Source organism: Eleutherodactylus coqui, chromosome 1 (assembly GCF_035609145.1).
Source record: "Eleutherodactylus coqui strain aEleCoq1 chromosome 1, aEleCoq1.hap1, whole genome shotgun sequence".
NCBI classification, from domain to species: domain Eukaryota; kingdom Metazoa; phylum Chordata; class Amphibia; order Anura; family Eleutherodactylidae; genus Eleutherodactylus; species Eleutherodactylus coqui.
The window spans coordinates 115,349,554-115,493,732 of record NC_089837.1 but is presented as its reverse complement, the minus strand read 5'-3'; the positions used below and the strand labels follow the sequence as shown (position 1 = coordinate 115,493,732).

Below are 144,179 nucleotides of genomic sequence, written 5' to 3'. Positions count from 1 at the left end.
TTGCCCCAACGTTTTATCAGTGTGTAGGATTTTCTGCTCTTTCCTGAAACAAAGTCTTCTGGAAATGCTGCAGAGAACACAAGAGAAAATTTCCTGCTAAACATCTGTTTATACCAAGGACTGTGTTGGCAACAAGAGGGAATCTGCTACGTCTAGAAGAAAGCCGGTTTCATCACCTACATAGAAAGGGGGTTCTTTACTGTAAGAGCAGTGACACTGTGGAACTCTCTGCCTGAGGACGTTGTGATGGCAAAATCCATAGAGGGGACTAGACGTCTTTCTCGAGCAGAAATATATTACAGGATATAGACATTAGGTGAGCAGCGGGTTTGTAGTTCCAGTTCTTATATTTAGGTAGGAACTATCAAAGGTTGATCCAGGGATTATTCTGATTGCCATTACGGAGTTGAGAAGGAATTTTCCCTCAAATGGGCTAATTGACTTCAGCCTCATGGGGTTTTTGACTTCCTCTGGATCAACTTGGAGTTCAAACAGACTGAACTAGATGGACATTGTCTTCATTCAACCTAACATATTATGTTACTATGTATTTCTTGGCTGGATCAGCTGAGTGGTGGGGTTTAGCCAAGGGGTTAGGCCTAATTACGGTATCTGTCCTACTGCAGTCAGTGCAGAAAGCTCATGGTTGATCTCCTAAGACCCTTACAGAAGATGTCTTTATGTCTCATTAACAATATGGGATCAAAGAAAGGGAAGAGATTGAGGGAGGAAGTGATGGGATTTCTAGGTTTAGTGTTCCTATAAGACTTGAAGTTCCCTATCCCACAGCTTCCTGGAAGAATCACAGTCTGTAGTTTCCACATCGAGTGTGGAGTCCATGGAGAGCCAGCTAGATTTACTTACATGTTTGAAAATAAAAACTCTGTGGGGCTATTTGATCGAACAAAACCAATTCTTTACTATTCTACACAAGCCAAGGATTGCAGAAAATACTCTTCATTTGAATTTGACGAAAAAATACTTACAATAAGGAAGCAGGCACCAAGAACGCAAGCTTTCATCTTGACATCAAGTTCCACGGGAAACTGAACTTCAAATTTGTTAGCATCAGTTAAAGGCTCCTTTGTTGATCCAGTCGATAGTTTACGAATCCTTCCAACTACATCATCCCCAAGTGACTTCAGCTAAAGAAAAAGAAGGAAATTGTGGAAACCGGACATAGATTATTGATAAGCATGTATGTGGGTACAGGATAGGATTCATGTACTATCTAAATTAACTTGTGGTAGAACACTTCTTCTGGGGTTTACAATTTGGGTTGCATCATTTTTCTGGTGTCTTATAATATTCTACATCCAAACCCAAATGTTTCATTAAAGGAGATGTCCCGCGCCGAAACGGGTTTTTTTTTTTTTTAAACCCCCCCCCCCGTTCGGCGCGAGACAACCCCGATGCAGGGGTTAAAAAAACCACCCGCACAGCGCTTACCTGAATCCCGGCGGTCCGGTGACTTCAATACTTACCGCTGAAGATGGCCGCCGGGATCTTCTACCTTCGTGGACCGCAGCTCTTCTGTGCGGTCCACTGCCGATTCCAGCCTCCTGATTGGCTGGAATCGGCACGTGACGGGGCGGAGCTACACGGAGCCGCTCTCTGGCACGAGCGGCTCCATAGAAGAAAGCTGAAGACCCGGACTGCGCAAGCGCGGCTAATTTGGCCATCGGAGGCCAAAAATTAGTCGGCTCCATGGAGACGAGGACGCCAGCAACGGAGCAGGTAAGTATAAAACTTTTTATAACTTCTGTATGGCTCATAATTAATGCACAATGTACATTACAAAGTGCATTATTATGGCCATACAGAAGTGTATAGACCCACTTGCTGCCTCGGGACATCTCCTTTAAGCTGTGAACCACTATTCAGTATGAAAGGGGTAAAAACAGGTCAAAAGCTGCCACCAATGTGTCAGTAGAAAGGGTTAAAGACAACTACTTTAGAGACTGGGGTCTCCAGGCATGAACTCCATATCATGAAATTAAATCAGGCTGTACTGCTTCGAGAAAGGTTAAAGGGGTTGTCTCGCGAAATCAAGTGGGGTTATACACTTCTGTATGGCCATATTAATGCACTTTGTAATATACATCGTGCATTAAATATGAGCCATACAGAAGTTATTCACTTACCTGCTCCGTTGCTAGTGTCCTCGTCTCCATGGTTCCGTCTAATTTCGCTGGCGGCTTGCTTTTTTAGACGCGCTTGCGCAGTCCGGTCTTCTGCTCTGAGCACGAGCCGCTTCAGTGTGCTCGCCGCTACAGCTCTTCTGCACATGCGCAGACGAGCTGTATCTTCTCGGGAGCGCGCTGGAGCGGCCATTCTGCTACCATCCTCTCTTAGAGAAAGGTGCAGAAACTTGAGCCGCCCAGCAGTGCCGCCCAGCCGTGCCGCCCAGCCGTGCCGCCCAGCCGCCCAGGTAAGTGATGGGTGACGGACTGACGGGGGTGACGAGTGACGGACTGCCGCTGTGGCCCCGGAGCCTACCACTGGGCCCCGGGGCCTAGCGCTGGGCTCCGGGGCCTAGCGCGGGGGAGCCGGGGCCTACCGCTGTGGCCCCGGAGCCTACCGCTGGGCCCCGGGGCCTACCGCTGGGCCCCAGGGCCTACCGCTGTGGCCCCGGAGCCTACCGCTGGGCCCCGGGGCCTACCGCTGGGCCCCAGGGCTTAGCGCGGGGGAGCCGGGGCCTAGCGCTGGGGAGCCGGGGCCTAGCGCCGGTTACCTGCTGCCTGGCGGTGGGTGACTGTGGCCCAAGAGTGTGTGCCGTGGTCGGCGGCCATGGTGGGTCCGGTCGGTGGCTGCGGTGGGTCAGGTCGGCGGCTGCGGGGCGTCTGGTTGTCAGGGAGACACAGCTGGTAGCGTCTCGGGAGTGCACACGTCGGGCTACAGCAAGCGACGGGAAAAGAGTCGGCGGCCATCTTGGGGAAGCTTTTTATAAGTTGCTGAAACGCTGGAACTGTAAGTAGAAACCGGCTAGAAAAGTCATTTACACGGGTGCTTAGTAATGTATGCTTAATAAGGGGGACTGGGCAAAAAAAAAATTTCACTGCTTCCTCGAGACAACCCCTTTAAGTGAATGACGGAAAAGTTTGATACAGACCTATCAGCCTTAGTAACAATTACTTATGATATCTGACTGTTTATATGATTTAATAAAGAGCTATAGAAGCTATGGATTATTTGCATTCATTGCTTGAGAGCTGTGGATTTTTCTTTAACCTTTGAACTACCAGCCATTTTTGGGCTTTTCATTTTCGTTTTTTTCATCTCTGCATTCCAAGAGCTAAAACTGTTTCATTTTTCCGTCACCATATTACTGCTTGTATTTTGTGGGACAAGATGCATTTTTAGTGGTACTATACAGAATGAAGTCACATTATTATAACCAGGAGCTAATATCCAGAGTAACCACTCATGGACAGCAACTAGACAGGCTGGGAGTGACTCAGTAAGGTGCTGGCACATTGTCTCCGGTATCTGGAGCCATGCAGACTGCAGTATATCCCACAGTTATTGCAGGGTGTGTGGGGGAGGATCCATAGAGAAAACACCATGATCGATGTGGTCCCACAGATGCTCAATTGGGTTTAAGTCTAAGGAGTTAGTCAGACCTGTACGTTCTTGACATATGATATGTTGATGCTGTTTGTATTGTTAATTATTAAAAAATGGAATAAAATTGGATTTAAAAAAAAAAAAAAAAAAAGTCTAAGGAGTTAGGGGGCCAGGGTAATACTTGGAAGTCTTGGTTGTGCTCTTCCAACCACTGTTGGACATTTCTAGTCATGCGACATGTCGAATTGTCTTGCTGGAAGATCCCATCTACCCCAAGGAGCAAAAACAGCATGTATGTGTGTAAGTGATCTATAAAGATGAGTACGTAACCAAATTGGTTCAGAGTGCAACCAGAGAACGCCCTGAAAAAATTCCCCAGACCATAACCGCTTCAGTCATCAGCTTGTGTTCTTTCATCAATGGCTGCATAGTGTTTGTTCTCTAATGTTTCTCGCCTGACACGTCAACGTCCATCCGTTCCGTGAAGGTGAAACTATGACTCATCAGAAAAGGCAACCCTTTGCCGATCAGGAGTGGTCCAATTCCTATACTGCTGTGCAAATTGTAGCCTTGTCTTCTAATTCACCTTTGTTAGCATAGGTACAGGGACCATCTGTCTGCTTTGGAGCCCCATGTGCAGTAGAGTTCACTGACTTATTTTAGACACAAGTCTGGGAGTTCCCTGGTTCATTTTCATGGTGAGCTGCTCCGTTGTAGTGTATGGTCAACCCACGTTCACCTTCATAGCCAAAGTTCAGCTTTCGCATCAATAACGTGGTGTTCCGCAGTTTCCATATCAGTTATTCTCAATGGTGCCATTTTTACACCTACGATACACTTTCACCACACCTGAACGCAAATAATTCACAAACTGCGCTTTTTGAGAAATACTACCGTCCTTGGTCCGAAAGCCAATAATCATCCCTTTTTCGCAACTCTGGTAAAATCGACCATTTATATCTTGAGTGCAATGAGTAATATGTGAGCAGATAGCCTATTGTACACCTTTTATATCCACAACATTAGCCCACGACACTAGCCTCACTACCTTCATGGGTTACGCACGAATAATGACGAAAGTAGGAGGGGGTCGGAATATGACACTTTGCATACTTCACTCTATAAGTATTTGTAAAATGTTTAAAGTGAGTGTAATGGGAAACAAGCAATTGTGCCTTTTTCTGGGGAGGAGGGTGTTTTTTTAAGTGTTGTGTTTTACAGCGTTCTTGGCTTTCCATGGAAATACTATCGATGACCTATCCTCAACATAGGTCATCAATAATTCCTCGGCTGGGGCCCACCGCTCAGTACCCCGTTGAATCAGCTGATCAGGTGCCCACTGACAGCGCTGATATACACTAAGGTCGGAGAAAAGAACCCGCACTCCAATCTGTGTAGTGGCCGACACTTGTAATTGCAGGCCCAGATCAAATTGTTTTCAATATTCATAGCCCCATAATTATTATTTTTTCTTCTGTTGATGGGGTTTATTTTCTATGGGATGAGCTGTAGTTTCTGTTGCTACCATTTTGGCATACACGCAGTGCAGGTGAGTGGCTAACAAAAAATGCAATCCTGGCAGTATGTATTTTTGTTTTTTGACAGCATTAATTAAATAGCATATGCATGGATAACAATTGTTTAATTTTTATTGTTTTGATTGTTTTTTGGGAAAAATGGGAAAATGCGGGTTTTGAATTTGAAATATTTTTCACTTTTTTTAATTGTTTGGTCCCTTTAGGAGACTTGAACTTGCAATCGTTTCTGCAATATACTACAATACTCCAGAATTGCAGTATATTGTATTATTCATGTTCACATATTAAGCCCTGCCATAGGCTTAATACGATTGAATGCATGGAATCCCTGCAGACCCTCCGTAGACCCAGGGCTGCTAAGGCAACCATCAGCACCCTTCAATTGCATCACGAGGGTGTTGATGAGTCGGAGTGGAGGCAGTTTACATGCTGCAGTCAGAATAATGACTTATACAAGTTGCTCTTTGTGGTGGGTGTCAGCTCACAGAAACACCCAACATTTGCCAGGCAACCAACGGGCTTAGCTCCTGGGTCCTCTTTATACCCACCCCGCAACTGTGACATATATGCATGTCACAGAGGGATAAGGGGTTAAATCTATTGTGACTGTAAATGGGTCCTCTACAGGCAGCACAGTATATAGACAACAGGATACATATTATACATAAGTAACCACTACTCCCCAATAAAAAAATGAAAAGATTAAATACCTCAAAGTCCACATCTGAGCAGCAACCATACATGCAGAAAGGTCCATGCACTTTAAGAACCTCCTTCTCTCTTCCATTCAGTATAGTAAACCTGGGGAGATACAGGTGGCAGTTCTCTTTCACGTAGCCAACTATGATTCCAGGAGGAGCCTGAACTTCAAGCTGACAGGAGAAAAGTGCAACATTGGGGTTCAGTCAGACGGGCGTTTTTATGTACGCATGTTACTTGCGTTTGCGATCCACATGTATTAAGAACCAATGCTTTTCAATGGCAGCCAATCCTGTTCGTTGACCATTTAAATGCTGCAGTCAATACTGACAGAGACCTTTAAATGGCCTAACAGAGGGAGGGGGCTCCCTCTATCTCACATACAAATCTTACAGTTTGGCTGCTGAGTCTCAAAGTGCTGACACTCCTTTTCTGCAGAGATCACTTTTCATCTCAGTATCATCACAGACTTGATTACAATTAGGTGTTACACTGCTCATGCACATTAGATGCAAGTTAGTCAAAACTGCCAATTTAGTCAGGACCTGCAAACTATCTAATATGTATGGAGATGTTCAGACCTGCTCAATAGAAGATGTCAAGGAATGTATGTTATAGGCTTGTTAAATTTCAACATGCCGGTTCTTGTGTTTCTGGGGAAGATAAGTTTGTGATTGTTCTCAGTGAGGGAAACCAAGTAATCTTTTAGATATGATACCTTTTAATGGCTAACAAAAATACATGATGTTATAGCGAGCCTACGGGGATAGCTCGCCCCCTTCGTCAGGCTAAGATAAGAAAATAAGCTGCTGCTGGAGGTGTCTGGCAGTGGCTTCTTCCACACTTTTAATTAAACACAAGCTAAGAATTCATGGCTGGGGAAGTCAGGGGGAACAGCGGTTGTCCAAACAAGCAATTGACCTTTAGCTATCTAAGGTCTTGTTCACATCAGAGTCGGAGGTTCCGTTCGGAAACTCCGTAGTTGATTTCCGCTAGAAAAGAAGAGGAAATAGTGCAGCAAGCTGTAAACTCCAGCAAAGTGCTGGACTGATGTATGGAAATTGAACAGACTCCATATCAGTCAATGGGGGTGCATTCAGCTAGAGGGTTCTCCCTGAAGGGAGCAGGAAAATAGAATCCCTGAACGCTGATGGGAACGAGCCCTAAGATGTCTCTGCAATATCTGGTTTAAAATTAAGGAAAAAAAATTATATGTAGGCCCTTCAGGACACTTCTACAATATTTTCCCCCTGCATCTGATAGTCCAGAAAATCTGATATCGGTTTCTAACATTCCACAGGGCAGCTTTGCTTGGAGATCAGTGATTACTAGAACAGATATAAAGATATAACCATTTACACTTACTTTCTGCTGACAGCCGGGAAAACAGCATAAGGAGCATCTAAAAGGCCGGGTGAGCCGGATTACTTCACGACCACAGTTATCAATAATTGCTATAGTAAATGGCCGTTCAGATCCACACCAGTACCGAGTACAGCAATCATTTTGTTCAGCTGCAAAGTAGACTCTCTGACCCATGCTGTTCTTGATTTCATATTTGTTACTGATCTCAAAGCAAGAACAATCTTAATTTGGAAATAAAAGAAGCAAATAGTTATCAAAAAGAACAATTCCATATACAAAATATTAGTTCTTCTACAGAAGAATACAGCAGTACATGTAGTGTCTATGGAATGGTAACAGTCAGTGACTTCATGTGCTGCTATATAGGGTCTGTGCTCACAGCAATGCCATGTGCATAACCCCATAAACTATACTCCTGAGCACCAGTTTTACGCCTGTGTGGAAAAATACTGCAAAGTCAGAATGTTTTCAAATATTGAAGTGTTAAAGAGAGAGGAGCATAGAGAGTATCGATCAGGAGGGAGACCCTGTCTTTCCCATAACTCTCGGGCTAAAGCTATTCTACCCAGCAACAGCTTGCTCCGGAATGGCTGCTTGTTTTAGTTCTCTGATTGGTAGAGGGGGAAGGAGTTGAGGCAAGCCTGGGTAAGCGAGTAGGGTGAGGCTGGAAGTAAGAGAGAAAAGTGAAGGAGGAGTAAGGAGGAGTCAGGAGGAGTTGTCATCGGGAGGTGGACGAGAGAGGAGGTGTAGAGCAGTGCTGTAGCAATTACCACGCTACTGCAGTGGAAAGTGGGAGTACTAGCTACCCAAACAAGCACAGTGTGGATGAAAAGACTAGTACAGTCTACGCAATGGGGAGATGAAAGAGTCCCTGTTTATACAAAGTCAGAGAAAGTGCAGGCGGCCCTGTTTTAGTCACCTCATACTTTCACTAAAAAACCCATTGTGGAAAACACCCCAGGTAACTAAGACTGGCGGAATTCATCCTCAGTAACCTTAAGAGAGAGTGAGAATGTTGAAGAGAGTTGTTTGTAAAATTCTACTCTTAGAGTACCGATAAAGTCAATACTAACTAGGTCTACAAACTACAAACTGTAAAATTCAAGTTTTGTTGAGAAGTGTTGAGTAAACTGTGTACCTTCGGTTTACCACCCAAACTATGTGGACTCGTCTCACTTATTTCCATACCAACAACCAGAGTTCGCAAAGGTACTGGCGTCACGTGACACACTGTTTGTGAACAATTACTGCTGTTATCTTGACATTTCCAATCCAAAGCCTATTTTAGCCCCAACTGGGAGAGATCGCAGAGCCACCTATGGCATCCATCTTGTTGTTCCCAGTAGTCTCCCCTGCAACAGCTTGCCTCCGCTCAGATGCAGCACAAGTACATATAAAATTTCTTCTTGTTTTGCAAGATAATCTTTTAGAGTTTTGGTTGAAAATATCATAACAATAAAAAAGACCTCCTTTGTGTATGCTCTATGTCCAGTGAAGTCTCTTTAAGACGAACACACAAAATAGCATTGAAAATAGACATATGTAAAATAAGACAAAATTTGTCACAGAAAATCTGATCTAGACAAAGGAATGGAACAAAGAGGTTAAGATGCCTGCACATCTGCATCATTGCAGTACTGTAGGCCGCTATACCAACAGCAAATCCAATAAAGACAGCAACGAAGCCTGAGGGCTCGAATCACACATGCAGTTTTTTATGGTGATTAAAGAGGTTTTGGCTTCAGGAACTGCAAACGTGATAGCATCCTAAAGCTGCCCATACGTTAGCTATGTAAAAATGCCATTTGCTGAAGGACTTCATTTATGGTTGCATTTTAAATGACAATGTCATAATTTAAAACAAATTGTTAATTAATTTCCGCCTTCATCTGTGGCCTGGGCTTTCAGTGATGGTATAATGGTCATTCCTTAGGCTAAAACTAACCCCAAAAAATCCAACCTCGCAGATCAATTTTTTCAGATATCTGCCTTCACTCACTATGCCAAAACATAAAGATCAGCAGGAGTCTGACTTTTGCAACCCCTTCCCCGCCCTTGGAGAATGAAAGGAAAATTGGTCCTGCATGTTCAGAGACACCAGGTAATGGAGAACAACCTTCCGGGAACATTCATATAAAAAATATATTTTGTCCGACTGTTTGACAGTAATTTTAAATGCAGTTGACTTCTTCCTAGATGATGACTGTGGGTCACCGGTCAGTGAAAACAATTATTCCTTGTTAAAATTTTACCAGATGAACAATCGCTTTGCTTGAAATCATCCATTTGAATCAATTTTAGTCTAATGTGTATGGGCACCTTAAGAAAGGCAGATGTCTGCAGGTTACATAGAGTGAGCAACATGGCAAGAAGAACAGCTCATTAACCATATAGAGAAAGTCCTTCAGAATGCTAACATGTTCTCTAGTGAAATATAACCTACCTTTCAGCAGCTCTTCTTTTTGATAGATAAGAAGTTCGTCTATCTGCCAAAACCAAAACAAAGTTATCAGTAACTTATCAAATGGATAAGGAAGCGTTTAGAAGATGCAGATTGAAATAAATATTGATTTATTAAAGGTATATTTTGTGTGGGCAAATAACAGTCCTTTCCCTTCTTTAAGGGGTTTTCTGGGACCTTTACCAGATGATCAATTGTTAGAATGGGTCAACAACAGTTGATCAGCGGGGTCCACCACTCGGAATCCACGCTGATCAGCTGATCACCACGCCCATTGTCAGTGCAGATAGCGTAGTCTGTATTGCAGTGACCCAGTTTGGTACTGCAGGCACAGCTCCCATTGAATTTAATGGGAGCTGCGCCTGTAGTGCTAAACAAGACCACTGCAAGGTTGACAGAGCTATCTGCTTCCAGTACTGTCCACTCTGGCAGTCGGCCAGGGGATCAGCTGATCAGTTTGATCCTGAGCGATGGACTCCTTCACCTATCAACTATTGGTAACCTACTATGAAGATTGGTCCTCAATAGTAAAAGTCCCAGAAAACTTCTTAAAGAGAGGAAGAGACTGTTATTGGGCCACACAAAATATACCTTTAAAGAATATTGAGTAATGAAGACATGCTAATTCCAGCAGTGTATCACTTATGGGGTAATCGTCAGCAGTTTTCTTGCATTTAAAAAGAGAATTGGCAGCTCACTGCATATACAGAAACTGCAGGCTGGGGGTGATGTCACCTAGTCTCACTACTAAAGCTGAAAAAGCCCAAAGAACTCCAATGTGTATCAAGACCTAAACAATTCAGGGAAGAGACCAGTGTTTGGGTCTTGATACACATTGGAGTTCTTTGGGCTTTATCAGCTTCAGTAGTGAGGCTAGATGACATCACCCCCAGCCCGCAGTTTCTGTTTATGCAACCGCTACCGGACGGAGTGGCTGTGTCTCACACTTGTGCTCTGTGCTTTTTTCTTAAACTCCTGGCCACTGCTTTCTGCTCCCTATCTCCACCCACAATTGCTCTCTACATTGGCATATCATTGTTCTTGTTTGGCATACTTCTCAAGTTTAGGGCACCATTTGCACATTATTGCTTTAGTTTCTCAGGTTCCCTTTAAGATTAAAACAGTCCACAGAAAAGCACAAAATCCTTCTGGCGTCTATTAAAAAGTGAAGACATAAATAATTCTGGAAATCTGTTTAATTATCCATTTCCTATGTAATACCACAAGACAAACTGCGTGTACAGTATATGTAGACCACAGTGCTTACTGTATGTTAGCCTGTATATGGCACCGTCATTGTCAGTAGATACACAAGCAGACCTAAAGTTGGCGACGCACATAAGACAGCTGTCAGCCATCTTTGTAATTCCTGATAAAAGAAAGCTTAGTAGGAAAAGAGAAATAAATGCTGTCAGAGATGTTGTGCAGTGGCTTATCTCCTGGACGAATAAAACATTCTAAATTCACATAATCGGATTCAGCCAACATTTATCTAATGTGTATGATCAGCTTAAAGGGAATCTGTTACCATGTTTTAGAGTGAGAGCACCATAAGATAGAGACAGACTCGCTGATTACAATTATATGTCTGCTGTGTGTATCTGTGCAGTAGTTTTGGAAAAACTTGGATTTTATTAATAGCACTCAGACAAAGAACTAGTCCTCCATATGCATGAGCTGCAAGTTACCCCCTTTTTATTTTACCTGTCTTGTAAGTGCTGTGGAATATGTCAGTGCTATATAAATAAAGATTATTATTATTTTTATTACTCACACCAACCCCACCCACCAGCCAATGATTGGCAGCTCTCTATGAGCAGTAATAGGCAGACAGCAGTCAATCATTGGCTGGAGGGTGGGGTGGGTGTAGCTAGCTTGCAGGACTATTTCCTGTAGTGGATGTGCTGCTACTGTTAAAATGCAAGTTTCTCCAAACTATTGCACAGATCCACACAGCAGACACATCACTGTAATCAGTGTGGCAGCCACTACCTAATGCTGCCCTCAGAGACGGGTACAAAAGATGGTGGCAGAGTTGTCTTTAAGTAGGAAATTATATATACTAATTTTAGAGCTATGTACTAATCTAAAGCTAGAATTTATAGCTGGAATTTGTCATTCTATCATCTAAGAGAACTATGTTCTTTACTACTGTAGATCTCTATCTTTTAACCTTTTCCAATCTATCGTCTGATGTCTTCAGACATTCTGATTGAAGGCTGTACAGCACCAATGTGGGAAGACGTTCGGCAGGGTATTCTTACTGTATATTACTGGCCGCCCTGTTGTCGGGGGCCTCTCTAGCATGTCCCATACCGAAGTACTGTCTCTAGCCAGCAGATGGCACCATTGTATAATTGCAGAAAAAGAAAACCCCCTTGGAAAACCTGAATCCAAAATTGGATTGCAAAGGGTTAATGGTTAAAGTGATCTTTCAAAAAAATCTCTATTTACCCGGCATAAATATTCCAACCCTGGTAGACAGTTGGGATCTGGTTGAGGTGCTGGTATCCCCATTGGCTGGTTTTGAAGAAGAGGCCCTTCTGCATATGGGTCATAATTCGGATGATCTTGTGGATCTGACATGAATAAGCAAAATTCAAGTTAAAAGTTAAAGCAGCTTCCATTTAGATAAAACAGTAATTTTTTAGTTCCCAGGCTTTTATCTCCGTCCATGTATTTGTGGTTTCATTTTATAGGACAATATCATGTTTAGATGATGGTGAAATAAAAAAAATGCCATCTGAGTTTCTTCAGGAAAGGAAATGTGGTCAACTCGTGGTAAGTAACAAATCTTTACAGTTTCCTGAGTGTTGGCTTTAAGTTGACCTATAAGACAATATCTGCACTCCAGAAGAAATTGTTCTGATGATGTGCGATTTAAATAGAATGCAGCTCGCTATTTGTCAAATTTAAGAGAAAAGGTTATCCCACAAATATTCTCAGATAGGTCTATAAAAGGGCGAAATTGGAGGACCGTGACAAATTCCTGTCTACTGACACAGATTCCCTCCCTGAAAGAAAATCAGGTGTATTGGAACATATGATGGATATTCCAGTCAACTATGTAACATCTTGTGAAAATACCGTGCCATTCTCTTCGCAGATCCACATTTATAACATGTCATTTCAGTATATCAAAGTGTCATCTACAGAAGAGGTCCCAACTTACGAGATATGCCAGTACAAAGTTACTTCTCAGCACATGTAACAGAATCTGATCACTGTATGAATCCACATGCAAGCGCTTATCCCTGGGTAACTACATTTTGCTCTCATATTATGGAATCTTGCCAAAATGCCCTTGTTCAAAGATTTATGTGGGGAAAACTGTACAAAAATCAAGACAACACATATCTAAATATCTTAGCTCGGTGAGAATGAGAGCTGACGCTTCAGTAGCTAGGCACATGAATAACATGCATACTGAGTCCTTAAAATTTTGGAGACTCTGTCTTGTGAAACTTAGGTCATGAGGGGGGAAATTAGATTCCAAGTTGATGAGAGAAGAAGCTAAATGGACATTAAGACTCAACATCCAGAACTCTATTGGACTGAATGAGGGCTTTTCTTTCCTGCTTTTATTTAATGGGTTTATTATTTAATGAAAATAATGAAATAAAAAACAAAGAGGGAAATTTGATAAATGTCTGGTCTTTAAAGGGTTAGTAAGTAAACCCTATTATGACCAAACAGTGAAGACAGTAAATAAAAACATTAACATTACGTAGTCATAACTTAGATTAATATAATTGAGCTTAATTTACAAATAAATAATTAAAACTCTAGATTACCTTTTATGTCCATGGCTGCAGCAAGAAGAGACGTCTAACGCTCCTGAAACAATGAAATACAAGTGTGTAAGAGCAGAAACTGATGTAATTTAAAGTAATATAAATTTAATGAAACTGACAGTAACTGGTTGTCTCAGTGCCAAAGGAAGAGGGTGTGGCGGTGGAGTAAGAGATGCAGAATAGAACATACAGCAGAACCTCAACTAACGTCATTAATCCGTCTGGAAGCAATGGACTTTAGTAGAAATCAATGTTAGTTGAAGACATTATTTCCATAGGAATTAATGTAAATCCAATTAATTGGTTCTAGATGTTTCAAAAAACACACCAAACCCCATTTAATAGAGAATAACTCTGGTCTTTAATACCGAAAACAATAACAATATTGAATGAATATAAAACACAACTGTAAAGAATAAATTAACATTGCAGGGACATCATTATAGCAGTACATATCACTGTGTTATGTGTGGTTTGACATTGGACTGCAGGGACATCATTATACCAGTATGTATCACTGTGTTATCTGTGGTTTGACATTGGACTGCAGGGACATCATTATAGCAAAACGTATCACTGTGCTATCTTTGGTTTGACATAGGACTGCAGGGACATCATTAGCAGTATGTATCACTGTGTTGTCTGTGCTTTGAGATAGGCCTGCAGTATTTATTTGCAAACGTTTCTTTACTCTACTGTACTCATCTGTAAAGTACTTACATTTTGCAGTACAGTGGGGATTCAGGAGACAGGCAGCATTCAGCTGGCACTTTGGGGATTCAGCTGCTGTACTGTTTCAGCAGGCAGGCAGACACAGCAACGTTTAGCCGGCACTGTGCACTGTGGAGAGCGGAAGGAGAGGAGTAGGCGCGCGGTGATGCAGGAGAAGCAGGAAGTGACCAGCATCATCTGCGCACCGCCTCACTGAGTGGCGCCTGGGGTCATGGAGCAGTTGGCGCCCTTATCTGAGGAATGCATCTTTATTTGAGGGACCGCCGCTGGCCTGACACATCAACTTAAGTTAAAAACAGCTTTACTTAAGAGCAAAGCTATTTAAGGGTTTACTGTACTTGGAAAAAAACAGGAGTCCATTTCCAAATGTGCCTCACACAAAAACCCCAATGCCTGTATTGCCAATAGATGTTGAGTGAGCAAATATTGTCTACTACAACCGAAAGGTGAATAAAATAAGACAAGACTTCTTAGATGCTCCTTATTCTCTTCTGTAGCTCTTGAGGGTTCAAACACAAGCGATATGCACGGTTACATATGGAGACAAAAAGAAGAGGTGGTGATGTTGGTTTTTATTTAATAAGATGGGGCCAGAATAGGGAACTAAATAGTTAATTTAGCTTAGTCCTTTTTACTTTACTACAATTGTTGAAGGATCTGTGAAGAACTTTCTGTATGCAGCAAGGACCTTCCACTGCCATTGGTCCAACTGACCAGTAGAAGAGAGGAGCTCTTTGATTGGTCGAGAGAAGAAGTTAACTGGAGCTGAGCTGAAACAAGACCCGTGAGTGACTTGGGGGAGTGAGTAGAGAGAACCAGAAGGAGGGGAGAAAGGAGGTCTGAGCTTTCTTTTTGGCTTTCTCCACTGTCCTGTCACTGGAGAAGCTACCGAACCTTCCTGCAAACCCCTTTCAAGCTGTGCCTACCCTCCATTCTTTCATCAAACAGCCAGAGAAGACCCAGCACCACAAGCTGCAGACAGCAGAGAGCCTCTATAGGACCAGCTGAGTGAGTACTAGAGAACTTTAGCTCATGTTTCAGGTTGACAATTACTGTTAGTTGAGTGATAGGGGTTTTCAGTCTCAGTCAGTTTCTTTATATCCTTCCCATTGCCCAGGGCTTATCTATCCATGGATCAAAGTTAAACTGTGTGTTGTGCAAATTCTACTGTTAAAAAACTCTTTCAGACTGCCACGTTTAATAGTAAATGGTTTGCCTGCAGTTTACTCAAACACATGTGATAGTCTTATTTCTCTACAAAGTTCCTTTAAATCAGATAATGGTGTAACGACTTTCTAACTTCAACACCCCGCCAGATCCTATTGTATACCTTCTCCTGTTTACAAGATTGTATAGAGCAAACTGTACTTATCGCATGACACAGCTACTTAGCCATCCCTCAGAAACCGCTCAGGGAATGCAGATCTCTTCCCGCTTGTCGCAGGTTGCACGGTTTTAGTGTCACAAACAGGATCTCACTTCTGTGACCTTTTTGCGCAATTTAAAAATGTAAAGGGTCAGCGTCCCCATTTTCAAAAATCACGGCTTAGGAGATTTCCGCAGCAAAATGGTAGCAATGTTTAGACTGCTTCCCATAGCCACAGAACAGCGGGTGGAAATATTAATAGGACAGTTAGAGGGAAGCTAAGACCTGGCCTAAGTTACAGGCAAGAGCTGTAGAACAGATATTTGAGAGACTTCAAAATATTTTTGAGATCTGTAAGGCTTCAGAAGTGAAAAAGAGATTTTTTTTAAATAAGAAGCAGCAGCCAGGTGAATACCTACAGGACTATGCCTTCTCCTTCCGGGAAGAGATGAAAGCCGTAATTCATGCCCATTCATGAGAAGCTGACACCCCTAACCAAATGCAACAAGAGCAGTTCATTGAAGGAGTGACCTCCAAAGACCTCCAGAGACAACCAAGAATGTTTGCAGTTCAACACCCAGATGACAGTTTCCTAGATTTCAAGGAATTAGCAATTTGGAAGATGGGCACTCCCAACACCTTTGAAGATCTGCTGGGAGAAATCTGACCCCTACGGCACACCAAATCACAGATTTCTTTCCAGTCTGCCCAAACAAACGAATCTGAGTAGGATGGAGTTCCTCAAAGCCAGAACTGAGAACAATCCAGAAATAACTTGCATAAATGGTGCGAGGTGTGGCAACTATATGTGATTGGTTGGGGAACAGGAAATGCAAGTCTCCAGTTCGGTCACCCAGGAGCATTTGGAAGCCTCATGCCCATACTCTTGTGGGCCTTCACAGCCCCCTGCTGAAACGCCCCAAAGAGATAGGTCCAACTCTTCCTGGAGAAATCAGAATCATATTTGTACGCATTGTAGATGTCCAGGACATGCTTCTATGACCTGCCCAAGTTTAAAAAGGCATCCCCCAGGCCCATGGACTGGCGCAGAGGAGGAGAGAAAGTAGGTCCTGCTCAGCACAACAGTGGAGGTCCACATACTTTGGCCACTGCCATGATATTATGATAACAGCAGAAGATGTACCCATTTCAGCACTCTTAGAATTGGTCCTCAAGGGTTCTACAATACAGAAGACACTCTTCAAGTGATACTGGGATCCTGCAGTTCTCGTGCACCTCCAAAACACTTCCTGGATCTCATTGCCACCGCAGACAAGCCTGTACCAGTAGTAGGCTATTGGGAAATATTCTCACTGGACAAACTAAGCTAGTACAGCAGGGTGTACTGGTGATCGATGTGTCCAAGAGAAATGCCCCATCCATGATCCTGGGGATGAACATGCACCGAAATTGCTTTGCAGAAATTCTAGAAACTCATGGCGTGGCCTAACCTGCAGAAAGAGCAGATGTGCTGATCCAGGGCTCCTCAGCCAGAAAAGAAAACCCACTGGTACTGGCATTTACAGACCCTCAGATGAACTGCTCATCTCCCTAAACACTTCCCTACAGGACGAGGTACAGAAAGAGGGGTTCCATGACCTGTTTGGACGCTTTTGAAAATTGAGGCCTAGTGCTACGAGGGAAGCCAGGGACTAAATTTCCAGGCAGGCCGGAAGATCACTCCATGGCGGAGCTCCGAATGTCGCAAAATTACCAAAAAAAACAGGCCGCAGTGGCAACAGAGCTTTCCCACACAGGTGAAGACCGGGAGCTGAAGCAAGGAGCGGCACAGGGAGGCTCAAAGCCCCGTTTTAACCCCCAGACTAACAGGCACGCCTAAGCAGGGTGAGAGGAGACAATCTGGCCAGAGGTGTGGGCCATCTGATAAGGAGGTCAGTGAATGGTCTGGAAGAGGCATTACCTTCAAAGGGAGAAAGAGGTTCTGTCAGCTTGGCTTGCTGGCAGGCCAGAGAAGAAGACAGTACTGATACTCCATACCTCACCCCCTCCTTCTTCCCCGCTCTTCTCACTCCCCCCCTTCTCCCCCTCTCTCCTCCTTCACTGAAGACTATGTGAGGTTCGGGGGAAACATCACAGACCTGTTGAAAAGCCCATGTCTCATCACCTTCCTTTGCTGCCATACCAGAGAACAGATAAAATGAACTCTCAGTTCTAATTTTTACGGAAACTTTTCATTGGAGTTCTGTATAACTAGAAAGGATCAACCTTTATAAGGACTCTCTCTTAGAAGGTCTGAACTTGATACAAATTTTATTGTTAGAAAACCATCTTACTCTATGACAGAATAAAGAGAAAATAAGTGGAGAATAGGACCCAATAACTTGGGATATGGGTATTTAGCTCACGCATTAAAATCAAGCAGAAATTACCTTCAAATTATCAACTTGTCACATGATCAAGGAATAATGAAAGGAAACAGGGAGCGAAGTAATGACCCCCATCACACACCCCTATACTCTGAGGAGATTAAAGAACCAGGTAGACATGCAGAAGTTTCTAAAGAAAAAGAATGCTCAATCACCAAACTCTATGTCAAGTTCACAGGTGGCACAGTCTAGAAAATGGTTTTCTTTTTTTCTTTCTCAATTAAACGGTAGAACTCCTCCTGACTTAACTAACTCTCATCCCTTTATTGTCTCTACATGGGGATCTCGCCCATTACGTTATGCAGAGCGTGATGTATCAGTAGAAAGTCCAAATTATTATCTCCTAGGACTTTGAAAGTATGATATTCTTAGGGTGCTGTGGGGTTGGAGATATGATAATGTGCTGATATGGTTGTGATATGGCTGGCGGTGTGCATATGGTTGTGACTGTTCACCTGGGGCCCACGCTGCCATTTTCCGTGGGCCATTAGGATCCTGTGGTAGCGTCATGTCAGGCTTTGTAGGGCTTCTGGTGGTCGCATGAGTGGTTGGCCCCCTGAGGCCCTCTGTCAGACGTGCCATCCATCTGGATTCAATTTACTTAGCTCAAAACAAGCTTAAAATGTAAATATAGTAAATTATGTGGGAATTGAGTACTGTTACAATTGTGTGCCAAACAGCCCTAGTTGTTTTTTGTTTTTTTTTCCAGTTAAGCAACATAAAGTGCTTGTAACTGTGTCAACTGTAATGTCCTCCACAAGGCCAAAGACACAAATTTTAGGATGCAGGGGGCCCCTAGGTGTGCTTCCGTAAACTCAAGAACGTCTCTCCAATAGGTCTGCAGAACATATTTTTAAAAGGCCATCCCGGTCATCCGAGTCTCGGCCCGGTATGTCCAAGCCCCACTATTCAAGAGCCCCGTCCTTCAGCAAGGCAAGACCTTTTGTCAGTTGTCTATAAAAACAGGAGAGCAGCTTCAGAATGTTGGCCATCTGTGCCAGCTCCTCTAGTTGGGTCAGTACGTTCAGGCCTTCAAACTGGGCTCCGAGTGCATGACGGGGTTGGAAATAGCTAACAAGGGAATTATTAGGAACACCCAGTCACATCTGTAATTGTAAGAAGGTACTGAGAACACTATTCTCTATGGAGCACCGCTGTGCAGAGAGCCTGGAGCAGGGGCTCATATGTCACAGGCTGGGTGTCTGTAGCACCACTGCCAGCAGCAGTTTGGGGAGCAGGCAGCAGCTGTGTCTTCAGGTGGGCGTCCGGACTCAGCTGGGCTCTCCCGAGCACCAGCACCCGGTAGTGGAGCCAGGGGACTCTCAGGTCTCACAGGCCACAACTCAGCTCTGTCAACGGTGAGACCATAAAAAGTCTCTAAATGATCCCCAGAGGCAGGAGAAACTGATAAGGGGTCAGGAATGGCAGCCCCAGGTCCAGCAGAGGCAGGATGGCAGAGGATTTCTTGGGCTTGATGGTGCAGCTGTCCCTGGTACGTCCATCCACTTCGCTCACTAGGCTACGCCTCCCCTCCTCTTGATTATTTAACTAGTTTCTGCTTATCCAGTTGACTCAAACCAAACAGTTCTTCCTGCTTTTAGGGTCAAAACCTATACCTTTGTGGCCTTCACTCACAACAACCCCCTAGTTCACCTGAACACTGCCAAATTGGGTGCCTTAGAGCAATGGTGGGTCTCTCGTCTTGCCAACTACAGCTTCACTATCACGTTCCAGGCTTGAAAATTAACGCCAACGCTGATGCATTATCCTGTTTGTCTTATGCTAGAGACGCTGCAGAAAATGAGGATGATCAATGAGAGGAAATAGAACTACCAGATTTCAGTGCCAAAACCGCTTGTCTGAACGCTCAAAGGCCTCGTATCTACAACACAGAAAGAAGATCAACTGTCGTTCACCTTGTAAACTGAAAGTCAAATCTTTGGTGAACTTCTAGACTACCTCTCTTCCGGTACCATACCCAGAAGTATTAGACACGGCCATCCAGAAAGTAAGCTGCAACAAAGAAAGAAACTGTCCTTTAGAAGAAATCTGTTATGTAGAAATTCTAATCGATGCTGTTACCGGCCATAGGGTGCAACAAATATTGATACCAAGGCGAGATGCAAATATGATCCTGACTATTTACCATGACCAATCAGGACACTTTGGTGTGCAAAAGACTGAAGCAACTATCCGTAGATGATGTTATTGGATTGGCATCAGAAATGAAATCAAAACATGGTGTACACTGTGCGAAACCAGAAGACGAGTCAAAGTCGACAAAAGAGCTCTTCTGCATCCTATCATACCTACGTGACCCTTCTTGCCATTGACCATCTAAAGATTGAGCCCAGCAGAATCGGCTACAGCTATTTTCTAACAATCAATCATTACACAAAATTCACAGTCGATGTCCCAGTGAATATTTGACTGCGAAAACCACTGCTCAGCTGGTTTGGAAGAATTTCTTAATCCCCTATGGATGTCCAGAAAATAACCTTTCTGATAGAGGTGCTGCTTTCGAATCCCAACTGTTCCAAGAACTATGTCATTTGTACTATTGTAAGAAACTAAGAACCACGGCTTACCATCCTCAAGCAAATGGACTTTGTAAGAAAATGAATCAAACTATTCTTAGATTGCTGAGAACAATTCCCTCTGATGAAAGAACTGACTGGCCAGCACGCCTGCCATAACTGATCTTTACTTACAACAGCAAACCCCACTGTTCTACTCCATACTACCTAATATATGGTACACCAGGCTAGTTGCCCGCAGATCTAGCCCTTGAATTACAACCCACAGATAAAGTTACCCCTCTACCAAAAACTGACTGGGTAGAAGATCATCAACGACGACTCCAAGACTCTCAGGATATTGTAAATGCCCACATAAAGGAAGTTCATCAGAAGCAGCAAAGCGACTTTGACTAAAGCTACCCCATTCAACATTTATGATCAAGTTTGTCAGAAGAAGTGTCCACATACTGGAAAATTGCACTCTATATGGGAGTTACAGCCTTACCAACCCTACGCGGATGAAGAAGTATATTATATCGGACAGAAAAAACTGCTGAAACTCGTAAATCGGGACAGACTTAAACATTGTCCTTTACCACCTCCATCTTCAGAGGATTCTGATAGTGAATCGAAGTCTGCCCATACTGAGCTTGACCCCGCTTCGGATACAGACAATGTAGCCACTTCAGGCTTTGACCCTAATGATCCGATGACCTGGTATCTGATGCCCGGCTTTGTGGAGCCATCTCACCAGTCTGTCACATCTGCTCCAAGCACACAGCCATCTCTCCACAGGGTTCCAAAAGATCGTCCTAGTTTCAGCGACTTTGAAGAAGAATTCAGCCTCAGACATTCACAAAGATCTACTCAGAGGCAAATAGCTGCCCGCTACAGAGACTAGAGCCCCACTACAATGTTTAAATTATTGTGCTACCTGTTCTGGTTTGAGTAACGTTCTTAAGGTTTGCATCCCAAGAGACTGCTTGGGAAGCTCTCAGTTAAACTGTTGATTCGTTTTGCTTGCTTGTTGCCTTAACTCATTATTAGAGATGAGCGAGCATACTCGTCCGAGCTTGATACTCGTTCGAGTATTAGGGTGTTCGAGATGCTCGTTACTCGTAACGAGTACCACGCGGTGTTCGGGTTACTTTCATTTTCTTCCCTGACAAATTTGCGCGCTTTTCTGGCCAATAGAAAGACAGGGAAGGCATTACAACTTCCCCCTGCAACGTTCAAGCCCTATACCACCCCCCCGGCAGTGAGTGGCTGGCGAGATTAGGTGTCACCCGAGTATTAAAATCTGCCCCTCCCGTGGCTCGCCACAGATGCATTCTGACATAGTTTAGGGAAAGTGTTGTTGATGCCGGAGCTGTAGAGATGAGCGAACGTACTCGTCCGAGCTTGATATTCGTGCGAATATTAGGGTGTTCGGGATGCTCGTTACTCGTAACGAGCACCACGCGGTGTTCTGCTTACTTTCAGTTTCCTCTCTGAGACGTTAGCGCGCTTTTCTGGCCAATTGAAAGACAGGGAAGGCATTACAACTTCCCCCTGTGACGTTCAAGCCCTATACCACCCCCCTGCAGTGAGTGGCTGGGAAGATCAGATGTCACCCGAGTATAAAAGTCGGCCCCTCCCGCGGCTCGCCACACATGCCTTGTGACTTAGCTGAGGGAAAGTACTATCGTGCTGGTGCTGCTGTAGGGAGAGCGTTAGGAGTCAGTGTAGGCTTCAAGAACCCCAAAGCTCCTTCTTAGGGCCACATCTACCTGTGTGCAGGCTGCTGCAAGCAGTGTTTTTTTTTTGTTTTTTTTCCTCAAAATCGGCAGTGCAGAACATTGCACCCGGCATTAGGGACAGAAGTGGTGCATAGGCAGGGAGAGTGTTAGGAGTGAGTGTAGCCTTCAAGAACCTCAACGGTCCTTTCTAGGGCCAAATTTAAGCGTGTGCAGTACTGTGCTGGCTGCTGTTAGCAGTGTTGCATTTTTTTTTCTTTCTAAAAATCGTCTGTGCAGAGCATTGCACCCTCCATTGATACTACAGGGACATAAGTTGTGTGTCACTTTTTCAGGGCCACACTACAGTTCTAAAAGTTATTGTTCATTGAATATATGCAGTGGGTCCTTCCCTTTGCAAAAAAGGAAAATAAATTATATTTGGCCTGCCTGTGTCAGTCCTAAGGTCTCCGTGTACGTGTGTGCTGCGTGGAGAACGTACAAAAATCAGACGCAACCAGCTACGGTTTACTGCAGGCTTGCGCCATTGTCTTTCCTGACTGGCAAATACCTGCTCTGCTAGAGTTAATAACTCTGCTACACTAAAGTTGTGTGTCACTTTTTGAGGGCCACACTACAGTTCTAAAAGTTATTGTTCATTGAATATACACAGTGGGTCCTTCCCTTTGCAAAAAAGGAAAAGAAATTATATTTGGCCTGCCTGTGTCAGTCCTAAGGTCTCCGTGTACGTGTGTGCTGAGTGGACAACGTACAAAAATCAGACGCAACCAGCTACGGTTTACTGCAGGCTTGCGCCATTGTCTTTCCTGACTGGCAAATACCTGCTCTGCTAGAGTTAATAACTCTGCTACACTAAAGTTGTGTGTCACTTTTTCAGGGCCACACTACAGTTCTAAAAGTTATTGTTCATTGAATATACGCAGTGGGTCCTTCCCTTTGCAAAAAAGCGAAAACATTATATTTGGCCTGCAGGCTTGCGCCAATTTATTTCCTGCCTGGGAAATCAAATCACTGGTAATACAGCATGCTGAGGGGTAGGGGTAAGCCTAGAGGACGTGGACGTGGCCGTGGCCGAGGACGCGTAGGCCCAAGTGAGGGTGTGGGCACAGGCCGAGCTCCTGATCCAGGTGTGTCGCAGCCGACTGCTGCGCGATTAGGAGAGAGGCACGTTTCTGGCGTCCCCACATTCATTGCCCAATTAATGGGTCCACGCAGGAGACGTTTATTAGAAAATGAGCAGTGTGAGCAGGTCCTGTCCTGGATGGCAGAAAGTGCTTCGAGCAACCTATCGTCCAGCCACAGTTCTGCGCCGTCCACTGCTGCAAATCCGAATCCTCTGTCTGCTGCTCCTCCTTCCTCCCAGCCTCCTCACTCCACTACAATGACACATGCTCAGGAGCGGGAACACTCCCAGGAACTGTTCTCGGGCCCCTGCTCAGATTGGGCAGCAGTGGTTCCTCTCCCACCAGAGCAGTTTATCGTCACTGATGCCCAACCATTCGAAAGTTCCCTGGGTCCGGGGGATGAGGCTGGGGACTTCCGCCAACTGTCTCAAGAAGTTTCTGTGGGTGAGGAGGACGATGACGATGAGACACAGTTGTCTTGCAGTGAGGTAGTAGTAAGGGCAGTAAGTCCAAGGGAGCAGCGCACAGAGGATTCGGAGGAAGAGCAGCAGGACGATGAGGTGACTGACCCCACCTGGTGTGCAACGCCTATTCAGGACAGGTCTTCAGAGGGGGAGGCAAGGGCATCAGCAGGGCAGGTTGCAAGAGGCAGTGCGGTGGCCAGGGGTAGAGGCAGGGCCAGACCGAATAATCCACCAAGTGTTTCCCAAAGCACACCCTCGCGCCATGCCACCCTGCAGAGGCCGAGGTGCTCTAAGGTCTGGCAGTTTTTCACAGAGACGCCTGACGACCGACGAACAGTGGTGTGCAACCTTTGTCGCGCCAAGATCAGCCGGGGAGCCACCACCAACAGCCTTACCACCACCAGCATGCGCAGACATATGATGGCCAAGCACCCCACAAGGTGGAATGAAGGCCGTTCACCGCCTCCGGTTTGCACCGCTGCCTCTCCCCCTGTGCCCCAACCTGCCACTGAGATCCAACCTCCCTCTCAGGACACAGGCACAACCGTCTCATGGCCTGCAACCACACCCTCACCTCCGCTGTCCTCGGCCCCATCCAGCAATGTCTCGCACCGCACCGTCCAGCCGTCGCTAGCGCAAGTGTTGGAGCGCAAGCGCAAGTACGCCACCACGCACCCGCACGCTCAATCGTTAACCGTCCACATAGCCAAATTTATCAGCCTTGAGATGCTGCCGTATAGGGTTGTGGAAACGGAGTCCTTCAAAGCTATGATGGCGGCGGCGGCCCTGCGCTACTCAGTTCCCAGTCGCCACTACTTTTCCCGATGTGCCGTCCCAGCCCTGCACGACCACGTCTCCCGCAACATTGTACGCGCCCTCACCAACGCGGTTACTGCCAAGGTCCACTTAACAACGGACACGTGGACAAGCACAGGCGGGCAGGGCCACTATATCTCCCTGACGGCACATTGGGTGAATTTAGTGGAGGCTGGGACAGAGTCAGAGCCTGGGACCGCTCACGTCCTACCCACCCCCAGAATTGCGGGCCCCAGCTCGGTGGTGGTATGTTCGGCGGTGTATGCTTCCTCCACTAAAGCACCCTCCTCCTCCTCCTCAACCTCTGTCTCGCAATCTAGATGTGTCAGCAGCAGCAGGACATCGCCAGCAGTCGGTGTCGCGCAGCGTGGCAGCACAGCGGTGGGCAAGCGTCAGCAGGCCGTGCTGAAACTACTCAGCTTAGGAGATAGGAGGCACACGGCCCACGAACTGCTGCAGGGTCTGACAGAGCAGACGGACCGTTGGCTTGCGCCGCTGAGCCTCCAACCGGGCATGGTCGTGTGTGACAACGGCCGTAACCTGGTGGCGGCTCTGCAGCTCGGCAGCCTCACACACGTGCCATGCCTGGCCCACGTCTTTAATTTGGTGGTTCAGCGCTTTCTGAAAAGCTACCCACGCTTGTCAGACCTGCTCGTAAAGGTGCGCCGGCTCTGCGGACATTTCCGCAAGTCCAACACGGACGCTGCCACCCTGCGCACCCTGCAACATCGCTTTAATCTGCCAGTGCACCGACTGCTGTGCGACGTGCCCACACGGTGGAACTCTACGCTCCACATGTTGGCTAGGCTCTATGAGCAGCGTAGAGCTATAGTGGAATACCAACTCCAACATGGGCGGCGCAGTGGGAGTCAGCCTCCTCAGTTCTTTTCAGAAGAGTGGGCCTGGTTGGCAGACATCTGCCAGGTCCTTCGAAACTTTGATCAGTCTACCCAGGTGGTGAGCGGCGATGCTGCAATCATTAGCGTCACCATTCCTCTGCTATGCATCTTGAGAAGTTCCCTGCAAAGCATAAAGGCAGCCGCTTTGCGCTCGGAAACAGAGCTGGGGGAAGACAGTATGTCGCTGGATAGTCAGAGCACCCTCCTGTCTATATCTCAGCGCGTTCAGGAGGAGGAGGATGAGGAGGATGAGGAGGAGGGGGAAGAGACAGCTTGGCCCACTGCTGACGGTACCCATGCTGCTTGCCTGTCATCATTACAGCGTGTATGGCCTGAGGAGGAGGAGGAGGATCCTGAAAGTGATCTTCCTAGTGAGGACAGCCATGTGTTGCGTACAGGTACCCTGGCACACATGGCTGACTTCATGTTAGGATGCCTTTCTCGGGACCCTCGCATTCAACGCATTCTGGCCATTCGGATTACTGGGTGTACACACTGCTCGACCCACGCTATAAGGAGAACCTTCCCAGTCTCATTCCCGAAGAGGAAAGGGGTTCGAGAGTGTTGCTCTACCACAGGACCCTGGCGGACAAGCTGATGGTAAAATTCCCATCCGACAGCGCTAGTGGCAGAAGGCGCAGTTCCGAGGGCCAGGTAGCAGGGGAGGTGCGTAGATCGAGCAGCATGTACAGCCCAGACAGTGCAACAGTCTTTAAGGGCCTGGCCAGCTTTATGGCTCCCCAGCAAGACTGTGTCACCGCTCCCCAGTCACGGCTGAGTCGGCGGGAGCACTGTAAAAGGATGGTGAGGGAGTACGTAGCCGATCGCACGACCATCCTCGGTGACGCCTCTGCCCCCTACAACTACTGGGTGTCGAAGCTGGACACGTGGCCTGAACTAGCGCTGTATGCCCTGGAGGTGCTTGCTTGTCCTGCGGCTAGCGTCTTGTCAGAGAGGGTGTTTAGTGCGGCTGGGGGAATCATCACAGATAAGCGTACCCGCCTGTCAACCGACAGTGCCGACAGGCTAACACTCATCAAGATGAACAAAGCCTGGATTTCCCCAGACTTTTCTTCTCCACCAGCGGACAGCAGCGATACGTAAGCAATACGTATTATGCACCCGCGGATGGAAGCTACGTTCTCTCTCACCATCCAAAACGGGGACATTTCTGCTTCATCAATCTGTGTCTAATATTCCTCCTCCTCCTCCTGCTCCTCCTCCTGAAACCTCACGTAATCACGCTGAACGGGCAATTTTTCTTAGGGCCACAAGGCACACTCATCTAATTTTTCTAAACAATTTTTATATGTTTCAATGCTCTTAAAAGCATTGAAACTTTAACTTGAACCAATTTTTCGTTAAACTGGGCTGCCTCCAGGCCTAGTTACCACTTAAGCCACATTAACCAAAGCGATTAATGGGTTTCACCTGCCATCTTGGTTGGGCATGGCCAATTTTTACTGAGGTACATTAGTACTGTTGGTACACCAATTTTTTGGGGCCCTCACCTACAGTGTAATCATAGCAATTTGTATGTTCTTCGCCTGCACTCATGGTACAGAAGTGTGTGTGGGGTTGGCCTACACTTTAGCTACATAAATGTAACTTGGGCCTTGGCTATACTGCAGCTACTGAAATGGAACTAAGACTGCGCTCCCACTATACTGCTGCTTCGGAATTGTTACTGGGGCCTGTCTTGAGTGCTACTATTGCTGACATGGAACGAAGACTGCGCTCCCACTATACTGCTGCTTCGGAATTGTTACTGGGGCCTGTCTTGAGTGCTACTATTGCTGACATGGAACGAAGACTGCGCTCCCTCTATACTGATGCTTCGGAATTGTTACTGGGGCCTGTCTTGAGTGCTACTATTGCTGACATGGAACGAAGACTGCGCTCCCGCTATAATGCTGCTAGTGATATGTTAGTGGGGCCTGTCCTAATGCTACGGCTGAAATGTTACGAATTCTGGGCTCTGCCTATACCGCTGCTAATGGTATGTCTCTGGGGTGTGGAAACAGAGGCTTCCCAAAGACATGATGGCGGCGAGGCCATTTCCCACCAACGCGGTTAATGTTAAGGTGCATATAACCACGGACACGTGTAGAGGACACGTAGTGCCTCAAGAACATCCCCCTCCTCCTCCAACAGGGAAAACATTCTTGGCAAATGCCTTTGCATTGGTTCGTCTGGTGGCAGTCCAAGAATTTCACCTTTACCGACACTACAAGAGAGCCCCCCCACCATCCCCCGCCACCATCCCCCCGCCACGGCCCACTTAATCCTGGCCACATTCCGAAAACCAACAAAATAAAACCGCGCTACTAGGTCCGCAGTCACCACCACATTACCACCAACGCGCTTACTGTTAAGGTACATATTACCAGTCTGACTGGGGCATGCAGAGACACCTTGACAGAATGAATAGTGTGTGGCACATAGGTTCCCCATTGCTATGCCCACGTGTGCAGCTCCTGATGGCGGTGGCACAGGATTCTATTTCTCATTGCTTCTGTACAGCATTGTGGGCTATCGCCCCACCACTTTTAAAGAGGGTCGCTGCCTAGCCGTGCCAACCCCTCTGCAGTGTGTGCCTGCGGTTCCTCCTCATGGCAGACGCACTCCTAAATAGACATGAGGGTGGTGTGGCATGAGGGCAGCTGAAGACTGCGCAGGGACACTTTGGTGTGCGCTGTGGGGGGGGAGGGGGGGCGGTTGGTCAGCATGTAACCCAGGAGAAGTGGCAGTGGAGTGTCATGCAGGCAGTGATTGTGCTTTGTTGGAGGTAGTGTGGTGCTTAGCTAAGGTATGCATTGCAAATGAGGGCTTTTCAGAAGTAAAAGTTGTTGGGAGGGGGGGGGGCCCACTCTTGCCGCTATTGTGGCTTAATAGTGGGACCTGTGAACTTGAGATGCAGCCCAACACGTAGCCCCTCGCCTGCCCTATCCGTTGCTGTGTCGTTCCCATCACTTTCTTGAATTGCCCAGATTTTCACACATGAAAACCTTAGCGAGCATCGGCAAAATACAAAAATGCTCGGGTCGCCCATTGACTTCAATGGGGTTCGTTATTCGAAACGAACCCTCGAGCATCGCGAAAAGTTCGTTCCGAGTAACGAGCACCCGAGCATTTTGGTGCTCGCTCATCTCTACTAGTGAATGAACAAGAACATGCTAATTAATCTCGGGACTCGATGACAGATATTCTTCATTGATGCAGCCATGTAAAATCGCAATGTTCTTGTGAATTAGGCCTTAGGAGCTCAATATTTCCTCAATCTGCATCTCACTCTGCTGCTGTGGATTTCCGCTCCAAAACCCCCAAGCGGATTTTGGCGTAGAATTTTCTGCATCTGTAGATGTGGATTGCAGATATATTGTTATAGCGATATATAATCTAATATATATATATATATATATATATATATATATATATAATTGCTCATGTGAAGGCGCCTTGAGGAACCTTTCTCACAGGATGGACTTACTCGGCAGAACCCAGCCAAATCCATTGCTGCAGAATTATGCACCAAAATCCACTGGTCTGACTACAGTTTTTGATGTGGAATTGCAGACAGGTTTTAAGCCACAGGTATGGTTTCATAGGCAATCTGCAGTGGTAGCCCCAGAATCTTTCACAAAGCCCCTGGCTGCCAAGGCAATTGAACAGCACCCCGTAATTTCAATGTTGGTGATTGCTTGGGTTCCCCGAACTCCAATCTGGGCATTTAAATGCTGCTATCAGAATTGATTGTTGCATGTAAAGGGTTAACAGCCACAATCAGTGGGAGTTCTGATTGCAGCTGTTGTTGGACGGTGTCAGCCTGTAAAAAAAAAAAGCCGGCACCTGAATTGTATGGAGCCGGATCAGCCCCCAAATACCCTCCATACAAACCTTAGACACACAGGACATAACTGTACGACATGTGTTGTTAAGGGGTTAAAGATGTTATAAAACCCGTAAAAATTTGTCTCAGCTGTAAATTATTTCAATTATCAAAATCCGCACCAAAAATGTGGCAACAATTGTTGAAATGTCAATGGTGTACATTACTGAAGTTTGCCAGCAGGTGGCACTCATGAGCACCCTACATTTTCATAGTCATTCTGTAGTTTCTCCAGCTTCTGCTTTGTCATTTCCTCCCTTATCAGTTTATTGCGTATCTCATAGATTGCAGGAACCTGGCGGTATCCGTGCATGGGTCATAATGTGCAGAAAGGATATAGTGTGTGCAGATGTCTCAGTTCCACAAGTTGTGAACAGTTGGGTATGTTCTGTTTGTTTGGAGGGATGTCTTAAAGGGATTTTCTCACAATTGACTTTAATCACCTTTCCACAAGATAAGTGATAAATGTTGGCCAGCTGGGACCCCCATGATCACTAGAGTGAGGGTTCAGAACCCTTCATACCTGATCGCTGCACAGCTGTAGTGAGGAACAGTTTGAATGCAGCAGTAGTGAAGCGTGTGCTCTGCGCTCCGTTCAATGTCTGTGGGGCTGACGGAAACAGCTGAACGTTGTACTGATTCATCCATTTATATCCGTTTAATTGCAATTTACATGAGATTTGTTGCATCTGTAACACGGACATATACAGGAATGGGGTTTCAAGGCAACTTCAGTTTAGAACAGTCGTGTGACTGTGAATGGACTACAAAGCAGCCGCGCAGCGACTTGTATTATACTTCACTAGAAGTGAATGGGGGGAACTACACAACTCAAATCGTGCAACTTGCATCTACCTGGGATTGCACAACTTAAGTATTTGTCTAGATCTGGCCTTAAGGCTACTTCCACATGGGCGACGTGGTATCACCGCGAGGATATCGCATCGGTGATCAGTGAGATATCGCTGCATTTTCTCGTGGTGACGTCGTGATTTGTGTCACTACAAAGTTGTAGCGCTCTTTTGTCAGGATTTTCGGTGAACTGTAAGCCCTAACTGCATGGAAACAAAAATCCAAAAAACCAATACATTATCTAAGAGGCGCTGTCAGCTCCGATGCGCGTCTGCTCTTCAGCTCCGGCACTCGTCTTCAGTCTTCTGCCAGCCCTTCCTGTGTTGGAGGTTGAAAATCCCCACCTCCAGATCCAGCGCTCAACGAACCAATCACAGCCATTCAATGCAGTGGGTGTGATTGGTTCATTGAGCACTGGCTCTGATTGGCTGAGCTGCGATGCTTGATAACCAATCACAGCCAGCTCTTTCTGAAGGTGGGGATTTTAAACCTCCAATCCAGGAAGGGCTGGCAGAAGACTAAAGACAAGTGGCGGAGCTCAAGAAAAGACGCATGCCGGACAGTGCCTCTTAGGTGATGTATTATTTTGTTTTTGTTTTTTTGATGCAGTTAGGGTTTCCTTTAGGGCTTTTACAATAGGATTTCCTATTGTAAAAGTTGCATCGCACCACACGAAAACCATGTTTTCGTGAAATGCAATAGAAAGGAAGGGTCCATTGGCAAACATGGGCTACAAAAAAAAATCACAAATCGCGGCTGTATAGAGCACGCCACGATTTTGTATTCTAGTAATGTCGCAGGCTACAAACCATAATTCAAGTGAAAGAACCCATTTAAAACCATGGGCATCTTATACATGCGTTTTGCAGCACTGTCGCATTGCTGCAAAATAGCACAATTTTGTAGTCCGTGAGGAAGCGGCCTATAAGGGATGTCCCATCTAGACAAACACTGTCAGCATGTCCAATTAGAACATGGATGTCATAGAAGGGATCTCCGTATTAGTCAGAACAGAGAATAACTCTTGACTCATTGCAACAATATATTCCATGGCTCTCAGTGACAGCTCCCCAATGTTGGAGGCTGTTCTACATATGTTTGCCGCAGTCAGGAAGAGATTGGATGTAGCGCTGGTTGCACATGCAGGCTGTTGCTCCATTCATTTTCAATGGGACTACTGGACATAGGAGCACTGGCCACTACACAGGGGTCGGAGCAGCACCTTCCCCTCTGACCCAGCGTATCTTGTCGTCGCTGCCTGGAAAACTCTTATTTTTTTGTGCAGTCTGTCAGCATTTCTGCTAAGGGGACGGGTCGCAAATGCAACCCTTGTGACCTCTATAGCTACGCCACTGCTGCAGATTGCTTGTGTAGAGCTAGTATCGATCCCCGTATTGTCACTGTATGGTGGTAATATCAGTCACTGCATAAGCACTCTGATTAGGATGCATCTCTATAATCCTGTGAGTTCAGGTTAGTAGACCCGAGGTCAGGCTGGAACATTCGTCTGTATCACAGGCCCGGGTGCAAGGGTCCAGCGCGGACTCCCCCATCCCGTATCCATACCTAAACTGTGCTGCATACAGCCACAAAACGAATTTCCATACACGACCTGGCCCCTTGGCGTAATCTTAGCAAACATGTCTCATTTACTGCATTACATGAAAAGTTGTTTGTAGCCCCGTAGGCCACACTCACACACACCGCTTTTTATGGCTATTAGCACAGCGTCTTGAGCGCCATTCAAAACGCAGTACAACACTCATTGATTTCAATAGGGTTACTCATACCTGCGCTCAAACGCGGTGTTCCTAATGCCATGATTTTTAAGAGCTGTCTGCTCTATTTTTGCTTTTTCGCAGTTCTTAACGCACCTCCTCAATGATGACTATGGTGGGATGCATTAAAAAGCGCTGTCAAACTCTGTACCATGTGTTCAAAACCGCCGTTCAAATTGTGGTAAAAATACCACGTTTTTAAGATGCATTTTCTAAACACATGTGAGTGGCCTAAGTGCTTCTACCCACTAGCGTTTTTTTTATGCTGCAATATCGTTGCATTTTTTTCAATGGGACTTTCTAGTGTTAAAATTGCATCGCTTAAAAATAGCAAAAGCACAAACTTGCGATTTTTGTGTGATGCAATTTTAACATTAGAAGGTCCCATTGAAAAAAATGCAGCAATATTGCAGCATTAAAAAAACGCTAGTGGGTAGAAGCCTTTAGGGTGTGTTAATGTTTTTTGGTGAACTTTTTAACCACCGTTAAGAAAAACTACATTACACAGGGATGCCAATACTTTTGCACTTAGCATTGAATTTTCAAGTTGTGACTTTTTCTATTTAAGACCTAAAGAATGGTTGTGCCAAATTTCATGTTTGTACGACAGCGGGAAGTTAGAGAATTAGATTAGGTACATTACACAGGGGTGTCAATACTTTTGCAATTAGCATTGAATAATCAATGTTAGGTGTGCTGCTGGGATCTGTGGTTCTAAGCTTCCTAGCAGCACAGCTCCACAGGTGGTTGAGGGTTAATTGCGCTGGCTGGGTGTGGTATTCTCTAGCAGCCAATCCCCTTTAGCCTTCAGCACATATAAACCCAGCTCTTGTCAGTCTGAAGCTGGTCTTGTACTGTTTGGATATATCTATTATTTTCCCACTCAGATCTGTGTTTGCAAGTAGGTCTGTTCTGTCTCTCTTCCTCCCTAAAGACGGTTTGAACACCTGTAGTCCTGGTCTGCAGTACATGCAGCTCCCTTTTCCTTTCCCCTTTACATGTGTGGCCTGCAAACGTCTTTTGTCTCGCTCTGTGTCAGTTGGTGGATCCCTGACACAGCTCCCTATGTCAGCTCGGTGGCTGACTGTCTATCCCCCTGCATAAGGACACATAGTCTTGCTGTGAGTTTCATCTGTGTGAAGTTTTCTGTCAGTTTTGTGTCAGCTTGCTGTGTGACCTGTGATCTGTGCCCTGTCCTGTGCAGCTTGCTGTGTGAACTGTCATGTTCTGCTGGACTCCTGGTTAGTGTAGGGACTAGCAGTGTAACCAGGAGCCATGAAGAAGCCTGCTAGCTTCTATGTTTTTTACAAAATGTCAACTAATACTTGGTATTTATATATAGCTTATCTTCTATTAGTGTTTCCATTTTGGCTGCTGTATGCTGTGTTCTCTGCTCTGTGTGTCCTGTTGTTCTGTGGCATGTGTATGTCTCCTGTTCTGTGGTGTGGTTCCTAGGATCAGCTTGGGCTCAGTTCCGAAGATGACTGGGCTGCCATTTATTGAGGCGATGTCCCCGCTTATGTAGGGCCATGTCATCCTCTCCGGTAGCACGTGGCAAGTTTGTCTGAAACAGTTGTGCATCCATTCTTTCTCATTTGGTCACGATCGTGTGGGCCCTGTTCTTAGCTTCCCCACACGATCATAACAATCGAGTTGCGACCCCTTTACGTTTCATATTTAGGACCTAAAGAATGCTCCTGCCAAATTTCATGTCTGTAAGAAACTGGGAAGATAGAGAATTAGATTTGGTACATTACAAAGGGGTGCCAATACTTTTGCACTTAGCATTGAATAATCAAGCTGTGACCCCTTTACTTTCCCTATTTAGGACCTAAAGAATGCTCCTGCCAAATTTCATGTTTGTGCGAATTTGTGAAGTCAGAGAATTAGTGGTGAGTCAGTCAGTCAATGAGTCAGTTAGTGAGGGCTTTCACAATTATGTGTATATATATATATATATATATATATATATATATATATATATATATACATATACACACAAGGAGATGTATAACTTATACCAGAGATAGGTAGGTACATAGATATGAGATAGCTAAATGGAGAGATACATAGATAGATAGAGTGATAGATGAGGTAGATAGATGAGAGAGATAGACAGACAGAAGAGAGAGAGAGAGACAGACAGTTATATGAGAGATACAGTAGATGAGAGAGAGATCGAGATTGATGAGAGATAAGCAGACAGACAGATAGATGAGAGAGACGGACAGATAGATAGATAGATCGATATGATAGACAGAAGAGATAGATATGACATAAATAGATAGGAATAGATAGATAGACAGATACATACATACCCTGGACCACTTCTCTGTGTGGGGAGAGCAGGGCAGGGGCCGTCATATACTGTGTCTCTATTAGCAGCAAGGTGATGACATCATCCTGCTCAGCTCCCTGCCATGCCTCCCCCTCCTCCTGTGCTTCGGCTGGTTGCTCTATTTACTGCACCAAAGTAATCATGCAGTCGGCCGGGAATGCACTGCACTTGTATATGGCGGAGGGCGGCCTCTGGCCCCTTCAGCACAGGGGCTGTGTCGCCATTGCGAACCCTGATGGTACACCTATGGTCTGTATTATAAGTGCAAAAATACAGTTGTAATATCCTTGTCTGAAACTGGCCATGTAGAGAAGTAAAATAGTTCTTGGTTTGGGTGCTACACTTATGGCATTAGCTTGAACTTATGGCATTAGCTTAATTCTTATACCATATGTATGTTACAAGCTTGGTTCTGATACCATATGTGTGTTATGACGTTGGTTCTGGTGCCATATGTAGGTACTGAACTTAGCTCTGCTGTTGTATTTATGTGAAATAGCATAAGGGAAGTAACACACATTGTGTTGGCTGTACACTGCCAAATTACACCCTGCCACGGTGGACAATACTTACACAGTATTGGCAATAATTTGTGTGGATATGGTTTGGTTTTCTGTGCCCATCCACCCACATGTTTCTACTTTTTAGGAAAGTCCTCTAATGATGGACCAGTGCTGTGTGCTTGCCCCAGGGCTAAAATCTGCCAGTCAGCCCTTAAAAAAAGGTTTCACTCTCGTATACAACCAATGGATCATTAGATAGCTTGCTATTCAAGAAAAGATGCTCTTCCAGTAGCCTAGCAAGATATGTTCATCAATATATCAAATGGTCTTGTGTAAAGATGTCCTATTGTATCATACTAGGAGAATTATAATCAAAAGGTGCTCTTACACAGGACAACCTGTTGCATGACCTCTGTGTTTATAATGATTACAAAATTTATGATACAATGAAAGGAAGGCCCAAGAAACCTCAGGTTGGTTTCACATCTGCATTGGAATTTCCGGTCGTAGGTTCCCCTGCAGATCCGGCATGCAGCACTTTTTCTTCCATCTAAAAGCTTAGCAGAAACTGAACGCACCCTTTGTAGTCAATGGGGTCCATTCAACGCTGTTTGATTTTGTTCTGAGATAGAGCCATTCAGCCATGGGGATTCCCCTTTTCCTGCTCCTCAAATGGAGCAGCAAAGTGGAACTGTGAAACCACCCACAGTCTAAGGCCGCCTGCAGATGGCCGGGTCGGATCCGGCTGCGAGAATTCTCGCAGCGGGACCAGACCCGACCCGAGCGCTTGCAGAGAGCCGCGAGGGCACTCACCTCTCCCGCGGCCCTGGCTCTTTCATGTGCCGGCTGCCGGGCAGCCGGCGCATGCGCAGAGCGGGGCCGGTGGCTGGTGAGTGATGTTTCTGTGCGGGGCTCTGTGAGATTTTGCGCGGCCGTCTGCATAGGATTGCGTTTGTTAACGCAATCCTATGGCAGCTTCCAGGGGCTGAAATTCCGCGGGAAATCCCGCCACGAAATTTCTGCTCGTGTGCAGGCGCCCTAACACAAGAAGACTTTGTTGTATATTCTTCATCATGTAAAGGGGCATTACTGTACTTAAACAAGTAGCTATCATTGTTTCTAACTTCAATCCTGCAGCAATTTAGCCATGTAAATTATTTACCTTACCAGTGTGATTCGCCAACTTGGAGAGGCAGCCACGTGGTACTGCCCTACTCTAAATTGTCTCTTTCAGTCTTGTCCATGTCGTGTTGAGGCTGCAAACTGGGTCCTAAAGTTTTTAAATTAAAGAATACCTATACAATCAACTTTGATTTTAAAGTCATCATCTATTGACAGGTCATATGAAAGTCCTAGCTCTTATCGACCTCTTCCATGCCAGCTTGCAGCATTAACATAACTTTTGGTTTACCAGCATGCTAGGCAGGCAACATGTACTCTCTGATGATTATCTTGGCACGTTATACTCCTAACCTATCTCTGCCTAAATGTTGTTCTGCTCGATTCTTCTTCATCACTTCATGTAGTGGTGACATCCTATTGAATGACACCTGGAAATTAATTATATTGTGACAATGGAAATTTCAAGGGCAGAGGGATGGGGCTGGATGCTGCAGAGTAACATAAGCACCAGGATGGCTTTTGGGAGATGGAGTGTGACAGGCAATTCAAGTAGGATGGAGCGGAGCTGGGCATTTCTTGGGCTAGCACAGAAGTGCAAGGTAACTTGGGTGATTGAGAAAGTAAGCAGACAGAAGAGATCTTCTGGGCTGGGAAAGTACTATTGAGGACCTATGCTTAGTATAGGTCATTAACAGTTACATAGTATGTTAGACTGAATGGAGACAATGTCCATCTAATTCAGCTTGTTTCCTTACCGCCGTGTTGATCCAGGGGAAGGCAAAAAAAAACACAACATCTTTTCTGAGCACCGGTGTCCAGAACTACACAATATTCCATGTGAGGCCTGACAAGTGCCTTATATAGTGAAAGAATAATGTTCTCATCTCTTACCCCTATATCTCTTTTAATGCACCCCAAGACTTAATTTGCTTTTGCAGCAGCTGACTGGCATTGATTGCTCAAGTTTAGTCTACAGTCAACTACTACCCTCTGCTCTTTTTCCATCTCACTTTTCCCTAGCAGTACCCCATTTAGTGTATATTGGTGACATCCATTTCTCCTGCCTATCTACATAACCTTACATTTATCAATATTGAACTTCATTTGCCATTTTTCTACCCAAGCCCCCAGCTTCTCTAGGTCCGTTTGCAGAAGTATATTGTCCTCTGTTGTATTATAACTTGTATAATTTCGTATCGTCTGCAAATATCAATATTTTACTGTGCAGCCCCTCTATCAGGTCATTGATAAATATATTGAGCAGAATGGGACCTAATACTGAACCTTGTACACCCCACTAGCGAAGGATGCCCAATCAGAGTACGAACCATTTATTACCACCCTCTGCTTTCTATTTCTGAGCCAATTCTTTACCCAGATACACACGTTTTTGCCTAGACCGAGCTGCCTCATCTTATATATCAGCCTATTATTCACAGTGTCAAATGCTTTAGAAAAATCCAGATATACGAGATCAATAGCCTCTCCCAGGTCCAACCTAGAACTTACTTCATTGTAGAAGCTGATCAAATTAGTCTGACATGATCAACCCCTAGTGAACCCATGCTGATGAGGGGTTATACCGTTGTTTTCCTTGAGGTATTCCAAGATGGCATCTCTCAGAAACCCCTAGAATATTTTTCCAATTATTGAAATGAGACTTACCGGCCTGTAGTTACCAGGCTCCCTTCTTTACCCTTTTTTGTATATTGGAACCACATTGGCAATATGCCAATCAAGTGGTACAATAACAGTCTCGATAGAGTCCCTAAATATAAGAAATGGCGGTCTGTCTATCATGTCACTTAGTTCCCTTAGAACCCTTGGGTGTATTCCATCTGGGCCCGGCGATTTGTTGATTTTTTATCTTTTTAAATTGGCTCTGCACTTCCTCCTGGGTTAGGCAGGTGATATTTTGCAGGGAGGTGGGTTGTTTTATCCCTCTGCATCTCATGTGACATTTCTTTTTCCTTAATGAATACACTTGAGAAAAAACTATTTAATAGATTATCCTTCCCCCATCATCTTCTATTTCTCCTGCATTATTTGTTAAAGGGCCAGTGCAAATCCTTTTACCATTTATATAATTGAAAAATAGTTTAGGGTTATTTTTGTCCTCTTTGGCAATCAGTCTCTCTGCCTCCTCCGTGGCAGTTTTTCTCTTTTCCTTACGTAATTTGTTTTTTTGCCTACATGATTTTAGCGCTTCTTCACTGCCCTCTTGTTTTAATAATTTAAACACTTTCTTCTTTTCACTTATAGTCCCCCATAGGGCTCAGTCAGACGGGCGTTTTAATGTGCATATTTATGTGTGCAAAAACGCATGCCTAAAAAAATTTGCGGGACAGAAACGGGTGTCACGCGGAACAAAACGCACTTGTCTGTGTTTTTGTGCACATAAAGTGCGCTGCCCGCTAGTCCCTGCTGCGGCTGTGACAGCTGAAGCAAGGGTTTCCTTGGATGTGAAACCCCTGCGGTGACAGCTGTGGCAGAGGATTTCTTCATCTCCACGGGGAGTCACCTTGTCACTGAACACTGTGGCAGCATTGTCAGTGTCCAGTGACAAGGGGACTTCCCGTGAAGATGAAGAAATCCTCTGCCACAGCTGTGGCAGAGGAGCACAATGTTCTCCCATTGAAGTCAATGGAGCCGGCACTACAGCCGGCTGCATTGAAAGCAATGGGCTGCCGGCAAGCCCTGCAGTGATTTTCGGGGAAGGGCTTCAAATATAAGCCCTTCCCTGAAAACCATCCCTAAAATGTGTAAAAAAATAAAAATAATATATATACTCACCTCTCCGCAGCTGCCAGGGCTCAGGCACATCCAGCCGGGTCATCTCTATGCACTGCCGTGAAGTGCTTTCAGCAGTGGGGATTCATAATCTCCACCTGCTGTAAGGGCTGCCTCTGATTGGCTGAGCACTGTGATCAATCAGAGGTAGCTCTCAGCTATTGAATGACAGCTGAGAGCTGCCTGAGATTGATCCCTGCGCTCAGCCAATCAGAGGCAGCACTCACCCATTCATTGAATTCAGCCATAGGGCAGGCGCAATCGCCATATACCCGTTTTCACCCTAAGCTTAGATCCTAGGTCGCTAAAATAGTTTTTGAGGGTCCTCCATTGACCACTAACTTTGTCATTAGTGCCTATGTGTACCATGTACCTTGAATCCTCACCAGTAATCCTCCTAGTAATCTATCAACCCGAATCCACGATATGTCGATCTCAGGTGCCAGGAAGACAACAGGTCGATCGGCCCGGGTCAGCTGACAGTGTCGCAAGTACACAGGGCTCAGAGTGGAAGCACGTGCTTGGACACCTATGTAGTGGCTGGAGCTTGTAATTACAAGTGCAGCTCTCACTGAGATCAATTAGAGCTGTGCTTGCAGTTACAAGTGCCAGCCACCTTCAAGGGTGAGAATATCTGCTTATGCTCCGACCACTGTGTATTTGTGGTGCTGTCAGTAGGTGCACAATCAGCTGATTGGTTGGGGTCCTGAGCGGCGGGCCCTGGCCGATTAACTATTGTTGACTTATCTTGGGGATAGGTCATCAATAGTATTTTCCCTGGAAAACCCCGTTATTCACTGATGGCCTTTACTTTCAATAAGCCATCTATGTTTAATCAATGGGGGTCGGACCTCCAGGACCCGTAAATCAGTACAATAAAGAAGCTGTGGTCCCATTAGCACCGCATGCCTTTATTATTTACACAGGTACAGTGCCTTAACATGACATTTTGCTTTCTTCAGTTGTCTTACCCCCATGGGAAACTGAAGTCCAAATTCTTGAACACGTCAGAGAATTCAAATGCCGGCAAGTCGTCCAAAGTGTCCGCTTCATTTTCTGAATGAATTTTATGCATTTTGGGAATTTATCTATTTTTGTATATAGTGGCATAAAAAGTGTTTACCCTCTGTTTAGATGCAAAAACAAGAAGCATTTTAGATTTTTTTTCTATAGACTACTTATCAAAATGGTATAAACTTGAGAATGATCCTCATTCTACATTGTTACAAAATGTCATATGTTGTGCAGTTTGTTTTTTTAGATGTGTACAGCAAGTGACGCTCAGATGTGGCCACCAAGAGGAATATTGTGGCGCAGTAACTGTGGCAGCCAGACTTTGGCTTATTGAGTGTGGATGTTCAAACGTTGCAGCTGAGACCCAGATATCTGACTTGGACTATGCCAGTGCACTCCTCACAAATTGGTTACAGACTCCAGCCCCCCACCCTGTAGCGCAGCAGCAGAAGATAGACGATTTGGAAAATTGCCTGTGTAGGTGTAATCTCAGGTGCACAGGACTGTCGAAGGGGGTGGAGGACAAAAACCCCTGCGACTTCTTGGAATCACTTCTCAAGTAGACCACGTATTTGTGCACAAAAAAAAAACATGCACAAAATCACAGGTTTCCTGCATATGTCGTGCGCATTTATCTACACCCATTGATTTCTGTGGGCTCTAGCTTTTGCACCAAGATAAGTCGTGACGTGCATTTTTTTACACGATTGCATATCAAGTGAAAAAATACGCTGATGTGAACAAATCCATAGAAATGCATGGGTTCTACTCACTGCGTATTATATGCACAAAATCTGTGCACATAATATGCTGCGCAAATATGCCGGTGTGAACAAGCCCTGAAGATTTAAGTCCGAAACACATTAACTGTTCATCTTTCAGAACTAGTTTTGTTAATTTTATGTGGATCCAATAAAACGCTATTACTGTATATCTACAGTTTCAGTTCATGTGGTTTTTCCAAAGTAAATTCCATTTTTGCTATAGAGGTAGCAATGTTTAAGTCCCAGAGAACTCCTTTAAGGCCACGAGTGAAAGCATTGTAATGAAACAGCCGTAGGTCAGCACAGTCCATTGGTAATACGTGATAATATACTGTAGGTGACCATCTACTGAACCAACAGTACATTGTCCTGCGGTGATGGCATCGCTGCACACTACAGATGCCGTAGGTATATTTGGGTCTAAGAAGACAGTCACCATTCAGTTAGAGAGAATGAGCTATACGGGGTCTGATACATTTCTTGTTACAGATACAACAGACAGTGCTTGGTTTACACATTTATTACACATTTATTCCATTATTATACCATAATATTTATACAAAGTGTAACAGGTTTGTCTTATGGTTCTACAAATACACTACAGAATATATACAGTGTTAAGAATCATTTGCACTTGCTGAAGGAACAGATGGACATCAATGTTCTTCAGGCTGCTTTCACATCTACATCGGGGGTACCGTTTTCCTGTCTCACTATGGGAGCATGAAAGGAAATTCCCTGTCTGAACGAATCAGTCCTATGATGGAACCAAACAGTGCTGAACTGACCCCATTGATCATAATTGTGTTTGTTCGGTTTCCGTCCGGCATTTTACCAGAATCAAAAGCCCTGCATGCTGCACTATTTCTTCTGTGATTTTGTGCCGGATCAGCGACAGAACCTCCGAACAGAGATTACAGATCAGATGTGAAGGCAGCCTTAGGCACTATATAATGCTGGTTGGTTGCACTTAATAGGGTTGTCTTACTTTAAAAATAACTTTTTTTAATAGCTGGCCACCCGTTCTCCTGGCATCAGTTCTCACATCCTAGGCACTATGATGCCAGGAATTCAAAACGGTGACGCTGCGGCCTGTGATTGGCTGCAGCGCCACCTGACTTCTGCTGTCAATACAGACCGGGAGGCCTGCGGTAACTACTCTACTGTTTATTGGGGAAAAAAAGAAAGGTGAGTATTGCCTATTTTGTTATTTTATTGCATGACCAGCTCTTTACAAACATTTTTTTAAAGTCACACAACCCCTGCAGTAACCAGGAAGGCTAAACTGCCATTACAAAGTTAGCAAAGCTAAACTCGTCATGGAACGATTTCTCTTTTGCACTATAATAACTGGGTTAAATAGATTTAGCTATGGGATACCACAGATAACACATTGATGTGGCCCCGTGAAATGAGTTATATTAATTGTCATACTCAGCTTTTCCATGTATTTTCCATGGAAGTTTTGCCGGTATAAGTTATAGGCAGCAAAACAATTGGAGTAAAACCCCGGAATGTACGAGGGTTTTGTACTGTAAGATACTGGAATCATCACAATACTGGAATGATCAGAAGTGCAGCAATAACTGTGTGGAATGATGCAGAACGGATCTCTTAAATCCAACAGGTTAAGAAAGGAAGACATGTGAAGACTTCTATGCATTCGGAATATCTGAAACCGACCTAATGAACGCTGGTGAACATTTTCTTTTTTGGGTAGGTCATATAAAGTAGTAAGGGCTCCTGTACACAACAGTATTATGGCTGATTTGTACAAAGACTAAGAACTGACAACAAGGTGTATGAACCCTCTACTCTACCTTTATATACTTGTTTCCCTTGGGGCTAGGGTCATCGGAATCCCCTAAACTTTCTTCTAGTAGAGAATATCTCCAGACACCAAGTCTGATGGAGAATGTATGTCCTAAGGAGCTGTATGGTTTCCATTCTCAGGACTCTGCTGTGTACATGAGCCCTAAGGTTTCTGCATTTGTTGCATTTGTTCTTTATTTATTCACCTAACCTAATGAAATATAGGGTCATGTATTGCCATCCTAAAACGGTCTGAGGATTTCTAGTCGACTCTGCATGAATATATTACAATAAAGATTCACTGCCAAGATTACAAAAGTTTGATAGTAACATAGTTTTTAAAATATTTTTTTTTATCACATATTCTATGTTATTATAGAATAAAGGGTCTACTGTTCTTCCAGAACCAGCACCATGTCTGTCCATGGCTGTGTCTGGTATTGTATTTTCTTCCCACTTAAGTATATTGAGCAAACGTTCAATACAAGATGCAGCCCATGGGCAGACGTGGGGCTGTCAAAAATCCCAATGGCATGCAGTGGACATGAGTGGCATGCTGACTGATGTCCACCGCATCCCATTGGGATCTTTGACATCTCCTGTTTATCATTCCCAGTATGGCTGGCACCCTGCAGCAAACATAAGGACATTAGTAGCTTCTGTCAGACAGGCTTACACTGATGTTATGCTCAATACAACACAACCACAAAAGATGAACTTATATTTACTCTAACCAGCATATTAACCCTTAGCTCCTTGTGCCTTCTTTTACTCTCTGCCTTCACTGCTGCATGGGCAGACATGATGTCGTTTCTGCAAACACAGCAGACACTTTATTCTAATCCTCCACGAAACCCTTTAAAAAAGTTTAGACTTATTTACAGAAACTTATTAAAAAAATTAAACTCACTTTTGTAAGTCACTTGTACAAGTGTAACAATAACTACCATGCGGTTAAATCAATGTAAAAAAAACAGCTTTCAGTGTGGAGCGGCACAGGATTCAGGTTGAAGACCAATCGCTCATATGGTTGGAACAAAATGATGCTTTATTGGACAAGTGGAATCTGACTACATGTTTTGATTTAGGAATGAGCTCTTCACAGGGCACAAAGTGCATGCTGGAGCTGTTGGGATGTGCCATCTCCAGCATGTAGTTATAACCTACACGAAGATTTCAATTCAACATCGAAACACGTAGTTTGATTCCACTTGTCCATAAAGTATCTGTTTGTTCAGACCCTATGAGTGATTGTGATGTTCAGTCTTATTCCTGAGCCAAGGCAGAATAAAAGCTATGTTTTTCCAATGATTTCTCCAATGCCATAGATTGAGGGATCCAGAGAGAATTCCACCTGTTATCTAGCAAGGCTTTTAGTACAAGGAATCTTCCTGATATCATTACTAAACATTGAATGGAGTTGTGCCCAGCATAGAGTAACAAGGATACACATTCACACCGCACTCTTTTCCACACCTCCACTCAGAAGTAGATGGCTCAGCCAACTTTGGCAGTCCCACTGAAGTGAATGGAGTGGAGGCATGCATGCTGAACCACAGATAAAATCTGTGGTAAGACACACCCATTAAATTGGTTAAACCAAAATTGACTTTTATCACCTATCACCCTTTGCCTCCTCACTGACGGCTCAGTGCAGTCCCTGCAGTGAGATTGAATGAAGTGGCGGTCAAGTATACAAGGTGCCTCTCCTTTCACTTTCAATGCGGCTGATGGAAATAGCTGAGTGCTTGTACTTGGTTATTTCCATCAGCCCCATTGAAACTGAAGGGGACGCACATGCTTGGACACCACTCCATTCAATCACTTCCACACCGCAGGGGGTGCAGTGAGCCCACAGTGAGAAGGAAAGGTGGACACACAACCACCTCTCTCGGGACTGGTGGAAATATCCCACCAATCAGACTTTGCACCTATTATATAGATAGGTAATAGAAAATCGATATTGGTATAACTCCCTTAGCAAGTGAATATGCTCAGAATTCATTTGTCATAAGGCAAGCCCCAAAATAGGTGTTGTAAGCTATATGTGGCTCCCTAGTCACTTGTTGGGGACCAATGCTATAAGGAAAGGATCTAGCAGACAATAAATGACAGTAACGGATTATACAAGATTTCACAGCGTATTAAAATTAACTTTGTTAGTATTAGTAAATTAGCATATAAACTGTATTTAAAGCACCCAAACCAGCACGAGGCCTGAAGGTGGATTAGGGCATAGGGTACATTGTTCACACTGGTCAATCTTGATGCAGTTTGAGGAATTTATGGTAAGTCAATGACATGATTGGTTTCAGCAGTATGAGATCCACTCCTGGTTTTAGTTTAAGGAAGAAAAAAGCCCACAAACTGCATCAAATGATGTTATTCGAATATACTTTTGACTACATGAGTGCACCTATTAGAAGCTGCTACTGTGCAGTATTTTCTAGAGCATTGTATTGAAAGTAGACTCTCTTACAAATAATTAAAAATCTGAAAAGTGAAATGCCAATCACCACTAAATGTAATCTGTTATAATAAAAGATGTAAGAAATCATGAGGAATTATACGCAGCGGAGTGTCTAGTTATCAGAAGGAAGTCCCTTAAGGAGGACGGAGATGGCCATTAGAGACATAATGGTGTAATTTACACCATTATGTCATGGAAATATATCAAAGAAATGTTATTTGGCTTTCTAGTTCATAATGATATCTGCCAGCCTGACGCCACAATGGTTGCAGCAGCAGTGGCTGAACTAAAAGACAACGGTAAATCCTATGTATAAGCCTAGCATCCTGCACATTTATACTTCTGGATTACAGGAAGTCATAGCACTATGGCTATTAAATATCGAAAATCTGAATGTAACCTAATGTGTAAAATGCACATTAAGAACCAGGACAGGGCTTGTTCTTCCAATGCTTTTTTTCCATTTACGTCCATTCATATTAGTCTGCAGACTTTTCAAAAAACATGAAATCCTGTAAGAAAGAAAAAGAAAAGCTTCAAAATTAAATTTCCTAGATTATTAGCGCTCATTAGATGTTATATTACCAGATACAAAGGGCGAATGAAAATGTAATGCCTCCGTGTCTGTAAACTTTTATCTATTTGAGTGACTGTGAATGGCTATGAATAATGTTATATATAGCAACTCTCACACACCCCGCTTTTTACCGTGATCAGCACAGCGTCCCGAATGTCATGCTAATCGTGGTACGCCGCTTTTACTGATTTCAATGAGGCCTAAAAGACCTGCGCTCAAACGCGTTGTTTCTAACACTGATTTTTGAGCGCTGTCTGTTCTATTTTCATGTGTTTTAGCACTTTTTAATGCACCTCATCACCGATCAGAATGATGGGGTGCATTAAAAAGCACTGTCAAATGCCGTGATGTGTTCAAAAACACTGCTCAAAATCTCAGTAAAATTGCTGCGATTGCAAACAGCATTTTCTGAATGCATGTGTGGCTTAAGTGTTCTTACTCAACTAATGGATGCTGTTCTTTTTCAGGCTGAGTGATTAGAATCATGCATCTAAGGAGGCTAAGACACAGAGCTGCCATTAAATTTCTGGTGAAAGGGGGGTGTGCACCTAAGGAATTCCATAATAGGTAAAGAATGTTCATGGGGACGCTGTAATCGACATTAGCAATGTGCAGCATTGGGTGAAAAAGTTTAAAGAAGGAGAAACTGAAATTGTAGAAAAGTTGATGAGTGCCCATCCGTCAACATGAGTCACTGATGATGAACTGACAACGTGTTGAGTTGATTCGGAAGTCGACATACACAGCACAGTTCAGGATACTGGCGGTGCATTGCACATGTCATTTGGTTCTGCACAAGTGATTATTACTGACTTGGGGGATCACAAAGTTTGTGCAAAGTGGATTCCCAAGCAGCTGACAATCGGAGGATATGGATGGAGGTATACCGATAGTTCCTGGATGCTTTTGGAGCTGAGGAACAGGACTTCAAAAATGTGGTCACTAGAGACAAGACATGGGCATATCTGTATGGACCAAAAAATTAATTCTGCCGGATCAACACATCAGGTGATGACAGCAGTGTTTTGGGGTACACAGGGCACTATTCTCATTGACTTTACCGATAGGCATCACATAATCAACAGCCAAAACTATGTTAAAATGTAAGAAGTTGAAGGAGATCATTAAGAAATTAAAGAACTCAAAGACGCTCCAGCAACACAGTTGCATCACAATAATGCAAGACCTAACATGTCATTCTTGACAACCCAGTAATTGCCAAAATTGGGTGGTCCATGGTGCCTCATCTACCTTACGGCTCTGATTGGCCCCTTCAGATTTCTACCTGTTTGGGCCTATGAAGACAGCCTACATGGTATGAAAATTAAAAACTGAAGTTAAAATGAGCTGTAAAGTCATGAGTCAGGAAGCAAATGCCTCCATTTGATTTGATACTCGGGTTTAATAGTGGCATGTGTGTAATGGTGACTATCTTGAACAGTAGTTTTGTGTACAGGAGACCTCAGGCTATAATCTATGTCACTTTCACTTTGGTCTGTTCATTAATTAAAGGGGTTGTCCCGCGAAAGCAAGTGAGGTTATACACTTCTGTATGGCCATATTAGTGCACTTTGTAATGTACATTGTGCATTCATTATGAGCCATACAGAAGTTATTCACTTACCTGTTCCATTGCTAGCATCCTCGTCTCCATGGTGCCGTCTAATTTCAGCGTCTAATCGCCCGATTAGACGCGCTTGCGCAGTCCGGTCTTCTCCCTTCCGAATGGGGCCGCTCGTGCCGGAGAGCTGCTCCTTGTAGCTCCGCCCCGTCACGTGTGCCGATTCCAGCCAATCAGGAGGCTGGAATCGGCAATGGAGCACACAGAGCCCACGGTGCAGCATGGGAGACGACCCGCGGTGCATCGTGGGTGAAGATCCCCGCGGCCATCTTACTAAGGTAAGTAAGAAGTCGCGGGAGCGCGGGGATTCGGGTAAGTACTGGACTTTTTTTTTTTTACCCCTGCATCGGGTTTGTCTCGCGCCGAACGGGGGGGCTATTGAAAAAAAAACAAAAACGTTTCGGCGCGGGACAACCCCTTTAAGCTGTGGTGACAGGAGTGTAGTTAAAGGCTCATGGGCCTGGGTGCAAAAGTTTATTTTGGGGCCCCCAACTAATCTTAACCCCTTTATACAGAGGTATAATTTTAAGCTCCTGCGCCCCAATGCAAAACCTATAACAGGGCCCCTAACTATAATCCTTTATTCATAGTACTAGGCTCCCTATATGGAGAAGAGAAGCCTTATGGGCCCCCTAAGGCTGGGTTCACACAGGGCAGATTTGCCGCGGTTTTGCCGCAGCAGATCCGCCCGCGGCCGCTTATCTCGGGATTAGCCAGCCATGTGGACGAGGTTTCTCAGAAACCTCGTCCACACGGGACGGCTAATCCGCAGCGGTAAATCCGGTTGAAACCGCATGTCTGTTTACTTTCCTTTTTTTGTTTATTTATGTCACGGCCGCGCTCTCCTCTATGTGAGCGCCGGCCGCAACGGAAAAGCAAGCGGCCGAGCCGCTTCAAAGCCGCCGCGGCTTAGACCGCGGCGGTTCTCCCGGCGGAAATCTCGCAGTTTTTGCTGCAGCCAAACCGCGAGATTTCCGACGGGAATACACCCCGTGTGAACCCTGCCTAAAGCTCCTGGGCCCAGGTGCAACCGCATCCCCTATAGTTAAGCCAGTAGTGACAGTGGAGGCATTACTTTTTGATTTACCCTCGTATATACTTGTAACTTATCGCTGCCAAGGGAAAACCAGTGTGGATACTTTGCTTGATTAATTGTCTTCTAAAAACAGACAGTAAACTTCCCATTCAGATAGAGTAACTGAAAGGAGTTGCGAGAACAGGACGACCAGTCAGTGGAGGTGTATTGTCACTGAACTGTAGACTGTAAATAGAGCATCATTAGGGATAAAACAGTCTAGATTATGTCTTCAGAGCAACTTAAACTCATGTTAACAAGGTTCTTCAGTCACAACAGCAAATGTGACAGAAGAAGGGTCATAAAAGTCTCTTAACATTACTTGTTGCAATAAATTTGCTTAGGCTATATTCATAACACTCTTCAGCCTCATACTCTGTTTGATGCATACATTAATATACTCTCCCCCACCATAACCAGAAAGTGTACAAAATATTGTTTGTTTTTGGTACACTGTGTCTACTGTTTTGGACTGTGAAACACCTGCCCTCAATAGACACTGTTCCCTGAAAATAATACCTATCCTGAAAATAACCCCTACCCTGATTTTTTTTGAATTTTCGGGTAAACTTGAAATATAAGCCCTACAGCAAAAATAAGCCCTAGCTGCATTACATTAAAAAAAAGAAATACATTACCTAGAAGGCTGCTATCCAAAGCTCCGCCATGCATCCAGTACACCTTGCTCACCCACAAAAGCGATGGCTCTGATTCGTTCTCGAGTGCTGCTCAGCCAATTATTGCAGTGCTTGATGAACCAATGCAATGGCTGTTTTTGGTTCATCGAATACGGCATTGATTGGCAGAGCAGCTGTCGAATAACCAATCACAGCCATCGCGTTGTGGAGGTGGTATTTATGAATTGGCCAATCAAAACAGTGGATTAGTGCGTCAAAGCTCCGGAGAGTAGTGGAAAGCACATGGACTGAGCCTGCTAGGTAAGTATAATAAAACATCCCCTGAAAAGAAGACCTAGCGCCTCTTTTGGGGAAAAAATGAATATAAGACAGAGTCTTATTTTCAGGGAAACATGGTAGAAAGTGACTTACAAATAAAGCAAGTCATTACATATAAAAGTCAGGAAGACTGGCTGAAAGATTTATTACAATTCTGCTTATTTTTCTTTGAAGGGGTATTCCGGAGATGCAGCTATTAAAATGAATTGAGCGGCACTGCACATGTGTGGCCAACACTCAATTCAATGTGCTGTCACTCTGGTTGGATCTGTGATCCAGTAGTGACCAGAAGTGGGGCAAATGGGACCCCCTGTTCTCAGAATTGGTGGGGTTTCCAGCGGTTAGACCCCAACCAGTTTATCAATTGTGGATGGATAAAAACTGGAACAAACACCCAATCTTTAGAATACCGCTTTAACTATTATTTGTCTTTATTTTCGGTTGACATTTTGGGGGCTTTACAACCAATTACCAATTTTTCAACCATTCACACACAGCGATTTGGTGTGGATTTTCCACAGCAAAAATCCATACCAGAAATCTTTAACAAAATACGCATTTGTGCAGATTTTGACATTGGTCTGCAGCAGAATACACCCCTATAATTGAAAGGATGAAATCTGCTATGCATCTGTGTCACAATCTGCACCAAAATCCACCATGTGTGAACGCATCCTTAGGAGCTTCAACCACAACTTCATTGAAATTTAGCAGAATAAAACTGCATTCTTCTTTTCTGGTAAAATGCAGGACACCATGGTGAAAATCTGTTGTAGGGCTCCAGACGGTCACTAATAGGCCCATGACTATTTGTGACTATATCTGCCAGGCCTAACAGCTGTAATGAAGAAAAACCTCTTCTGTATCCGGAAGGTGTGCCTTAGGCTGCTTTCATAGGGGCTACAAATCGCATTTATGTGAAACCCATGCTTTTCAATAGGTTCCTTCACATTAGCGATGTTTTGTAGGCTGGTACATTGTGATGTTTTGTAGCCCATGTTTCCCTATTGAGCCTTCCTTTGTGTTGCATCGCATTGCACGAAAGCGCAGTTTTCGTGTGTTGCGAGGCAACTTTTACAGTAGGAAATCCTTCTCTTTTCCCTAAAAATAACCCTAAGCTGCATTTTAAAAACACCAAAAAACTACATTACATAACAAGCGCTGTCAGCTCCGCCGTACATCTCCTTGCAGGCCCATTGCACACTTTTTTGTAGTCTTCAGCCTGTGCTTCCTGGTCAGGGGTTCAAAAACCCAACCTCCAGGAAGTGCTGGTTCTGCAGCGCTTGATAAACCAATCACAGCCATTCAATGTGATGGCTGTGATTGGTTTATCGAGTGCTTCGTTGATTGGCTGAGCTGCGGTGCTCAAGAGTCAATCAGAGCCAGCACTTCTTGAAGGCAGGGTTTTTGAACCCCTGACCAGGAAGCGTTGGCTGAAAACTACAAGCAAGTGTGCCGGGGACCTTTGAAGGAGAAGTGCGCCAGAGCGGACAGCGCCTGATAGGTGTTGTGTTTCTTTTGTTTTTGTTTTTAAGGGCAGATAGGGCTTATTTTCAAAGTAGGGCTTATAGTTCAAGCCCCCCTGAAAATCCCATCAAAAGAGCGCTATAAAGTCGCACAACTTTGTAGCGCTAGGTGTGACTTTGAACGACACAAAATTGCAATATCGCCACGACAAAACACAGCAATAACACATCGATATCACTGCAATTTTTTCTAGAACAAATCACCCAAATGCTCATGCTGCTTGCACCGAGCTTCAGGGACTTCATCTGGCTTCCCTTCTACTGTCTCTACCTCAGCTAATTGCCTGGCTAACTAACTAATATGTGATTAAATAACAATAATTATATATATATACTTAAATTTGGCAACTAAACATTTAATTTGCTTCCTATATTTTTCAGTTTAGGAACCAATGGCTCCTAGATATTTTTTTAGCCTGGACCCTTGTACACAATTGCACTAGTTCTTTTCCATGAGCTGCCCCATTCTAATGAAAGAACAAAAGAGAACCCTGCTGAAAATCTGAGGGACCCACTATGACTCAGTGGGATCCATTAGGATCTGTTACAAACAGATCCATCATGGCTTCTATGAAAATGAAAGCCTTAAGGTCCATTTACACGGGATGAATGTCGGGCAAGCGATGCCCGACACTCGTCCCTGTGTTTCCTCGCTCCCGCGCTCTTGCACAGTAGGTAGCAGAGCTGTCTCGCTCACAGAGCGCCCAGCAGGGGGGTGAGGCAGTGCCGGAGATTTCTCTCCTCACTCCCCCGCCCCTCTCCATTGAGATAACGCAGTGGCCATTCACTACTAAACGGCTGCTGTTTAAATTGAACGATAAGCAATGAAGCTCATCGTTCAGCTTAAACAGCGGCCGTTCAGTAGTGAATGGCCACTGCGTTATCTCAATGGAGAGGCGCGGGGAGCAAGAGGAGAGAAATCTCCTGCACTGCCTCTCTCCCCTGATGGCCGCTCCATGAGCGAGCCAACACCAGTAGCTCCCGTGTGACAGCACGGGAGTGCGGAGACACAGGGACAAGTGTCGGGCATCGTTTGCCCGACAGTCGTCCCATGTAAAGGGACCTTTACCTAGCAGCTGCTTCAGATACACAATAAAAACCACATACTGGACAACACCTTGCTGCAGTATGTTCAATGTCAGTTCCAATTTACTAAGGTTATAACTGTGGTTTCCCATTTTATGGCTGTGAATCTGATTGTCCTTGTGCTGAGCATACTAGCAGATGGTAATTCCAGCAATGCCCTGTAGTGATTTCTAGGTTTAGTGTTCCTATAAGACTTGAAGTTCCCCATCACATAGCTTCCTGGAAGAATCACATCGGTCTGGAGGCCATGGAGAGCCAGCTAGATTTACTTACATGTTTTTAAAAAATCTGTGGGGAGATTTGATCGAACAAAACCAATTCTTTACTATTCTACACAAGCCAAGGATTGTTGAAAATACTCTTTAACTGACTAATTTGACCACAAAAAATCTGGTAAAATTGGAAGGTAAAAGTACTTACAATAAGGAAGCAGGCACCAAGAGCGACAGCTTTCATCTTGACATCAAGGTTCATGGGGAACTGAACTCCAAAGTTGTCAGCAGTAGTAAAAAGCTCCTTTGCTAATCCAGACCATTGTTTACAGATCTTTCCAACTACAGCGTCCCCAAGTGACTTCAGCTAAAGAAAAGGAAGGAAATTGTGGAAACCGGACATAGATTATTGATAAGCATGTATGTGGGTACAGGATAGGATTCATGTACTATGTAAATGAACTTGTGGTAGAACACTCCTTCTGGGGTTTACAATTTGGTTTGCATCATTTCTTTGGTGTCTTATAATATTCTACATCCAAACCCAAATGTTACATCACTATTCAGTATGAAATCAGTAAAAACAGGTCAAAAGCTGCCACCAATGTGTCAGCAGAAAGGGTTAAAGACAACTACTTTAGAGACTCGAGTCTCCAGGCATGGACTCCATATCATGAAGTTCATTCAGCTGGACAGATTCAAGAAAGGTCTTAAGTGAATGATGGAAACGTTTGGTACAAACCTATCAGCCTTACTAACATTTACTTATGAAGTCTGGCTGTTTACTTGAGAGCTGTGGATTTTTCTACTTTTGGGTTTTTCATTTTCTGTTTTTTTTTTATCTCTGCATTCCAAGAGCTAAAACTGTTTCATTTTTCATCAACATAGCCATATTACTGCTTGTATATTGAGACAAGTTGTATTTTTAACAGTACTATACAGAGTCAAGTCACATTATTATGACCAGGAGCTAATATCCAGAGTAACGGCCATGTGCCTCATGGACAGCAGCTAGATGGGCTGGAAGTGACTCTATAAGGTGCTGGTAGGTTGTCTCCGGTATCTGGAGCCATGCTGACTGCAGTATATCCCACAGTTGCTGGAGGGTGTGTGGGGGTGGATCCATAGAGCAAACACCATGATCGATGTGGTCCCAAAGATGCTCAATTAGGTTCAAGTTTAGGGAATTAGGGGCCAGGGAAGTACTTGGAAGTCTTGGTCGTGCTCTTCCAACCACTGTTGGACATTTCTAGTCATGCAACATGTCGAATTGTCTGGCTGGAAGTTCCCATCTGCCCCAGGGAGCACAAACAGCATGTATGGGTGTATGTGATCTGTAAGCATGGGTACATAACCAAATCAGTTCAGAGTGCCTTCTACATGGAGGAGTGCAACCAGAGAATGGCATAAAAAATTTCCCAGACCATAAACACTTCCGCCACTGGCTTGTGTTCTTTCATCAATGGCTGCAGGGTGTTTGTTCTCTGATGTTTCTCGCCTGACACGTCAACACTATCCGTTCGGTGAAGCTGAAACTGTGACTCATCGGAGCAGGCAACCCTTTGCCGATCAGTAGTGGTCCAATTCCAATACTGCTGTGCAAATTGAAGCCTTGTCTTCTGATTTAACTTTGTTAGCATAGGTACAGGGACCATCTGTCTGCTTTGGAGCCCCATGTGCAGTAGAGTTCGCTGACCTCTTTTAGACACAAGTCTGGTAGTTCCCTGGTTCATTTTCATGGTGAGCTGCTCCGTTGTAGTGTATGGTTAACCCACGTTCACCTTCATAGCCGAAGTTCACCTTTCACATCAATTCCCAATGGTGCCATTTGTCCACTTACTATATACTTTCATCACACCTGAGCGCAAACAATTCACAAACTGCGTGTTTGAGACCGAAAGCCAATCAACCCTTTTACTCTTCACTGCAATGAGTAATATATGAGCAGATAGCCTATCATACACCTTATACACCCACAATGTTAGCCCATGACATGTCACTACCTTTATGGATTACGCACTGCTGATGTTGAAAGTAGGAGGTGTTCAGAATATGACTCAACTCTGTATAATGCACCTTATAAAGTATTTTTAAAATGCTTAATTCGGGTGTAATGGGGAAAAAAAGTTGTTTTTTTAGGGGGTGGGGAGGTGGTTGCTTTTACAGCGTTCATAGTGCAATAAAAATGACACTTCAAAGGGGTTTTCCACAAAAATACTATTAACGACCTATCCTGAAGATAGATCATTCATAGTTCATCGGCAGAGGCCTGCCAGCAGGCGCTGAGCCAGCGCCAGCTGACAGTCCCAGTATACACTGGGGCGGAGCAGAAGCCGTTGTTCCGACCCATGTACTAGATGGCACTTGTAATTGCAGCCACAGATCCAATTGATTTCAATATTCAGAGCCTCATAATAACTATTTTTTCTTCTGTTGATGGGGTTTATTGTCTACAGGGTGAGCTGTAGTTTCAGTTGATATCTTTGTTGCATACACAGACGTTTTAATCACTTTTTTTCAGTTATTAGGAGACTGGCTAACAAGAAAAAAATGCAATCCTGGCAGTATGTATTTTTGTTTTTTTACAGCATTAATTATGTGAGATAAATAAAGTGATACTTTGATAGTTCAGACTTTTTCATATGCATGGATATTAGAGATGAGCGTCCGAGCTTGATGCTCGTTCGAGCATTAGGGTGTTCAAGATGCTCGTTACTCAAGGCGAGCACCATGCGGCACTCAACCTAATTACATTTCCTTCCCTGAGAAATTTGCGCCCTTTTCTGGCCAATAGAAACACAGGGAAGGCATTACAACTTCCTCCTGTGACGTTCCAGCCCTATCCCACCCCCCTGCAGTGAGTGGCTGGCGAGATCAAGTGACCCCCGAGTATTTAAATCAGCTCCGCCCACGGCTCGCCACAGACACAAGCTAAGAGAGATCAGGGAAAGTGCTGCTGCTGCTGCTATAGGGAGAGTGTTAGCGTCTACAAGAACCACAACGGTCCTTCTTAGGGCCACAGGTCACCTAGTGCACTACTGCTGTGGGTGCTGGGAGCAGTTTTGCACTTTTTTTTAATTTTATGTATATCGGGCGTGCAGGCTATAGCGTTCTCAGGCTGCAGTCTGTACTTGAGTATAGGGGCAGTATTGGTCAGGCAGGGACAGTGGTAGTGTAGAATCCTGTCTACAAGAACCACAACGGTCCTTCTTAGGGCCACAGCTCACCTAGTGCACTACTGTTGTGGCTGCTGGGAGCATTTTTGGACTTTTTTTTTTTTTTATGTATATCGGGCGTGCAGGCTATAGCGTTCTCAGGCTGTAGGCTGTACTTGAGTATAGGGGCAGTATTGGTCAGACAGGGACAGTGGTAGTGTAGAATCCTGTCTACAAGAACCCCAACGGTCCTTCTTAGGGCAACCTGTGACCTTGTGCATTTAACTCCGTGGTTGCTGGGAGTTGTAGTACCTCAGTATTGCACAGCAGAGCCTGCGTGCAGCCTTCATTTAACTATTTTTCTGTCCGCACTTAGCGTTACGTCAGCGCTGTCTGCCTCTAAGTGTACGCCAAGAAACCACAAATTTTTTACACCGCTCTCTTACATGCGTGCTCTCACAAGTGCACGGTGTGTCTGACACCCATAGATTGAAAGTGCAATACACACTGCATAGCCTCAGCCTGCATTGCATAGAAAAAAAAGGAAATTTAAAAAAGAAATCCTTTTTACGGCTGACGGTGACCCAGTGCATTTGTCTGCGTGGCCTGTGGGACTTCACGTCCATCCAAACTGCATAGTGCACAGCAAGGCCTTCGTGCAGCCTTCATTTAAATATTTTGTGTCCGCAGTTCGTGTAACGTCTGCGCTGTCTGCCTCCAAGTGTACGCCAAGAAACCACAAATTTTTTACACCGCTCTGTGTTATACGCCAGCTGCCTCAGAAGTGTACGGTGTGTCAGACGCCCATAGATTGAAAAAAGAAATCCTTTTTAAGGCTGATGGTGACCCAGTGCATTTGCCTGCTTGGCCTGTGGGACTTCACGTCCATCCAAACTGCATAGTGCACAGCAAGGCCTGCGTGCAGCCTTCCTTATAATTTATCTCTGGCTTCATTTTGCGTTACATTACCGCTGGCAGCCACCAACTGCGCGGCAATAATTCACAAACATTTTTACACCGCTCTGTCTCTGCTCGATTCTTAATCCACCATGCTGAGGGGTAGGGGTAGGGGTAGAGGACGTGGACGCGGTCGCGGTCGAGGACGCAGAGTTCCACGTGAGGGTGTGCGCATAGGCCGATTTCCTGGTCCAGGTGAATCGCAGCCGGCTGCTGCGGGAGTAGGAGAGAGGACAGTTTCTGGGGTCCCCAGCTTCATATCACAATTTTTGGGTCCACACGGTAGACCTTTATTAAAAACCGAGCAGTGTGAGCAGGTCCTGTCGTGGATGGCAGAAAATCTATCGACCACCCAGTCCTCTACGCCGTCCACTGCTGCAACTCTGAATCCTCTGGCTGCTGCTCCTCCTTCCTCCCAGCCTCCTCACTCCATGAAAATGACACATTCTGAGAAGCAGGCAGACTCCCAGGAACTGTTCTCGGGCTCCTGCCCAGATTGGGCAACAATGGTTCCTCTCCCACTGGAGAAGTTTGTTGTGACCGATGCCCAACCTTTGGAAAGTTCCCGGGGTCCGGGTGATGAGGCTGGGGACTTCCGGCAACTGTCTCAAGAGCTTTCAGTGGGTGAGGAGGACGATGACGATGAGACACAGTTGTCTATCAGTGAGGCAGTAGTAAGGGCAGTAAGTCCGAGGGAGAAGCGCACAGAGGATTCGGAGGAAGAGCCGCTGGACGATGAGGTGACTGACCCCACCTGGTGTGATAAGCCAACTGAGGACTGGTCTTCAGAGGGGGAGGCAATTGCAGCCGCAGGACAGGTTGGAAGAGGCAGTGGGGTGGCCAGGGGTAGAGGCAGGGCCAGAGCGAATAATCCACCAGCTGTTTCCCAAAGCACCCCCTCACGCCAAGCCACCGTGCAGAGGCCAAGGTGCTCTAAGGTGTGGCAGTTTTTCACTGAGACGGTGGACGACCGACGAACAGTGGTGTGCAACCTTTGTCGCGCCAAGATCAGCCGGGGAGCCACCACCACCAGCTTCACCACCACCAGCATGCGCAGGCATATGATGGCCAAGCACCCCACAAGGTGGGACGAAGGCCGTTCACCGCCTCCGGCTTGCGCCACTGCCTCTTCCCCTGGGCCCCAACCTGCCACTGAGATCCAACCCACCTCTCACGACACAGGCACGACCGTGTCCTGGCCTGGACCCACACCCTCACCTCCGCTGTCCTCGGCCCCATCCAGCAATGACTCTCAGCGCAGTGTCCAGCTGTCGCTAAGAGAATTGTTGGAGCGAAAGCGCAAATACGCCGCCACGCACCCGCACGCTCAAGCTTTAAATGTCCACATAGCCAAATTGATCAGCCTGGAGATGCTCCCCTACAGGCTTGTGGAAACTGAGGCTTTCAAAAACATGATGGCGGCGGCAGCCCCGCGCTACTCTGTCCCCAGTCGCCACTATTTTTCACAGTGTGCCGTCCCAGCCCTGCACAACCACGTCTCACGCAACATTGTACGCGCCCTCACCAACTCGGTTACTGGCAAGGTCCACTTAACAACAGACACGTGGACAAGTACAAGCGGGCAGGGCCACTATATCTCCCTGATGGCACATTGAGTGAATTTAGTGGAGGCTGGGACCGAGTCAGAACCTGGGACCGCTCACGTCCTACCCACCCCCAGAATTGCGGGCCCCAGATCGGTGCTTGTTTCTGCAGCGGTGTATGCCACCTCCACTAAACCTTCCTCCTCCTCCTCCTCCAATGCAACCTCTACCTCGCAATCAAGACTTGTCAGCAGCAGCACGTTGCCAGCAGTCAGTGTCGCGTGGCGCGGCAGCACAGCGGTGGGCAAGCGTCAGCAGGCCATGCTGAAACTACTCAGCTTAGGAGAGAAGAGGCACACGGCCCACGAACTGTTGCACGGTCTGATAGAGCAGACCGACCGCTGGCTTTTGCCACGGAGCCTCCAACCGAGCATGGTCGTGTGTGACAATGGCCGTAACCTGGTGGCGGCTCTGCCTGCCCGTGCTCTGCCTGCACGTGCTATGCCTGGCCCACGTCTTTAACTTGGTGGTTCAGCGGTTTCTGAAAGGCTACCCACACTTGTCAGTCCTCCTTGGCAAGGTGCGCTGGGTCAGCGCACATTTCCGCAAGTCTAACACGGACGCTGCCACCCTGCGGACCCTGCAACATCGGTTCAATCTGCCAGTGCACCGACTGCTTTGCAACGTGCCCACACGGTGGAACTCTACACTCCACATGTTGTCCCGGCTGTATGAGCAGCGTAGAGCTATAGTGGAATACCAACTCCAACATGGGCGGCATAGTGGGAGTCAGCCTCCTCAATTCTTTACAGAGGAGTGGGCCTGGATGGCAGATATCTGCCAGGTCCTTGGAAACTTTGAGGAGTCTACCCTGATGGTGAGGGGCGATGCTGCAATCATTAGCGTCACCATTCCCCTGCTATGCCTGTTGAGAAGTTCCCTGCAAAGCATAAAGGCTGACGCTTTGCGGTCGGAAACGGAGGCGGGGGAAGATAGTATGTTGCTGGATAGTCAGAGCGCCCTCATGTCTATATCTAAGCGCGTTGAGCAGGAGGAGAAGGAGGGGGGAGGAGCCTGAGGAGGAAGAGACAACTGGGCCCACTGCAGAGGGTACGCATGCTGCTTGCCTCTCATCCATTCAGCATGTATGGCCTGAGGAGGAGTAGGAGGATCCTGAAAGTGATCTTCCTAGTGAGGACAGCCATGTGTTGCGTACAGGTACCCTGGCACACATGGCTGACTTTATGTTAGCATGCCTTTCTCGTGACCCTCGCGTTAGACGCATTCTGGCCACTACGGATTACTGGGTGTACACACTGCTCGACCCACGGTATAAGGAGAACCTTTCCACTCTCATTCCCGAAGAGGAAAGGGGTTTGAGAGTGATGCAATACCACAGGGCCCTGGTGGACAAACTGATGGTAAACTTCCCATCTGACAGCGCTAGTTGCAGAAGGCGCAGTTCCAAGGGCCAAGTAGAAGGGGAGGTGTGGAGATCAGGCAGCATGTTCAGCGCAGGCAGGGGAACACTCTCCAAGGCCTTTGACAGCTTTATGGCTCCCCAGCAAGACTGTGTCACACCTCTCCAGTCCAGGCTGAGTCGGAGGGAGCACTGTAAGAAGATGGTGAGTGAGTACGTAGCCGATCGTACCACCATCCTCCGTGACGCCTCTGCTCCGTACAACTACTGGGTGTCAAAGCTGGACACGTGCCCCGAACTTGCGCTGTATGCCCTGGAGGTGTTGGCTTGCCCTGCGGCTAGCGTCTTGTCAGAGAGGGTGTTTAGTGCAGCTGGGGGAATCATCACGGACAAGCGTACCTGCCAGTCAACTGACAGTGCCGACAGGCTTACACTCATAAAGATGAACAAAGCCTGGATTTCCCCAGACTTCTCTTCTCCACCAGCGGACAGCAGCGCTACCTAAAGACCTTTGTCAATCTGTGTATATTCGTCCTCCTCCTCCGGCTCCCCCTCCTGAAACCTCACGTAATCACCGCGAACGGGCAATTTTTCTGTGGGCCAAAAGGCTCATATAACTTTTCTAAATAATATTTATCTGTTTCAATTCTCTTTAAAGCATTGAAACTTCCACCTGAACCAATTGTTATTTTGACTGGGCTGCCTCCAGGCCTAGTTAAAAATTAAGCCACAGTACGCTAAGCGATTAATGGGTTTCACCTGCCCTCTGGGTTGGGCATGGGCAATTTTTTGTGGGGTACATTTGTATTGTCAGTACACCAATTTTTCGGGCCCTCTCCTACAATGTAATCAATTGGGGTCTGTCAATACTGCTGTAAATGAAATGTTACTGGGGTCTGTCTATACTGTTGCTACAGAAATGTTACTGGGGCCTGTCCTAATGATACTACTGAAATGTTACTGGGGTCTGTCTGCACTGCTGGAACTGAAATGTTACTGGGGTCTGTCGATACTGCTGTAAATGAAATGGACAACGGAAACCATAGGAATGTAGCCTTTCCATTTTCCCGCTTGAGATGAGAAGGAGTGCAGACTTTCAGTACCTTGACTATCCTTTTCATTGCAATCAAATGCCCCTCTCTTGTCTTAGAAAATACTAGCTTTTCCACATAGGTGTTGTCAATCTGTCTATACTGTTACTACTGAAATCCTACTAATACTGGGCTATGCCTATCCTGCTGTTACGGAAATGTTACAGGGGTCTGTCGATACCGTTACTACTGAAATGTAACTGATACTGTGCTCTCCCTATACTGCAGCTACTGAAATGTAACTGGGGTCTGCTTATACTGTAACTACAGAAGTGTTAATAGGGTCTCCCTAGACTTCTGGAACATAACTGTTAGTGGGGTTTGCGTATACCTTAGCTACAGGAGTATTACAGGGGTCGGTGCATACTATGGGTGCACTTAGTCTTCCCATCGCGGTGTTCCACGTACATGGCCAAAAAGACATTTACCCAGTCTGACTAGGGCATGCAGTGTGGGCCGAAGCCCACCTGTATGTAACCTGACATTAGCTCTGCTGTCCAAGGCACTGCAATGGGATATATTTATGTACCGCCGGTGGGTTCCAGGGAGCCACGCATGCTGTGGGTCCACACGGACTTCACATTAGGGAGTTGTACCTGCCTGTGTATACTTACAAATAACCCCAGTCTGACTGGGGCATGCAGTGTGGGCCAAAGCCCACCTGCATTTAATCTGACGTTAGCTCTGCTGTCCAGGGCACTGCAATGGGATACATTTATGTACCGCCGGTGGGTTCCAGGGAGCCACGCATGCTGTGGGTCCACACGGACTTCACATTAGGGATTTGTACCTGCCTGTGTATACTTATAAATAACCCCAGTCTGACTGGGGCATGCAGTGTGGGCCGAAGCCCACCTGCATTTAATCTGTCGTTACCTCAGCTGTGCTGGGCAATGCAATGGGATTTATTTATGCACCGCCAGTGGCTTCCAGGGAGCCACACATGCTGTGTGTTCACCCGCAATTTACATAGGGGAGTTGTACCGGCTTGTGTCTTTTTATAAAAAAACTCAGTCTAACTGGGGCATGCAGCGTGGGCCAAAGCCCACCTGTATTTAATGTAACGTTAGCTCAGCTGTGCAGGGCACTGCAATGGAATTTATATATGTACCACCGGTGGGTTCCAGGGAGCCACCCATGCTGTGGGTCCACCTCACACAGACTTCCCATAGGGGAGTTCTACCTGCCTGTGACTAGGAATTAAAAAGCCCCGGTCTGACTGGGGCATGCAGCGTGGGCCGAAGCCCACCTGTATTTAATCTTACGTTAGCTCTGCTGTCCAGGGCACTGCAATGGGATATATTTATGTACCGCCGGTGGGTTCCAGGGAGCCACCCATGCTGTCGGTCCACAGGGACTTCACATGAGGGATTTGTACCTGCCTGTGTCTATGTATTAAAACCCCCGGTCAGACTGGGGCATGCAGTGTGGGCCGAAGCCCACCTGCATTTAATCTGACGTTACCTCAGCTGTGCTGGGCAATGCAATGGGATTTATTTATGTACCGCCGGTGGGTTCCTGGGACCCACCCATGCTGTCGGTCCACACGGACTTCACATTAGGGAGTTGTACCTGCCTGTGTATACTTATAAAAAACCCCCGGTCAGACTGGGGCATGCAGTGTGGGCCAAAGCCCACCTGCATTTTATCTGACGTTAGCTCTGCTGTCCAGGGCACTGCAATGGGATTTATTTATGTACCGCCGGTGGCTTCCTGGGACCCACCCATGCTGTCGGTCCATACGGAGTTGTACCTGCCTGTGTCTACTTATAAAGAACCCCAGTCTGACTGGGGCATGCAGTGTGGGCCGAAGCCCACCTGCATTTAATCTGACGTTAGCTCTGCTGTCCAGGGCACTGCAATTGGATATATTTATGTACCGCCGGTGGGTTCCAGGGAGCTACCCATGCTGTCGCTCCACAGGGACTTCACATTAGGGATTTGTACCTGCCTGTGTCTATGTATTAAAAACCCCGGTCAGACTGGGGCATGCAGTGTGGGCCGAAGCCCACCTGCATTTAATCTGACGTTACCTCAGCTGTGCTGGGCAATGCAATGGGATTTATTTATGTACTGCCGGTAGCTTCCTGGGACCCACCCATGCTGTCGGTCCACACGAACTTCACATTAGGGAGTTGTACCTGCCTATGTATACTTATAAAAAACCCCAGTCTGACTGGGGCATGCAGTGTTGGCCGAAGCCCACCTGCATTTTATCTGACGTTACCTCAGCTGTTCAGGGCAATGCAATGGGATTTATTTATGTACCACCGGTGGCTTCCTGGGACCCACCCATGCTGTCGGTCCACACGGAGTTGTACCTGCCTGTGTCTACTTATAAAGAACCCCAGTCTGACTGGGGCATGCAGTGTGGGCCGAAGCCCACCTGCATTTAATCTGATGCTAGCTCTGCTGTCCAGGGCACTGCAATGGGATATATTTATGTACCGCTGGTGGGTTCCAGGGAGCCACCCATGCTGTGGGTGCACACGGAATTCCGATTGCGAAGTTGTACCTGCCTGTCTATACTTATAAAAAACCCCGGTCTGACTGGGGCATGCAGTGTGGGCCGAAGCCAACCTGTATTTAATCTGACCTTAGCTCTACTATCCGGGGCACTGCATTGGGACAAACTACAGGAGCAATACAGCGCTAATGAGACGTGCACAGCTACGCTAGCACTGGAGTCCACTGTAGGCCCGCGATTGCTGAGGGTTTGTGCAGAGGCCTATGTTCTGGGTGCAGTGAAAGTCCGCTTCCTGCCTACGATTTCTGAAGCTGTGGGCCGAGGCCTATGTCGTGGGCGCGGTGCAAGTCTGCCATGTTTGGCCGCTCAGATCAATTTTTTGTTCATGTCTTGGGTTTCCTAGGACCCACCTATGCTGTTGGTGCAAACTTAGTTCCCATCGCTGTGTTTGACCTGTCTGGCACAAAGACACTGACTGACTTGGGTAGGGGGCAGAGCACAGATGGCTTTCCCCTTGCAATGTCGATTGAGCTATGTGACACCTTGACAGAATGAATACTGTGTGGCACATGGATTCCCCATTACTATGCCCACGTTTGCAGCTCCTGACGGAGGTGGCACAGGATTGGATTTCTCATTGCTTCTGTACAGCATTGTGGGCTATCGCCCCACCCCTTTTAAAGAGGGTCGCTGCCTGGACCTGCCAACCCTCTGCAGTGTGTGCCTTCTGTTCCTCCTCATGGCAGACGCACTCATAAATAGACATGAGGGTGGTGTGGCTATGAGGCCAGCGTGTGGCATGAGGGCAGCTGAAGGCTGCGCAGGGACACTTTGGTGTGCGCTGTGGACACTGGGTCGTGCGGGGCGGTTGGGCAGCATGTAACCCAGGGGAAGAGGCAGCGGTGTTTCCCGCAGGCAGTGCTTGTGCTTAGTTGGAGGTAGTGTGGTGCTTAGCTAAGGTGTGCCTTACTAATGAGGAGTTGTCCGAAATAAAAATTGTTAGGGGGGAGGGGGGCACTCTTGCCGCTATTGTGGCTTAATAGTGGGACCTGGGAACCTGAAATGCAGCCCAGCATGTTGCCCCTCGCCTGCCCTATCCGTTTCTGTGTCGTTTCCATCACTTTCTTGGGTTTTCCAGATTTTCACCAATGAAAACCTTAGCGGAGCATGATATACAAAAATGCTCGAGTCGCCCATTGACTTCAATGGGGTTCGTTACTCGAAACGAACCATCGAGCATCGAGCATCGCGGAAAGTTCGACTCGAGCAACGAGATCCCGAGCATTTTGGTGCTCACTCATCTCTAATGGATAACAATTGTTTATTTTTTATTGTTTTTTGGGGGGAAAAATGGGAAAACAGGGGTTTTGAATTTCTAATACATTTTTCAATTTTTTTGAAATGTGATTTCACTTCAGTTATTTTTTGGTCCCTTTAGAGGACTTGAACTTGAAATTGCTTCTGCAATATACTACAATACTTCAGTATTGCAGTATATTTTATTTTTTACATTCACATATTAAGCCCTGCTATAGGCTTATAAGAATTGAATGCATGGCAGCCCTGCAAATCTTCCCCAGACCCAGGGCTGCTAAGGCAACCATCCGTACCCTGAGATCAGTAATGGTGAGTTGGAGGGGAAAAGCCTCCTCCGGTTGACAGTTTACATGCTGCGATCAGAATAGCTATGTATGTAAACGCTCAAACAGCCACAATCAGACCTATCTCTAATTGTAGCTGTTTGTGGTGGGTGTCAGCTCTTGGAAACGCCTAAGACCTGTCAGACATCCAACGGGCTTGGCTCCCGAGCCCACTTCATAACCGACCCGTACCTGTGACATGCATGCATGTCACAGAGGGGTAGGGGGTTAAGTCTACTGTAACTGTACATGAGTCCTCCACAAGCACCACAGTATATAGACTGCAGGATACATATTATACTTAATATAACTGTAACAACTACTCCCTTATAGGATATTTGAAGAATTTAAATACCTCAAAGTCCACATCAGAGCAACAACTACAGGTGTAGCAGGGTCCGTGCACTTTAAAAATCTCCTCCTCTCTCTCATTCAGTAAAGTAAACCTTGGTAGACACGGGTGCCAGTTCTGTTTCACGTAGCCAACTACGTTCCCAGGAGGAGCCTGAACTTCAAGCTGATAGGAGAAAAGTGCAACATTATAGGTAAGAGCTGCTTTCTAACTGAGAGCCATTTTAATCCCTTGGTGATATCTGACATATATGCACAGTGTTTGTATAGAGCAGACTCAGAACCAAGCTTGCTCTATACACGATGGGCGTTGGCTATTTTTCTTTTCAATAATTTTTTTGGGTTTTATAATAAACAGAGAATAACAGAAAGTTGACATATTTGTTGCATTAGAATACAATTTCTGTACCGTGACATAAATATTTTAAACATGCAATGCGTTGTTGAATAGTAATGAAACTAATGTTCCTTCTTACAAAAGAAAAGAAAATAGTTGCCAGGTACCTGGCCAGAGCGGCCGTGATCAGAGATCTCTGATTCTGGTCATTTGCCTGTATTGATTGCAGCATTTAAATGGATATATTTAGAGATATTTAAATGGCCTAACAGAGATCCCTCTGTCTCATATACACACATTGAAATCTTGCAGTTTTCACACTGGCCAATGAGCCACAAAGGGCTGACACTTAGTCAAAGCTGCCAATTTAGTCAGGACCTGCAAACTATCTAATATGTATGGAGTAGAGATGAGCGAACGTACTCGGATAAGCACTACTCGTCTGAGTAATGTGCTTTATCCGAGTATCGCTGTGCTCGTCTTGAAAGATTCGGGGAGCGCCGCGGAGCGGGGAGCTGCAGGGGAGAGCCGGGAGGAACGGAGGGGAGATCTTTCTCTCCTTCTCTCCCGCCCGCTCTCCCCTGCTCCCCGCCGCGACTCACCTGTCAGCAGCGGCGCTCCCCGAATCTTTTAAGACGAGCACAGCGATACTCGGATAAAGCACATTACTCGGATGAGTAGTGCTTATCCGAGTACATTCGCTCATCTCTAGTATGGAGGTATTCAGATTTGCTTAATAGAAAATGTCAAGGAATACATATTTTAGGCTTGTTGAATTTCAACATGCCAGATCTTGTGTTTTTGGGCAAGAAAAGCTGCTGCTGGAGGTGTCTGGCAGTGGCTTCTTCCACACTCACTATTAAACACAAGTAAATAATTCATGGCTGGGGGAGTCAGGGGGAACAGCGGTTGTCCAAACAAGCAATTGACCTTTAGCTATCTAAGGTCTTGTTCACATCAGAATCGGAGGTTCCTGTAAATTTCAGCAAAGTGCCGAACCGCTGGCTGGAAATCGAACAGACTCCATCAAGTCAATAGGAGTCAGTCCGCCGAGGGTGTGCTCCCCTAGCAGAGCAGGAAAGTGGAATCCCTAAACGCTGATGTGAATGAGCCCTAAGATGTCTCTGCAATATCTGGTTTACAATGAAGAAAAAGCAATATATACATATATATAGGCCCTTTGCGACGCTTCTACAATATTTTCCCCTTGCACCTGATAGTCCAGAAAATGTGATAGCAGTTTCTAAGATTGTACAGGGCAGATTTACTTAGAAATTGGTGATTACTACAACAGATATAAAGATACTTACTTTCTGCAGACAGCAAGGAAAACAGCATAAGGAACATCTGAGAGGCCGGGTGAGCCGGATTACTTCCTGACCACAGTTATCAATAATTGCTATAGTAAATGGCCGGTCAGATCCACAGCAGTTCCGAGTACAGCAATCATTTTGTTCAGCAGCAAAGTAGACTTTCTGACCCATGCTGTTCTTGATCACATACTTGTTATTGCTCTCAAAGCCAGTAAAAACTAAATTTGGAGATAAAAGAAGCAAATAGTTATCAAAAAAAAAAATTCCATATACAAAATATTATTTCTTTGTCACTTAAAAAGTTCTTCTACAGAAGAGTACAGCAGCACGTGCAATGCCTATGGATGGAATGGTAACAATCAGTGACTCCATGTGCTGCTGTACAAGGTCTGTGCCCACAGCATTGCCATGTGCATAACCCCATAAACTATACTACTGTGCACCAGTTTTAGGCAGGTGGGGGAAAATACTGCAAAGTGAGAATGCTTTCAAAAATAGAATTGTTAAAGAGTAGCTACACTTTCAGGTAACTTATGTCAGAGCACCATGTCAAAAGTTTTGATCAGTGGGGGTCCTGCTGCTGAGACCCCTGCTGATGATTATAATGAGGGCTTACCCAAGCTTTGTGCCCTCTCGGCTATCTTTGCAGCTTTTCGTCTGCTTCTGGCATCTGAAGACGACCTCATAGAGGTGTATAGTACTTTCTATAGATCTCTATGAGGACTGTCTTCAGCTGCCAGAAGCAGCCAAAGCAAAAGTGTAGAGCGCGGCAGCCCCTTCAGTCTAGTCATCAGTGGGGATCTCAGCAGCACTGATCAACAATTTTGAAATGTCTGTTTGACATGTCAAAAGTTAGCTGAGAGTGTAGTTACTTTTTAACAGCTTATTTTTGTAAATTAACAAACTGCAAAGTGATTGAACAAAAGAAAAATCTAAATCTAAATCAATATATGGTGTGATCAGGCTTTGCCTTCAGAACAGCATCAATTCTTCTAAGTACATCTGCACAAGGCCAGGGATTTTGTAGGATTATAGTCAGATGTATGATTAACCAATTATACCAACAGGTGATAATAATCATATTTTTCATATGTAGGTTGAAATAGTACTTAACAAAAACAGCTGTGTAAGAGGCTTAAAACTTGGTAAGAAACAGCCAAACTTTACTACAAAGGTGACATTGTGGAAGACAGTTTCATGCCACAGGTCATACACCATGGCAAGACTGAGCACAGCAACAAGACACAAGATTGTTATTTTACTTCAGCAAGGCCTCTTCTATCCAAAAATTTTATAGCAGACTGGTGTATACAGATGTACTGTTCAAGCTGTTTTAACGTTCAACCTGGCTTTGACAAAGCACATGGCAACAGAGACCAAATCGTGAACCTGCGCTGGGTCATGGAGAAGACCCAGGAGTATCAAAAGGATGTGTACATGTGTTTCATCGACTACAGCAAGGCATTTGATTCTGTCAAACATGACAAGCTTTGGAATTGTCTGAAGCAAATGGGCGTTCCAGAACATATTGAACAGCTTATAAGGCTGCTTCACAACAACCAAGAAGCAACAGTGAGGACAGTTTATGGAAACACGGATTGGTTTGAAATCGAGAAAGGTGTATGGTAAGGCTACATTCTATCCCCAGTCCTTTCCAATCTGTACGCAGAAACGATCATGATGCAATCTGGATGAATCAGAAATCTGAGTCAAAATCGGTGGCAGAAATGTCAACAACCTTCGATATGCAGATGACACCACCCTGCTGGCGGAAAGTGAAAGGGACCTGGAATACCCTATCCAACGAGTGCAAAAGGAATGCGAATGCATGGGACTGTACCTCAACAGGAAGAAAACTAAAGTCATGAACACAATGGTAACCAACAATACAGTGAACCTAAAAATTAACAACAATGAAGTCGACTCGAGACGTTTCAAGATTTCATCTTTCTTGGATGCAAAATCGATTTCAACGGGCAATCTGGACTGGAGATCAAGAGACGGATTACACTTGGTAGAAATGCAATGGAAGGGATGCAAAAGATCTGGAAAAGTAAGAATATTAGCAGTTGCGAAACTTGGACACTCAGAAAAACAGACAGAAGGAAAATTGATGCGTTTGAACTAAGGTGCTGGAGGAGAATGCTACAAATGGCTAGAAGTGCTGCAGCGTCTGAGGAGTGGGCCCACAGCCGAGGAGATAGCGGGGTAGATTGAGGCCTTGTCACGGGGCTCTACCATCTCCTCCGCTGGGAGTAGCATGGGACCCGTCCAAGTTACTACTGGGGGAGTTTCAAGGAGTAATCCAAGCAATGGTTTATCTTAAAGGGGTTGTCTCGCGAAAGCAAGTGGGTCTATACACTTCTGTATGGCCATATTAATGCACTTTGTAATATACATCGTGCATTAAATATGAGCCATACAGAAGTTATTCACTTACCTGCTCCGTTGCTGGCGTCCCCGTTGCCATGGTTCCGTCTAACTTCGGTGTCTTCTTGGTTTTTTAGACGCGCTTGCGCAGATGGATCTTCTCCCTTCGGCTGGTCTTGGAAGCATCGGCGTTTTGGCTCCGCCCCCTTTTCGCGTCATCGCGTAGCTCCGCCCCCATCATGTGCCGATTCCAGCCAATCAGGAGGCTGGAACCGGCACACGTCATGGGGCGGAGCTACGCGATGATGCGTACAAGGGGGCGGAGCCAAAACGCCGATGCTTCCAAGACCAGCCGAAGGGAGAAGATCCATCTGCGCAAGCGCGTCTAAAAAACCAAGAAGACACCGAAGTTAGACGGAACCATGGCAACGGGGACGCCAGCAACGGAGCAGGTAAGTGAATAACTTCTGTATGGCTCATATTTAATGCACGATGTATATTACAAAGTGCATTAATATGGCCATACAGAAGTGTATAACCCCACTTGCTGCCGCGAGACAACCCCTTTAATCTTTATCTTTTGTCACTCATGATGCCACCGTTCCGTCCTCTTCGGTGAATCCAGATGATTAAATAAAGAGTCTACTCACAGAGTTAACTTTTCAGAGCAAAACCGGGAACGGTCAGTTAATCTTGTTTACTTGCAGAACTAGTTACAGTCCAACTTTACACATGCCAGCAGGAAAAATATTGCAGAACACAAAAGGGATGCGACAGAGAGGATCCACAGGATAACAGACACTCTCCTTCTCTCTCCAGCTCTCTGCCGGTCAACACTCACATTGGGAAGATGGGCACTCAGCGCTGCATGGCGGTTCCTTTCAGTCTCTCAGTCCTCCAGGTGAGTTGGGCTCAGGGCACACACAAGGCAATCGCTCAGCCTCTTCCATCTCCACGCACAGACTGATCAGTGTCTGTGGGGTTCAACCAGCAGAACTTCTTTCTTTCTTGCACTCAGAAGTACTTGCTAGACTAACTTGCATTCTACCTTGCAATCACATATATAAAACATGGTCACGTGACATACAACACAATACATTTTCCAGACATAAACCAGACAGTAACGCATTCAGTGCCGCAGAGGTGCAATGCAGATCAAATTCATGCAACACAGAAAACACTGACAACATACAGGCACCATTAACTCTGGGCCACTACACTGCCATAAAAACAAAGTAGTGTTCGATCGCATCAAACCGAAAATATCACTAGATGGCAAAATCATCAAACAGCGGCTCTCTTTTTTTGGACACGTGATGAGTGCTAACTCACTGGAAACAGTACTGATGCATGGCAAAATTAGTGCAAAGAGACAATCAGGGTGACAAAAAACAAGATGGCTAGATACAATCAAGGTCACCACGAACATGTCAATCGCCGAACTGAAAGAAGCGGTGAAAGACAGGAATGCGTGGAAAACATTGATCCATAGAGTGACCGAAGGTCGCATGTGACTGAACGGATAATCATCCTCAATTGACAAAAATAAACTATTACCACTTCTATTTTTGAAAGCATTCTAACTTTGCAGCATTTTTTTCCACACTTGCCTAAAACTTTTGCACAGTATTGTATTGACTTTGCAGTCTATCAGTCAGCCCACATTAGTATCATTAGCTTCTGTTCTTAACCTACATTAATTTACAGTTGACAACCCACTACATTGATATAGGTGAAAAATAACTCAGATCCCAGGTGCTTAACCCCTTAGGTACTGTGGTCAATAGCGACTGTGGCATATAAGGGGCAACAAAGGCGGACCCACAACACAGGGTGCCAATGCATTGAAGTGAATGCGACAACACGGCAGTATTCAGAGAAGTACAGTATTCTGAGTACAAACAGGATTGTAATCGATGTAACATTGGACAGGCTGCAGCGCTTGCACCAGTGCCGCAATCTCTTCAAATATATGACCAGTGAGAGTGCCAATCAGATATTCATGATCTAACATGAGAATAGGCCAGTTTTTTTTATACCCAGACAATCCCCTTTAAGGGTGACTACCCACTACAGTTTTTTTTTTACGATTTCGGGATTTTAACATTACAAGCCCCATAGACCCCTGCAGAATAAAAAACGCAGCGAATTTCGCAGTGAAAAAAAACTGTAGTGGGTATTCACCTAAAATAGGCTTTTTTCCAGTGATAGTTTGGTCACCATTTCTTCAGTAGCTTCTCAGAAAATTGAAACAAATGCCCCCTTTGAAGACTATTAGTATATACCATAGATTCAGGGGTAGATTGGCCATTGAATTCACTGGCAAAATCCTGCTCGGCTGGTCAGGTCCTGAAACTGCTGCATGGGCCAACTATTTTTTTTTAAGTGGGGCCTCTCCTGAAATTAAACAAAAAACAGATATACTCACCTCATCTGTGTCGTTCCTCTGCAGTCGTTACTACTCACTTGAGGACTTTCTCATAGAGCGATCACATGACAAGCACATGTAATTACTCCAATCAATCCTCGGCGTCAGTGAAGGCAGGGACTAGCAACAATAGGACGTTCTCCGGTAAGCACTATGCGTCATCAGATTGCAGAGGCCAGAGCAAGAGGAGCAAAACGGATGAGTTGAGTATATCCATTTTTTGCTTTTCAGTATAAGGGGCAGTGGCATAGCAAGGTACCCAGTGCGGAAATTTTTTTTGTCCCCCCACCTTCCCCTATCCTTAGTGACCCATGGCAGCCCGCACCTGCCACAGCACCCTTCCTACGCGACTGGTGTGGATCATCTTGTGAAGCGTAGTACATTGTTTCGTTACTTTCTAGTAGCCTGGCCTATGAACAAAGACGTCTACAGTGCAAGAGGAAAATGGACCTTAGAGACTCAGACTTCCAGTTCTCCGGTTTAGGTTGCTGGTTACTAACTCACTTGTCGTTCTGAGTTTGCTCGGCGTCGTCCCATGCATGCCGCATCCCCATATAATAAATATATGTTTAATTCTATCAACAAGCTGAATCTTTGCAGTACTGTATGTCGGTATATTAACAAAAAATCCAATTGAAACAGCAGTGAAGCTTGAAGGCTGGAACCACACATGCAATTTTTTATGGTGATTAAAGAGTCTTTGGCTTCAAAAACTACATGCATGATACTATCATAAAGCTGCCCATACATTAGCTATTTAAGAAAGCCATTTGCTGAATGACTTCATTTATGATTAAATTTTGGATGACAATATCATAACTTGAAACAAATTGTTAGTCGATTTCTGCCTTGATCAGTGGCCTGGGCTTTCAGTGATGGCATACTGGTCATTGATTAGGCATGAGCCCAAAAATAACCCCAAAAAATCCAACATGGCACATCAATTTTTTCAGATATCTGTCTTCACTCACTATGCCAAACCATAAAGACCAGCAGGAGTCTGACTTTTGCAACCCCTTCCCCGCCCTTGGAGAATGAAAGGAAAATTGGTCCTGCATGTTCAAAGACACCAGGTAATGGCGAACAACCTTTCGGGAACATTCTTATAAAATATATCTTTTGTCCGACCGTTTGACAGAAATTTTAAATGCAGTTGACTTCTTCCTAGATGATGACTGTAGGTCACCGGTCAGTGAAAACAATTATTCCTTGTTACTATTTTACCAGACGAACAAATGTTTTGCTTGAAATCATCCATTTGAATCAATTTTAGTCTAATGTGTATGGGCACCTTAAGAAAGGCAGATGTCTGCAGGTTATGTAGAGTGAGCAACATGGCGAGAAGAACAGCTCATTAACCATATAAAGATAGTCCTTCAGAATGCTAACATGTTCTGTAGTGAGATATAACCTACCTTCCAGCAGCTCTACTTGTTGATGGATAAGAAGTTGGCCTATCTGCCAAAACCAAAACAAAGTTATCAGTAACTTATCAAATGGATAAGGAAGTGTATAGAAGATCCAGATTGAAATAAATATTGATTTATTAAAGGTATATTTTGTGTGGGCAAATAACAGTCCTTTCCCTTCTTTAAGGGGTTTTCTGGGACTTTTACCAGATGATCAATCCTCAGAATGGGCCCACCACTCGGAATTCCCATTCATCAGCTGATCACCATGCCCACTGTCAATGCAGATAGTGCTGTCCATATTGCAGCGAACCGGTTTGGGGCTGCAGGGAGCTGTGCCTGCAGTACTAAACAAGGCCGCTGCAAAGTTGACAGAGTTATCTGCTTCCAGCGCCATCCCTACTGACAGCCGGCCCAGGAATCAGCTGATCAGTGTGGATCTTAAACGATGAACCCCCTCACCGGTCAACTATTAGTGACCTACCTTGAGGATTGGTCAATAGTAAAAGTCCCTGAACACCTCTTAAAGAGGGGAGAGGACTGTTATTGGGCCACACAAAATATACCTTTAAAGAGAACCTCACAGCATTGAGTAGTGAAGACGTGCTAATTCCAGCGGTCAGTCACTTATGGAGTAATCATTCACAGTTTTCTTGCATTTACAAAGTGAATTGGCAGCTCACTGCATGACAGAGATCCAGCTTCCTCGGCACCAGGCTTGAGATAGGTCTGGCATATTCATGACATGCCGAAATTACCATTTTCCCAGCTATTACACTGCACACTGAAAAAACAGTCAATCATGGTAGGTGCACAATGCCAGTAGAACCTAATGAATACGTCTGGCCCATCTCAAACTAGGTGCCGTGGAAGCAAGACCATTGTGCAAAAAAAATTTAGAACATTGGCCCACGAGTGACAGTCTGCTGGAATCAGCATATCTATCACTACTTTATGCAGTCCTCGGACAGTATAAAGCAGTGTTCCCCAACTCCAGTTCTCAGGGACTGCCAACAGGTCATGTTTTCAGGATTTCCTCAGTATTGCACAGGTGATGTAATTATTGTTGGTGTCTCAGACATTGCCACAGATATTCTTACCATAGGATATCCTGAAAACATGACCTGTTGGTGGTCCCTGGGGACTGGAGTTGGGACCCCTGGTATAAAGTACTTAGCAGGTTCCTTTTAAGATTAGAACAGTCCATAGAAAAGCACAAAACTCTTCTGTCGTCCATTAAAAAGTGAAGACATAAATAAAATAATTCTGGAGACCTGTTTAATTCTCTATTTCATATGTAATACCACAAGACAAACTGCATGTACCCTACAGTATATGTAAGCTAAAGTGCTTACAGTATGTTAGCCTGTATATGGCACCGCCATTGTCAATAGATACACAAGCAGACAAGATAGCTTTCAGCCATCTCACTTTAATCTATATATCTATATCTATAAGTATATAGAGGTGAAAGCCCTCACTCACTGACTGACTGACTGACTCGCCACTAATTCACTAACTTTCTGGTGTCGTACAAACATGAAATTTGGCAGGAGCATTCTTTTGGTCCTAAATAGAAAGAGTAAAGGGGTCACAACTCGATTATTCAATGTTAAATATTGGCACCCCTATGTAATGTACATAATCTAATTCTCTAACTTCCCGGTGTCATACAAACATGAAATTTAGCACGATCATTCTTTAGGTCCTAAATGGGAAAAGTAAAGGGGTCACAACTAGAGTTGAGTGAACGTACTCTGGCGAGCTTGATACTCATTCGAGTATTCGCGTACTCGATGGTGCTCATTACTCGAACGAGCATCAAATCGTGTTCGACCCCGCCCCAGCTTTTGGCTCCTCCCCGCTGTGACGCAGCACGCGTCATTTGAAAATTTTTGGTCTAGCAGGAAGGGGAAGGAGAAGGGAGAGAGAGAGGGAGAGAGTGACGAACCAAGAAAAAAAAAAAAAAAGTTCGGGACCCTGCGTTCCACATACAAAAATGCTCGAGTCTCCCATTCTAGTCAATGGGGTTCGTTCCTCGAGTAGAGCTCTCGAATTTTACGAAAAGCTCGACTCGAATAACGAGCATTTGGGTGCTCGCTCATCTCTAGTCACAACTCGAATATTCAATGCTAATTGCAAAAGTAAGTGCACCTCTATGTGATATAACTTCCCAGTGTCAAACAAGCGTGAAATTTGGCGCGAGCATTGTTTAGGTCCTAAATGAGGAGAGTGGTAGGGGGGTCACATTCTGCAGAGGGACATCGGTACATGCAGCTTGAGGAGAACCTAACGCTCCTCTATGTGTATACATATTTTATTCCTCGGTAACTCTAAAGTAACCATGACTTCATAAAATTTTCTGTGCGAACAACACGTAAACACCTGTATCAAATTAACTTGGGTGAAGCCGGGTATATCAGCTAGTTTCTGATAAAAGAATGCTTAGTAGGAAAAGAGAGATAAATACTGCCAGAAGTGTATTGAAGTGGTTTATCTAATGTATGATCAGCTCAAAGGGAATCTGTTACCATGTTTTAGAGTGAGAGCACCATAAGATAAAGGCAGGCTCGCTGATTACAATTATATGTCTGCTGTGTGTATCTGTGCAGTAGTTTTCGGGAAACTTGCATTTTATTAATAGCACTGAGACAAAGAACTAGTCCACTGTCAGGTTGTGCTGCTGGGATCTGTTGTACTACTAGGTTCCAGGAGCACACCTTCACAGGTTGGGGTTAATTGAGATGGCTGAGTGTGGTATTCTCCATCAGCCAATCTCCTTTAGTCTGCAGTACATATAAACCCAGCTTCTGTCAGTGTTTGTCTGGTGTTCAGGGTGAGCAGTCATGTTACTTCAGCTTCCAGTTTGCTGTGTGACTTGTGTACTGTTGTCTGTGCTGTTGCAGCTTGAGGTGTGAACTGTGTCCGGGGTCGCTGGACTCCTGGTTAGTGTGGGGACTTGTGGTATAGCCAGGAGCCGTGATGTGGCCCACTAGTTTCTATATTTTGATCAAAATATCAACGAAGGATATATATATTTATAGCTTACACCTGCTACTAGTGTTTGCATTTTGGCTGCTGTATGGTGTGATTCTGGCTCTGTGTGGCAGCTTACCCTGTCCAGTTGTCCCAGTCGTGGTGGCATGTTTATGTGTCCTATCCTGGGTGCATGGTTCCTAAGAGCAGCAAAAGCCCAGATCCGAAGACCGCTGGGCCACCCTTTATAGGGGCGATGTCCCCGTTCAGGTAGGTCTGGGTCACTAAATCTAGTAGTAGATAGGGAGAGGTGTAAATCCGTGGAAATTCCTTGTGTTCCCTATCCTTTCCAGACACGTTCGTGTGGGCCTGGTGCTTATTAGCCCACACGAACGTAACATCCACCATATGCAAGAGCTGCAAGCTACCCACATTCATCCTGCCCTCCGGCCAATGATTGGCAGCTCTCTCTCTATAATAGGCAGACAGCATTCAATCATTGGCTGGAGAGTGGGGTGGGTGTAGCTAGCCTGCAGCCCATGAATATCCAGGACTACTTCCTGTAGTACCTATGCATGTGCTGCTACTGATAAAATGCAAGTTTCTCCAAAACTACTGCACAGATCCACACAGCAGACACATCACTGTAATCAGTGTGGCAGGCACTACCTAATGCTGCCCTCAGAAAGGGATGCAAAAAAAAAAGAGTGACAGAGTCTCTTTAAGTAGGAAAAAGGGTATACTAATTTTAGAGCTACTTATCTAATTCTGCAATTTACAAAACAATGTCTCATACTGTAGATCTCTATCCATTAATGGTTAAATTGGTCTTCCAAAAAAAGAAAATCACTATTTACCTGGCACAGATATTCCAACCCTGGTGGACAGTTGGGATTTGGTGGAGGCGCCGGCATCCATATAGCTGTAGAGACACCTGGACCCATTGACTGGCTTTGAAGAGGAGGCCCTCCTGCATATGGGCCATAATTCGGATGACCTTGTGGACCTGACATGGATAAGCAAAATTCAAGGTAGTAATTTCTAGTTCTCAAGTCTTTGTCCTCGTCTCAGCAGAGAGTCTGCACACACTGATCCGGGTTTACTTATGTGGGTCACCAATAAATCATACCGGTAATGGAGGATGCAAATAGTTCATTTTTACATTTTTCAAAAAGAGCTTTATAAAAGTAGAAGCTCTGGACGGGCTTTTATAGATTCCAATGTTTGCAAAAATAATGAGAATGTACGTGGAAGAAAGTGAACACAAGCTGTTAGTCATCAGAAGTGAAGTAAGGTCAGTAATCCTGCAAACAAACACTTATTGTTTTGCCAAAAAAAAAAACAAGCTTGAATGTTTGCACTCCTGAAGTCATACGTATTCCATTACTGCTATAGTACGGAAGAGTTTGCAGGTTTATACAGTGTTAGGCCAGAGTTCCCCACTAAAGCACAGTCTGAAATGGGTAATGAGAAAACTGATGAAAAACTTTAGAAACTTCAGTGATTCTTCCATGTGTATTTGGTTGTCCCCGAGGCTTCATGTACAACTACAGAACTAATTAGGCTGAGTTACACATTGTAGAATTGTTGCAGAACTTCAACTGCATAATAGAATCCAAAACTTGTAGCAATGTACAGTACAATGTAAGAGTTATGGTAATGTTTTACCCAACCCCATTCACTCACTCACAGCAGGAGAAATCCACAGCGGATTCTAGTCATGCTGCAGATTTTGAAATCTACTGTACGCTCTGTCACAAAAAAGCGACACATTGGATGTCATGAGAAATCTGTGTGAAAATCCGCAATAAAGTCATGCATGGATTTTCATGGGTATTTAGTTTACTCTATGATGCGCTGACTTCAAGTCAGGATACCCACGGGTGTGCCGGGACGCTGGGCTCACACGGACGTATGTTTAAGCGTTTTACCCTGCCCTATCACCACTTATGACAGCGATATTGTACTGCACATGGCAGCATATCTCACGCACACTGTCATGCGCAGTCTTCCTGGTTTTTTTTGTTTACCTTTTTAAATTGTGTATGGGGAGTATGGATTACACGCCCATAGAGAACAATAGGCTCTCTCGTGCATAATACGCGGAAAAATAGAACACTGCGGAAAAATGATATGCTGCATTATTTTTTTGCGCTCAACGTATTTAATTGCCTGAAAATGACCGCATATCACACGTGTAATAAGCGGTACTCTTACTCTAGTATGAGCCTGGCCGAAGGGCTCTTTCACATGAGCATATAAACAGCGTGTTTTTTTACGAGCGACCGAGATACGCCACCATCTCTGTCATTGGTTTCCAATGCATCCGTTCACACGGGCGAATATACAGCACGTAAAAACGGCGAACCATAAAAATTGGAACGTACACGACTGTAATACGTGCTGATGCATATATGTTGGGCAAAAAGATAGTTCTGGAACTATGTATTGGCCAATATATGCCGGCGGGTCCCATAGACTCCTATGGGAGCAGGGAAGAAAAGGGACAGGGAGGCTGCGAAAAGCTTACAGGTGCCTCTATGTAGGCATTAGAAGTCATTCAGAGAAATAAAGCCAAGCGAGGGTTTTCCGGGGTGTGACGTATTTTTTCGCTAAAAACGACGCTCAACGGTCGTGTGAATAGGCAAGAAAACTTTATTAAATTAATTAAAAAATGGCGACACTAAGGGGCAACAAACATAAAAGGGTTCCAAAATCCAACTGGATAGGAACGATGTGAGGAGTGTATGAACACAGGAAACCACTTGATGCTAATGAAGCTAATGGTCGTAAGAGAGCATGAGAAACATAGTGCTAAGAGCAAAAGAGCAGAGCCTCCGGCCTACCATCCAGGCCGGAGGCTCTGCTCTTTTGCTCTTAGCACTACGTTTCTCATGCTCTCTTACCTGCTATAACAACCCATATGGCCAACCATCTAAAGCCTTGGGTTATTGTAAGGTTTAGTGAGCCAACTCTAACCTGATTCGTTCTGCTGGTTCCTCTTATTGCCACATTGAGCATTAAGGGAGTTTACTGGCTGCAGCGTTAGCTTTGAATCTGTACCACTATTAGGTGCTGTATATTAGAAAGCTAGAGCCAACTGATACTCTGTATGCTGGCAAGCCACTCGCATCTAAGTGGTTTTCCCAGCTACGAGAAGTCTTTGTACTACATATCTATTCATCTTCTCCGAGGCTAGAGTTGCTACGTATCAGTGTCACCAGCTCAATAATTAGATAACTAGTGCTAGCTATTTACACAGCACTGTATGACACAATTTAAGCAAGAGGCACTTCTCATTTGCTTGGGTGACCTCATCGAACAACAATATAATAGCTTACCGTCATCTCTCTTTAGCTATCAGGTTGTGTTCTAGCACTTATACAACCTCAATCTTAGTACATATAGACTGATACATGATAGTAGCAAACAGTCCAGCTTAACCTTCTAGCGAATCAGTTCCTTCTAATCTAAGTACTTCTGATGAACCGCTGCTATCTGGCGGAGAAACGCGTTGAGCTAACATTACGAAAGGAAAAAACTTTCCATCTCTTTTGAATCTAACACACCTACGTGATTCATAATCAAACAGTACTCCTTTAGAGCTGTGCTCCGAGAAGGAAACTCTACTGTCATTACTGAGTCCACAGTAATCCACATCAGCAAAGATATCACATGAGCATCTATGTGCCATTACGCCGTTCTCCAGAGTCTTTAACAAGTGGTCTCTAGGAGACATTTAAGACACTCATGCATGTCCACTATGATTTGAGTTTGGGTTAACTGTGAAATCCAGAAACATAGTTTATGGACCTTTTTCATTGGAGTTAATACACACACATACGACCATTAGCTTCATTAGCATCAAGTGGTTTCCTGTGTTCATACACTCCTCGCATCGTTCCTATCCAGTTGGATTTTGGAACCCTTTTATGTTTGTTGCCCGTTAGTGTCGCCATTTTTAAATTAATTTAATAAAGTTTACATGTTTTAAATTTTCCTTACTGTGAAGGGCATTTCTATTTAATTCTAATTGGGATTCTTTCTGCCTCTGTGAACTATAGAATAGGCAAGAAAACCCTAATTACCCTTGCGGAAAAACGGCCTTTCACGCGATTTTACGGCGCCAGCGAGAAAATGTAAAGACGCATACGCTCGTGTGAAATAACCCAAAAAGTGGAGAGAACGTTATAAAAGTAAGTTTGGCACAACTTATTAATAAAACAACTAAAATATTAAATACATGATCTGGAAACTTCTAAGTACTTGTGGTTTCTTTTTACAGGACAATATTATGTATAGATGATGGTGAAATACAAAAACATGATCTGAATTACTTCAAGGAAGGAAATGTGGTCAACTCATGTTAAGTAACAAATCTTCACAGTTTCCTGTATCTTGACTTTAAGTTGTCTTTAAATCCCAACACCTATGTCACAGTATAAATGTGATGCATAAATGTGATGTATACGGGATAGAACGCGATTGAAGATTGACTGGAGTTATACATCTATGCAGTAAAATCATTTCAACTAGTGATTGGCAACCTATGTCAGCATGTTACCTTGGTATGCCCCCGGTTGGGGCTGTGCATATCCATAAGGACCTTGCATAGTTGGAGGTGGGTATCCAGGAGCAGGATAACTCATGGGTCCTTGAGCAGAGTAGGCTGGACCTGGGTTCATTGCAGGATGGTAAGCAGTTGCAGAATTTGGGTATTGTCCATGCTTTCCATCTAAAATGAACATAAGGTCAATTTAAGTTAATGTTCTGTATATAGTTGTAACATATTAATCACCCTTTGATTTTCTATTCTACAGAGTACAACTGTGTCAGTTCAACATCTGCTCTGAACAGGGCTTGTCTTCTTGGCACAACCTATTTTAGTGTTAGCATGTGCCCCATTAAGGCATACAAATTTCATAGGTAAGGCTCCCTAGCTCAGTACTTTCCCCAATGAACTGGAGATTGATTTTCATTTTGGTAAACTTGGTGCTGTCATCTGAATGAAAGTCCTGTAATATTACATTTCTCTTGTAGTGGCTTTCCCAGACAAAAATCAACTGGGGTGCTCATTTCTTGCGGGACATCATGTATTTTCTATTGGTCCCACTTCAGAGTACATTTGACTGTTTGATCGCTTTTTATTACATTTTTTCTTGGAAATGGGGGGACAAAAAAAGTGCAATTCTGTTTTTTTTCCCCCTGCCGACGTTCCCCGTGTGGGGTAAATAATGCATTACTTTGATAGTTCGGAATTTTACGGACACAGTGATATCAAATGTTTTTTTGTTTTATTATTTAGATTATTTTATTGTAAATATGGCAAAAGTTGTTTTTTTAAAAAACATTAATTAGCTTTTTTTAAAAATATTTTTTAAACTTTTTACTTTTTTTCTTAGCCCCCATAGGGTACAAGAACTTGTGTTGCTTTGATCGCTCCTGCAGTATGATGTAATGCCATAGCAATACATAATACCATGATCTGACAGGCATTGATAGGCACTCTACAATGTCAGCCCTGGGGCATTTAAGAAGGCCCCCGGCTACCATGAGAACCCAACAGCAATCTCAAATCTCATCGAGGAGGGCCATACGGGACTACTGAACATTAGTTGGGGCATTTAAATGATGTTGTCAGAGTTTTAGGGTTAACAGCTCTAATCTACAGTGTAGCTCATACCCCAAACCTGCCGGACGTAACTGTAGCGTTAAGGGGTTAATATAAAACAGCCAGAGCCCTATTGGGCTGAATGAGGGTTTTCCTTTCCTGTTTTTTTTAATGGGCTTATAATTTAATTACATACCTCTTTTAACTATATATTCTATTATATTGTACTATTTTGATTTCCGATTGCACCTTTATTCTTTTATCAGTGCCGATCTGATAGCCTTTAAGGAGGTAGATCTGAACAGTTTACATGCCAGCCCTCATAACTGTTTGTTGCATCTGGCTTTATGCCCACAATAGCTTGAGAATCTGCATTTTTTTCCAGGGTTTGGTCGCTGTACTCATACCTTTGTTAATATTGACTTATTAGCTTAGCTTTTGGTCTACTGAACATGTCTGCTCTTCTATGCTGGTTTCGGATACACCAAAGACTCACTTAGCATGCTCTGGGAGAACCCCTGAATTGGGCATGAGGGAATGACCACAATCGGTGGACTGTGTTGCCTATTATGAATGGCAAGCATGGATAATGTCTCCTTATTAGATGAAAATTTGAATGTGATCCAATTGGAGATTGGAACATTTTTCCCGGCTATTTGCCAATAAGGGGTGTCATTGCAGCACTGTTCTCATTATATCCCTGTTCTTTCACCTGATGATGCCTAGGCGAAACACATCAGAGGGCTAGTGATTACATTTTAGATCAGGACTTTACTGCTGCTCTGTATGTATACATGTGGGGGATTGTGGCCAGCGTACAGTCCCTCCATGTCAGCTTTACGATCTCCTTTTTTCTATACCATTATGGAATGATCTATGAATACTTTAGTCTATAGAAGCTGCAAGAGTCTTGTCATTTTAATATTTTCATAGGTTTTTAATCCATATATATGAACTCACTGGCTGACTGATTCGCCACTAATTCTCTAACTTACCGGTGTCTCACAAACATGAAATTTTGCAGGAGCATTCTTTAGGTCCTAAATAGGAAAAGTAATGGGGTCGCAGCTTGATTATTCAATCCTAAGTGTGAAAATCTGTGAAAACCACGATACATGAGAAAGTTCTTTTTTCAGAAACCATAAAGCCTAGGGAAATGATTTTTTGCACACACTACCTTCAGGCAGTGGAAGCATACTAAGCAGGCTTTTTTGAGAAATTCATTGTCCAACTGTGATAATTTGTGATCAAAGCCCGAATCTTGGAAATTTGGTATGTAAATAGGGAATGTAAAGGGATTCATGGCCCAATATCGCCCTCGCAATCTATGGGAAACCCATAGATGTGAGGCGCTTTCATGTGAAAACAGCCTCACATCCCTGCGGGGGTTCCCTTCAACCCATTGCTTTCAATGGGACAGCAGCAGCGCCGACCCTATTGAAAGCAATCAGAGAAGATTGCGCTCTTCTGACAGTGCTGTGACAGTTGATCCCTTCATCCTCACGGGAGTCGCCTCATCACTGAACACGGACAGTACATAGTGAATGTTATAGAAAAATAAATATATGCCAGCACTGTGAGTGGTACCAATAAAAACTGCAACTCGCCCCAAGAAAATCACACTGCCTAATTGATGGAAAAATAAAAGTTATCAGAAAATTGTGACAATTTTAAAGTTTTTTTTTATTTTTAAGAGTAATGGTACAGTTAAAAAAACTGTATACATTTGATTTCACTACATTTGTGCTTATCTGCGTTTTTTTGTGTGAGTGGAATACGCAGCACTAAAGGTCCATTGGGGCCTCTCACACCAGTGATTGTGTAGCACCTATTTTACGCGTGCAAAATCACATGGAGCCTGTCCTACTTTCAGCTTTTCAGAGCCTATTTCATCCACTAAATTGTCCATTGAAATGAATGTAAAAAAAAATGCAGTAAATACGCAATTACACGCGTAAGGCCGCCTGCACACGAGTGTTCCGGATTCCGCTAGCGGATTTTCACGCGCGTATGGTACCTAAATGTGCTTGCGGATAGGTGCGGATGCGTGAAAAATCACGCGCGGATATACGCGGATGTGTTGCGGAAAAAAACGCGCAGAAAAACCAGCAGACGCCTCTTATTGTAAACCCAACCCCTAGAGAACTGCCCATTCCTTGGAAAACAGCTTAAAAACCAACACCCAGACTCCGTTTTGTCCCTCTTGCTTGTGTGAGCACCGTTAAATTATTCTGGCAACATCCTTACATTCTTACATCCTGCATTGGCAAGAAATACTACCTATCTCCCTCTACACATTGCGGGTGTCTGCTGAACAAGGCTATTAACCCAATAAATGCCGCTTCAGTGGCACCAGTGGAAAATACAACTGTTCCCGCAAAAAACAAACAGGGAGGGCTTAGTAACTTGGGCGCATCCTGGCGGCTGATGCACCCGTCTTCCTGCACAAGACGGCCGCAATGCAGGATGGACGTCTTTCCACAGAGCTGGAGGAAAGAACACAAGTCCGGCAATGGAGCCGGTCATGTGCTCTTTTCTGCCAGCGTTGCGGAGAGTCGTCCGTCCTGCAGTGTGACCGTTTTGGTATCGCTGTATCCGTAAAAGTCTGATCTATCAAAGTAATGTATGATTTACCCTGCGCGGTGAATGTGGTCAAAAAAAATAAAGAAACTACGCCCGAAATGCACTTTTTCGGTCAACCTATTTCCGAGAAATAATGTAATAAAAGGGGATCAAAAAGTCAACTGTATGCGAAAATGGTACCAACAGAAACGTCAGGACATACCGCACAAAATGAGCCCTCACACAACTATGTCGCCAAAAAAAAATAAAAAAGTTATTGCACGCAGAAAATAGACACAGAAAATAATTTTAAAAAAATTAAATATATATAAAAAAAAAATACAAGTACTACATCAAAAAAAATACTATATACGTTTGGTAACGTAGTAATCGTACTGACCCATAGAATAAAAATATCAGGTCGTTTTTGTTGCACTTTGCGCGCTGCAGAAACAGGACGCACCGAAAGATGGTGGAAAGTCTTTTTTTTTCTCTCCGATTACAATAGTTTTAAAGGTTTTCAGTAAATTATATGGTACAATAAATAGTGCCATTGCAAAATACAACTCGTCCCGCTAAAAAACAAGCCCTTATACAGCGACGTCGATGGATAAATAATGGAACTACGATTTGTTAGGGAGTAGGGGAAAAAAAAGGAAAAAAGCAAAAAAAGCTCCGTCACTAAGGGGTTAAAAGTGGGGATGGAAAAAAGCACAATAAAAACAAAAGTAAAACTGCTTGGCCACTAAGGGGTTAAAATGAAAAAAAAAAGTACATTTGACGCAATAGCGAATAATACTCACGCATGTCGATCATTATTGGTATGGTAGTTGGTAGCTTGTGGCAGGCTGGTGTCTGCTGGCTGCTGTCTGGTCGATGAGGTGATTGGAAGGGCAGTGCTGCTGCTGAAATTTGCCTGTGAAGCTCTGTGCTGTGTGTTGGGACACCTCCTACCACGCCTCCTTCCTATAGTCATAGCAACCAGTGACTCCATCCGCAGCTGCACTGCGGATGTACTGCGTGAAAAAAACGCACACATTCACTTGTATTGGAGGCTTCACGCGCATGATCCGACCCAAATTAGAACAGGTCGCAGATTTTTTCACGCGCGTGAAAAAACGCGATACACATCCGTCCGTCTGGGGACAACTGCGGATCCTCATAGGAGTATATTGGCTGCGGTCTGGGGCGGATTATGTGCCTAAAGTAACGCGCTTGAAATTCTGTTCGTGTGCAGGCACCCTTAGGCCGCCTGCAGACGAGCGGGTCGGATCCGGCAGCGAGAATTCTCGCCGCGCGATCCGACCCGAGAGCCTGCAGAGACGAGCGCGTACTCACCCGCGCCTGGCGGCCCCGACTCTTTCATGTGCCGGCTGCCGCGCAGCCGGCGCATGCGCAGACCGGAGCCGGCGGCCGGGTGAGTGCGTGCCCCGCAGAAAATTAGGACATGCCGCGGTTTGTTTGCCGCGCGAGATTTTGCGCGGCCAAACCGCGGCCGTCTGCATAGGAGTGCGTATTTTAATGCACTCCTATGCAAACTTTCAGCGGCGGAAATCCCGCGGGAAATCCCGCGGCGGGATTTCCGCTCGTCTGCAGGCGGCCTAAGGCTGCATTTTTTTATGCAGGTAACTGGGTCACCGGAAGAGGGGAAAAAAAAGTTAAAGACATTATCAGATTGTTTGTGTTGTTACAGACGCTTGCGTGAGAGGGGCCTTTTGTGGACAGAAAAATGAAAGAGGTTACAGCTCTTAAAAAGTGGGGATGAAAAAAACAGAGAGAATTTTGAGAAATGTCTGGTCTTTCAAGGGTTAATAAGCAAACCCTGTTACGATAAAACCAGTCAAGGCTATACATAAAAACAATCACATTACATCATCAGAACGGAGATTAATATAATTCAGCTTTATTTACAAATAACTGAGTAAAACTCTAGATTACCTTTCATGTCCATGGCTGCAGCAAGAAGAGACGTCTAACGCTCCTGAAACAATGAAATACAAGTGTGTAAGAGCAGAAACGGACACAAAGAGAAATCTAGAGAAATGAAACTGAAAGTAGTGTGGCTGTCTCAGTGCCAAAGGAAGAGGGTGCGGAGGTGAAGAAAGAGGTAGAATAAAACAGGAGGTTGTTTCTGAATCTGCCTCACACAACAACACCTGCCTTACCAACAGATGCTGAGTCTGCAAACACTCTCTACTACAACTGGAAGTTGAATGAAATGAGAGAATACTTTTCAGATGCCCCTTATTCTCTCCTGTAGCTCTTGAGGGTTCAAACACAAGCGGTATGCATTGTTGCTTATGGGGACAAAAAAGACAGGGCAGTGCAGACTGTACTATTTTTCTGTCCAAAAAAAAATGGAAACCTGACAGAATGTAAGCCTTTCTGGGTTTTTTTGAAACCCCATTGTAATTAATGGGGAAAAGAACGCATCCTTTTTTTTAGTTTGATTTCAGATTCTCTGCTCCAAAAAAGGATCAAAGAGACGGATGTTATTTCTGTGCAAGCTGTGGAACAATGACCTACACGGACGCAAGCCAAGCAAGGGCTGGGGAGAGGAAACACACCACAACAACAGGCAACAGATGCCAAAATACTAACCAATGTACCACTAAACCCAGACAGAGGGAAATATCTCATAATTTAGTACATACAAGCTATTGGTTAATATTTTGGCCAAAATACACAAGCTCAAAAGCCAACGTCAAGGGGCCTTGTTGTCCCTACTCTAACAAGGAAACTTAAACTCAAAAGGAGTCCTGCCTACAAGTGGGTGATTGTCCCAATAGAAATGGTCCCATGCTGGAACCCAGAGGCCTGGCTTGCCCTAGATGGTAAGATGCAGGAACACAAAGACAAGGAAAAAGCAACACACACTGAACAGGACAGTTCACACCTAATGTCTGATCACCTACAGACAGACACTGAGCTCTGTCCCTTGTCTGTTTGGTGTGTCACTGAGCATGTCACACCAAACAGACAAGGAAAGCCTAGCCAGGTCATCAAGACTGACAGCCCTCTATCTATACACAAGCAGGAAGAGGGGCTTTCCCTATTCATGCAACAAGTAGGGACAGCTTAATGCAGCCCACCCCTTAAACTCGAGAACTTTGAGAGCTAACTCAAACTTCTAAGTATGTTTTTTTCTGAAACGCAACAGTGTTTCAGAATAAAACACATGTGATGAATGGTATATCTGTCCTAGGTTCATTTTGTCCATGGTTTGGGCAGCATGAAGCTGGTGACAAGTTCCCTTTAAGTTGCAAAGAATTCCTTTAAGGCTGCAAGAGAAAGCATTGCAATGAAACAGCTGTAAGTCAGCACAGCTCATGTGCAACAGAGGCAAACATACGTTTATGCAGCCAGTTTGTCTGCACAGGGGATGAGGGGGCCTGGACTGGCAATCTGCCCGAGTAGGCAAATTGCCAGTGTCCCATGCAGCAGTCTGCTGCTGTCAACTGATGACGAACCAGGTGAGAAACAGGTAGAGCAGTGAACCATAGGCTCCCTGCTCAATTGCTCTCCATTCTGTAGAACACTGGAACCTTTTTTTTTGGTATCTTTCCTGAGGCACTGAAGGTCCACTATTAATACTTAAAGGAGCTATTAAGGTCCACTACTGATATTTAAGGGAGCTACCACGGGCCATCATTAATATTAAATACTGCGCTGAGGGGCCACTTTAATGCTTAAAGGGGTTGTCCCGCGGCAGCAAGTGGGTCTATACACTTCTGTATGGCCATATTAATGCACTTTGTAATGTACATTGTGCATTAATTATGAGCCATACAGAAGTTATAAAAAGTTTTATACTTACCTGCTCCGTTGCTGGCGTCCTCGTTCCCATGGAGCCGACTAATTTTCGCCCTCCGATGGCCAAATTAGCCGCGCTTGCGCAGTCCGGGTCTTCTGCTCTCTTCAATGGAGCCGCTCGTGCAGAATGCCGGCTCCGTGTAGCTCCGCCCCGTCACGTGCCGATTCCAGCCAATCAGGAGGCTGGAATCGGCAATGGACCGCACAGAAGAGCTGCGGTCCACGGAGGGAGCAGACCCCGGCGGCCATCTTCAGCAGGTAAGTATGAAGACGCCGGACCGCCGGGATTCAGGTAAGCGCTGAGCGGTTTGTTTTTTTAACCCCTGCATCGGGGTTGTCTCGCGCCGAACCGGGGGGGGGGGGTTAAAAAAAAAAAAAAAAAAACGTTTCGGCGCGGGACAACCCCTTTAAGAGGGCACTAAAGGGCCATTATTGATATTTAAGAGAGCAGTGAGCAGCCACTATTAATATTTAAGACTGCACTAAGGGGCTGATATAATATTTAAGGGGGCAATGAGGGGTATGTTTATTGTTTAAAAGGGTACTAAGAGGCTCTATTACTGTGTAAGGGGACACTGAGGAGCATTGTTACTCTTTAAGGGGTGCTTGGGGGATTATTACTTTTTAAGTGTAGCATTATCACTGTCTAACAGGCACACTGAGGGAATTAATTTTTAGGGGCACACAGTGGCATTCTTACTGTCTACATGGACTAGGCACATTATTACCCTATAAATTACACTACTGAGGGTATTTTCACTGTGTGGGAGCAGAAAAGGGGCATTATTATTAAGTTGTAGGGCAATGGGGACAGCATTACTGTGTCAGGCACTTAGAAGAGCACTATTACTGTTTGGGATAGCAAAGACCCTAACTTCAGTATGGGACACTATCTGATAAGGCAGCAACATGCACAGAATTGGGGGAATCAGCAGGATGAGGTGTTTATGTAAGTTGGTAAAGAGCTGTTGCAGTGTCGGAAAAGTGAGGAACAAAAGACGTTTAGGTTGCAAACTTTGAAGAAACAAATGTGATCACTGGAGGTAACTGTACTGTGATCACTTATACGGTCTGCAGAGCTCTTCTGTAGAGCTGGTATCTACCGATATGGTCAATGTATGGGTATAATAGTGGCTTTTGTGTAGCACTTTTTTTGGTAACTGTATGGTGGTATTATGTAGTCATGGTATGATTTGGCCCTCATATAGTATTACTATTGGTAATATCGATCTTTGTAGTGGTTATTCAGTACCAGTATGGTAGTATTAGTCACTATGTGATTATGGTTTAGCAGTATTATTTTGCCTTTATATTGTGTTATTATTGGTAACATTGGCTTTGTTATAGTGGGTTTTGCTCAGTAAATATGCAGAGGTAATAAGAATGGTGATATTTGCACCCATTATGCATTTGCTCTGGGGTAACACAAATCAGTGCTTAGCTGTTTCTAACTGTATAACTAAGCATGTTAGGGTTAGCTTACACTTAGCGGCCTAGTTTGTTTTATTTTTTTTAAGCTCAACCTGATAGGAAAATGCGCCCTTAATAGAGATGAGCGAGCACCAAAATGTTCGGGTGCTCGTTACTCGAGACAAAATTTTTGCGATGCTCGAGGGTTCGTTTCGATTAATGAACCCCATTGAAGTCAATGGGCGACCCGAGCATTTTTGTATATCGCCGATTGACAACGCTAAATGCCCCATTTTACCGGTGATAGAGAAGAGTGCTTTTATCTGCGGTTGCAGCGAAAAGATTCTTTAGGTTCCGCTGCTCTCCGCCGGTGGAGAAGAGAAGTCTGGGAAAATCCAGGCTTTGTTCATCTTTATGAGTGTAAGCATGTCGGCACTGGCAGTTGACAGGTAGGTACGCTTGTCCGTGATGATTCCCCCAGCTGCACTAAACACCCTCTCTGACAAGACGTTAGCGGCAGGGCAAGCCAGAACCTCCAGGGCATACAAGTTTGTGCCACGTCTCCAGTTTTGACACCCAATAGTTGTATGGAGCTGAGTAGAGATGAGCGAGCACCAAAATGCTCGGGTGCTCGTTACTCGAGTCGAACTTTCCGCGATGCTCGGGGGTTCGATTCGAGTAACGAACCCCATTGAAGTCAATGGGCGACTCGAGCATTTTTGTATATCGCCGTTGCTCGCTAAGGTTTTCATTTGTGAAAATCTGGGAAATTCAAGAAAGTGATGGGAACGACACAGAAACGGATAGGGCAGGCGAGGAACTACATGTTGGGCTGCATCTCAAGTTCCCAGGTCCCACTATTAAGCCACAATAGCGGCAAGAGTGCCCCCCCCTCCCAACAATTTTTTACTTCTGAAAAACCCTCATTAGCAAGGCATACCTAAGCTAAGCACCACACTACCTCCAACAAAGCACAATCACTGCCTGCATGACACTCCGCTGCCACTTCTCCTGGGTTACATGCTGCCCACCCCACCCCACCCCCGCACGACCCAGTGTCCACAGCGCACACCAAAGTGTCCCAGCGCAGCCTTCAGCTGCCCTCATGCCACACGCTGGCCTCATAGCCACACCACCCTCATGTCTATTTATAAGTGCGTCTGCCATGAGGAGGAACCGGAGGCACACACTGCAGAGGGCTGGCAGGGCCAGGCAGCGACCCTCTTTAAAAGGGGCGGGGCGATAGCCCACAATGCTGTACAGAAGCAATGAGAAATCCAATCCTGTGCCACCTCCATCAGGAGCTGCACACGTGGGCATAGCAATGGGGAACCCGTGTGCCACACACTATTCATTCTGTCAAGGTGTCTGCATGCCCCAGTCAGACCGGGGTTTTTTATAAATAGTCACAGGCAGGTACAACTCCGCAATGGGAATTCCGTGTGCACCCACAGCATGGGTGGCTCCCTGGAACCCACCGGCTGTACATAAATGTATCCCACTGCAGTGCCCAGCACAGCTGAGGTAATGTCAGCTTTAATGCAGGTGGGCTTCGGCCCACACTGCATGCCCCAGTCAGACTGGGGTTCTTTAGAAGTGGACACATGCAGTTACAACTCCGAGTGGACCGACAGCATGGGTGGCTCCCTGGAACCCACCGGCGGTACATAAATATATGCCATTGCAGTGCCCAGCACAGCTGAGGTAACGTCAGGTTTAATGCAGGTGGGTTTCGGCCCACACTGCATGCCCCAGTCAGACTGGGGTTCTTTAGAAGTGGACCCATGTAGTTACAACTCCGTGTGGACCGACAGCATGGGTGGGTCCCAGGAAGCCACCGGCGGTACATAAATATATCCCATTGCAGTGCCCAGCACAGCTGAGGTAATGTCAGCTTTAATGCAGGTGGGCTAAAAATTACTAGAATTACATTGTAGGCGAGGGCCCAAAAAAATTGGTGTACCAACAGTACTAATGTACCTCAGAAAAATTGCACATGCCCAACCAAGAGGACAGGTCAAACCCATTAATCGCTTTGATTAATGTGGCTTAATTTGTAACTAGGCCTGTAGGCAGCCCAGTTAAAATAAAAATTGGTTCAGGTGCAAGTTCCAACGCTTTAATGAGAATTGAAACATATAAACATTGTTTACTAAAGTAATATGACTGAGCCTTGTGGGCCTAAGAAAAATTGCCCGTTCGGCGTGATTATGTGAGGTTTCAGGAGGAGGAGTAGGAGGAGGAGGATGAATATAATACACAGTGATGAAGCTAAAAGCTCCCCGTTTTTTATGGTGATAGAGAACGATGCTTCCATCCGTGGGTGCAGCCTACGTATTGTTTAGGTACCGCTGCTGTCCGCTAGTGGAGAAGAGAAGTCTGGGGAAATCCAGGCTTTGTTCATCTTTATGAGTGTAACCCTGTCGGCACTGTCGGTTGACAGGCGTGTACGCTTATCCGTGATGATTCCCCCAGCCGCACTAAACACCCTCTCTGACAAGACGCTAGCCGCAGGACAAGCAAGCACCTCCAGGGCATACAGCGCGAGTTCAGGCCACGTGTCCAGCTTCGACATCCAGTAGTTGTAGGGGGCAGAGGCGTCACGGAGGACGGTCGTGCGATCGGCTACGTACTCCCTCACCATCCTTTTACAGTGCTCCCGCCGACTCAGCCTTGACTGGGGAGCGGTGACACAGTCTTGCTGGGGAGACATAAAGCTGGCAAAGGCCTTGGAGAGTGTTCCCCTGCCTGCGCTGTACATGCTGCCTGATCTGCGCGCCTCCCCTGCTACCTGGCCCTCGGAACTGCGCCTTCTGCCACTAGCACTGTCGGATGGGAATTTTACCATCAGTTTGTCCGCCAGGGCCCTGTGGTATAGCATCATTCTCGAACCCCTTTCCTCTTCGGCAATGAGAGTGGAAAGGTTCTCCTTATACCGTGGGTCGAGCAGTGTGTACACCCAGTAATCCGTAGTGGCCAGAATGTGTGTAACGCGAGGGTCACGAGAAAGGCATCCTAACATGAAGTCAGCCATGTGTGCCAGGGTACCTGTATGCAACACATGGCTGTCCTCACTAGGAAGATCACTTTCAGGATCCTCCTCCTCCTCAGGCCATACACGCTGAAAGGATGACAGGCAAGCAGCATGGGTACCCTCAGCAGTGGGCCAAGCTGTCTCTTCCCCCTTCTCCTCATGCTCCTCACCCTCCTCCTCCTCCTCCTCCTCAACGCGCTATAGACATGAGCGTGCTCTAACTATCCAGTGACATACTGTCTTCCCCCGGCTCTGTTTCCGAGCGCAAAGCGTCTGCCTTTATGCTTTGCAGGGAACTTCTCAAGAGGCATAGCAGAGGAATGGTGACGCTAATGATTGCAGCATCCCTGCTCACCATCTGGGTAGACTCCTCAAAGTTTCCAAGGACCTGGCAGATGTCTGTCAACCAGGCCCACTCTTCTGTAAAGAATTGAGGAGGCTGACTCCCACTACGCCGCCCATGTTGGAGTTGGTATTCCACTATAGCTCTAGGTTGCTCATAGAGCCTGGCCAACATGTGGAGCGTAGAGTTCCACCGTGTGGGCACGTCGCACAGCAGTCGGTGCACTGGCAGATTAAACCGATGTTGCAGGGTCCGCAGGGTGGCAGCGTCCGTCTTGGACTTGCGGAAATGTGCGCTGAGCCGGCGCACCTTTCCGAGCAGGTCTGACAAGCATGGGTAGCTTTTCAGAAACCGCTGAACCACCAAATTAAAGACGTGGGCCAGGCATGGCACGTGCGTGAGGCTGCCGAGCTGCAGAGCCGCCACCAGGTTACGGCCGTTGTCACACACGACCATGCCCGGTTGGAGGCTCAGCGGCGAAAGCCAGCGGTCGGTCTGCTCTGTCTGACCCTGCAGCAGTTTGTGGGCCATGTGCCTCTTCTCTCCTAAGCTGAGTAGTTTCAGCACGGCCTGCTGACGCTTGCCCACCGCTGTGCTGCCACGCCGCGCGACACCGACTGCTGGCGACGTGCTGCTGCTGACACATCTTGATTGCGAGACAGAGGTTGCGTAGAAGGAGGAGGAGGAGGGTGGTTTAGTGGAGGAAGCATTCACCGCCGCAGATACCACCACCGAGCTGGGGCCCGCAATTCTGGGGGTGGGTAGGACGTGAGCGGTCCCAGGTTCTGACTCAGTCCCAGCCTCCACTAAATTCACCCAATGTGCCGTCAGGGAGATATAGTGGCCCTGCCCGCCTGTGCTTGTCCACGTGTCCGTTGTTAAGTGGACCTTGCCAGTAACCGCGTTGGTGAGGGCGCATACAATGTTGCGGGAGACGTGGTCGTGCAGGGCTGGGACGGCACATCGGGAAAAGTAGTGGCAACTGGGAACCGAGTAGCGCGGGGCCGCTGCCGCCATCATGTTTTTGAAAGCCTCCGTTTCCACAAGCCTATACGGCAGCATCTCCAGGCTGATCAATTTGGCTATGTGCACATTTAATGCTTGAGCGTGTGGGTGCGTGGCGGCGTACTTGCGCTTGCGCTCAAACAGTTGCGCTAGCGACGGCTGGACGGTGCGCTGAGAGAAATTGCTGGATGGGGCCGAGGACAGCGGAGGCGAGCGTGTGGGTGCAGGCCGGGAGACGGTCGTGCCTGTGTCCTGAGAGGGGGGTTGGATCTCAGTGGCAGGTTGGGGCACAGAGGGAGAGGCAGTGGTGCAAACCGGAGGCAGGGAACGGCCTTCGTCCCACCTTGTGGGGTGCTTGGCCATCATATGTCTGCGCATGCTGGTGGTGGTGAGGCTGGTGGTGATGGCTCCCCGGCTGATCTTGGCACGACAAACCTTGCACACCACAGTTCGTAGGTCGTCTGCACTCTCAGTGAAAAACTGCCAGACCTTTGAGCACCTCGGCCTCTGCAGGGTGGCATGGCGCAAGGGGGCGCTTTGGGAAACAGTTGGTGGATTATTCGGTCTGGCCCTGGCTCTACCCCTGGCCACCGCACTGTCTCTTCCAACCTGCCCTGCTGCTGCACTTGCCTCCCCCTCCTCGTCCAGCTGCTCTTCCTCCGAATCCTCTGTGCGCTCCTCCCTCGGACTTACTGCAATTACTACTACCTGAGTGATAGACAACTGTGTCTCATCGTCATCGTCCTCCTCACCCACTGAAAGCTCTTGAGACAGTTGCCGGAAGTCCCCAGCCTCATCCCCCGGACCCCGGGAACTTTCAAAAGGTTGGGCATCGGTCACGACAAATTCCTCCGGTGGGAGAGGAACCATTGCTGCCCATTCTGGGCAGGGGCCCGAGAACAGTTCCTGGGAGTCTGCCTGCTCCTCAGAATGTGTCATTGTAATGGAGTGAGGAGGCTGGGAGGAAGGAGCAGCAATCAGAGGATTCAGAGTTGCAGCAGTGGACGGCGTAGAACTCTGGGTGGTCGATAGATTGCTGGATGCACTTTCTGCCATTGACGACAGGACCTGCTCACACTGCTCATTTTCTAATAAAGGTCTACCGCGTGGACCCATTAATTGTGAGATGAATGTGGGGACGCCAGAAACGTGCCTCTCTCCTAATCCCGCAGCAGTCGGCTGCGATACACCTGGATCAGGAGCTCGGCCTGTGGCCACACCCTGACTTGGGCCTCCGCGTCCTCGCCCGCGTCCTCTAGGCCTACCCCTACCCCTCAGCATGGTGTATTACGAGTAGAGCAGAAACAGAACGCTGTAATTAAATGTTCCGCTTATTGGCCTGTGGTTGGAGGCTGACTTCCCTTACGGAACGCACAGCAGAGCCAGGAAACAATTTTGCGCACGCCTGTAGTGAGACGTAGGTGCGTATCACTCAGCTAGTGGAATTCACAGCGCAGAAGCAGTCAAGTCGCCAAAGGGCAGTGGTAGGCCTTAAGTATTTGACTTCCCTTTTTTTAAATGGTGAGCTGAAACACCAGTCAGATACTGTATGCAGCGTATATTATGCATACTGTTTCCCTCTGGCGCTATCACGGCGGTGATGTAACGGAGACAGCAGAGCCAGGAAACAATTTTGCGCACGCCTGTAGTGAGACGTAGGTGCGTATGACTGAGCTAGTGGAGTTCACAGCGCAGAAGCAGTCAAGTGGCCAAAGTAGGCCTTAAGTATTTTGCTTCTATTTTTTTAAATGCTGAGCTGATACAGCAGACAGATACTGTAGGCAGCGTATATTATGTATACTGTTTCCCTCTGGCGGGATGACGGCGGTGATGTAACGGAGACAGCAGAGCCAGGAAACAATTTTGCGCAAGCCTGCTGTAACGCTTAGCTGCGTATTAATTAGGACTACTACCCCCAGAAGACACGCAGTACACTGAAGACGGTCACAGACAGCCCAAATATAGTATTTTTCCCCAATTTCTTTTTAAAAAGCCCACTGCCTATATAGACAGTATACCTCTTTCACCTTTCCCACTGTCCCTGCCTCACCAGTACTGCCCCTATACTGAGTAAAATGACTGCAGACTGAGGACGCAATGCTCTGCACGTCCGATATTCAAAAAAAAAAAATGGTGCAACACTGGTAAAAGCAGCCTCAACAATATTGCACACGGTCAGATGTGGCCCTAAGAAGGACCGTTGGGGTTCTTGAAGCCTAAAATAACTCCTAACGCTCTCCCTATAGCAGCAGCAGCATCAGCAGCACTTTCCCTGATCTATGTCAGAACGCATCTGTGGCGAGCCGCAGGCGGGGCAGATTTTAATACTCGGGTGACACCTGATCTCCCCAGCCACTCACAGCAGGGGGGTGGTATAGGGCTGGAACGTCACAGGAGGAAGTTGTAATGCCTTCCATGTCTTTCTATTGGCCAGAAAAGCGCGCTAACGTCTCAGAGATGAAAGTGAAAGTAACTCGAACATCGCGTGGTGCTCGTTTCGAGTAATGAGCATCTCGAACACCCTAATACTCGAACGAGTATCAAGCTCGGACGAGTACGCTCGCTCATCTCTAGCCCTTAACTTTCACATGGAACTGGTAAATATCTACATATATAGCAGAGTTTTTATTGGGGGGACCCAGGCACATTCTCTGCACAGGGGCCCTCAGCAGTCAGTGCCCACCCCTGATTTGCAATGTATCGTAATATACTATAGTGTTGACATTATGACTGAACCAACAGTAAATTGTCCTGCGGTGATGGCATCGCTGCACACTACAGATGCTGTAGGTATATTTGGTCTAAGAAGACAGTCACCATTCAGTTAGAGAGTATGAGCTATTGTGGTACAAATATAATTGGCTATTTGTAGCCCTCCATTTTGTCCTTCATCCTCCATTTTGTATTTTCCTTTATTCTCCATTCTGTATTTTACATACGAATAGCTATGAACATTTATGTGGCCTTCAAACCTGTTTGGTGTAGGAAGCTTTGATGTAACTGTGAAATGTGTATGCGACTTGTTAGTTCTTTGTATAAGATAGAGGTCTAACATATCTATATTGGTCTTACTTATACAGAACAATGCTACCTGCTTTTACTACAATTCCATTTGTATAGGTTTGTTTGAACTCTGTCCATATACATTGTATGGCCACCAATCTGTTGAGTCTTGTTAATCCTGTGATACCATCAGCATTGTCTAGGGAATTGAGTTGTTGATTCTGAACCTTTGATCAATGAAACTGGCTCCTTCAGATGGTGGGGGGTCTCAGACTAATAACATCTTGGTTTGCAAAGCTTGGACAATATGGCCTATGACTCAGCAAGTTATACTAGTATAAAGGAGTTTTTGGAATGAAGCAGTAGTTGCTTTTGGAATCTAGGAGGAGAAGCTCTTGGAATCTCTGATGGAAGGATGAGAAGCTCTGGGTAGTACGGACTCTTCAATACCAGATGAGGATGTCATCTGTTGAACCCCTAGAAGTGAGGGAACCTTTGGTGATGGTAATATGTGATCTGTAATCTTTTAGGTAATAATGTAACTTGCTATCTTTATACTTTGTGATGTGACATCTGCAGCCTTTATGTTTTGTATATAGCTATTATCATTTGTATATAGATCCGATAGTTTACAAACGTAGGACAATTATTCACCACTATGCTCAATTATCATTTAGTTTTAATAAATTCTTATTGTTAAACCTTTTGTAGTGTCTTACTCTCTTTAAAGCGTAATCTGAACTAAGTCTTGCTCCTTGCAGCAATACATAAATGGCGCTGTGAACAGGATTACGCAGAGAGTAATATACTAGTTTGTTTTAAGGGAAAATTTTGATATTTGAAGAATTCCTTCTGATAATCCAGCATAGTGTGAAAATGTCGTTATTTAAGAGATTTAAAAAATCGGTATTTAAGAAAAAAGAGGTTTTTGATAAATCTGTTGATATTCCAGGGTGGAATAAAGCCCCCTATAATGTATTGGCCGCTGAGTGGTCTCAGTGTGTTGGATTAGGTGAGCCGTGGGATGATGTGCTGGAGGGTGGAGAGCCCGTGGATGTTGTGAGATGTTTGCAGAAAGTAAAAGAAGAAAAAGGCAAAGAATTTGCTTCTGTGTGTCGGAGAGGATGGATATTGCTGAGTGCATATCGGAAGATGCACGATAAATATCAGAGTGCGTTGCAGGAAGTGCAGCAACTGGAAAAGGAGATGTGTGATGTGCGTAGTTCTCTGGTGATGACCCAATGTCAGAACAGCTTGCTTATGGATAAAGCAGATCAATGCAATACAGTAGCAGAAAAGGCAGTTGTCAGGGTCGCACAATACAAATACCGCAAACGCAGAGGGAGAGTGAATAAGAAAAAGGTTCATACTGTAGTGGCTAAAGCAGGAGTTGATTGGGACCCTAATAAGTGGGATGGAGATATCTGGGACTCTTCCTCAGATGAATCTGAGCATTTCTCGGATTCTGCTGAGGAAGTTGGACATTTTAATGAACATAGAAAAATTAATCCGCCTCCTGTAAAAGCAAATCCCGTCATGAAGTGCAGAACAGTGAGTACTCCAAAAGGACCAGTGAAGAGAGATGTAGTGGATGAGTTTTCACGGCAGGAATTAAGTGACATTCATGAAAGATTTGCACAGAAATCGGATGAACCATTGATAACCTGGATAGTGAGATTGTTTGATGGCGGAGCAGATGGTGTAAGTGTAGATGGTAAAGATGCACCCAAATTTGTTAACTTGTCAACTGACCCAGTGGTAGCTGAAGCATTCAGGACTTTACAAGTCCAGCAGGGGCGATCCACTCTACTAGATGTGGTGGCGACGGCTATAAGATATAAATATCCTACTGATTCTGATTGGCCGCATACAGAGAAACCCTGGTATAGTTTGTCTGATTGTATGCAGAGAATTAAGGAAGAAATGATGAAACATGCAATTGCGACGAATGAGCAAAGTGATCTGATGAGAAGAGTGTTGACTACATGTGTTAGGAATAAGATGATCAAAACCGCTCCCCCTGCATATAAAGAAGTAATCATGCCTGTATTGATAAATCAGACTGGTCATCCGGTGGCTGAGGTTCTGGAAGCGGTAAGGCAGTTGGGAGATTTGGGAAACTTGGGTCCGTTCCTTAATGAGGACGGATCACAACAAGATCAAAATCCAAATTGTACTAGAAGAACTAAGGTGAATCAAAGTGGAGTAAACAGGAGAGATATGTTCATAGCTTTATTGAAAGCTGGGGTCCCATGGGAGAAAATAGATGGGATCCATACAGATGAGATGTGGAAACTGTATAAGAAAAGGGGATTATATGACCCCGGGGGAGAATTGGGGAAAAACATACCTGATAGAACTCCAAATGCTCCAATGTGTAATTATAATGATTATAATCTTTTGTTTAATCTGTTTTTTGTCTCATTGTGCTTTTATTTTTCCCTTTCTTCAAGATAACAGGTGATGAGACATATTCCGGCAAGGATGTACTGGCTGAGATCTTTGGCTTTGAAAAATAAATATTTTTTCCTTTTTCTAATATGTTTTGTTTTACAGGGTAGACTTCAAGACTGTTTGTTTGAGGGATGGGATGCTAACAACCTATTTGTTTGTTTCTAGGGATAACCTTGGTCATTCATTGACATCTGATATCGCCTTACAATAGATAGTGTTAGTTTTTGCTTTTGTAAAAAAAAAAAAAAAAAAAAAAAGGCCTAAATTCAAAGAAGGTTTTTTGTTTATTTTTGGGAGCTCCACTGCATATGGAGTTCAGAAGAACTCATATGTGTTGGAAAAACGGACAATGTTTTTATTCTGCACATTAGCTGCAGGAAAACCCTTGTTCAATGTCTAATGTTTGTCTGTGGTCTGTCTACATGTTAATTGTTTGTGTACGTTAAATCTTTGTGGATCCTGGTAACAGGTTTCTGAAAAAATATAGAGTGTAATACGAAGGTATGCAAATGTATGGTTCCTTGTATGTAGGTAGGAGACTTCTCTGCATATTGAGTGAATGGATTGAAGACAGGGATAGTGTGAGTGTGAGATACACATAATTGATGACTGTGTGCTGGGATATTACTATGTACAAATTCATTTACATGAGTTGGACTAATAGAATATCTATTTGGGTTCTGTTTTGTGGTAAAACTATTAAAATTATGTGAAAATATTGTATAATAATGTACTTGTGAAAAAGTGTGTTGTGACAAATCTAGGAATGGGATGTGGTAAAACACGTAACTACTGATGAAGAGGATCATGACAAATCTAGGAATATTGTGTTATAAAATTTGCTTAACGTGGTTTGCAGTATTTGATAACATGTGAAAAATAAGTAATTGTACTGATGATGATGATGATAATGATAAATTGAAGATTATTGTATTGTTACTTGATTGATTTGACTTGCAATATTTGAAATTATGTTATTTGTTTAAATGACTAAGAATTCTTGAGTTTTATGTCTACTGTATGTAGAAGGTATTTGTGCTATAATGAAGATAGTTTAGAAATATTAAAAGTATTCATTTGCTACAACAGAAAATTAATCAGGTCCCTCTGGGTAGAGTTTGCTTTATTGATAAATTTGACCTACAGATTTTTGTTTCATCTATTTTTATGAAGGGGTGAAGAAAATCACACAAGGCCCCAGATTGTGATTTTGTTTTTGTTTGATTTACCGTGGACTGTGTTATTCTGGATCAAGTTTATTTGGGACTGAGTAAACTTATGAACTGAGTCATTTCCACCAGGACATTTGGACTTTTGCAATTGTGATTTGAAACGTCATCTTCTCTAAGTGCATGCTGCATCTGTCCATATGCTATGACAATCCAACTGAGCCCGAAGAACTGACAAATGTGCCCGACTGCTGCTAAATTGCCACTGGGGTGATCCTCATACTCTGCATAATAACCGCCAGCAGATGACGTCAAAGGAGGGTGAAGCATCACAGCTCCTCCCTAAAGACCTTGGGCAACAAAGTGGTGTAGAGAGGGCATCTGTAACATTGGAATAAAGGGGCTCTATAGTCAGCTGTGGATACTTCTGGATATGGAGAATAGAGAAGATTGTTTGATACCAATTAAATGGGCGGGGACAGATTCCTACTTAGGGTCTGTTCTTTGGCTAACCAGGGAAAGCAGTGAGGGCACAATAATCCCCCTGCTTCCCTGCATCGGAGATCCTATAGGTTTAGGATCTAAAGAAGATCAAGAGACAATTTTACAGGAAGAGACATTTGTATTCACCATCTAACGGTTTTTGAATTTTTTGTTTTTTGTTATTTTTTCTAGAGCCCAGATTTGACAAGATTGGTTTTATGTTGATAGCAAATGGATATATATAGGGAACAGGTATTTGGTTGTTTATGTAATATATTTCAGAAGTTGATTTCCAACCATAAATTGTATGCTAATTTTATGTATCTTGATCATATTATGAAATAGTTGTATGATGGCTACAAATAGCCAAAGGGTGGATTGTGGTACAAATATAATTGGCTATTTGTAGCCCTCCATTTTGTCCTTCATCCTCCATTTTGTATTTTCCTTTATTCTCCATTCTGTATTTTACATACGAATAGCTATGAACATTTATGTGGCCTTCAAACCTGTTTGGTGTAGGAAGCTTTGATGTAACTGTGAAATGTGTATGCGACTTGTTAGTTCTTTGTATAAGATAGAGGTCTAACATATCTATATTGGTCTTACTTATACAGAACAATGCTACCTGCTTTTACTACAATTCCATTTGTATAGGTTTGTTTGAACTCTGTCCATATACATTGTATGGCCACCAATCTGTTGAGTCTTGTTAATCCTGTGATACCATCAGCATTGTCTAGGGAATTGAGTTGTTGATTCTGAACCTTTGATCAATGAAACTGGCTCCTTCAGATGGTGGGGGGTCTCAGACTAATAACATCTTGGTTTGCAAAGCTTGGACAATATGGCCTATGACTCAGCAAGTTATACTAGTATAAAGGAGTTTTTGGAATGAAGCAGTAGTTGCTTTTGGAATCTAGGAGGAGAAGCTCTTGGAATCTCTGATGGAAGGATGAGAAGCTCTGGGTAGTACGGACTCTTCAATACCAGATGAGGATGTCATCTGTTGAACCCCTAGAAGTGAGGGAACCTTTGGTGATGGTAATATGTGATCTGTAATCTTTTAGGTAATAATGTAACTTGCTATCTTTATACTTTGTGATGTGACATCTGCAGCCTTTATGTTTTGTATATAGCTATTATCATTTGTATATAGATCCGATAGTTTACAAACGTAGGACAATTATTCACCACTATGCTCAATTATCATTTAGTTTTAATAAATTCTTATTGTTAAACCTTTTGTAGTGTCTTACTCTCTTTAAAGCGTAATCTGAACTAAGTCTTGCTCCTTGCAGCAATACAGCTATACAGGGTCTGATACATTTCTTGTTAGAGATACAATAGATATTGCTTGGATTACAATACACATGTTGATTCCATTACTATACTATATAATGTACACAGCATTATAGTGCTGCAGATATATTACAGAAAATATAGTGCTAAAAATTGTTTGTGGTTGTTGAAGGAACATATGGGCATCAAATTAGGCACTTCACTTCTCAATGACACAAGATAATAATTCTGAAGGGATTGTACTAAAAGGGGTTGTCAGACTTTAAAAATATACTGCCCATCTATTTTCCTGGCATCAGTACTCATGTCCTGGGTGCCGTGATGCCAGGAATTCAGAAGAGTTAAGCTGCGGATTCCCAAATGGCTGCAGCAGTCCCCTGACTTCCACTGTCAATACAGGCCGGGAGGGCCATGGAAGCAGCTCTGCTGTTTACTGGGGAGGGGGGGGGGGGGGGGGAAGAGGTGAGTATTGCCTATTAAGCTATTTTATTGCATGGACAGCTAAATACAATTGACAAGATAGACCACTAATTTAAGTAGTTCAAAAAGTGCCAAGTAACCAGCAAAGCTTTACTATTATTACAAAGTTAGCAGAGCTAAACTTGTTATCGAATCTTCTGCACCATGATAACTCACTACATTAAAATAAGTTAGTAGATTTACCTATTGGAAACCACAGATAACACATGGATGTAGCCTCTCTAAATGAGTTATACCCGTTGTCATACTCCGCTTTTCCATGTATTTTCCATGGAGGTTTTGCCAGTATAAGTTATGGACAGTAAAACAAATGGTGCGAAACCCCAGAGTATACGAGGTTTTGTACTGTAAGAATAACGGATATCGTCACAATACTAGAATGATCAGAAGTGCAGCAATAACCGTGTGGAATGATGCAGAGCGGATCTCTTAAATCCAACGGGTTAAACCCTTAGTGACAAAGCCCGTTTGCGCCTTTTGGAAATCTGACGTGTCACCTTAAAACATAAAATAACTCCATAAAGGTTTTGCATATCCAAGTGATTCGGACATTGTTTTTTCGCCACATATTATACTTTATTTAGGTAGTAAAAATAGACCAATAAAATTTGTGTATTAAAAGTGCCAAAATTTTGAAATTTCTTTTTTATTTTTTTCACATTTTCAACTGTAATATCTCAAATATGTGCAACTGTACTGTACAAATTCTTGATAAGATATATATTTCCATCTGTTTACTTCATTCTGGAAGCACATTGGAAAAACTTCAGTTTTTTTTAACCATTTAGGAGACGTACAAATTTAACATTGATTATGAACATTTTGAGGAACATTTTGTTTTCCTACACCAAGCCAATATTGAAAAGCCTCATAGGTGTCAGAATGATAGATACCCCCACAAATGACCCCCCCCCCCCCCTTAATATATTCACTGAGGGGTGTCAGGAGTATTTTGACCCCACAGTTTCTTTTCAGGAGTTAATGCAATTTAGAGGAGAAAAAATAAAATGTCATTTTAAAGACAGGTTTTCTTTCCTATAGTGCACATGAAAATGAGGATTTGCACCCCAAAATGGATAGTCCTGTTTGTCCTGTGTTCAGAAATATACCCATTGTGGCCCTAATCTTATGTCCGTATGCACAACTGGGCCCAAATTGTAAGGAGCGGCCGGTGGCTTTCAGAACAGACATTTTGCTTGAAGGCGATTTAGGCCCCATTGCCCACTTGTAGAGCCCTTGAGCGGCCAAAACGACAGAAAACCCAGACAAATGACCCCATTTTGTAAACTAGACCCCTTAACAATTCATCTAGCGGTGTACTGCATATTTGTACCCCTCAGTTTTTGAATGAATCTAAGCAAAGCAGAATGCAAAAATTAAGATTTTTTTTTTTGCAATTGTGTCATTTTAAAAACAGTTTTTCTTTGTACAGCACACATATGAATGAAGACTTGCACCCCAAAATAGATACCCCTGTTTGTCCCCTGTTCAGAAAGCCATCTTTTGAGCGATTGTCTTTGCGTGTAAAGGGGCCTTTACATAGCAGCTGCTTTAAATGCATTAAAAAAAACTGTACAAAATCCAACCCGCCCGTGGACATGTGGTCTAACCTAGCAGCTGCTTCAGATGCACAATGAAAACAATAAGTTGGACCACACCTTGCTGCAGGATGTTACAATTCAGTTCTAATTTACCGAGGACACAGCTGTGGTTTCCAATTTCATGGCTGTGAATCTGATTGTCCTTGTGCTGAGCATACTAGCAGAAGGTAATTCCAGCAATGCCCTGTAGTCCTCCTCACGCAGCATCCATAATGTGCAGGAGAACAAACCAACAAGGTCACTTCAATGAGGTAGTGAGTAAGGTGTATAGGAGCACTTGTAAGGGGGAATGTTCTCCTTTAAGATATTTGCAAATGATGCAGATGTAATAAAACAATGTAACTATTTTTCTCTTCAACAACTGTAGCCATAAAGGTCACAGAATACGTTTTTTTGTGAATTTTCTGGGTTCAACGTTCCTTTAAGACTTGACGTTACCCTATTATCCATCTTCCTGGAACAATCACAATTTGTAGCTTCCTCATCAGTTTGGAGGCAACGGAGACAAGTTATGGGTTGAAAAAAAATTGATTGAGCATAGCCAATTCTTTTCTATGGACTGTAGAAAATACACTTGACATAGAAATTGCCTCTCAAATTTGATAATAGAGAAAGCAGGAAAAATAGAAACGTAAAAGTACTTACAATAAGAAAGCAGCAACTGAGAACAACAACTTTCATCTTGACATCAAGGTCCGCGGGGAACTGAACTCCAAAGTTGTCAGCATCAGTAAAATGCTCCCTTACAAATCCAGTCCATTGTTTACAGATCTTTCCAAACACATTGTCCCCATCAAGTGACTTAAGAAAAAGAAGGAAAATTATTAAAACCAGACATTGAATTGTTGCTAAATATGTATGTAGGTACAGGAGAGGATGTATATATAAATGAGCTGGAGGCAGAACATTCCTTCTGGGGTTTACAATTTGGGTTACATCATATTTCTGGTGTCTTCTAATATTCTTCATCTAAACCGAAATGTTACTGCAAGATGTTAACCACTATGCAGTGTGGCTAAGCACTTCTCTAGTCATGGACACAACATAGAACACATGAAAGTTATCATACTTAAAGGCAATTACAAATGACAAAGCCACTGAAGAATTTGGGAGTATAAATTTATAACAACTTTTGACACTTTCAACATAGGGCCAAATTCTTCAAGAGGAAGAATAGGAAGTATGAGAAATCTATAGCACAGATAACACTGCTGGTTTGATGACCCCCTAACACGAATTCAGGGACCATAAAACCACTGCATTGTTATCAGTGGGCTATTTAGGTATATATTTATTTTTCTACACATCCTTTTAAGTGCAAATTAATCACATCCATGTCTGTGCCTTGTCATAAGTGTATATATATATATATATATATATATATATATATATATATATATACACACCTCTTCAGATCTATTTCATTATGCCTGAGGAAGAACCCTACATAGGTTGGAAAGCTCGCTATAACATCATGTATTTTTGTTAGCCATTAAAACGTATCATATCTACAAGATTACTTGGTTTATCTTGCTGGGAACAATCACATTTTGCTATGCAGTATGAAAGGGGGAAAAAAGAGGCCAATGTGTCAGCAGAAAGGGTTAAAAACAGCTTCTTTAGAGACTGGGGTCACCAGGCATGAACTCCATATTATAGAAAATTAAAGGGGTTGTCTCGCGAAAGCAAGTGGGGTTATACACTTCTGTATGGCCATATTAATGCACTTTGTAATGTACATCGTGCATTAAATATGAGCCATACAGAAGTTATTCACTTACCTGCTCCGTTGCTAGCGTCCCCGTTGCCATGGTTCCGTCTAACGTCGGTGTCTTCTTGCTTTTTTAGACGCGCTTGCGCAGATGCATCTTCTCCCTTCGGCTGGTCTTGAAAGCATCGGCGTTTTGGCTCCGCCCCCTTTTCGCGTCATCGCGTAGCTCCGCCCCCGTCATGTGCCGATTCCAGCCAATCAGGAGGCTGGAACCGGCACACGTCATGGGGCGGAGCTACGCGATGATGCGTACAAGGGGGCGGAGCCAAAACGCCGATGCTTCCAAGACCAGCCGAAGGGAGAAGATGCATCTGCGCAAGCGCGTCTAAAAAAGCAAGAAGACACCGAAGTTAGACGGAACCATGGCAACGGGGACGCTAGCAACGGAGCAGGTAAGTGAATAACTTCTGTATGGCTCATATTTAATGCACAATGTACATTACAAAGTGCATTAATATGGCCATACAGAAGTGTATAACCCCACTTGCTGCTGTGAGACAACCCCTTTAAATCAGGCTAGACTGCTATATCGTGAAGAAAGATCGCAAGTGATTGAAATATTTGCTATTAACCTATCAGCCTTACTAACAATTACTTCTGATGTCTTCTGATACTAACAATTACTTATAATGTTTTCATTTTGGAACCTGGATAGTTGCATGATTCAATAAATATTCCTTATATGATATTTGAAGAAACTAAATACCTCAAAGTCCACATCGGACCAGCAACCACAGGTGCAGCAGGGTCCGTGCACTTTAGAAACATCCTCAGGTGCCAGTTCTGTTTCACATAGCCAACGGTGTTCCCAGGAGGAGCCTGAACTTAAAGCTGACAGGAGAAAAGTGCAACATTATAGGTAAAATCTGCTTTGTAACTGAGAGCCATTTTAATCCCTTGGCAACATCTGGATACATGTATGCCGGATATGCACGGGATTTGCATAGAGCAGACTCAGGTGTCCAGTCCACTTCATACGTTGCAGGTGGCTGCTGTCCCTGATCGCTGAAGCCCAGCCACTGTGGTTGAGGTTGAAGATATCTGATTCCAGACATTAACCATTTACATATTGCTGTCAATAGTGATGGCAGCATTTCAATGGCCTGACAAATGGAAGAAACTCCCTCTGTCTTCTTCTGAAATTAGATTATAGGGTGCTGCTTCTATAGTTTCTTAAAGGGGTTTTGTCATTAAAAAAAATAAATACTTACCTATTCCTTCCCCGTCAGTTTTCTTACCGCATATTCTTCTCCCCGATCTTCTCCTGGCTCCTTCAGTCCCCCGTATCACCTCACCGCAAGCCGGACGGTTCCTCAGGTGATGAAGCGTCCATTCTCGGCAGTCTCCTTCCTTCAAGTCAATGTACACTACGTCATTAGTGACGTTTCATTCACTGCCTAGCAGGGAGTGCCAAGCTATTGCTGAGACTGCGCATGCAAGCTGTCTCGCGACAATAGTATATGGACACTTGGCGATAGCTCAGCATTCTATGCTAGGTAGTGAATACTACGCCATTAGTGATATAATGTACACTGACCTGCCAGAAGGAGACTACCGAGAGTGGACGCTCCAAAACAGGAGGATCCAACCGGCTTGCAGTGAGGTTACCCGGGGGACTGCAGGAGCCAGGAGAAGATCAGGGAGGACAAGAGGAGGTGGTAAGAAGACTGACTGGGGAGGAATAGCTAAGTACTGTTTTTTTTTCTAATGAGAAAATCTCTTTAAGGCCAACCAGGGCTGCCATGGATTTTTGCCTGTTAAGCCCTACCAGAGGCAGGGCTTAATAGAATGCCTGCAAAAATACAATATATTGCAATACGTATCTATTGTAGTATGTTGTATAAACAATCAAACGATTGCCAGAAACAAGTAAAAGTAAGTTAATAGGTTAAAGATGTTTAATTGTTACAAATAAAAAAAAATTAAATGTTTAAAAAAAAAATCAGTTTACCAAGATAACGCATTATTTATCCCCTATGGTGAATGATGTCAGAAAAAAATGTATACAATGACACAATTCAGATTTTTATGGTCACTCTGTTTTCAAGTAAAAAATGTATAAAAAGCTATTGAATAGTCATATGTACCCCCAAATAGTACCAATGGAAACTAGATTATCCCTAGAAAAAAGCAAGCCCTCACACAACCCTATTAAAAAATATATGCATACACACTATTATATAAATATATATATTATTTGATTATTCTGATCCTCCTCGACCTCTCCGCAGCATTTGACACTGTTGACCACAAACTTCTCCTCAGTATGCTACGCTCCATTGGCCTAAAGGACACTGCTCTCTCCTGGTTCTCCTCCTACGTATCTGACTGCTCTTTCAGTGTCTCCTTTGCTGGCTCTACCTCCCCTCCTCTTCCCCTTGCTGTTGGGGTCCCCCAGGGCTCGGTCCTTGGCCCCCTTCTTTTCTCTATCTACACAGCCCCTATTGGACAAACCACCTGTATGCTGACGACACCCAGTTATACACCACTTCTCGTGACATCTCTGCACCTTTACTCCAAAACATCACCAACTGTCTGTCTGCTGTCTCTATCACTATGTCCTCTCTCTACCTAAAACTAAACCGATCTAAAACTGATTTACTGGTACTTCCACCCTCCACTACCCGACCTCATCCTGACATCTCCATCTCAGTGTGTGGTGCCACCATAACTCCTAGACAACATGCCCGCTGCCTTGGGGGTCATATTCGATTCTGATCTCTCTTTTACCCCCTACATCCAATCTCTGGCTTGAACATGTCAGCTGCACCTCAAGAACATCGCAAGAATCTGCTCTTTTCTTACCACAGACACATTAAAAACGCTTACTGTTGCCCTCATCCACTCCCGGATCGATTATTGCAACTCGTTGCTGATCGGCCTCCCCTGCACCAGACTCTACCCTCTACAATCCATCCTGAATGTGGCAGCCAGGCTCATCTTCCTGTCCAGACACTACTCGGACGCCTCTGCCCTGTGCCAGTCACTGCACTGGCTGCCCATTAAATACAGAATTCAATTTAAACTCGCTACCTTCATCCATAAAGCCCTCCACAGCGCAGCGCCCCCCTATATCGCCTCCCTCATCTCAATCCATCAACCAGCCCGGGCTCTCCGCTCTGCTAACGAAACCAGACTGAGCGCCCCTTTAATTCGAACTTCTCATTCCCGCCTCCAAGACTTCTCCAGAGCAGCACCGGTCCTCTGGAACGCACTAACAAAGGATACCCGAGCAATCCAGCACTCGCAGAACTTCAGGCGTGCTCTAAAAACGCACCTCTTCAGGGAGGCATACCGCATTCCCTAAACAAACCCCTCTGTACTCCGCCTGATAACATGCTCCCTGACCTACTGACTGCAATCCCTGCTAGCCGTCATAAACCACTCCTGCAGTCATACCGCTTCTGCCGTCACACAGCTAAATGTCTGACCATTGACTATGTGTATAACATCGCTCACTCTCCACCTCGCCATACTGTGCATATCTCCAGCCCCTTTACCTTCTGTATCACCCCACTATTTGTAGTATGTAAGCTCGTTGGAGCAGGACCCTCACCCCTATTGTTTCCATCAACTGATTACTATGTAACCGTGGTTCTGTAATGTTTGTACTTTTGTCTTTCTGTATCCCCCCTGTCTATGTAAGCGCTGCGAAATATGTTGGCGCTATACAAATAAAGTTTATTATTATTATTTTTGTTGTTGTTGTTTTAAAAATGCAGTACCAGAAGTAGCCACAAGGGGGCCTGGGAATAGCTTTTGATGAAATCTTGAGCACAGAATGTATTTTTATTCCTACTTAATCAGCCAACACCTGAGTTGGTGCGGCTGCAGTACAGAAAAAACTCATGAGTTTCTGAGCTCAGTGTCCATTGCAGGCTGACACCATGGATGGGTATATGTGGACATTATGATGCTATGTATTAAGGCCCTAGGCCTGTATTGGTAGACAGGGTAAAGTCTATTATTTACCAGCCAGGAACTTGTATATATTGTGCACAGTGTGAAGAGTAACAACAGTGTGAAGATTGTATTATTGGGGTTACTTTGCCACAATAAAAAGATTATCATCCTTGATAAATTACAAAGAAAAGCGAGCATGTTGCTATTTGAAGGAGTGTTGAAATAAAAGTCTTGTTTAAATTTTGCAAAGTAGTGAAGGGAGGTGTCACACCTTAATTTTCTGCATTTATTGGCTGACTGTGAGAAAGGGGAGGAGTTTACCTACAGGGGTGAAGCTTGATGCCGAGGAAAAGCCCATTTAGACACAACGATTATCGCTCAAAATTTGTCCAAGCAATGGCCTTTGAGCGCTAATCATTGCGTCTAAACCCTACCATCATTTGCTCTTCTGCTGAACAATGGATTTAATGTAAGCATGAAATCCATGGTTTGTGATAGCAGGCTGAGTTCTCTGTGGGCAGCGCTGATAACATTGTTATTAGCCAGCAGCCTGCAGCAGAACAAAGGACATGTATTTAAAGAACAGACCACCTGCTGCTCTGTAAATACATCTCCTGGCGGCTCACTAATATGCAAATGATGTTAATTAGCTAATAATGGACATTAGTGCACATTAGTAGCTATGCAAAATGATCGCTCAAAACTCTCACTCAAACTGTCTTTTGAGCAAATTTTGAGCGATCATCTTTGCGAGTAAATGGAGCATAATATGGGGGAGCTTCCAGTACCTCACAACCAGACGCAAAACAGTCTTAAAATCATCCAGGAATGGGAGAACATGATTACTTCCTAAAATATTGGCACAACTGTTGTTTGTGGTATTGCAGCTCAGCCCCATTCACTTCAATTGAGTTAGAATCCAATAGCTGATGCAACCTGTGGGCAGGTGTGGAGCTTTTTTGGAAGAAGTCGCCGGTTTTCTAATTCCGTTTTTTTCACAGCCCTTTTTTGTTCTCTGGCTAAGTTCAGGAGGAAGAGAGGGAAGCGGATCCAGGAACCTAATCTCATGACATTGACCTTTTATTCCAATGAGTATTTCCAGCTTGAAATAGTTCTGCAATACACCGCACCTCTGAATTGCTTATTATGTTACAAGCTTACAGAAAGGTAAAAGAATTTTTTTGTGGCATAGAATGATCAAAAAGGGGTCATATTTAAAGGCAGTAATGAGCCATCATGGCCATCTCTTAATATGTACACGTTCCAAATGCATTAAAAGAAATTACCTGTTAAGATCAAATTTTTATTAGAGTTGAGCGAACGTACTCTGGCGAGCTTGATGCTCGTTCGAGTATAAGCGTACTCGATGGTGCTCGTTACTCGAATGAGCATCAAATCGTGTTCGACCCCGCCCCAGCTTTTGGCTCCTCCCCGCTGTGATGTGCCTGTTTTGGCCCCTCCCCACCGCAGCGCACGCCATTGGAAAATTTTTTGTCTGGCAGTAAGGGAGAGAGAGAGAACGCAAGACCACGAACCAAGAAAAAAAAAAAGCTCGGGACCCGGCGTCCCACATACAAAAATGCTCGAGTCTCCCATTGTAGTCAATGGGGTTCATTACTCGGGTAGAGCTCTCGAATTTTACAAATTTTTTCTTACACCTGATCAGAAAATTTGACACAGATTTCTAGCACTGCGCAAACCAGATTTACTTAGAAATTAGTTATTCAAGCAACAGATATGACCTTTTACACTTAACTTCTGCAGAGAAACAGCATGCAGAGCATCTAAAAGGCCGGGTGAGCCGGATTACTTCACGACCAGAGTAATCAATAATTGCTATAGTAAATGGTCGAGCAACTCCACACCAGTACCGAGTACAGCAATCCGTTTGTTCAGCAGCGAAGTAGACTCTCTGGCAAACAGTAGTTTAAAAAAACAAAAAAGAACAATTCCGTATACAAAATACTAGTTCTTAATTTGTAACTTAGAAAGTTCTTCTCAGGAAGAATACAGCAGCACATGTAGTGTCTATGGATTGGTAACACAGGGCGCAGTTAGTGACTCTGTGCACTGCTGTACACTGTCTATGCCCATAAGCTGTGTTTACACACAAAGTAATAATATTCTAAAGGCACTTTTACACAGATCGAATATTGTCTAAAACATTGATCATTTGATTCGTAAAAGTGGGACCCAACAGGGTACTTAGTGAGAAATCTCACTTAGTCGCTTCATTTCAGGTCACTGAAGCAAAGCGAATTCTGAGCAACTTCTTGCCCAGTGCAAACAAGTCTTTCATCTATGCTCACTGTGAATGGAGGCCGGCTGCCAGAAGTGATCCTCGGCACACTCTATCTCCATTCACCAAAGCACTATCGTTCCTGTGTGAAAGGAGCGACAGTCATCCCATGTAAAAGCAGCCTCATGCATATATTTTCTCCACTTAGCAAAATAAAAACACTTTCCCGCTCCCTGAATTTATTAAGCATGACAGAGGAGTCAGATTTCCATCATATCAGTCGGCCCACATTAGCGACAGGGTTTCTGTTCTTAACCCCTTTCCGTACTGTACATGAATTTTTCAGTTGACAACCCACTGCAATGGTAGAGAACTCCAATCCCAGCTGCTTAACCAGTTAGATGCTGTGGTCAATAATGACTGTGGCATATGAGTGGCTACACAGAGAGAGGTCACCATATGTGTTCTGTGGCCACCTGAGTCTTAAAATGAGTCATACTTGATCTATTACTGATCCTAATCCACGTCATCATATTTGTTCTGTCCTACCAGAACCAAAGAGAATTTACCTAAAATAGTTTTTTTCCACTCCCTTTAGCCTCCAGTATACACAAATTGTTAACATACTCAAGAAACATATATCTCTTTTATACCAGGATTCAATCTTCATATGTTATAGAAGTGTGAACTGCCTAATCAGCAGAAGCTTTTTGGATAATGGAGTTATGTACTCGAACAGGTCTCAACTTTAAACATGATCTCATCTATCTGTATTGATTTTTTTCCTTGTTCCTTGTAAATAATATATTGTGAGCATGGAATATCTGTAATGGATTCTGTTTCAATGCCTGTCTTTTCCTATTGTCCTTTGTCGTTAATTACTTGGCTCATTGCCAAAAATTGTATGCTATGAGTAAGAGCCAGATATAGCAGGAAATGCACAGGGAACATTTTTGTATATGGGATGTGCACCCCAAATTTTTAAATATATTCTAATAAAGTTGAATTTATTTTTTTTAAATCAAGTTTTTTGGCATTTGTTTTCTTCTTACATTACACATAACAATCCACCATCAAGAGAAAAACAGGAAACACATCTATCAGCCATAGGTCACCAACATTTCGGACTCTTAATAATGCCTTCCGAAATTTTCAACAGGGCGTTTTAAGAAACTAGTTGCAGAATAATAATTCACATCTTGGTCAGTAGGCTAAACAGTAACCAGACATGGGAGGGTGGAGAAAGGAAGAGTAAAGGAAAAGGGAATAGGGGAAGGAGGGGACGGGGCTAGGGGAATGGACCCCATTGCTTTAAGCACCATATATACCATCTACTAAATACAGGACTTACAAAGCTATATGCAACTCCAAACAGGGAATGGAGAGGCCATGGCCTGATCAGGGTCTACGTCTCAGCCCGCTAGATCGTGTCTGCCTCTCAGATTCTGCTAGGCACTCTAAATCTGTAAGAATTTATCATGCATACCCCTCGACCAGCTGGATAATTCCTTCAGGTTATAGATAAATCAGCCTTCTGTAGTGTCCCAGAACATCATTCTGAACCCCTCCATAATTGTCATACATGTTTGTCTTATGTAGATACACTGTGCAAAGTTGTTATGCCTATTTTCTGTATGTATGTTGCACAGTTGCAGCATGTGAAGGGTAAACTACCTGATAATCATTGCCTGTGAGCTTGGCTGCATGTTTGATGTGTCTATCTTTCAGTGTCACGTGACGTGGTGTGGATGAATCTATAAGTATGAGTGATTGGGTTCCAGAGGAGAGAAGAATCCATCTTCCCAGCTGAGGAGCACCCATCTACCATCTGAGGGTTTGCTACCACAGAGGCACATGAGGGCACCATCAGCCCTTGTGCAGCTGAAGATGGAGGAAAAGGAGAGACCGCCGGACCATATGTGAAGCGCATGGGAGTGAGCCTAAATGTTTTCCCCCCAAAGTCCGAGCCATTGTAAGTTACTATCTCTTCAAGTGACTATACGTTTATATAGCTAATAGCAGTGCAGAAATCTACTGAACCTCTGAAGATAATATTAACCCTTTCCCATCCACTCTCTGACCTCTGAAGACATTATGATTTAAGGCTGTACAGCTCCGATGTCGGAAGATGTCCGTCAGGGTTCTCTTACTGTGTATTGCCAACTTCTCTGCTGTTGGAGCCTACCCAGCGTGTCACCTCATGCAGTACTGGCTTTAGCCAGCATATAGCGCTGCTGTATAACAACAGAAAAAGGGTAAGCCCCCTAGGAAAACCAGGATACAAATTGGATTGGAAAGAGTTAAGATTGTTTATGATTCCTATGCAGCCGTCTGAAGTCTGGATCACTGTATAGTGGTACACCCTTAACTGACACCCACGCATGCTGAAGTCTTTGAGAGGGGGGTGATCATTATTGCCATTCTGTGGCCATTGACTTTCATGTTAAGTTTTGCTGAATATGTACTAAGTTTTCCTGCACTGTAAACTGAGCATTCTGAAGTCTGCTGTATTGTTTGGAAGAATCACTAGTAAAGTTTTACCGGGCCTCCACCGTTCCAGAGGACCCGAGGCACTATGCACTTATCCAGTGTCATTAATGCGTCGTGTGTGAATGCCAGTTTATGGAAAGCTGGCATCACGAACTGACATCTGCTACCCCCATCATTGTCTGTCATTGCAGGTAACAAGTAAATTGTATATAGTTCATCCCTCGGCCTCCTGTACAATTTCTGGTGTCTCCCACAGGAGATATATACACGAGTATATGTACATCTAACTAGTATGTTGCAAAATATCTGGCCTCACGAACAGGCTATTGCACTTCTTTTTCCATATTGTTAGAGACAGAAGTATTTTTTGAAGCCAGTGAAGAGCGATCAGGGCTTTAGCAGTGTCTAACAGGAAGGCAATTAATTTATTCTTCAAAGAATGGAACATTACAGAGGGCTTCCACAGGAAAACCACCTCTAGGGAGATAATCAATATTAGAGAAAGTTTCTTCAGCATTCCCTCCACTCCCTGCCAAATGGCACCAATATCGGGCATTTCCACCAAATATGCAAAAAAAGAGCCTTCTTCTCCATCACATCTCCAGCATCTCCCATGTGGGGCTAATTATATGTGAAGAGCCACTCCGGGGTGAGTTTTGGGAAGAAACTTTCATGACAATAAGGACTTGTCTGGGTATGTTCTACACGGGTCCAGTGAAGCCTCTTTAAAACAACCACAGAAATTTGCATTGAAAACTGGTCTCTAGGGGTTAGTCAACTTAAAGAGGATGATCATCATGCGAAAATAACACAGAAAATCTGACCTAGATAATAAAGAGGTTTACTCGGACAGGTTAAAAAAGCTGCAAATCTACATCACCGCAGTACTGTATGTTGGTGTAGCAAAGCAAGAATAAATCCAATAGAGGCAATACAACTTAAAGGTTTGAATCATATATACAGTTTTTATGGCATTCAAAGAAGCATTGACTTCAAAAACTGCATCTGTGATACCATCCTAAAGCTGCCCATATATCAGTGATTTAAGAAGGCCACCTTCTGAAAGGCTTTTCATCTATGGTTGCATTTTCGGTGAGAATGTTGTAAGTTAAAATGACAAACAGTCTCTGCCTTGATCGGTAGCCTGGGCCACCAATGAAGAAATACTGGTCTGTAAATAGACACAAATCCAAAAATAACAAAAAATGATCAAACAGTACATTTCTAAATATGCCTTATCATTAGAGATGACCGAGCACCAAAATGCTCGGGTGCTCGTTACTCGAGATGAACTTTTCGCGATGCTCGAGGGTTCGTTTCAAGTAACGAACCCCATTGAAGTCAATGGGCGACCCGAGCATTTTTGTATATCGCCGATGCTCGCTAAGGTTTTCATTTGTGAAAATCTGGGCAATTCAAGAAAGTGATGGGAACGACACAGAAACGGATAGGGTAGGCGAGGGGCTACATGTTGGGCTGCATCTCAAGTTCCCAGGTCCCACTATTAAGCCACAATAGCGGCAAGAGTGCCCCCCCCTCCCAACAATTTTTACTTCTGAAAAACCCTCATTAGCAAGGCACACCTTAGTTAAGCACCACACTACCTCCAACTATGCACAAGCACTGCCTGCATGACACTCCGCTGCCACTTCTCCTGGGTTACATGCTGCCCAACCCCCCCGCACGACCCAGTGTCCACAGCGCACACCAAAGTGTCCCTGCGCAGCCTTCAGCTGCACTCATGCCACACGCTGGCCTCATAGCCACACCACCCTCATGTCTATTTATAAGTGCGTCTGCCATGAGGAGAAACCGCAGGCACACACTGCAGAGGGTTGGCACGGCCAGGCAGCGACCCTCTTTAAAAGGGGCGGGGTGATAGCCCACAATGCTGTACAGAAGCAATGAGAAATCCAATCCTGTGCCACCTCCATCAGGAGCTGCACACGTGGGCATAGCAATGGGGAACCCATGTGCCACACGCTATTCATTCTGTCAAGGTGTCTGCATGCCCCAGTCAGACCGGGTTTTTTTATAAATAGTCATAGGCAGGTACAACTCCGCAATGGGAATTCCGTGTGCACCCACAGCATGGGTGGCTCCCTGGAACCCACCGGCGGTACATAAATATATCCCATTGCAGTGCCCATCACAGCTGAGGTAACGTCAGGTTTATTGCAGGTGGGCTTCGGCCCACACTGCATGCCCCAGTCAGACTGGGGTTCTTTAGAAGTGGACACATGGAGTTACAACTTTGTGTAGACCGACAGCATGGGTGGGTGCCAGGAACCCACCGGCGGTACATAAATATATCCCATTGCATTGCCCAGAACAGCTGAGGTAACGTCCAATTAAATGCAGGTGGTCTTTGGCCCACACGGCATGCCCCAGTCTGACCGGGGTTTTTAATACATAGACACTGGCAGGTACAACTCCCTAATGTGAAGTCCCTGTGGACCCACGGCATGGGCAGCTCCCTGGAACCCACCGGTGGTACATAAATATATCCCATTGCATTGCCCATCACAGCTGAGGTAACGTCAGGTTTAATGCAGGTGGGCTTCGGCCCACACTGCATGCCCCAGTCAGACTGGGGTTCTTTATAAGTAGACACATGCAGTTACAACTCCGTGTGGACCGACAGCATGGGTGGGTCCCAGGAAGCCACCGGCGGTACATAAATATATCCCATTGCAGTGCCCTGGACAGCAAAGCTAACGTCAGATTAAATGCTGGTGGGCTTCGGCGGTACATAAATGTATCCCATTGCAGTGCCCTGCTCAGTAGAGCTAACGTCACATACAATACAGGTGTGCTTCGGCCCACAGTGCATGCCCCAGTCAGAGTGGTAATATGTACCTTAACAGTAACCGCATTGGTGGGAATGTGGTGGCGACTGCGGACCTAGTAGCGCGGTTTTATTTTGTTGGTTTTCGGAATGTGGCCAGGATTAAGTGGGCCGTGGCGGGGGGATGGTGGTGGGGGGGGGGGCTCTCTTGTTGTGTCGGTAAAGATGAAATTCTTGGACTGCCACCAGACGGACCTATGCAAAGGTATTTGCCAAGAATGTTTTCATTGTTGGAGAAGGAGGGGGATGTTTTTGAGGCACTACGTGTCCTCTCCACGTGTCCGTGGTTATATGCACCTTAACAGTAACCGCGTTGGTGGGAAATGGCCTCGCCACCATCATGTCTTTGGGAAGCCTCCGTTTCCACACCCCAGTGACATAGCATTAGCAGCGGTATAGGTAGAGCCCAGAATTAGTAACATTTCAGCGGTAGCATTAGGGACAGGCCCCAGTAACATATCACTAGCAGCATTATAGGGGGAGCACAGTATTAGTTCCATTTCAGTAGTAGTAGCAGTCCAGACAGGCCCCAGTAACAATTCCGAAGCAGCATAATAGGGGGAGCACAGTCTTAGTTCCATTTCAGTAATAGTAGCACTCAAGACAGGCTCTGGTAACAATTCCGAAGCAGCAGTATAGGGGGAGCACAGTCTTAGTTCCATTTCAGTAATAGTAGCACTCAAGACAGGCCCCAGTAACAATTCCGAAGTAGCAGTATAGGGGGAGCGCAGTCTTAGTTCCATTTCAGTAGTAGTAGCAGTCAAGACAGGCCCCAGTAACAATTCCGAAGCAGCAGTATAGTGGGAGCACAGTATTAGTTCCATTTCAGTAGTAGTAGCAGTCTAGACAGGCCCCAGTAGCATATCACTAGCAGCAGTATAGGGGTAGCACAGTATTAGTTCCATTTCAGTAGCAGTCTAGACAGGCCCCAGTAACATATCACTAGCAGCAGTATAGGGGGAGCACAGTATTAGTTCCATTTCAGAAGTAGTAGCAGTCTAGACAGGCCCCAGTAACATATCACTAGCAGCAGTATAGGGGGAGCACAGTATTAGTTCCATTTCAGTAGTAGTAGCAGTCAAGACAGGCCACAGTAACATTCCCGTTGCAGCAGTTTAGGGAGATAACAGTCTCTTGCACATTTCAGTAGTTGCCGTATAGACAAGGCCCCAGTTACATTTATGTAGCAAAAGTGTAGGCCAACCCCACACACCTTCCTGTACCATGAGTGCAGGCGAAGCCCATAGAAATTACTAGGATTACACTGTAGACGAGGGCCCTAAAAAATTGGTGTACCAACAGTACTAATGTACCTCAAAAAAATTGCCCCTGCCCAACCAAGAGGGCAGGTGAAACCCATTAATCGCTTTGGTTAATGTGGCTTAATTTGTACCTAGGCCTGTAGGCAGCCCAGTTAAAATAAAAATTGGTTCAGGTGCAAGTTTCAACGCTTTAATGAGAATTGAAACGTATAAACATTGTTTACTAAAATTATATGACTGAGCCTTGTGGGCCTAAGAAAAATTGCCCGTTCGGCGTGATTATGTGAGGTTTCAGGAGGAGGAGGAGGAATAATATACACAGATTGATGAAGCTAAAAGGTCCACGTTTTTGATTGTGATAAAGAACGATGCTTCCATCCGCGGGTGCAGCCTACATATTGTTTAGGTATCGCTGCTGTCCGCTGGTGGAGAAGAGAAGTCTGGGGAAATCCAGGCTTTGTTCATCTTTATGAGTGTAAGCCTGTCGGCACTGTCAGTTGACAGGCGGGTACGCTTATCCGTGATGATTCCCCCAGCCGCACTAAACACCCTCTCTGACAAGACGCTAGCCGCAGGACAAGCAAGCACCTCCAGGGCATACAGCGCGAGTTCAGGCCATGTGTCCAGCTTCGACACCCAGTAGTTGTAGGGGGCAGAGGCGTCACGGAGGACGGTCGTGCGATCGGCTATGTACTCCCTCACCATCCTTTTACAGTGCTCCCGCCGACTCAGCCTTGACTGGGGAGTGGTGACACAGTCTTGCTGGGGAGCCATAAAGCTGGCAAAGGCCTTGGAGAGTGTTCCCCTGCCTGCGCTGTACATGCTGCCTGATCTCCGCGCCTCCCCTGCTACCTGGCCCTCGGAACTGCGCCTTCTGCCACTAGCGCTGTCGGATGGGAATTTTACCATCAGTTTGTCCGCCAGGGTCCTGTGGTATAGCATTACTCTCGAACCCCTTTCCTCTTCGGCAATGAGAGTGGAAAGGTTCTCCTTATACCGTGGGTCGAGCAGTGTGTACACCCAGTAATCCGTAGTGGCCAGAATGCATGTAACGCGAGGGTCACGAGAAAGGCATCCTAACATGAAGTCCGCCATGTGTGCCAGGGTACCTTTACGCAACACATGGCTGTCCTCACTAGGAAGATCACTTTTAGGATCCTCCTCCTCCTCCTCCTCAGGCCATACAGGCTGAAAGGATGACAGCCAAGCAGCATGGGTACCCTCAGCAGTTGGCCAAGCTGTGTCTTCCCCCTCCTCCTCATGCTCCTCCCCCTCCTTCTCCTCCTCCTCCTCAACGCGCTGAGATATATACATGAGGGTGCTCTGACTATCCAGCGACATACTGTCTTCCCCCGCCTCCGTTTCCGAACGCAAAGCGTCTGCCTTTATGCTTTGCAGGGAACTTCTCAAGAGGCATAGCAGAGGAATGGTGACGCTAATGATTGCAGCATCGCCGCTCACCATCTGGGTAGACTCCTCAAAGTTTCCAAGGACCTGGCAGATGTCTGCCAACCAGGCCCACTCTTCTGTAAAGAATTGAGGAGGCTGACTCCCACTGCGCCGCCCATGTTGGAGTTGGTATTCCACAATAGCTCTACGCTGCTCATAGAGCCTGGCCAACACGTTGAGCGTAGAGTTCCACCGAGTGGGCACGTCGCACAGCAGTCGGTGCACTGGCAGATTAAACCGATGCAGCAGGGTCCGCAGGGTGGCAGCATCCGTCTTGGACTTGCGGAAATGTGCGCTGAGCCGGCGCACCTTTCCGAGCAGGTCTGACAAGCGTGGGTAGCTTTTCAGAAAGCGCTGAACCACCAAATTAAAGACGTGGGCCAGGCATGGCACATGCGTGAGGCTGCCGAGCTGCAGAGCCGCCACCAGGTTACGGTTGTTGTCACACACGACCATGCCCGGTTGAAGGCTCAGCGGCGAAAGCCAGCGGTCGGTCTGCTCTGTCTGACCCTGCAGCAGTTCATGGGCCGTGTGCCCCTTCTTTCCTAAGCTGAGTAGTTTCAGCATGGCCTGCTGGCGCTTGCCCACTGCTTTGCTGCCACCCCGCGCGACACCGACTGGTGGCGACGTCCTGCTGCTGACACATCTTGATTGCGAGACAGAGGTTGCGTAGGAGGAGAAGGAGGAGGGTGGTTTAGTGGAGGAAGCATACACCGCCGCAGATACCAGCACCGAGCTGGGGCCCGCAATTCTGGGGGTGGGTAGGACGTGAGCGGTCCCAGGCTCTGACTCGGTCCCAGCCTGCACTAAATTCACCCAATGTGCCGTCAGGGAGATATAGTGGCCCTGCCCGCCTGTGCTTGTCTACGTGTCCGTTGTTAAGTGGACCTTGGCAGTAACTGTGTTGGTGGGGGTGCGTACAATGTTGCGGGAGACGTGGTCGTGCAGAGCTGGGACGGCACATCGGGAAAAGTAGTGGCGACTGGGAACCGAGTAGCGCGGGGCCACCGCCGCCATCATGTTTTTGAAAGCCTCCGTTTCCACAAGCCTATACGGCAGCATATCCAGGCTGATCAATTTGGCTATGTGCACTTTTAACGCTTGAGCGTGCGGGTGCATGGCGGCGTACTTGCGCTTAAACAGTTGCGCTAGCGATGGCTGGACGCTGCGCTGAGAGACATTGCTGGATGGGGCCGAGGACAGCGGTGGTGAGGGTGTGGGTGCCGGCCGGGAGACGGTCGTGCCTGTGTCCTGAGAGGGGGGTTGGATCTCAGTGGCAGGTTGGGGCACAGGGGGAGAGGCAGTGGTGCAAACCGGAGGCGGTGAACGGCCTTCGTCCCACCTTGTGGGGTGCTTGGCCATCATATGCCTGCGCATGCTGGTGGTGGTGAGGCTGGTGGTGGTGGCTCCCCGGCTGATCTTGGCGCGACAAACCTTGCACACCACAGTTCGTCGGTCGTCTGCACTCTAAGTGAAAAACTGCCAGACCTTTGAGCACCTTGGCCTCTGCAGGGTGGCATGGCGCGAGGGGGCGCTTTGGGAAACAGTTGGTGAATTATTCGGTCTGGCCATGCCTCTACCCCTGGCCACCGCACTGCCTCTTCCAACCTGCCCTGCTGCTGCACTTGCCTCCCCCTCTGAAGACCTGTCCTCAGTAGGCTTAGCAAACCAGGTGGGGTCAGTCACCTCATCGTCCAGCTGCTCTTCCTCCGAATCCTCTGTGTGCTCCTCCCTCGGACTTACTGCAATTACTACTACCTGAGTGATAGACAACTGTGTCTCATCGTCATCGTCCTCCTCACCCACTGAAAGCTCTTGAGACAGTTGCCGGAAGTTCCAAGCCTCATCCCCCGGACCCCGGGAACTTTCCAAAGGTTGGGCATCGGTCACGACAAACTCCTCCGATGGGAGAGGAACCATTGCTGCCCATTCTGGGCAGGGGCCCGAGAACAGTTCCTGGGAGTCTGCCTGCTCCTCAGAATGTGTCATTGTAATGGAGTGAGAAGGCTGGGAGGAAGGAGGAGCAGCAGCCAGAGGATTCAGAGTTGCAGCAGTGGACGGCGTAGAACTCTGGGTGGTCGATAGATTGCTGGATGCACTTTCTGCCATCCACGACAGGACCTGCTCAAACTGCTCATTTTCTAATAAAGGTCTACCGCGTGGACCCATTAATTGTGAGATTAATCTGGGGACCCCTGAAACTTGCCTCTCTCCTAATCTCGCAGCAGTCGGCTGCGATACACCTGGATCAGGAGCTCGGCCTGTGCCCACACCCTGACTTGGGCCTCCACGTCCTCGCCTGCGTCCACGTCCTCTAGGCCTACCCCTACCCCTCAGCATGGTGTATTACGAGTAGAGCAGAAACAGAACGCTGTAATTAAATGTGCCGCTTATTGGCCTGTGGTTGGAGGCTGACTTCGCTTATGGAACGCACAGCAGTTCCAGGAAACAATTTTGCGCACGCCTGTAGTGAGACGTAGGTGCGTAGCACTGAGCTAGTGGAATTCACAGCGCAGAGGCAGTCAAGTCGCCAAAGGGCAGTGGTACGCCTTAAGTATTTGGTATCCCTTTTTTTAAATGGTGAGCTGAAACAGCAGATACTGTATGCAACGTATATTATGTTTACTGTTTCCCTCTGGCGCTATGACGGTGGTGATGTAACGGAGACAGCAGAGCCAGGAAACAATTTTGCGCATGCCTGTAGTGAGACCTAGGTGCGTAGGACTGAGCTAGTGGAATTCACAGCGCAGAAGCAGTCAAGTCGCCAAAGGGCAGTGGTAAGCCTTAAGTATTTGGCTTCCCTTTTTTTTAAATGGTGAGCTGAAACAGCAGATACTGTATGCAGCGTATATTATGTTTACTGTTTCTCTCTGGCGCTATGACGGCGGTGATGGAGACAGCAGAGCCAGGAAACAATTTTGCGCACGCCTGTAGTGAGACCTAGGTGCGTAGGACTGAGCTAGTGGAATTCACAGCGTAGAAGCAGTCAAGTTGCCAAAGGGCAGTGGTAGGCCTTAAGTATTTGGCTTCCCTTTTTTTAAATGGTGAGCTGAAACACCAGACAGATACTGTATGCAGCGTATATATTGTATACTCTTTCCCTCTGGCGCTATGACGGCAGTGATGTAACGGGCACAAGAGAGCCAGGAAACTATTTTGCGCACGCCTGCTGTAACGCTTAGCTGCGTATTAATTAGGACTACTACCCCCAGCAGACACGCAGTACACTGAAGACTGCCACAGGCAGCCCAAATATAGTATTTTTCCCCAATTTTTTTTGAAAAAGCCCACTGCCTATATAGACAGTATATCTCTTTTACCTTTCCCTCTTTCCCTGCCTCACCAGTACTGCCCCTATACTCTGTACAATGACTGCAGACTGAGGACGCAATGGTCTGCACGCCCGATATAAAAAAAAAAAAATTGTGCAACACTGCTAAAAGCAGCCTCAACAGTACTGCACACGGTCAGATGTGGCCCTAAGAAGGACCGTTGGGGTTCTTGAAGCCTAATATAACACCTAACGCTCTCCCTATAGCAGTTACAGCAAGACAGCACTTTCCCTGATCTCTGTCACCATGCATCTGTGGCGAGCCGCGGGCGGGGCAGATTTTAATACTCGGCTGTCACCTGATCTCCCCAGCCACTCACTGCAGAGGGGTGGTATAGGGCTTGAATGTCACAGCAGGAAGTTGTAATGCCTTCCATGTGTTTCTATTGGCCAGAAAAGCGCGCTAATGTCTCAGAGATGAAAGTGAAAGTAACTCGAACATCGCGTGGTACTCGTTACGAGTAACGAGCATCTTGAATACCCTAATACTCGAACGAGCATCAAGCTCGGACGAGTACGTTCGCTCATCTCTACTTATCATAAAGAGCCAACTTTTAACCCCGCACCCCCCACTTGGAGAATGAAAGGAAAACTGGTCATACGTGTTCAATGACGGTGAACAAATGATGAACAATCTTTCTAGGAATGTTCTGTCAAAGAAAAATCTTTTGTACGACTATTGGCCAAAAACTTTAAACATGGTCGACTTCTCTCTAGATAATAATTATGTGGCATCAGTCAGGAAAAACTGTTCTTTGTTAAAATTTCAACCAACTTCAGTTGTGTAAGGGCAGCCTTAGAAAGGTAGATGTGCACAGCTTATGTGCAATACGGAACGAAGATCAGCTCATTAACCATATAAAGTTCTTACTATGCTTCAGAATGATATGTTATCTAGTGAAATATAACCTACTGTCCAGCAGCTCTATTTCGCAAACCCAAAACAAATTTATCAGTGACTTATCATATGGATAAGGAAGCATTTAGAACAGTGTTTCCCAATATGCTGGGAGCAGATGATATGCCGAATGGGAGACAGGTAATCTGAAAATAGCTTGTCTTTCCCTTCATGCATAATACAAACCTTAGAAATTTTTGGGAGTCTTCGTAGATTGGTACGTGAAACTATGCGACCTTTTGGTCTATTGACGGCAAAGAACGCCCCTTTCTTTATTAGCTTTGTAACCATACTAATTGTCTCCCTTTTGAAATTCCTGTACTTTATATGGATGTTCAGTGGTTTCAGATTTATTATCATCCTTGATTTTCCGTAAGGCTTCTTCACTAGAAATAGACGAGAGTAGTGACCCCCCCGGATTTTGGTCTTGAGGGACCGGTATTACTGCCCTTATTTGGCAGTAGCTCCCTTACTGCTTGTTGAAGCTGTTTCAATTGTCTGGCTGAGCCTGTCGTAATTAAGAAGTTCTCTCTTGGGCGAGACACGAATTCGACTTGGTAACTTTGTCTTAGGATACTGCAAACCCAGGTATCCCTGCAAATATGGGCCCATTGGCTCGCGAAGTCCGTCAGTCTCGCTCCCACGGATATGGCGTCAGGGCCCGGAGGTCCCCACCTGATGCCGGTTAAAGTGGAAACCTCTTCCTCTACCCTTTTTTGGATAGCTCCAACTGCCGTCTTCCCTTTAACCCTATAGGGTTCTGCCTGCTGGACTGGTGTGTAAAAAAGAGGTATTTTCCTCAGCTGTTTTTCCTCAGGGAAGAACCTCTTCTTATCAACCGCTTTTTCCAGTATCTTGTCCAGATCAGGTCCGAACAGGAATTGGCCGTGGAAGTGTAGTGAACAAAGCTTATTTTTGGACCCTAGATCCCCTGACCACGACTTAAGCCAGAGTATTCTCCTTGTTGAGTTTGAGAGTGCTGCTGTGCGTGGGGAAAGCCTGACTGCTTCTGCTGATGCCTGGGTCAAGCAGCTGGTCTCCATATTTAGGATCGGGAGGGATTCCAATATCTGGTCTCTTGGGGTCTTGTTCACTGAATGCACCTCAAGTTGGTCCAGCCACACGTTTAGCATTCTTGCAGCGCAGGAGGCTGCTACGCCTAGCCTTAATATATTGGCTGCCTCCCAGGTTTTTCTTAGAAGGCTTTCTGTCTTTCTGTCCATTGGGTCTCTCAGCTGGGTGGCATAGTCAAAGGGCAAAGTAGTACGTTTGGTCACCTTAGCTACTGGAACGTCGACCCTGGGGATTTCTTCCCAGTCTGCGCAGACCTCCTCTGCGAAGGGGTAACGCCTCAATCCCCCGGCATTAAAAGGACATTTTTCTGTCTTGCTCCACTCCTTTTTAATTATTTTTTGCATATTGGTGTGAACAGGGAAGGTATGCCTGTGTCACTCCGCTAGGCCACCAAAAACCTTATCCTGCATGGTGCGTTTCTTCCTAGGCTCATCCATATTGAATGTGGCTCTGATAGCATTACTTAACTCCATAATGTCTTAGGTGTTAAACAAAAACTCTTTATAGTCATCCTCGTTAGATGTTTCTGCGGAATCTGCTTGCTTGTCTAAGTCTGACTTCAAAGAGCTTTTTTCAGAATCAAAGAACCCATAGGGACTGCTTGATCTCCTTTGTCGCCTCTGAGGAGAGGACGCAGCTGGACGCGCCTCCTGAGATGCTAAAGCCGAGCGGGTCTCTTCCCTTATCAGGCTTTTAATATCGTCCATAAATTCCCCCCAATTCTTCCTTAATGATCTTAGCTATGCAGATTTTACAGAGAGACTTATTATATGCGGATGGGCATTTTTTTTTTACACACATTTTTGTGGCTGCTTCCTTTTTTCCCCACTAACAATAAGGAAAAAGAGGCACAATAAGTGTATAAAAACATAAACTAAAACATACACATATGCAGCAGCTTTGTAACCAATGGGCTACTTATGACCCCTGAGGTGGTATCCGAGTTGGTTATAGCAAAAAACAGGAGTACTCATTGTATAACGTACTGCAGAGATGTTGGATGAAGGTCCTGACACCACAGGATCAAGCCATGTTGTCCTCCTTTTGTTTTTCTCAGATTCCTTTATATTTTTTAAATTTGCGGCTCTGCCACTAAGCTACGCCCCCCCCCCCACCACACCCGCCGATGCCCGGTCACATGGTCTCCGCCCCCAGAACCCCATGATAAGGAGAGCGATGGAGCGCCACGCCTGCCCTATGTAGGACCACAGCAACCATGCTGGGATCGGAAAAGAGAGCAGAGCCAGCGGACCCTGCGTAAAGCTCGCCTAGACCACAGTGGGGTGGAATCTGGCTCAGATGAACCGTGCCTGCACCATCCTGGGTGAAGGTCTGGAAGGGAGAACAGTGCCTGCTGACTCTGATCCCAGCGTAAGTATGCTTCCTCTTGCAGCAAGTAGCTCCAGCCCCCATAACCTCTCTGGGATACCTGCCAGGAAAACCACTGAGGAAAGTTGGAAAGGGGGGGGTGCTTTAACCCTCTCTGTGTGTTCCTGTCCTATCAGGAGGAGGCGATCCCAGGTGTGCTGGGAAAAGAAAGTACTTAGCATGGAGGGGTAACGCACCTCTTTTTGCCTCTCGTCATGTTTATGAGAAGTGTAATAGATGGAATAGAGGAGTTATTGGCAGGAGCTAAAGCTGCCGGATCTGGAGGAAACAAGACCCCTGTTTATAAACCAAACGAGGAATGATGGCTGAGTATGAGTGCCTTAGGCCATTAGAGAGAGATCTTCAACTGGACATTTCTTCTGAAATTACTAAAGGCTGGTTTTAGAGTAGTAGATTCTTATGCTAACCACTAGGTGGCAGTGACAGTAGACAAGTGTTGTGCAAGAACCATATCTTGGATTAGATAGATTTGTAGAAAATGTGAAAAAGGACAGTATGCAGCTTCTCTAAAATGATGTATTGCATGATCCAAGGGAGTAATATGCAGTATTTCTGCAGAGGCTTAATAGGATTTTTATGTTGTATTGTACAGTTTGCTGAGAGTGCCTCTTTAAGAATAGGAGGGTTATAAGGCCTGAGTTTAGGCAGAGCAATATCAGTGTCCTTCTCTGTCTTTGCCCGTACAGCCTGTTTTACAATGAATGGTAAGGGAAGTTTCCCACTCTTTCACGCTTGACTCTGCTCAGCAAGTTGGCTGCCATAAAATCTGCAAAGCCCAGTGCTGTTAAAATGGCGGAACGCAGTGCTATGAGGCCTGTGAGGGGAGACCGCTGAGTTCCTTGCCGCAGAAGGAACAGCTACCATCCACTGTGGCCGCACCTGGCACAGGTGTGATTGGGTGATGAGATGCTTTGGAAATTCTCTCTTCAGTGCCACAGTTGGCAGTCACCAAAGAAGGAGGGAGCGGCAACTACGCAGATCAGTGAGGAGTAGCGGGGCACCGTCAAGCGGAAGGAAGCAGAAATTCTAGTTCGGGGCGCCTAGGCTTCAGTTATCCATGATAGGCTGAGGGTCAGTGCCGTGGCACCAGATAAAGCACAGGAGCTGCTCACCTGAGGAGATGTAGGGTGAGATATTGCTTCTTGGAGATTTTCGGAGTCGGGAAAGCAGAGATGCCTAGGATTGACACTGAGGTAGTGGGAGCAATGGAGCTGAGCGTCCTCTCTTGCTAGGTGATAAGCCATGCCCCAACGATGATTTGTGTGCCTACATAAAATGAATAACGCATGGAAAGTGAGTGATTCTCGTTCGTTGTTGAGTCATTGTCTCACCTTTAGACCAAACGATTATTGTTCACCTTCACTTGTTTGAATGATAATAGTTACGTCTAAAAGCACCCTGATTAAGGATGCAAATAGCTAATTTTTCCTTTTTTCAAAAGTGCTTTATAAAAGTAGAAGCTCAGGTTTTTATATATTCCAGTGTCTACAATAATCATGAGAATGTACGTGGAAGAATGTTCACACAAGCGGTTAGTCATTAGAACCCTAGCTAGGTCCTGCAAACAAAGACTTATTATACTGTATTGTCAAGAAAAAGGCAAACCATGAATATCTGAAATACTGAAGTCGGATTTAGTACTGAAGAGCCTCCACATATAGACAGGGTTCAGCAGACATAAGCTCAGTGTCCTCACTAAAATGCAGTCTGAGGGCTTAGTCACACGGACGCATCCGGGCGCCGATGCACCAGTCTTCCTGCAGGATAAGACAGCCGCACTGGAGGTGCGGAGAAAGAACACATGACCGGCTCGATTGCCGGTCATGTGTTCTTTCTTCCGGCGCTACCGGCATGCAGGGAGACGGGCGCATCGGCGCCCGTGCAACTAAGCCCTGAAGCGGTGATGAAAAAAGTTATAAAACTTTTTGCTTTTTCAAAAATTCAGTGACAATTCAAGACCACAGAACCAATTAGGGCGAGTTCACATGTCACGGAATTGTTGCAGCTGTGGAATGTACACCGAAAAGTGTGATGTAAATTAATGAAGTTTTAACAAAGCCTCTTTACTCACAGCTGAAAAAATCTGCAGCAGATTCTTGTCATGTTGTAGCTTTTCAAATCCGCAGCACGCGCTGTCGCAGAAAAGTGACAAATTTTCACTGCGGATTTCTTTCATTGCGACAAAGTCATGTGCAGATTTTACTCTATGATGTTATGAGTTCCGGTCAGGATATCTATGGTTGGGCCAGGGCACCAGTCCGTATTACAGATGCATAAATACGGCCATAATATGCTTGTGTGACGACAGCCGTAGACCACTTTCAGATGAGCATATTTTTACTCCATATTCGGTCTGTGTTTTGCGGATGGTAAGATGGATCTAATGTAAATCTATATATGTGTTTATATGACTATATTTTTCATGGCTGTGTTATAAAAGCGCAGCATGTGCTACTTTTGTCCGTTTTTGCCTCCATTTTCACATTCATTGGTAATATTTTCCCTACAGATCAATTTTTGCCCAAGAAAAAATATTAGCTATGAAAACAAACTGATCAGTATTAGCCCTGTAGAAAATCAAAGTAATGATGGCGAACACGGAGGCAAATACATTTCAAACAATGATGACATACAGCTGGAATGTCATCTGTAATAGATCTTTATTATGAATCCATATTACAGACATGTTATAATACGTTCGTGTAAAACTCGTCTTAAAGTGAGAAAAACTTTCTAGATTTGGCAGCTGTCAGGCATTGGCCGTCTTCTAATCAATCATTCTCAGTTTCCTATGGAACGTGGCTTTGAAGAAGAGTTACTGACCTAATAAGGGAAGACGCACAGGAAATGTATGAAGATGCACTGGCTGGAATTGACAACCAAAGGCCTACAGTAAGGCAGGTTTCACAAATACATTGGAGCCTTGGTAGCAGGTTCTGTTGCAGATCCTGCTCAAAATACCAGAAGAAAAAACGCTCCATCCAGTGCTGCTGCTGCTTCTATCTAAAAGCTGTGCAGCTGTGTCTAATCCAAACAGTTCCCATTATAGTCAATGGGGTCCGATTGGCGTTGTTAGGTTGCGTCCCGAATAGGAAAGCGGAGCCCGAGGCGCAGATGTGAAACCTCTCTTATTGCATCTATTTGGCGTATATATGCTTTTAGTCTTAGAAAAAGGTTAAATAAATTACTGTATAGCAGCGGGGATCACTTAGATATCAAACCAATCACTGTAGAATCCCTAAAACGTAACCTTTAATTCAAAGGTTAAGTTTTAGGGATTCTATAGTTAATTGGGTAGAAACAGGCTGACAGCCCTTTCTGGATCCAGAGCATTGGTGATATCCTAGTAAATCCACCCACTATCCGTAGTATTGCTATTTCACAACATTGGAGCAGGATTCGGGATGTCCAGTGCAATCACAATCAAACTAAATAAACAATATTACATCAATATTGGACAAATGGGCTTGCACATATAAGTTATTGCAATGAGCCGGGACCTTCCAAGTAGTTGTGGTTTCTTTTCATGAGAGTACATGATCTCTGGATGATGGTGAAAGGTTTTCAGTTCTGCATTCTAGTTATTTCATTTCCTCCAGGGAAGGAAGTGTGCTCACGCTCATATTAAATCAACTAATCTGTCAGAACCGGCAACTCTCGGGGCCGCCGTGCCCGCACCACCGGTCCGGCCACCCGGGGTACAGGAGCGCGGCGCAGAGGTACCCCGGTTCTTGTGATCTCCCCGGGCCGCTGTAAGACTGGTCGCCGCCGGGTTGCTAGGGAGGCAGCTGGTGCTTCTAGTGTCCTGACTACCAGGCTGGCTTCCCTAGTAACTGTCTGTGCAGCTAGACTGGGGGCGTGTCCCCAGCACCGCCCTGATTAGCCCTGCTGCTGTCAGGCTCCCCGCCCCAATCAGCTTCTGGGGCGGGAGCGCTGACAGCATTTAAATAGGTGTGTTTTCCTCTCAGGCCTCGCCAGTGTTAGTTTGGTTCTCCAGCTGCACCCGCGTTTATCCTGACTGCTCTTGTGACCTCGGCTTTTCTGACACCTGCTTTTGGACTTGACTACGTTTTTGCCTGACCCCTCCGTACTGCGTACCCTCTTGTTGCCTACCCGGATTGTCTGACCATTCTACCGTTGCTTGTCTCAGTGTCTGTTTGTCTCCTGTGTCCCGCTTCCCTAGTGAGGGTAGGGACCGTCGCCCAGTTGTCGCCCTGGGGGTTAGCCCAGGGGGGCAAGTAGGCAGGGACAGGGGTTGCGGGATATCTCAGGGACCCCCATATCCCGGACACTGTCCTGACAGTAACACTGGCCGAACTAAGGTCAGACCCTTGCATCCGCCCGGCAACTTTGAGCCCCTCGATGGAGGCCGTGGCGGCTGTAGCGAACCAGGTCCAGGTCCTTACGACCCTTGCCCAGGACCTAACAGCCCGCTTGCAGCCACGGGAACAAGTGGCAGCTGCAGGTCCCATGCAGCCCTCGTCCGCTCCAGGAACGATGTCAGAACCTCGAGCCACGCTTCCGGATTGCTTCTCCGGAGAGAGAGATCAGTTTTTTGCATTTAGAGAGAGCTGCAAGCTCTACTTTGATCTCCGCCCCCACTCCTCTGGTACTGAATACCAGAAAGTGGGAATCGTAATTACCCGCCTGAGGGGAGAGCCCCAGAATTGGGCTTTCTCGCTACCAGCTGGCTCTCCAGCCCGACTATCCCTTGACGCCTTTTTTTTTCGCCCTGGGTCAAATTTATGACGAACCCGACCGGGCGGGCTACGCAGTCTCCAAACTTCTGGCCCTGCGCCAGGGTTGTAAGATGGCGGAGGACTACTGTTCCCAATTCCGTCAACATTGTACGGAATCCCGGTGGAACGATGCCGCCCTAAAAGACTTATTTTTGACCGGTCTGTCTGAGGGTCTCAAGGACCTACTTGTGGCCCACCCAGAGCCTAAAACCCTGGAGCAAGCCATGTCGCTGGCTATTCGAGCCGACCGACGTTTGAGGGCCAGACACGCCGCTCGGACCACCCCACTCCCCACGTCTACTTCTTCGACTGACCCGACCGTTTACCCTCCCACCACCGAGGCCATGGAGCTGGGAGCCGTGAACCCCGAGCAACGACGGGAACACCGCCTGAAGAAGAACCTCTGCTTCTACTGTGGGGAGCCGGGTCACCGCATTGCTACCTGCGCTAAGAAGCCACGGCAGGAAGAACTCCCGCTCCTAGGCAGTTATCGGGGGGACTGTCTAGGAGCCAAGGTACTCCCTGTGTTGTCCAAAATGTTAGTGCCTTGCACCCTAGAATTTCATGCTTTCCACCGTACTGGGCAAGCCTTTGTTGATTCGGGGGCTGCGGCTAATTTCGTTAACTTTAATTTCGTTGCTCAACTGTCCGGGGTTTTGTTACGTTTAGAAACTCCGATTCTGGTTTCAGGAGTGGACTCCACTCCTTTGCAAGCAGGGGTGGTTAATCTGGTAACCCCTGAAGTAAGGTTTACTATAGGAGCCTTACACGTGGAAACCTGCACCTTTCTAGTGATGAGAGATTTGTCTGTGGACGTCGTCCTAGGCCTCCCCTGGCTCCGGGAGCACAACCCGGTAGTAAATTGGGACACGTTGGAACTGGTAAAGTGGGGTCCCCGCTGTGCCAACCACCTTTGTGCGGTGAAGGTGGGAATCTCCACCTGCGAGGGGAGCCCCCTACCAGAATACCTCTCCGAGTTTTCTGACGTGTTCTCCAAACAATTATCTGAAGCTCTGCCCCCTCATAGGGAATGGGACTGTAAAATAGACTTGATTCCTGGGGCCAAACTTCCTAAGGGCCGCATTTATAACGTTACGGTTCCAGAGAGAGAATCCATGAGGGACTACATCCAGGACAGCCTGGCCAAGGGGCACATCCGGCCCTCAGAATCCCCGGTGGGTGCCGGGTTTTTCTTCGTTGAGAAGAAGGATGGGGGTCTCCGGCCCTGTATTGACTATAGAGAGCTAAATAAAATCACAGTCCGAAACCAGTATGCTCTTCCACTCATTCCTGACCTCCTCAACCAGGTCGCTGGTGCCCGATGGTTTTCTAAACTTGATCTCAGGGGAGCATACAACCTCATCCGCATTCGGGAGGGGGATGAGTGGAAAACCGCCTTCAATACGCCCCTCGGGCATTTTGAATACCTAGTTATGCCTTTTGGATTGTGTAACGCCCCCGCCATTTTTCAGGGGTACATGAACTCAGTGTTTCAGGATATCATGGGGGTGTTCGTGGTTGTATATCTAGACGACATTTTGATTTTTTCCTCCGACTTGCCGAGTCACCATACTCACGTTCAGACTGTGCTAGCTCGACTCAGACATAACAAGCTGTTTGCTAAACTCGAGAAATGTGTTTTCGGGGTACAAAAGATATCATTTTTGGGGTATATCATCACGCCATGCGACTTCCAGATGGATCCTGAAAAGGTGAAGGCCATCACGGAGTGGGCTCAGCCAGGGTCGTTGAAAGCCCTTCAACGCTTCCTCGGCTTCGCCAACTACTATCGCAAATTCATTAAAGACTTCTCCGTGGTGGCTAAACCTCTAACGGACCTCACCAGAAAGGGGGCAGATGTGAGGACCTGGTCTTCTGAGGCTCTGAGGGCCTTCAATACCCTAAAGGCGGCGTTCTCGTCTGCACCTGTCCTAGTACAACCGGATCTGTCCAGTCCTTTTGTGGTGGAGGTAGATGCCTCTGAGTTTGGTGTGGGAGCGGTACTGTCCCAAGGTCCCTCCACTCTCACCAACCTTAGACCGTGTGCCTATTTTTCTAGGAAGTTTTCGTCCACCGAACGGAACTATGATATAGGCAACCGGGAATTGCTGGCGATTAAGTGGGCTTTCGAAGAGTGGAGGCATTTTTTGGAAGGAGCCCATCACCAGATTACGGTACTCACTGACCATAAAAACCTCACTTATCTAGATTCCGCTAAGAGGTTAAATGCTCGGCAAGCCCGCTGGGCCTTGTTTTTCTCTCGGTTCAATTTTGTTGTTACCTATAGACCCGGTTCTAAGAATGTCAAGGCTGATGCCCTGTCTAGGAGTTTTGGTTCTCCGGAACCTTCCGAGCCGGAGCCTGAGAGCATTCTCTCCCCTGGGGTGGTCCTCGCTGCTGTCTCCTCCGACCTTTCACCTCTCATTCACGCCGCTCAACAATCTGCTCCTGAAGCCCTTCCGGAAGGCAAATTATTTGTCCCGTTGTCACTGAGATTGAAAGTGTTAGAGGAGACACATGCTTCAGTCCTAGCTGGACACCCCGGTATCAGGGGTACTCTGGAGTTAGCGGCCAGACTCTATTGGTGGCCGCACATGGCCAAGGATGTACGGGTATTTGTGTCCGCGTGCCCGGTTTGCGCAAGGGGGAAGAACCTCAGGAGACGTCCTGAGGGGCCTCTTCTGCCCTTGCCCATTCCGTCCAGGCCATGGTCCCATTTGTCCATGGATTTTATTACTGATCTGCCATCCTCGCTGGGGAATACGGTCATTTGGGTAATAGTTGACCGTTTCTCCAAAATGTCTCATTTTGTTCCACTTGGCAAGTTGCCTAACGCCAAACTTTTGTCTGAGATGTTCATCAAGGAGATTGTTCGGTTACATGGCATCCCCGAGGATATTGTGTCTGATAGAGGGGTTCAGTTCGTCGCTCGCTTCTGGCGAGCCTTCTGTAAAAATCTAAACGTTAATTTGTCCTTTTCCTCCGCTTTCCATCCCGAGAGTAACGGACAAACGGAACGGATGAACCAAGAACTTATCCAGTATCTGCGACTGTTTGTCTCTGATAACCAGCATCAGTGGGCCAACTACTTACCTCTCGCCGAATTTGCTATTAACAACCATGGTAACTCGTCGACCCAACTGTCACCTTTTTTTTGTAACTATGGGTTCCATCCCCGGTTCTCGCTTTCTACTCCTTTGGTCTCGAACAATCCGGCCGCCGACATATCCGCCGAAGAACTGTGCACAGTTTGGGCCCAGGTTCGTAAGAACCTTCAGGGTTCCCAAGAGAAACTGCGTAAATACGCAAATAAAAGACGTACTATCTCTGCACCTTTTGTGGTCGGGGAGCAGGTTTTATTATCATCTAAGAATCTGAGACTTAAGGTTCCCTCCCTGAAACTTGCTCCTCGGTTCATTGGCCCATTTACGGTTTCTCAGGTTATCAACCCGGTGTCATATAAGTTGGCACTTCCTGACCCCTGGAAGGTCCACAAGGTTTTTCACAAGAACTTGCTTAAGAAGTATGTGACTCCAGTTCTCCCCACCCAGAACCCGCCTCCTCCCTCTCTGGTACAGGGGGAACTGGAGTATGAAGTAGAAAGGCTTGTGGATGCCCGACGGGTTAGAGGTGGGCTGCAGTACCTGGTACACTGGAGAGGATTTGGCCCTGAGGATAGGACGTGGGTCCCTGCCAGGGACGTTCATGCGCCACGCCTAGTCCAGGCATTCCACAGGGCTTTCCCGCTTAAGCCCGCACCTGGCCATGGGGGTCCGGTGTACCCCCGTAGAAGGGGGGGTACTGTCAGAACCGGCAACTCTCGGGGCCGCCGTGCCCGCACCACCGGTCCGGCCACCCGGGGTACAGGAGCGCGGCGCAGAGGTACCCCGGTTCTTGTGATCTCCCCGGGCCGCTGTAAGACTGGTCGCCGCCGGGTTGCTAGGGAGGCAGCTGGTGCTTCTAGTGTCCTGACTACCAGGCTGGCTTCCCTAGTAACTGTCTGTGCAGCTAGACTGGGGGCGTGTCCCCAGCACCGCCCTGATTAGCCCTGCTGCTGTCAGGCTCCCCGCCCCAATCAGCTTCTGGGGCGGGAGCGCTGACAGCATTTAAATAGGTGTGTTTTCCTCTCAGGCCTCGCCAGTGTTAGTTTGGTTCTCCAGCTGCACCCGCGTTTATCCTGACTGCTCTTGTGACCTCGGCTTTTCTGACACCTGCTTTTGGACTTGACTACGTTTTTGCCTGACCCCTCCGTACTGCGTACCCTCTTGTTGCCTACCCGGATTGTCTGACCATTCTACCGTTGCTTGTCTCAGTGTCTGTTTGTCTCCTGTGTCCCGCTTCCCTAGTGAGGGTAGGGACCGTCGCCCAGTTGTCGCCCTGGGGGTTAGCCCAGGGGGGCAAGTAGGCAGGGACAGGGGTTGCGGGATATCTCAGGGACCCCCATATCCCGGACACTGTCCTGACATAATCTTTACAGTTTGCTGTGGATTGACTAAGTTGACTTAAATCCAATGCCTATGTCACAGTTCTATAAATGTGATGTAAATGTGATAGAGCCCCATAGATGTATGACCCCAGTCAATCTTCAATGCAGTAAAATCAGGTCAACTAGTGATAGGCAACCCATGTCAGCATGTTACCTTGGTATGCCCCGGGTTGGGGCTGTGCATATCCATTAAGACCTTGCATAGTTGGAGGTGGGTATCCAGGATAATTCATGGGTCCTTGAGCAGAGTAGCCCTGACCTGGTTCATTGCAGCAGGGTAAGCAGTTGCAGAATTTGGATCTTGTCTATTCCTTTCATCTAAATTTTACAGGCCAACTTCACTTCGGTTGGCTTCACATGGGTATAAGCATATTTATGCACACATTTTCGGAATGAGCGTTGCATATTTGCGCATGCATGGGTATGTCTTAGTGTACTTTTTGAGCATGCAAAAAAAAAAGCTCCCATCCGTTTAAATGGGCAATTAGTGTAATTAGTTCAATATGTGCTCTTTACCTGTGCAAATACACAGGAAAACAAAGCATGTTGCGTTTTGGTTTTTTTTTGCACAAATTTTGTGTGAATCCAGCCTTAATGTACCGCATATCTTTAAAGGGTACTTATCACCGGGTATGCCCATTACTCTGTACATTTCAGAATAAAAACACTTTGAAGATGCCATCGAAGCAGAGCTTCAAGTCAAGGTTGCGAAGCGATGCCATCCTTTCCCCCCCTGCATCATCTAGAGCAATGGTGCACAACGTTTTCTCTTCCAATGGCTGCAAGGGTATTTCCATATGTGACCTTTATGGTATATTCTAAGTATGTGCCATAATTAATCAAAGTTCCACTTCCAGGACCCCCACCTACTGGGAGAATGCGAAGAGCTAGGTGCATGTATGATGCCTTTATGGCCGCCTGCATATGGGCAGATTTTTGCTGTGGAATCTGCAGTGGGCGTCCACACAACGGATTTGCAGCAAATACCATCTATAGCATGCTATGGAAAAACACTTTTTCTGCACACTTGCAAAAACCAATTGTTGTTTCCGCAAATGGAGGGAAAAAAAACCGCAGCATGCTCCATTTTTGTGTGGCTTAAATGGAAGCTGTCCGCCCCACGGCCCGTCCGCAATTAAAATTGCAGATGGGTTGCTGATTCCATGTAATCGCCTAAAACGGATCTAATGTAAATCTATATATGTGTTTATATGACTGTATTTTTCATTGATGTGTTATAAAAGCGCAGCATGTACTCCTTTTGTCCGTTTTTGCCTCCATATTCACATTCATTGGTAATATTTTCCCTACAGATCCATTTTTGCCCAAGAGAAAATATTAGCTATGAAAGCAAACTGATCAGTATTAGCCCCGTAGAAAATCAAAGTAATGATGGCGAATACGAAGGCAAATACATTTCAAACAATGATGACATACAGTTGGAATGTCATCTGTAATAGGTCTTTATTATGAATCCATATTACGGACATGTTACAATACGCTCGTGTAAAACTGGGCTTAAAGTGGAAAAAACTTTCTATATTTGGCAGCTGCCAGGCATCGGCCGTCTTCTAATCAATCATTCTCAGTTTCCTATGGAACGTGGCTTTGAAGAAGAGTTACTGAACTAATAAGTGAAAATGCACAGGAAATGTATGAAGATGCACTGGCTGGTATTGACAACCAAAGGCCTACAGTAAGGCAGGTTTCACAAATGCGTAGGAACCTTCGGTCGGAAGTTCTGTTGCAGATCCAGCTCAAAATACCGCTGCATGCAGCGCTACTTCTTCTATCGACAAGTCAGGTAGCTGTGTGGAAACCAAACAGTCCCCAATATAGTCAAAGTTCTGTTGCAGATCCTGCTCAAAATACCAGAAGAAAAAACGCTCCATCCAGTGCTGCTGCTGCTCCTATCTAAAAGCCGAGCAGCTGTGTCTAATCCAAACAGTTCCCATTATAGTCAATGGGGTCCGATTGGCGTTGTTAGGTTGCGTCCTGAGTAGTACAGCGGAGCCCGAGGCGCAACTGTGAAACCTCTCTTATTGCATCTATTTGGCGTATACATGCTTTTAGTCTTAGAAAAAGGTTTAAAAAAATCACTGTATAGCAGTGGGGATCACTTAGATATCAAACCAATCACTGTAGAATCCCTAAAACGTAACCTTTAATTTAAAAGTTACGTTTTAGGGATTCTATAGTAATTGGGTAGAAACAGGCTGACGGACGATTCTGGATCCAAAGCATTGGTGATATCCTAGTAAATCCACCCACTATCCATAGTATTGTTATTTTACAACATTGGAGCAGGATTCGGGGTGTCCAGTGCAATCACAATCAAACTAATTAAACAATATTACATCAATATAAGGCAAATGGGCTTGCACATAAAAGTTATTGCAATGAGCCGGGACCTTCCAAGTAGTTGTGGTTTCTTTTCATGAGAGTACATGATCTCTGGATGATGGTGAAAGGTTTTCAGTTCTGCATTCTAGTTATTTCATTTCCTCCAGCGAAGGAAGTGTGCTCACGCTCATATTAAATCAACTAATCTTTACAGTTTGCTGTGGATTGACTAAATTGACTTAAATCTCCAAAGCCTATGTCACAGTTCTATAAATGTGATAAAGCCCGATAGATGTATGACCCCAGTCAATCTTCAATGCAGTAAAATCAGGTCAACTAGTGATAGGCAACCTATGTCAGCCATGTTACCTTGGTATGCCCCTGGTTGGGGCTGTGCATATCCATAAGGACCTTGCATAGCTGGAGGTGGGTATCCAGGACAGGATAATTCATAAGTCCTTGAGCAGAGTAGGCCGGACTTGGATTCATTGCAGCAGGGTAAGCAGTTGCAGAATTTGGATCTTGTCCATTCCTTTCATCTAAAATGTACATAAGGCCAATATAACTTAGGGTGGCTTCACATGGGTATAAGCGTATGTACGCATGCATTTGCGGAATGAGGATTGCATATTTGCGCATGCATGGGTATGTCTTAGTGTACTTTTTGCACACGCAAAAAAAAAAAAAAAAGCTCCCATACATTTAAATGGGCAATTAGTTTAATTAATTCAATATGTGCTCTTTACCTGTGCAAATACACAGGAAAACAAAGCATGCTGCGTTTTCCTTTTTTTGGCACACATTTTGTGTGAATGCGGCCTTAATGTACCGCATATCTTTAAAGGGGACTTATCACCAAGTTCATGCTGCCTGAACCATAAGTATGCCCATTACTCTATACATTTCAGAATAAAAACACTTTGAAGATGCCTTCCAAGCAGAGCTTCAAGTCAAGGTTGCGGTGCGATGCCTAGCCTTTTCCCCCGCCTGCATCATCTAGAGCAATGGTGCACAACGTCTTCTCTTCCAATGACTGCAAGGGTATTTCCATATGTGACATTTATGGTATATTCTAATTATATGCCATAATTAATCGAAGTTCCACTTCCAGGACCCCCACCTACTGGGAGAATGGAAAGAGCTAGGTGCATGTACGATGCCTCTATGGCCGCCGGCAGACTGGCAGATCTTTGCTGCGGAATCTGCAGTGGGCGTCCACACAGCGGATTGGCAACAAATACCATCTATAGCATGCTATGGAAAAACACTTTTCCTGCACACTTTCCACAAATAGAGGGGGGGAAAAAAAATCGCAGCATGCTCCATTTTTGTGCGGCTTCAATGGAAGCTGTCCGCCCCACGGCCCGGCCGCAATTAAAATTGCAAATGGGTTGCCAATTCTATGTCATCACCTAGCGACAGTGCAGGAAAAATAAACGTGAAAAAAGATATGTACTGTGCATGTCCGACGGTGAGCCGTTGGGTCCATCCACAGTACAGATGAAGAGGACAAATGACAGGTATGTGCGGACACCACTGCTGTCATGATCGGATTCCACTGTGGTCTCCCGCATGTGGAATTTGACTCTTCGGTCTGTAGGCAGTCTAATTCATATACTCGTTTCTGTAATGCCAAATCGGTCAGGAGACTTAATTCTCCCAATACATAGGAGCCCAGACATGGCTATACAATGCACCCTTAGTGCTTGTCCGTTCCTTCTGCCCTGCTATGTACCATTACTCTGCACCCTGACATGGAAACTACATGTAAGCAGCAACACATAGATAGTTCTGTATGCAGATGATTGGGGCCGCACAAAATAGCATTGCGGGCTACATGTTATGCATCCCTAATCTAGAGTGACAACTCCGTATTAGTGCATCTTGACGCCACCAGAAGCTAGGGGTTTGACAGGAGGAACGCCCCTCTCACACCCCTAGCTTCCGATTGGCTCAAGAGCTGAAGGACAGCCTAGCTTCAGTTCCCCCCAGCCCTCCTCTCTGCTCCCCAGCCTGCGATGCTCACCTCCCCCGGCTGCACTGTGGGCTACAGCGCTGCTCTTAAAGGCTCATGTCCCCCTGTCTCAGCTCCGTGCTCGGCCGATCGCGCTGCTTACCTCACCACTGGCTGCTCTGCAGCCTCCGGCGGTGCACTTTAAGGAGTTCCTCAGCTCCCCTCTGCCTCCAGTTGTCCGTGCTGTGGCGGACTCCAGCAGTGGCTTAGCACCTCCGGTCCCCAGTCGTGTGCAGTGTTCCGCTCTGTCACCCGGTGTGCTCCACGCTCACCACTGGGTTTCCGGAGTCTGAGGTGGGGCCGCCTGCAGTCTCCCCAGTGCTCCGCCCCTCTATGTAAGCCCCGTCAAACCCCTACCTTCCGGTGGTGTCAAGATACATTATTACCTGACAGCTCTATCCCTATACGCAAACCACGGTGAGTGCCGTCACCCTAGGTGATCTGGACCCATATCGGGGTATTATATAAGCAATCTGATAGAACAGGAGGTATGTAAACCACATGATACAACTGCTCAATTCATGTATAAATACGGGCATGATCTTGTAGTTCTATATAAAACTAGTAATTATTAGGAAATTATAGTACCAGTGTTTCTGGTGGTGCAATGTGCCACACAGCTGTGCTATATACATTGTTCATCCCATACAACAGGAATCAGAAGCAGCACAGCAGTGGAGATGAAGGACCTGTGATTATGTCACCGTCATGCTCTGCCCCTGAGCAAATGACAGTGACACTCATCCCAAGTGACTGACTTAAATGCTCCACCGCTGATCACATGACAGAGACGTCATCCTGCATCCTTGTGCAGATTATGGGCGGACCGCAAACCCCCTGGAATACTAATGAACACCTAGCTAGACAGCAGCCGTGTGCATACAGGACCTGTAATGATGTCACAGTCATGTGATCAGGGGCGAAGCATGTAAGTGTAGTGGCCCAGTACTAGCTGTCCTAGCCCTCTCCATAATTTCATGTTGATGCACTGTGCAAAATGCCTTGTCATTCTGTTGTGTGTATTGCACAGCTGCAGTTTGTGATGGGTTAATGTCTGCAAAGTATGAGCTGTCTGCCTGTGTATGTATCAATTCTGTCCTGTCACGTGGTATGAGAGAAGGTAAAAATGTGAGCGCTTCAGAGCAGGAAAAGGTCTTCTATCTTCCAGAGCTGCTAGAGAAAACACAGAGGCACATGGGGGCTCCTTTAGCCCTCATGTGTTGCAGATGGAAGAAGAGGTAAAAGTTCCCGAGTGCAAGGACCTGCATTGTTTGTAAGTGAGCAGAGAGCAAGTTCAGTCTGTCAAGGCCTAGTGCATAGGTACTCAATTGTCTGTTTTGTATGCCTGCGTGTCCTGAAGTCTGGGACCGCCGGTGGAGGTACTTGTCTGACTGAGAGTCTGTGGAGTCACCCTACCCCTATTCCCCCTCTGGAGTGTTCCCTGTCCAGGAGCGGTACCTGACAGATAACTTGGACTGCAGGACCGGTATCATCTGGAGTTTCCTCCCTGTCCTCATATATTCTGTCTTACCTACACTAGTGTATCTTTTGAATTTTTGCCTTGTAATTGCTGAAGTTTCCAGTAAAGTTATTTCCAGGCCCTGACTTGAAGAGGACATCACGGAAGACGGGGGTGAGTACATTCAGCTGCCCCCATGTATCCGATCCACGAGGGCAGCTGAATCTAACTTTTTTTTCACTTTTTCTTGACTTTATTGCAACGGATAGCGCTGATCGCATTGCCTCCGGTAACCAACAGCATGTAGCTGTCACGTTCACAGCTCACGGGGCTTTAATCCTCAGGGAATGCATGTTTTTTCCATCCCTGAGGATTAAAGCCCAATGAGCTAGGACATAAAAAGGCAATGGGGTTAGGCAATACTAAAAGACCACAAACTGACACCCTCCAAAAGGGGAAGGATGCCCAATACAGCCAAGGGTCCCAGATGATTGGTGGCGGATGAATTTATGTGCATGCCTGCCCTTTTTAGAGCATGGCCTAATTGTGCATACGCACCTTCCAGGCTATCAGTGAAAGAGCAGATGCCAGAGCGGGGCAGCTGCTTAGGAGTGCAGGATGTGTGCCATGGCTGCTAAAAAGGGTAAGTTGTTGGCTTCAACCTGTAAGAAAGTCTGTGGATACCTGACCTGATCAAACCTGCATGAGCTTGTTCGACATCCCACTCCTAAACAACATCTGTTAAGATGAATTTCAGCCTCTTTCACAGTTATAACAACTTCCACTCTTCTCGGAAGGCTTTCAACAAGCTTATAGCGGGTCGGAATTGTCACGAAGATGTAGCAATGGTAGCTAAAAGTCACAGTACTACTAATAATGTTTGTTAATGAAGCGTGCGTGGCTCTGTACATTATTTTATACACCGATTTGTAATACTTGTGGCTGAAACACCTGAATTCAATTAGGAGTGTCCACTAACTTTTGGCCATATAGTAGAGGAACTCCCACGTTTTATGACTACGATGACTGCAACAAAAGATTTAGGTCTAAAAGATGGTCTTTCTTTCACTTCTAATCTTGTCAATTTTATGTGGATCCAATAAAGTACTTTTATATTACCATTACACACACACACAATATAATATATATATATATACACATACACACACACACACATACATACATACATACATACATACACAGTTCTGGTCATGTGTTTTGTCTTTTTTCCCAAAGTAAAATGTAATTTCTTTGTTTATACAGAACACAATGTTTAACTTCCAGAGAACTCTTTTAGGGCTAATGCCCACGAACAGATCATCGCTGCAGAATTCACAGCCAGACGCCCACCCCGAATTCCGCACCAATGACCGTCCATAGACATGATGTATTAAAAGATTCTCCCCTGCCCACGAGTGGAAATAAACTGTGATTTTCTGCTCGTGGGGAGAATTGCAGCATGTTCTATTTTGTGCGGTGAAAAAAAACAAACAAACCAAAACACACGGACGGCTTCCATTGCAGTCAATGGAAGCCGTCCATCATGTGATGTTTCGCGCAGTGGGCACTGTGGGAGTATTGCGGGAATCTGCGTCATAGCCTAGTGCATCATGCCCTGCACTGCGCATGCGCGGGGCGAGTTACTGGTGGCGGATCGAGACAGGCGAGTATAGGGGTCTCTGGAAGGGGGTGGGGGAGGGTCGGGTCTGATTCCGCTGCGAGATTTTGCAGTCAGAATCTGACCCGGCCGTGGGCATGAGGCCTTTAGGCCACAAGAAAAGCTGTAGGTCAGCACAGTCCATTGGTAATATATGATAATATACTGTGCGTGACATTTGACTGAAACAGCAAATTATCCAATTGCGATGGCATTGCTGCCCAGTACAGATGCTGGTCTAAGACACATTCCTCTTTCAACTGAAGAGAAGGACCTATAAAAGGGTCTGATCCATTTTTTCTACAGATACAACAGACACAGTTTAGATTATAATGCATTCATTTACTCAATTAATACTATATAATTTACAGTATATATATTATATACACAATTGTGTTATAACGCTACAAAAACACTACAGAAAATACAGCGCTAAAAATCATTTGTAGTTGTTGAAGGAACGGATTGATATCAATGTTCTTTAGGCACTTCAGTATTTTTATCATGTAACATTGAGAAGTGAAGGGATTGTACTTAAGTAGTCCAAATAAGTGCCAAGTAACCAGGAAGGCTTTACTATTATTACCAAGATGGCAAAGCTAAACTTGACATCAATGGTTTCTCTTCTGCACCATGATAACTCAATGGGTTAAAAAAAAAACATATAATACATTGATGTGGCCTCTCCAAATGAGTTATATTAATTGTCATACTCAGCTTTTCCATGTATTTTCCATGGAGGTTTTGCCAGTATAAGTTATGCACAGTTAAACAATTGGAGTAAAACCCCGGAGTGTACGAGGGTTTTGTACTGTAGGATACTGGAATCATCACAATACTGGAATGATCATGAGTGCAGCAATAACCGTGTGGAGTGATGCACATTGGTGGATCTCTTAGATCCAACAGGTTAGAAAGGAAGAAATGTGAAGACTTCTATCCATTCGGAATATCTAAAACCGACTGAATGAACGCTGGCGAACATTTTCTTTTTTGGGTAGGTCATATAAAGTAGTAAGGGCTCCTGTACACAGCAGTATTATGGCTGTTTTGTACAAAGACTAAGACTGACAACACGATGTATGAACCCTCTACTGTACCTTTATATACACTTGTTTCCCTTGGGGGTAGAGTAATCGGAATCCCCCAAACTTTCTTCCAGGAGAGAATATCTCAGTACATACAGTCTCCATCAGACTATGTATGAGCTGTATGGTTTCCATCCTCAGGGCTCTGCTCTGTACATG

The 144,179-nt window shown here is 45.4% G+C and overlaps 2 protein-coding genes across 4 annotated transcripts in view; both read right to left on the bottom strand.

Annotated features, from left to right (window-relative positions):
• LOC136625237 (phospholipid scramblase 1-like) overlaps positions 1–17,485 on the bottom strand; it is a 19,592-nt gene extending 2,107 nt beyond the window's left edge. The window contains exons 1-7 of the mRNA XM_066599285.1: positions 17,444–17,485; positions 13,425–13,467; positions 12,085–12,209; positions 9,613–9,655; positions 7,170–7,390; positions 5,816–5,977; positions 987–1,145 (exon numbers count right to left, since the gene is read on the bottom strand). Coding sequence (XP_066455382.1) covers positions 987–1,145; positions 5,816–5,977; positions 7,170–7,390; positions 9,613–9,655; positions 12,085–12,209; positions 13,425–13,437 — 723 coding nt within the window. The 5' untranslated portion in view covers positions 13,438–13,467; positions 17,444–17,485. The remainder of the gene's footprint in view (positions 1–986; positions 1,146–5,815; positions 5,978–7,169; positions 7,391–9,612; positions 9,656–12,084; positions 12,210–13,424; positions 13,468–17,443) is intronic.
• Positions 17,486–41,002: 23,517 nt separating this feature from the next.
• Positions 41,003–138,198, bottom strand: LOC136625246 (phospholipid scramblase 1-like). 3 transcript variants are annotated; one of them, XM_066599303.1, is made up of 9 exons: positions 85,422–85,521; positions 84,287–84,499; positions 79,875–80,045; positions 76,168–76,316; positions 72,341–72,383; positions 66,125–66,345; positions 64,482–64,643; positions 52,061–52,219; positions 41,003–45,311 (listed from the first exon to the last, which is right to left on the bottom strand). In XM_066599303.1, the coding sequence occupies exons 2-9, from the start codon at positions 84,297–84,299 to the stop codon at positions 45,279–45,281; spliced, it is 951 nt and encodes a 316-aa protein (XP_066455400.1). In that variant the 5' UTR covers positions 84,300–84,499; positions 85,422–85,521; the 3' UTR covers positions 41,003–45,278. The 3 variants fall into 3 exon arrangements, with proteins under 3 accessions (XP_066455400.1, XP_066455393.1, XP_066455406.1); XM_066599296.1 differs by lacking the exon at positions 84,287–84,499 and having other exon boundaries at positions 85,422–85,542; XM_066599309.1 differs by lacking the exons at positions 79,875–80,045; positions 84,287–84,499; positions 85,422–85,521 and adding an exon at positions 138,172–138,198.
• Positions 138,199–144,179: the final 5,981 nt, after the last annotated feature.

Excerpts from the sequence above, each read along its gene's own strand:
- LOC136625246 (XM_066599296.1), bottom strand. Across the intron at positions 72,384-76,167 it reads GGTTGGAATATCTGTGCCAG|ATAGGCCAACTTCTTATCCA; the intron begins GTAAATAGTGAT and ends TGGTTTTGGCAG. Across the intron at positions 52,220-64,481 it reads GCTCTGATGTGGACTTTGAG|CTGAAGTCACTTGGGGACGC; the intron begins GTATTTAAATTC and ends CCTTTTCTTTAG.